The 144,179-nt window shown below is 43.9% G+C and overlaps 1 long non-coding RNA gene across 1 annotated transcript; it reads right to left on the bottom strand.

The window, feature by feature from the left end:
- Positions 1 to 46,548: 46,548 nt before the first annotated feature.
- LOC146869696 (uncharacterized) lies at positions 46,549 to 140,200 on the bottom strand. Its single transcript, XR_014981466.1, has 6 exons — positions 139,877 to 140,200; positions 139,534 to 139,700; positions 137,402 to 137,461; positions 137,191 to 137,267; positions 126,724 to 126,899; positions 46,549 to 47,199 (listed from the first exon to the last, which is right to left on the bottom strand). It is a non-coding gene; the product is annotated as an uncharacterized LOC146869696 (long non-coding RNA).
- Between the last annotated feature and the right edge of the window lie 3,979 nt (positions 140,201 to 144,179).

The raw sequence follows: 144,179 nt of genomic DNA, 5'->3' as shown, positions 1-144,179 counted from the left end.
TGCAGAGCGGCCAACTCGAAGGGCAACTCGGGGCAATCCACACCAAGACCCCCTGGCATATGCTGGGTAATTAGAGAAATACTACTGACTCCGCCATTTCCGTTTCCGCTAGTCAACACATACACCTGGTTAACATTGAGGGGCAATGTTAACCAGGTGTATGTGTTGAAGGCAGGTTATGTGTAGGTTATGTCTGCCCAGGAATGGCTTAATTCGAGAAAGGTGGTACAATGCACACCGCATTCCATGCTTACTAATGTTTTGTGAAAGTTCAACATTTTTTACTTTTGCGGCGTGCTCCCCTTAAATGCGTTCCGTCCGTGCGCAAATGAGTAGTAGAGCCTCAACCAGAATTACAGCATCCTGTGTCTCTTTACGTATATTCCCAGGTCACGGACATTCCAATCGAGGACGTTACACCTATCCATGTTCCTGGTGAAGTTCCTGAGAAGTGTAACTCTCCCGTCAATATACAGAGGGTGTTTTGCGTTATAAATAAATGTTAAACTATACTGGATAAAACCACTAGATGGCAGGCATGTGCTAAGCAAATCAATCGACAGTGAGTTAATGCTGCAAAAGGATATTTAACCGTAACATGTTTCAGAATTAGAAGTCAAAAACAGATTCACCAAAACTACGAACAAGAGGCATAATAGAAACAAAAATAAGTCAAAGAATTTCTATCCGTTCTCTGTGCTTCAAATCAAGTCAAAAGTGGCAGTTTCGATGACTGGCCTTCAGGGCTGAAATATTTCAACTGTATCAATATTACGCTCACGCGTTTGCCTGCAACTAAAAACAAGCATTGGAAATGCATTAGGTCTCGCATTTGCGAGAGTTGGAGCTATGGCATTGTAAATGAGAATGCCTTTTATTTATGTGTTTACAAAACCTGTAAGCGCTACGTAAACACCACTTGCAGGTTTCGTAAAAACATAAATAAAAGGCATTGTGGTTTACAATGCCATTAGCTCAAACTCTCGCAAATGCGAGAGCTTTGTAGCACCCACACTTTCGCTTTTAACATGGTAGTTTAAAAAGCAAATGTGCAACATTTTGTGAAAAGGAAAATTACCATTTAGCTCTATATTTTAGCTGTGAGAAAGAATCGAAAACTAGAGAAGGAAGGGGATAGTAAAAGAGAAAGACTGTTTTAAGGAGGATAGAAGAAAGAGATAGGATGTGAGAGTGCAAGAGGGGAAAAGGGCTGTGAGCCAGTCACATTTAATAGATAGTGCAATGAGGATGGGAGAAAGCGAGAGTGTATTGCGGGAAGGAAATACAAAAAAATACCTCAGGAAGGGAGCGGTAAGAAAGAATGTAGTTATAAACTGAGAGCGAGAAAAAGGTTGCAAGGAACAGAGAGGAAATAATGCAGTGAGGAAGAGGTACCGAGGAGAGTGCAGTTGGCAGGTGACAGGGAAAAAGCCATTTGAGGAGGGTGACAAAGTATGCTGAGAGTGTGAGCAACATCAACGTGTGAAAGGAAGTCAGGGGGAACGAATGAGAGCCCTGAAGGCGAAAGTGTGAGCGATGTGAGAGAGGAAAAGGTGCAGTACAGGAAGAAACGCATTTTATGAAGTGAGTGAGTAAACTAACAGAAGCAATGAAGTTGGAGAGGAGTATATAGTGGGGATAGACAGAACACACATATTATCTTCTAGGGCCATCAAATAAGAACCCTCAGTTTAGTGGAAAACATCCAGGTGGGGGCTAGAATGCTACATTTGACTGAGAACTGTTTTAGAACTGTAAGTGATGCAATAGCAGAGAGAAGCAGTCGACAGAGATGGTACGAGTTTGCGCAGGCAGGGAATGGCCTAGTGCAGTAAGAGGAGGGCAACTGGAATTATGCAGAACTGGAGGCTGAAATTATCCGGCAGTGTGACTAAATTATGAGGCAACGGAATACAAATTATGCAGGAATAATCTGGATCCTTTCTCTTAAAAGCAGCTCAGCAAAGCAATATATTATGTTTCACATTTATGATTTACGTATCTCTCGTGTGTGTACCCCAGGACCTCTGACCAGGGACAGGTTTGGCACACCATGAATTGTTTGAGATATTTCGTGAGTTTTTCTTCAGACCACATAATAGCGTTTTGGACGAAATATATAAATATTTTTCTCTAAATATGTACCATTGAAATTTGGACCAACTATTTACAGCCACACATCTTTCGAAGACCAGCAGCTGCCACTGCTCTTCGATTAATGCCTCACAAGTTTGACAGTTCACAAGCTACCCCTGACCATAACGTCCCCTAAAACTCAACCCCAAGTCCTGGTCACAAAACCCGGGTGGGAATCCTTTGTCAATCAATCAAACACTCATCCGTTTTGTCCCACCTTGTGCTCCCAAAGACTCCTTTGAGATATACACCTGATCATTGGACATGGATAGAGATGACGAGGCAGGGCCGATTCGCCCACTCGACCTTCTAAAGTCGATAAAACGTGTATCCGTCAGTTAGACACGAAGAACATCTTTCATTTTAGAGATAATCACTTAGCTGTGTGCACAGCAGAACTGTCCATTTCAATCAAGTATGACAGGGCGGCGGGCGGCAGAGGCCGAGACAGACGGCATTTCTGAGCGCAGTTGAGTCGTAACATCGCGTGTAGGACAGACTGAGGACAGGACCTTTCCATCCATTACCATGCGGGAGCGAGGCTGGCACGGTGGGGGCGAGGCTGGTAGGGAGGCGGTTGGCAGGATGCCTGTCTCAGCCTCCCCGGACAAATGAAGATGGCGAGCCAACATCACCTCATAGGAAACCGAGCCTGCATTTTCCATAGTAGCTGGATTTTCGGTTCCAACGAGGGAAGAAAACAATATATAACAAAGGCTGCCGTGACTGGGAAGGGGCCTCTGGTACAGACCAATGAAAATTGTGATGCTTTTTATGGCCTGGTTGGTGCTGATAAAAAGCCAGAGTGAACGAAAAATCCCTCAACAGTAGTTCTGATGGGTTTTCAAACAGCAGCGTGGGCCTGCAGCCGGAAGTTGTAAAGCGGCATTTTCGCCTGCCCATGTCAACACGTGTGAACCTCTCAGCATATTCCCTAAACATACCCTACCTGCTTCCTTGTGCTCTTGTGTTTTTTTTGTGGTTTGTCGGCTGAAATTTGGCTGTGCACTTTGTGTGCTCTCTGAAGGGAAGGAGGAGGGTAGCAAAAGAAAAACATGTTAAACAAACGCAGTGTGAGCTGAAACAGATGGCACACTGCATGCAATTAAAACAAGTGCGAGCAGAGCGGAGGAAAACTGTAGTTAGGTGCCGATGCCTCGGGACTACACGGAAGTTACAATAGGATCAAGAGCCAACAGTAGGCACGATAAGAACAGCAATGCCACAGGTAAACCAATCGCAGGCGGAAAAACAAATTACACAGAGTTTCAGCCAACATATAGATTACTTTATGTCTCGCTGAGACAGCGCATGCATCGCATGCACTGCCAAGGCGAGACCTAAAACAATGCAATAGGTCTTGCATTTGTGAGAGTTAGAGCTATTGGCGTTGTAAATGTAAATGCCTTTTTACTGGGAACCGAGACACAGCCACAGCACTGCCTACAGGACTTAGAATGGGGGAGTTACTGACGGGACCAGAGAAGCAGCTAGCAGCACTGTCTAGAGGACTAAGAGGACCAGTGTAAGCACGTGGAACAGTTTTAAACCTGCTATGTATTAGCCAGAGGAGATAACTTCCAAATGTCCCTTCAGAGCTGAGCTGTAAGGCACAAACTTTGACTTGACCGGAAGTGGATTGCCAAAAGTGCTATTGATGAAGGTATGAGGCATTGAGAAAGCCACTGGAGCTTCAGAAAAGGAATTGTTAAAGATACAGAGTAAGAGTTTAAAATTTCCCTACTCTCACAACTTCATAAGGTTCACAAACACAAATTAAACAATTTGCTTTTCTATATCTCTTTTTCACGTGCTGCAGCATGTGCAATGAACTGCTAAATGTATCTTACTGGCACTGGAATGGAACCTCTGATCTGAAGCATACTTGGAGATTGGTGCAGCATAGAATTTACTAACTGAGCTAGCTCATTGGGTTTCAACATGTATTCAGCTTTTTTAGTAACTTTTGATTCGTTTGAGATACAAACCTTTGTTTTGTTAAAATCTGCAAATTATGCATCAGAAGCTGGATTATGTGGTAACTAAGACATATCCATAGCTATGCGGGAAAAGCGGTAGCCTTAAAATCGCATAATTCGGTGGCTCTGCCTAAAGTTAAAGATTACATATACTGCTCGGCTGCTTGACCATTCCTAGTCGCCCTTTCTTCTCCCACTACTTCCAGGAATATCAGATAGCATCCCAACACAAATGTACTGAAAGACAAAACGCTAGCAACCGAGAAAGCTGACCACCCTGCTAACCCTCAAAAATCTTGGAACAAATTGGCGGAGTTAGACAGTGGCTGCGTATCTGAAAGCGCAAATGACTAGAATTACCCACGTTGGGAAACCACACTTACTTACAAAATCTTTCAATTCTGATTTCTACCCTATACCTGAAGCGTGTGCGAAGGAAGGGTGGACTCATTTATCCGTATGGTGGTTATTGGTTATTGGTGGTTATTGCTCTGTGTAGCTTAGCATTGTGTGGCAAAACATTTTCATTGCACAAAAAAGACAGGCTTAGTTAATTATTATTTGCAGTAGTAGATTCATGGACGGAAAACAAATATAAGAGTAAGCGCAACTTTGATGGACGCCATTTTCATAACCCAACCACGACAAGCATATGTCTGTGCAAAGCGCATGCGCCAGCCATCCTTTCTACAACGGCATTGTAATACCACTACGGAAAGGCGCATGTGCAACATCAGAAGCCCTTTCCGTTCCCAAAAAACAGCCTTCAATTTGCGAGCGGCATATTCGCAACTTCGCAAAGGACACAACAGTGCATTCTTCATTGTGCGAGGAGTAATGATGCGTTCGGGCATGGTGGTGAAAGGTTTCCTATGAAAACAAGACAAAGTGCTAAATAAATCTAAATAACTCCTGATAAAAATACCAGCAGTCAAACTAAAGCTAGTAACATGGACGAGCGGCAGGGAGTGAGTGCCGCGAAGTCTCCTCTGTTGTTCTGCTTGCCTGAGGCATGGTAGGGGAGTGGGGAATTTACAAATTGGACTGAAAGAGGACGGGCACAAATCTACATGGACAACGGGTGAATAATAATGAGAATGGTAAGACAGGCATCAGCTGAGCGCCAGCATTTGTAATCGATTCAGCATGTGCACGCGTACGGAGGGACAAAAAATGAACACGCATGTGGACAGCCCGACCCCATCTTTCTCCCTCCGTACGCGTGCACATGTTGAATTGATTACAAAAAGCCCTTGCATGGCGAGAGCCCGCATGGCGAGGGTAGCGCTGTGCGCTGCTGACGCCAGGCGAGACCTAAAAACATGTATAAAAGCCTCAGAACTTAGTCACACATATATCGTAATAACAAAAATATATTTATTTGTACCTGAAAACACATGCGGCACAGCCACAAACTTTTTAAATCTGTCAATCTGATGCGCTTGGCTCAAACTGGAAAACAAAATTACGTGCCAGGAAACACGTTCGACATAAGCTCAAACGTTGGAACTCTGGCAGTATGACGCGTCTGCCTCGAAGTAAAAAAAAAATTATACGTGCCGGGAAACACACTCATCAGGGGCTGAAACATTTCAACTGTGTCAATATTGCGCTCACGCACTTGCCTCAACGAAAAAAACAAGCAAGCCACATTAAAAAAAGAGATCTCCAAAAAACAACAGACCCAAAAAAAAGGACTAATACGAATAAAGGGGCCAATAGCCATAGGCGTGCCCAACAGCAAAAAAGGAGGGACTTAGAACACAATTAGCCAATAGCATGTAGTAAATTTTGAAAGACAGACTCAATGCCAAATACAAACAAGCATTGGCATAGCCAATAGGTCTCGCTTTTGGGACCTTAGAAGTATTTAGTTATGCAGCACAATATCCTCGGTGCAATAACATCAACTCAAGTCAAAAGTGGCAGTTTCGATGACTGGCCTTCAGGGCTGAAATATTTCAACTGTGTCAATATTACGCTCACGCAATTGCCTGCAACTAAAACAAGCATTGGCAGAGCCAATAGGTCTTGCTTTTGGGACCTTATAAGTATTTAGTTATGCAGTACAATATCCTTGGTGCAACAACATCAACTGTTGCATGGCTAAAAACGTATAAGGTCCCAAAGGCGAGACCTATTGGCTATGCCAATGCTTGTTTATATATAAGACTGTACTGGTGCTTCAACCTTACTCTACTTGTCAGAAATCCTCATACATTAAATGGTTACAGTGTTAAAGGCATCGGTGTAATTTCCCCAAAATCAGTTCGCAAATGCTGTAACATTACTAACAGTTTTCTCTAATGCCACCGCAGGAAGTGACATCACGCCACAAGATGTCATCCGAAACAAAATTTCGAGGAAGCAGAATGATAATAAGCGGTTGTATAAATCGGGTACAAATGACTAAAAGGGGCAAAAGCTAAATTAAAAAGCACTTATGTAAGTTTATTTGAAGTACACCTCTTGACCCCTAGTGGTTTAAAAATGAGCTCGCTGGTTAAAACTATTTAAAATCACAAATATAACAGCAGTTAGGCACATACAAACGCTATGATTAACACGTGAGTCACTTTCCTTAGCAGAAAAGTAAATAAACAATTGTCCTTTATGGTGTCATTTAAGGGCAAAGCACACAAAACAAACATTGTTCTTTGTTCTAATCATATTCACAAAGCCAGGTAACTTCCTAGTCTTTGATTCCTGAAACCCATGTATTTCTGATATTTTACATTCTGTGCAGAAAATTTGTGGTGTGATTAAATCTGGGGGCAGCTCTTACCATACGTAGCCACGACGACGCTACTTGTACGTAGCCATCCATGTTTAGATATGTCTATCGATGACGGTAAAAGTACACGTCAATATTGTGTTTTTACAAAGATAACACGGGGGAGCTATTCAATAAATGCTAGAGTGCAAAGTTTGCCTTCAAGTCAAAGAATGATAGCAGGCATGAGTGACAACATGCAGGGAAAAGGAAGTGGTGGAGGGGGGCAATTGATCAATCACTGGCAGTGTTGATATGCTCAAGACACGCTGAGGCGGGAGAGTAAAGACATGAAGCTTGAGGTGCAAAGAGATCAGTCATCTGGGGGCACGTTTCAAGCCTTGGAAGGAGCCAGGACTGCTGTGCAATGTTACACTTGTATTTTATGTTGAAGCTCTTGTTCACTGGTAGGAAGCCAGAAATACAGCCGTGGGGTGCTTTCCAATGCATGTGTTACACCCTTGCCTCGGTCATCGTGATAAAAACCACTGAAATATGGCCCTGTTGCACCACAACAGGACGGAAATTCATGTCTTTAGAGTGAAGGTGCAAAGTTTACATGAAACTATAAAGCACAAGGATCAATATTATTAATATTATCAATATATTATTGTGAGGAGAGCTGTGCAGTGAAGCTTAACACTTACTTATGGCACGAGCAGCTGGGAGCAGATATGGCACAGAAGCTGAACAACTGCCAATGACACAGGCAGAAGAAAATAACAAGCAACAAAAAGACGCGCAGCCGCGAGACGCGCTCTGTGGTGGGGGAGGAGCGTTGAAGAGCGAGCAAGACGGAGAGGTTGAGCAAGGCGTGCGCGCATAAGCGCACACTCTGCCTCACAAAAAGCTGTGGTCGGCTTTTTGAAGCCAAGTAACTAACAGTCTCGCCAGTGCAGCGCATTCGCTGGCTTAGGCGAGACCTAAAAAGGAGGCGGGGACTCACATACTAAAGCCTACACTGCATGTCTCAACGAGACAGTGCATGCGCTGCCTAGGCGAGACCTAAAAATACAAACAGATTATCCAAGAAAGGTCTTTCGGCCTCACAAGGGGTCTGGGAAGCACTACATAAACACTAGTGAAATAAAGTGCAGCACCCCTGGCTGGGGCTGTGAAGCTGCTGTGATCACATCTATCTTCCTGCAATGATGGATTGCTACATATTTGACGTTTTGTTGGTTTAATCGTACAGATTGTGAACCACAAAGCCTCAACACTCCTAGCTCAGGGATTTACTGTTCACAGTATTAGAATGGTGAAGAGCATTATTACCCAAGGCAATGGAGCTAACTTTGTTTACCTTGCAAGAATGAAATGCTGAGGTGGGCCTGCCAAGATTCAACCATTGACCTACATCAACCACAAGTGGCTACAGATGCAGCCATACTTCAGTCTTGGGACTACCTTTATTAAGTTTCAATTCTTACATTTCATCCTCTTTAGCTTTAAATGTAAACCATTAGCATTAAAATAAAGCACCAACATGTATCAACAATGCCTAAACTGCATACAGAGCATCCCACTCTAAAAATGAGACACTGCTGTCCTACACAGAATGTATTTTTCTAACTTACACATCACTTCACTATGAATAAACTGCACTGACTCGGAAAACGCTGAGTAAAAACACCACAGGGAAAACAATGGGAATGAAAGATAAGCACAAGGGGTAAAGTAAGATATAATAATGACTCGGGAGAAACTGGGAGGCTCCAGGGAACAGAGAAAGTAAAGGGAGAGATACATAATAATTTACACATTTTCACTCTAGAGAGCCATCCGGCATTATTAGTCTACCATCTGGACACACCCATACTTCATCATCTGCTCTTCTTGTGCAACCTGATTTTATCCAGTGTTCCTTCTCTTTTGCGTCTGCCTCATCCTGTAGCTGCCTAACTTTGTCCCATGTTTCAAAAGCAGAGAAAAACATTATTTGGCAATTGGTAACTTCTTTTTCCATCCTTCGGTTCAAAGACATTGTATTTTGAGTACAAAACTGTGCAACTTGGTCAGCGTACCGATTACCCAGTGTCACACAGTCATTTCCTGACTTATGTGCGGCACATTTGACCACTGCAATTTCTTTTGGCAAGTGCAATGCTTTCAATAGTTCTTTAATATCTTTGCCATTTCTGATGGGAGATCCTGAAGAAGTCGGAATGCCCTCTGTAGCAACAATTGGCTGAAGTCATGCACAACCCCAAAACCATATTGACTATCCGTAAATATGGTTACTCTCAATTTCCTCCCAATTTTACATGCTTTGGTTAAAGCGAACAATTCGGCTATTTGTGCAGACTTGACTCCTCTTAGACAGGAAGCTTCTATGATACCTGACACAGTACATACAGCAGAACCAGACATCAATTCTCCATTCTCCCTTCTCAAGCATGACCCATCAACAAACAATACGAAATATGACTCATCTAAAGGAACGTCTGGGCTTTGTACACATTTCTGTCACATCCAAACAATCATGATCAACCTTCTCTTTCACTTCTTCACAATAGGAATCGGGCAACATGGTTGCTGGATTCATCATGATGCATCTCGTCACACTTACATTCTCAGCACTCAATATTACTCTTTCATGCTTAGTCAGCCGACTAGGGGTCAAGTGCTGAGTACGAGTCCTTGTTAACAGGATCTCAACAGAATGTGACACATACACCTTTATAGGATGTCCCATCCCAATTGATTCACTCTGTTCCAGAGTCACACAAGTATCAGCTTCTGCTTTTAAGCAGCCAGATAATGCCGCAGCCACTGGATCCAAAGTAGCAGAAAAGTATTCTACTGGATGTCAGGACAACCATCCCCTTCACAGCAGAATAAAGCAAACTCTTTCGAATAATCTGGCAAACCCAATGCTGGTGCTTGACAAAAAACAACTTCTCCGTTTTATGAATGCTTCTTCACTTTCATCGTCCCATTCAATTGGATCCATGACATCTTTTTGTGTCAACCATATTAAGGGTTTTGCAAGCAGTAAAAATCCACGTATCCATTGTCGACAATATCCAACCACTCCTAAAAACATTCGTACTTCTTTCTTGGTTTTGGGCAGGCTCGTTTGTCGAATCACTTTTATTCTTTCTGGTGTCACTTTTCTGACTCCTCTTTCTATCTTGTGTCCTAAATATTGAACTTCTTGTTGGCAAAACTATAACTTTTCTGGTGACACCTTGTGTCCTCCTTCTGCTAAATGGTTCAGTAAAGCTAGTGTGTCTATGAAACATGTTTCTCGTGTCTTTGATGCCACCAATAGGTCATCAATGTACTGAAACAAGACCTAATTTCCTGGCATAACCAAGGTCTCCAAAATTTTTTAAGAATTCGATTGAAAATCGATGGACTCTCTGTGTACCCTTGAGGAACTCGGCACCATGCCAAAACACGGTCTCCGAACCGGAATGCAAATAAATATTGACAATCCGGATGCAATGGAATCGAAAAGAATGCTTGGCACAAATCAATCACAGTGTACCAGTGGGCATCCCACGGTATCTGATAAAGAATCACTACTGGATTTGTTACTACTGGACAACAGGTTACTACTATTTTATTAATTTTCCTCAAATCTTGTACTATTCTGTATTTTCCACTAAGCTTTTTAAGTCCCATTATTGGCTAATTACAAGGACTGCTCAATATTTATTTTAGAATACCTTGTTCAATCATTTGATCAATTACTGAGGCAACTTCGGCCTTTACTTGAGAACTCATTTTGTACAATGGGGTGTTTGGATATATCGCACCCTCTTTTACCACGATTTTAACTGGATCTACCTTTGCCATTAGACCAATTTATTTTCTTGTAAAATCCTACACATCTGACCTCACTGTGGTTCTCAATTCATCAGGCAAATTGCTTTCAGTAAGAAGTGAAAACATCTCATCCACGTCTGTTCCTTGTTTCGCTAACATCATCTTGAAAGCGACAACTTCATCAGGTGTTTGGAAAGCAACACAATCAGGTGTACAGAAGATGGTACAGTTCGTCTTACACAATAAGTCCCTACCTAATAGGTTTACTGAACTTGAGTCGCATACCACAAACCAAAGCATGTCTCTGAAATTCCAAATATACACTTCTATTGGTTCTGTGACTGGGGTCCTGATTTGCTTATTTGAGACTCCTACAACTTGGATAGTGTCTCCCGAGAGGGGTAGATTTGGAATTTCTGCTGCACTCACAGTAGAACGGGTAGCACCAATATCCACTAGAAAAGTGATGTAATTTCCTTCAACCTTTCCATCAATAAATGGACCTGACCGATCTACCGCCAAGGATGCGCCAAGCACGCACTCTTCCTCCCCCCTCAGGCACCGTCATTGGGACATCTCTGAATCACTCTCATTACTTTCCATCCAATATTGTTGAACCGTCTATGTATTCATACCACTTTCTCCATGAAACACAGTGTTCACACTGTATCTCTGCACCTGAGCGTTCACATTGTTAGGGCAAAGGGGCTTGTGGCACCTGCAACTGAGGAGTAACTACCTGTTGCTGTTGTTGTTGGTTCACAACCACCTCACTCTGCATCTTTGTATTTAAAATTTGATTTACTCCATTATTCTGTTGAATATTTCTACACTCATTCTTCCAATGTCCAAGCTTTCCGCATCCATGACAAGGATATTTCTTTTTTGCTTCATCTCTACTCATTCGTCCTTTCTCTTTATATCCATTCGATATCTGACTATTCTGATTTTGCCCATTCATCTGGTTACCATTTTGAGAACCAGAGGCTGCCTCTTGATGCTCTGCCAACTTCACTTGTGCCCACATCATTTTCTCTATTAACCTTTTATGCATTGTATCAAGTCTGCCAGCAAAGCATATTCTGCTGAATCATCTTTCTAATTTCTGGTCTCAATCCATACACAAATCTATAGACAAAATGTCCCATATCTTTATCACCAATGTTTTCAAATCCACTATACTGCGTAAACACCTGTAGCAACCTTTCATAGTATGCATGCACTGACTCCTTTGGTTCTTGAGTTGTTCTATCTATTTGAACCCAATCTGTTTCTTTAGGGGGAATTTCCCCTTTTAGAAAAGTAATCACTTGATTATATTTCTTCATCACATCCTCTGAAGGTGCACCTGTCTTTGTGTCACTAGGATAGTCTTCAGTTGGTCAATCAACTGTAATAATTTTACATTCTGTCCACAAATCTGTTGGTACCACTATGTCAAACAGGCCATCCAAATCTTTCAACATAACCTTTGAAACCTTTACAAACCTCTCTACCTGCTTGCACTATTCAAAGGGTTTTTGTCTAAACCTAGGAAAGTCATTCGTAAAAGAAAATATTCTGTCTACTCCATGGAACATGAACATATCCACCACTAGGGACTTCCATCATTGTACACATCCTGTCAACCTTTTCTACTTCTCTCAACAGGAATGTGAATGCTTCCTTTGTAGCTGTTTCATCCCTCTTTTTTGTCCCTCTACTTCTCCATCTATCTACATCTCCCAATTTCTTTAAAATGTGCATTAGTTTCCTTATTTGCAATCTCCTCCCTGACGCATACAAACTTTCTAAGTCCTTCTCAGTAGATTCTGATCTATAAGGTTTTTGTAATATTTTTGATTTCTCTACATCTATTCCAAATTCTAAAGCTGCTTCCACTATCTCCTCATAAAGATTCTTTGTTCTCCAGGTTATACTTTTACACAAAAACAAAAATATTTCATCTTTATATGAACCTAATCTGTCTGGACTTATCATACCAATAATCATTTCTTCCAAATCTACTCTGAAGTTGCTTACATCTATAATTTTTGGTTGAGGTTTCTTCTTTTCCAATCCATTTGCCCATTCTTCTAGATCTTCTGGTGAAAATCCAATAAAATTTCCTGCCACTGGGGTAACAGTTGTTACTTTCCTCCTTGCATCTATGGGTGAAATTCTCTTTGGGGAAGATTTGGGAGATCTAATAATGAGACATTCAAATCACTGTCACTAGTTTGATCTTCTATCACTATCTCTTTTCTAACACCATTCTGTGAATCAGTCACATTTTGTAGGTTTGGTGTACCTCGTTCATCACCATACAATGGAATTACAGGACCAATAGTTACTGGCACTGTCAATGTTTCAGCATTTAGACCTAACTGATTTATTTTTCTAATTATCTCTTTTTTTGTTTTGTTCAATGCATCCCTTTCCTTTTCTTGTGATGCTCGAATTATTGTTGGATCACATAGAACTTGTGGAACCAATGGTGTTCCCATCATAGGAGCACTTGGAGCTGCATCTCTAGCACTTTCTTGATAAGGCGGGGGTCTTTTAACTAGAATATCTTCTAACAGTTCATCATCAGATTCATCACACCCTATTTCTGGCACACCTATGTGTTTCGTTTTTTCCTTACATTTACTCCCTTCTTGATCTTCAGCCACTAGATACACACCCTCCGATACTACAGCCCTTCTCTATCTTTTCATTTGATCTCCTCGAGTTTCAAAAAGGTATCTAGGTAAAAATCCTCTATTAATTCTTCTACCTCCTCTGTATTTCTCTCGTTCAAATGCCTCAACTTCCCATTCTTCCAAAGCCTCATACTGGGTAAATTTTGGATTTGGTTCTAATGAATTCATCCTGTTTCTCAAATTCTGAAGAATCCTCACATTAAGGGGCTGATTCCGATCCGGATCCGAAAGCACTTCGACCGAGCCGGATCCGGAGTGTTTTCCGACCGAGCCGGAGTCCTGCAGTCCAACAGAGCGAGTATGATGCGGCCGTATGCTGCCGGACTCGGTTCGGTCGGACTCCCATAGAAGTCAATGGGAGCCGGTCGCACGACGGGTACATGGGCTCCCATTGACTGAACGGGTACATCGCGGGCAAGTACGCCCCCTACAGTGGGTACGCACCGGTGCCATCCGCACCGTACATGCCTGTGTTGGGGAGACCCATGGGTCTCCCCCTGTGTCCGAGTCATAGGGCTGCGGGTGACAGGGGGTCCGACACGGACCCCCAAAGGCAACCACCCGGACAATTTGCGAGCCGGACACTCCGGCTCGCACAGACTGTCCGACGCGTGCATCGTACTGGCTCGGTCGTGAATCGCATCCATTGCACACCGCGGTTAGCTTACGACGAAGACGTGCGGAGCGGTTCGGACCCGGAAACGACTCGGTCGGTGAATTTCATGTAGCTCGCATACTTGCGCGCTCGTACAGCTGTACGAGTCAGCCGGAAAACACCTGTACGGCTCGTAGTTTTTCCGTCCGGATCGCGTTCGGTGCCCTTCCGACCCGGATCGGAATCGGCCCTTAATGTACCATGTTCTGGAAAAGCTAAAACACCATCACCTTTCATATACTCCACCCAATTTTCCAACGATACACATGTATGATATCCACTTTCCATCGTCATATAAGAAGCAGGCATGTTAGGAGGTGGCATAAGAATTCCCTCCCTAGTTACTATACACTCGTTCTATACTAGCGCGTCTCACGGCAACAGTTCAATCTGGGCTTACTACGTATTCTTCTATTCAACCAATACCAGCATGGTACTTGCCTACTGATCAATCAGAACTTACAACACACCCACTCGTCTGACCAATGTCAGCGCGGCTCTTTGTGATGTCAGTATTGCTCTTGCTACTGACCCTCCCATTACAATCTGCAGTTTTCTCACACCTGCTGTTTCAACCAATACCAGTGCGGCTCTTTGTGACGTCAGTATGACTCCCGCTACTGACCCCCCCTTCACAAGGTAATACAACAATGTATTTTCTACCCTTTTCTTTATAAATTTTCTTGATAGTGACAACGTAAAAACAGCGCTACTCTGTTCCACTAAACCAATGATAGTTTCTTCACTTGCTTCAAAAATAAAATGCTTCCTGTCACTACAAGTAAAACCCACTGTTTACTCTTCTCTTAAGCTCGGGGAGGACCTGTTGCTCCTCTAGGGATACTCCTCCTTTGGGTAAGGCCAAAGTTTCACAGGTGGGCCTTCTGCTGTCACTCACATTCTACTTTTATACGATATAGTCCCTAATATAACACCTACAGACCTGAGTAGCTTTTGGGTATTATGACAACAGACGAGTAACCTTCTGCAGTGTGAATTCCTTATCACACTCTTCTAAATTAAGTTCCCGGGACTCCCAGGTATTCCTGTGCCTGTACTTCCAGACAACATAAAACGCGACGCTAACTCTTAGTGTTAAACAGATAGTCAATGATTAATAATTAATAACTAATAATCAATATTCACCAAACTAATTAATATTAACCATTGCTTTGCTACCAGAAGAACTGATCCAGTGGAAAGCCATGGACATACACATCACAATGCGCCACAAATTAAAATGTCTAACTAATCTTCACAGATCAAAACTCTTCCTTTGGTCGATGGACCATTGGTTAAGTAGTTGATGGTGATATGAACAATGAACTAACTAATTTGCAGATTTCAGTGAAATAACCACAGACTCTGGGTAAGAGTCAATGAATTTTATCTAAATCTCAGTCATAAATGAACACTCATCGGTACAAATTCACAGTGCAAACTCCATCACTTTCATGGGAGAGAAAATGTATTTAGCAATACATTCAATTCACAGAAACATTCAACAATCAATGCATTAAGAGTGGATAGATGAAGAGACAAAAGGCATAATACATTATGCTTTTGCAAAAGATATGCAAATTTAAAGACAAAATAATAGTTACCCAAGGGCGATAACGAGAAAACCAGCTCTCTGGCCAAAGGACTGGTGGAGATCCCCTGATAAAGAATCAGGAGACAAAGACTATAAGACAGGATCAGGACAGGGCAATACTTACTCAACTTCTCTACAGACCCGACGCACCTGAGCGCATCCGTCTCTCACACTCTCTCCCTCCTCGATATTCTTCAGGAATCTTGAATCTAATCATGCGTCTTTCAGAGGTGAATCTTCCCAGTCTGATTCTCTCCTTCCTCAGCAGCAGTAGCTCTCGCCTCTCGACTGCACTCGCCCTTGCTTCGCCTCGCTCTAATGCATGAACAACACTTACATTTGAAGTCACTCTAGTTATAGTCTTTATTTTTGCATGTCCCACCCTCAAAAGTTACAAATCCTGATGAAATACGAACTCTGATTGGACAGGGACAGGGGAGTTGTCATCATCTCATGCTGACATGCTTAATTTTTAATAAACTCTTTTGTCTAACAAACCCTTTCCCTAATTCATTTATTTTGTCTTATTTCCTTTTCCCATATATGTAATGTTTCAAATCTGATACAATTTGTATGTCACAGTCATGAAGAGGTTTCACACAGCTATTGTCCTTGACTCTTGGCAGTCTGTCAGAGACACGGTCAGCGGGCCACATGATGATTTCACTACGCAGGCTTACATTGCCTCCATTTTCGACGCCATCTTTTTCTTTTGCATGCCACATTAGGACCAAACGTACACTATAAATAAAGGAATCATAAACAGATGTTACTTTCTCAAATATGTAATTTTCATAGTTCCCCACCCACTTCTACTCTATCCCATGTTATTTCTCATTCTTTTAAGCAGAGCATTAGCAGCAACAGCTCTCTTTAAATTCAGGCACGCATATGCAAGGCACGCAGTGCCTCAAGACCTAATGTTAGTAATTTCTGCGCATGCGTGAGAGTTTTCCCTTTCAAGACGGTTAGTCACGTTGTTGTCTACGTCATTCTGGTTTGCACATGCGCAAAAGCATTTACCAGTTTAAAACGGGCCTTAGTTGCGTTGCATTTTAATTCTTCATTAGTTAAGCATGCATAAAGCTTTTCCCCATATGTAAATGTTGTGCGTATGTTAATTTCGTTTTCTCTACTATTTTTACTGATTACTACTGTTAATCCGATTGGTCCGAGCAAGTTTCATTTTCTTGAATCTTTGCTCCATCCCTCTCATACGGAACAAATGCGACTCAGTGAAATAAAATATTTGCCTAGTATTACACAATTCGAGACAACTTTATGGGTCAAGTGCCTTACAGTTAGGTCAAGTAGATTATTCAGTTCATTAGACCTACAGGTATGGTAACAGTTTTCAGAGTTTTTGGGCCTGCTTTGATCATTATAAAGTATGTATCTGTAATTAGATTTCTAATTTCGAGTAACTTTCATTTTCATTGGTATTTATTATTTTATTGCAGCCCTGCATTATATTATTACCATCACTTTATAGTATAGTGTTTGTGGATGTATTTAGAGCACTATTTAGCGATGCAGGGCCCGATTCATAAAGGTAAACTTAGACCAAAAGTCTAACTTTACTAGTAGTACCTTACCTTTGTGAACATCGAAAAGTAGTTAAGCTAGACTTTTGTTCTAAGATTATCTTAGTGAATATCGAAAAGTACTAAACTTACAGAAAAGTGTAAGTTACCTTTGTGAATCGGGCCCCTAGTGTTTTCTTTGTAAAAATGGGATTTTCACTATAATATTTATATATGTGATCTTGCATCTCTAATGTTTCTCTTGTGTTTGAAAATATTCTCATTTACTCGGCAGCTATATGGCTTTTGTGTGTAATTTTACATATGTTTGTTTTGTCTAAAAGATAAAGCATATGAAGTTAGAGTCATTCTGCAGCTATTTAAAGTTTACTTGATATCTCAATATATTACTGGCTACTTACCTACCGTTTATTGTGCTGCAGTTACAAGACATTTGTCTGGTATTGCTCTTTTACTATGGAAAAGATGCATGCACGTTTGTCCTCTGCTGGCTGTTTGGTGTTTCCTGCTCTACCGGGGCCGGGCTTTGCTCCGCCCTCTACACCCGTTGTTTCCTCCTCACCGGGGCTTTACAGGCCATTTGACTCGGTCGGCCGGGCTTGGCTCCGCCGGACCACAACCCCCAGCATTCCTAGGGGCAGGACGCCTCACAATCCCGCGCCAGGAGGCGCTTAAAGGCGGGCTCGGTCCCTCGTCCCGCGTGGACGCGCGCGGGACGCGCCAGGCCAAGCCCGGGCAAAGGGCGGGCCCTCTGTGGCCCTCAGAGGCCTGAAGAGACTGGACTGGGCCGGAGACTCTGGGTTTGTAGTGCCGGACTTCACTCGTAAAGAGAGACTCTACCTGTTTTACCTGTTGTTCAATGTATAGTGTCATCTGTTTCGTGTATTAAGTTACATGTGATATATTCGATATAATGTCTAAATTGAAACCAGTTAAAACCGCTCCCGTGCTGGGGACCTTGGATAATTACTTGGTGCAAAAAGTAAATCGCATAAATAACGATCGTAGGACCTCTTTGGGATTAGGGAGCACTTTAGTGGTAGAGAAAGTTATGCCCTTGCCGGTCGCCGTCATGGATGGGGGCATTAACCTGGACACTAGAGAGAGGGCTGAGATACCGGTTGTTGCCCAGGTGCATGCAGATCCACATGTAGAACCGATGGACACCTCGATTGAGGAAATAGAGGAGATACCATCAGTCCCAAGGCCGGTGAGATCCTGTAGGAGAGCACAAATGAAACGGGCTGGGAAGCATAATAAAAAACGATCTGATTCAATTCAGCCAGTTTGTAATGGCTCAAAATCCTCTACTCTTAGTAGAAATAGTGAGGGCGATGCCAATATAAATCTAGAGCAATTTACTTTACTGATTAACACCTTGGAAGTAAAGTTAGAGGCTAAACTAGAGGAGATGTTAAGACCTTTGACAACTAAGCTTGACATTTTGGCATTGGAAGTAGATAGACTTGGTGGTTTGTTAACTACACACTTGGCACCAGCTATTATGGCTGGAGCTAAGGTTGTGGATAAGGGGCAGGAAATCACGATAGGGAATGCACAGCGGATTTCTCAGCATGTCGCTGCAGCAGTAACAGTTCCTCCTGTGACACTAGCCATACCTCCCCAGTCTACATGTCCCACAATATCTCTGGAGGGTAGACATGATTCCAGGCATATGAGGAATAGCCGCTATCTTAATCTCCCTCCTGATTGCGCACCATACGTGGTGGTGCTGTCTAATGTTCCACCTTGTGATGACCATCTAGCTCTACCATATGGGGAATCCCACACCTCATTAAAAAACAAAACAGTTGCATGGCTCAGCAAAAACTGTGGTTTTCCTGTTGCATATTCGGACCAGATAATAGCAGTAAGGAGGGTGAATTGGGTTGGTCCGTCCAGAAAATTAATCAGTGGGGATTGTATTGTTGTCAATTTTAAGCATCCCCAACACGTGGCAACAATTTTATTAAGAGCATCCTTATTATTGTGCAATATGAATAGTATATGTGTTCGTCCACTGGGCTATTTCTATGCACATCTGAATAAAGATCCACGCCTTCAAATGAGAATTAGGCCAGCAAATTCAATTCAGAGCCCTGCCCTGGATGCACCATATGTGTACAATATTAATCAAGGTGGGTATGGGCTCTCTGTAGAAACACAAAATAGACTCAATTTTGCTGGCCATTGCAATAGTGGGTTTAACTTGGACATACAGAATAGATATGATGCTCTGTCTGGCTTGGAGGCATGCGACTGACGTGAGGTGTCTGTGGGTCTGGGTAATGTAACATCAGCTGAGATATCACCCATTAAGACCATACAGGTTAAAGCTAGTTGCAATAATATTATTTCCTGGAACATCGCAGGCTTGGCATCAAAGATGACGGATGATAATTGGATTATGTATATTAAGCAATTTATGATCATCTGTCTGCAGGAGACATGGTCAGTGGAATGTGATTTGTTCCTTGAAGGGTATAAGGCCTTTTATGTTCCTGCAATAGCTTTAAGTAGAGGTAGGCCTAAGGGGGGACTGGTGATTTTGATTTCCGTTACACTATCCTGCAAAATTCGTAGAATTTTAACAGCAAATACTGGATTTATAGGCTTAGTATTGAATGGAGAAAATTGTCTGGCTGGGTTGGTCAATTTTTATAATGCTATCAATGCCAACACGGGTTCTAACCAAATATTTGTACTAAATTACTTTATTAACTCTTTATTGAGGGAATGCCTCCATAACCTTATAATCATGGGAGATTTTAATGTTCATCCTTGCGGTGATCCCCTGTCGAAATGTTTAATGGATTTGCAGTGTGACCGCCTTGGCGGTGTGTATTTGGAACATACGATAGAAGGGGAATTCTTTAATGACTTATTGAGCTGTTTAGATCTTTCTTTGGCTATGGCCTTGAGGGATCCCACAAAGTGTTTTGATACCCCAACTTTTAAAGGCCATGGGAGGGGTACTTTTATTGATTATGTGTTACTCTCTTTGCCTATGCAGTCATTTGTGGACTCTTTTACTATCGAACAAAGTGAATTCAGTGATCATAATCCACTCACTGTTCACTTGAAGGGTCCCTGGATGATTAAAGAAGATCGAAAATGCTTCAATGGCAGGTTGAGCACAATCGATGGGAGACGGCGCCTAAGATGGTCAATGATTACTTCTGACCTATTATATAAAAATATTAGGGAGAACTGTACACAGGACATTAAGAACTGTATTGAAGAAGGGGCAGACCCAAATCAGGTTCTTAGTGCTTTTCAAAGCTTGACGGAGAAGGTGTCTGAGTTGATGACGGTCCCAGTAAAGACCATAGAGAATGAGGGCCCGAGAGGGTTTAATCATGCTTGCTCTAAGGCAGCACGTAATCTAAGGATAGCCTTGGCAGCTAATCCAAGAATAAATACGAATGTTAAGTTGTGTCGTAAAGAATATAAGTCTGCCATTGCTTCACGCAAGGAGTTGTTAAGAGCGGAAGCCTGGGATGAGATTCTCGATCCCTCTACTTTAAAATGTAGCTCTAGATTCTGGACGCTAGTAAAAAAAACATTTTTGGTCCAGGATCCGGGTGATGATCTAGAATGCTGCATAAAAAAGGAAGAATGGGAATCACACTTCAAACAATTGTATAGTTGTGTGGTGATTGAAAATGTAAATCTGCTCCCTGGTAATAATGGTGGAATTATTACATTTGATAGAGGCGAAGTTATGGAGGGCATAGTGGAACTAATAGCCAGGAAAGCTCCTGGCCCTGATGGGATCCCACCAGACTTATATAAGTCTGAACCTAGTTTTTGGGCTCCCATTTTAGAGTCTGTTTGTAACGCTGCTGCTGAAATTGGCTGTCCCCCTTCATGGGGAGTTTCAACGATTGTCCCTGTCTTTAAGAAGGGGGATAGGGGTAGCCCCTTTTGTTACAGGCCAATTTCATTAATTGACTCTATGGTTAAAATTGTGGGGAGAATCTTGTTGCAGAGATTGTCAAACTGGGCGCTTGAAAATAACATCATGTCTATTTCCCAGTATGGCTTCTGCAGTGGTCGTTCCACTATAACCCAGTGCCTTAATCTTTTCTTAATATTAAGTAAATACACTGTTGTTCAGAAGGGCACTGTCCATCTCGCCTTCATGGATCGGTATCAGCCTTCGACTGTGTTAACAGGGGAAGGCTGTGGCAGTCCATGAGGGAGAAGGGTGTGGATAGTGGGATCGTTAATTTTTTGGTAGACCTACACAGTAACACTAGCGCTAATGTTAGGTACTCGTCGGATCTGTGTACCACTGGCAATTTTGACATTAAGAAGGGTGTGCGACAAGGCTGTATTCTTGCCCCCTTTCTTTTTAATTTTTATATTAACGAGTTAGATACCGTTTTACAAAAGGTACAGGCTGACTGTCCCAGAGTTGGTAGGCGGGGTATTCCTGTTCTTTTATATGCAGATGATGCGGTTTTAATCTCTAGAACCGAGAAGGGTCTCCAAGCCTTATTAAATGCTTTTAAATTGTTTATGACAGACAGAGACCTAATGGTCAACAATTCTAAATCATTTATTATGCAAGTGGGCCTACAGCCAAAAAGGAACTTTGTATTTAAATTAGACGATGTATTCATCCCCATCACAAAATCGTCCTCGTATCTGGGGGTCCTTTTTGATACTAAATTAAGTTCGGGCCCCCACTTGGCCAAAAAGAAAGGGGAACTGGCAAGGGTTAATGCTACTATTTTTAACTTTGCAACAAAATTGGGGAACAAGCCCAATAATGCCATGATGAAACTCTATAATGCAAAATCAGTGGCAACTGCTATCTACGGCAGTGAATTATGGGGCTATGTGGCTGGCGAACAGCTACAGGTGGCTGAAAAGGCTTTTATGAAGCGTCTTCTATGTGTTCCAATTGGCACATCTAACTTGGCTGTACATGAAGAATTGGAGGCACAATATTTATGTGACATCTTTTCTCTACGCCCTTTGACTTGTTGGGCAAAACTGTGGTTGAATCAGGACATTCCACTAACCCACTTGATTGTGAAAGACCTTTAGTCCCATGATAAGTCAATGTGCACCCCCTGGTTAAAATATTTGAAATCCTGTTTTTCTCGACTTGGTTGTCTGGAGTTGTTTGAAAATCCAAGCGGGATTGTAAAAGGGGATGTGGAGGCAATTAAGCGTGCCTTTTATATGGGGAGAAGGGTTCAACGAGAGGGAGAGGAGCTCCTGAAACCCAGTATCAGGAAATACGTCATGTTAAAAACCTGCGAGACAATGGAGCCATATTTGATGGGCTCATTTAGTTCCCACGAGAAGTTCTTGCTGACAAGGTTTAGGTTAAATATCTTTCATCATCTGTTAATTAGACCTAAAAAAGATATTTTTCACAAGGCTGCAGCTCCCTGTGGCTGCAACGGAAAGTCTCCACAGGATATGCTGCATTTTATATTTTTATGTAAATTTTATGAATACCCGCGCAAACGCTATCTGGTAGCTCTTTTAAAGAAACTTAATTTTAACCAGATCAGACCAGCACTTATGTATTTACAACTTTTGCACAATGACAGTGTTCTCCATGTAATTGAATTTTTAAAATTGTCTGTTAAATTGAGAAACTGTTTGGACCAATGAGGCTGTTTCTCTGTCTCATTTATCTCAGGAGCCTATATGGACTATACTTTGCCTTGCGCCATTTGCACTTTATCAACTATGAATTTATTGCACAGAATTTCAGATCTGCTTTTCTTTCTAACTGTGATGTTTATATGTATACTTTTATGGTTTGAATCAAAACCGAAATAAAGTTTTATTATTATTGATATTGCATGCACTCGGCTTTATTTCAGCCTTGGCCAAACGGTGCTCTGTCATGTTCAGCCTACTTGTGCTACTGCTTTGTTATCAGGAATTTTCTTATTCCCACTACATAATCAGTAATTGTTCTTTTATCTTTCCTTATTGATGGAATATATTTCTTTGTAATGGTTTGGTGCTTGCCTGTTATCCTACCTTGTGTATTTTTAAAGTTACTTTATAATTATTGTTTTTGACTGTAATACCTCTACAGCTGCACTGTATTTTCATTATTCTGTTTTAGTAATGACAATTATTATTATTAGATAGCATTTATAATTATCTTCAGATTAGTATATGTACCTGTAAATAATCTATGATTACTTGGTGCTAGATTATAGAATAGTCGTAATTATCAGGAGTTTGTGTGCAACTTTGATGCCTATGTATAGTATTTGTAAGTGTATTTGAGTTATAGAGTATTTGTAATTAGTTTGTACTGACAGGGTGTCTATTGACTGCAATTACTTTGTCATATGGGGGTGTTATAAAGATTGATAAGAACATAGGGAAAAGTGCTTACATAATCAAGTTTAATTTCTCATTACTTTGAAATGATAGAATATTTTTGTATAAAATGTACTATATTTCACATTATTTGCCTAATATTTCTCTGCGGTTTTTAAATACCCTTTCACTTTACAATTATGTGAGATTTGCCAACAACATGCAGTTGTTGGAGTATTGTCTAGTATCACTTCATAATTGTAGGCCTTTGGATTCTAACACTTTATATTTATTGTGGATTTTTCTGTTGTCACTTCCATCCATTTACCCGGGTGTTGTTCTTCAACCACGGGCCATCCAAATGCCTTTATGATTTAAAAAAGGCCTCGTTTTGTGATTGCCAAACCTTACATATCACTCTGTATGTATTGATCATTTGCCTGAACTCCTTCTAGTTACTGGAGATTTGTCTCATCTCATTCTGTAGTTATCAATATGCATCTGTTAACACTCTGCGATAAGAAAGCATTTGCCAGTCACCACTCTGTATGTGTTGACCAAATGTCTGTATTGTCTGAGATTTGTCTGCAATATCTATATTGTTATTGGATTAATGTCTGGGATCTCTCCGTTTAAAATAATTAGCTTCTTTCTAATATGTCGCTAACAGGCATTTTCCTGATTCTACATAAGAAACTTTTTTTTTAAGCTGCTTCTGAAGTGTTCTCTGTGCGCTTGGGAGGCGCATCTTTCTTTTAAGTTCAGAAGTAAGTTTACTGAAAAGAATTAGGATAAGGGTACATAATATAATCAGGCAATAAGTATACACATGAATTAAGTTAAAACGTAAATAATAAAATAGTTGGTTGTAAGTATAAGATTAACATGACAAGAAAAAAAGGATTAATAAAGAAACAACATGAGTCAAATTGGCATATACATAAAGATAATGCATTTCATACAGAGAATACAATAATGATGTTAATATGAACAGATTGGTTTAACATTAATGTGTGGAAAGTCATGGAGGTTTGAAGACTTCTTGTTGAATCGCGGTTGGGGGGAAGGAGTGGTTGGCATTGGCATCCATAAACGATGTGACAGGTGACCAGAACTTCCAACGATACGAAGCCATATGACTAGGGTGTACAAAAGTGGTATCCAGTCTATGGTTATGACAGTTGGCGTACCACCAAGTTTGATAAAATAATTTGGTGAAATCTTTCAAATTCTTGGTTATTTGCTGGAAAGCAACTGCTAACAGAAGGTCTATAATCTGTGTATTAGAATTACAGTTAATCCAGGCTGAAAATAAACTGCCTAAAAATAAATGTGTGATAGAAAAGGGGATTTTGGAACCAAAGATTAAATTAATCTGAGACCAAACACTCTTCCAGAAGTTATGAACACGTGGGCATGTAAAAAGTAAATGAGTTAAATCAGCCAGTGGAAATGAACATGTCCAACAGGTATCAGAAAGGTCAGTGTCTCTTTTGCTTAACGTTACCGGGCAAAGCAGGAGTCTATTATAAATAAAAAAGAGCGTTTGCATGGTATTTGCTGCTTTGGAGAATTTCCTGATTAAAGTCCATATCTTATTCCATAGAGAAGTTGACCAACACACTTTTAAATCCTGTTCCCAGGAGAGCTCTACTTTAGTTTTCTCTCTAACGTTAGGTGGGGTACGTAAAAACGTTTAAATAATATAAGCCTTGGGATAGGTGCGATGAAGAGTATGCAACCTGCTCACAGAACAAGACGTACTAGAATCAGGAGCTGGAAATTGAGCAAGAGCAGTCCAAAGAGTTTGCTTCAGAAGATTGTATTTAGACTGAAAGGAGGTAGATATTGTTGAAAGGTCAGCTAGCTTGTATAACATGCATGACCTCATCTTGTACAAAAAGCTGATGTACCCACACCAAACCCTTCCGTTTCCAGTACAAAGGTACAAACTTGTTGTGCCATAACGTGGATCCAAGAAAGGAGTCTAGATCTGTGGGTGATATCAATGCATTAGGATCTAGACTTTTGCATGTGTATTTAGGTATGGGAGTAGATATGGATTGAGGTTTGCGGGTGAAGGATAAATATTCTTGAAATGAGTAAGGAGTGATAAAAGAACGCTCAAGATTCACCCACACAGGACAATACAGAAGAGAAGATTGACGGAGTAAAAACGATTTTTGGTATGACAGGAAATCTGGAAAGTTGACACCACCTGATTTTGGTTGTGTCAATTTTGATAATGACATGCAAGATCTTCTATTATTCCGTAGAAAAGAGGATAACACAGAATTCGTTTTTTTTGTGTTTTTTTGAAGGAATGAGTATTGGTATGTTGGAAATTGTATAGAGTACCATAGGGGTTCATCATCTTTATAGTGTCTAAACGGCCCCACCAAGATAAATATTAATGGTGCCATTTAGGAGTCAGTGCAGTGATTTTGCATACATAGAAAGCATTGCTGGGACAGAAGAGATGCGGTATAAACCCAAATATTGTATTTGGTTAGATTCCATGTAAAGTTGGAGACAGCAAAATCATCTTTGAAAGTGTATTTAGTTAAAGGTAATATTTCGCATTTGGACCCGGTTACGTTTATATCCAGATAAAGAGGCAAAGAATTTAACTTCTTGTAAGATAGCGGGGATAGAGGATTGGGGTTGTGAGATAAATAATAATAAATCATCAGCCTATGCTGCCAACTTAATATGTTGTTCTTTGAAATTAAATCCATGTATATTGACGAATTCTAGACAAAAAAGGTTCCAAGGCTAGGTTAAAAAGAAAAGGGGATAATGGACAGCCCTGTCTAACACCTCTGCCAAGATTAAAGTATGAGGAAATGTTACCATTTGCACAAACAGCCCCCCGTGATTGCGAGTAGAGAATCAAAATAGGGAAATAATTTTTGGCCCATAACCAAACCAATTGAGTGTGTGAAAAAGTTATGGCCATTCAACTCGTTCAAATGCTTTTTCGGCGTCTAATGCCACAGCTGCCAAGGATTGGGGTAGGTGGGAAGATTTAGATAATATATCAAAAAATAATCAGATGTTATCTGTGATAAGGCAGACTTTAACGAATCCAGATTGTTCTGCACCCAGTAAATGGGGTAAGTGGGATTCCAATTGCATGGGGAAAGCTTTAGAGAAACTTTTGTAGTTGTTATTACCTAACGAAATGGGTCTATAGTTCTTGCAATATCGTCATTCCCTTCCTTAGGAATAAGGTAAATTAGGACATCCGAAAAAGAACCAGAGGATCCACCCAAGTGTTAAAAGAAGTCTAGGAGAGTGTGCAATTAGGGTAGGAGCAACTGTGCAAAATGCAAAAATAACTCAACAGTGAAGCAGTCTCGACCAGGGGCTTTATCTTTTTTGAAAGTCTGCAAAGAAGCAAGGAGTTCTTTCTGTGATAAATCTCACTCTAAGGAAGGTGAGATCTAAGCGAATATCAGAGGGATGCTAAATGTCAGAGAAAAACTGGGAAATTTGAAATTTGAAGGGGAATTCTCTGAATAATATAATATTTTATAATAAGTAAGAAATTCATGAAAAATTTCAGCATCTTTATATTTCAGCGCTAGTTGTTCATTCATAATTGATTCTATATTAAGCTTATTGTGTTTAACTTTCAAATACTTGGCTAATATTTTCCCAGCCATGTTCTGGCCACCATAAAACTTTGCACTAGCTTTCAATAAGTAAGTTGAGGCATTATCTGTCGATTCCTTGTTAAATTGAAACTTGGCACTCACAAGATCAGATAAACATTCTTCCGACTTGGAAGAGATGTAAGAATGCTCCAGTCTCTTTATCTTAGTTAAAAGATCATTGGTAAGTTGGTGTAAAGTTTTATGTTTTGTAGAGACAAAACCAATAGCAAAGTCTCTAGCAGCTGCCTTAAAGGCATCCAAAATAACAGGAAAAGGTAGAGCACTCGTTTGATTAAACCAAAAATATTCATTGAAAAAGGAAGTAAAAGAGGAGGTAAACTTTGGGTCTAAGAGGAGAGCATTATTAAAATGCCATTTCCCTAGGTGTATCAGGTTTTTGCAAGATATCCAATTGAATAGAGGTTGGAGCATGATCGGATATTAGAATAGAGGCAATATCCGCGTTGCTTAGGGATTGGGATATGTTGTGAGATATAAAAAAATAATATAATCGTGATTGAGTTTGGTGGACCGGAGAATAATAAGTGTATTCTCTTGTGGTGGGGTTACAGAGTCTACAAGCATCAATAAGCTTGTACTGCTGAATAGTTTGAATACAAAGCGTATGTGCCTATGTGAAACAAAGGAGGCCATCAAGTTACGATCAATGAAGGGATCAACAACTTGGTTGCAATCGCCAGCAAGGATAAAATTATCTTCAATGCAGTGTGAAATACTTTGAGCAAGGGAAGTCCAAAAAGAGTAATCCCCAGTGGTGGGAGCATGAACGTTGAGTAAAGAAACCGGAGCATTCCTGGATGCGCATTGTTATAAATACTTTAATAAAAAGATTTTTAAAAAAGAAAGAAAAAGAAACCAAAGCATTCACGATCATCAATTTTGTATACTGCCATCTTCCCTCTGCATCAGAGCTCTGAGAGATCCATTTAATTGAAAGCGATTTACGACAAAGGGTTAAGACTCCATTTCGTTTACCGTCCCTTGGGATGAAAAAAACCTCCACCATCCATCCCCTCTTCAACTTAAAAGATTCATTTGTGGTAAGATGAGATTCCTGTATGAGGGCTATAACAGCCTCTAATTTAGCCAAATGCGTTAAATACCCGTAGTCTTTTAATGGGAGAGTTTAAACCCCTGACATTCCAAGAGACAATTTTCAATGACATAGGAATGATTCAAGAAAAAATAGAATACACCAATCTAAACAAGCCATCAAGCCACTAAAAACAAACCATATAACAATCCAACTAGAGAATGAATTAACAAAACAGTACTTAAGGAATAATGGAAAAGAATGAAGATACAAATGTAACACCATGGGTAGATGAAGGAGACAGAGATGGAGTATGAGAAAGGGAGAGAAGTAAGACCCAGGTGAGAAGAGAAAGAGAAGAAAAGATATAAGGGTAAGTGAGGTTAAACGCACCTAAAAATACCATACAAGGGTGGGGAGTGAAACCACATGGAACAGATGACACACCCAAATTCAACCAAATGAAGGGCGAGGAAGGACAACATCACATAAGACGAGGAAACGAGGCGAGCACAGATATCCACGAAGAAAAAAAAGTATTATATCGAGGAGTTGCAGCTTAAAGAAAATCAGAAAGCATCATAACAAACCATTATAATGTAAACAACCATCTAATTAAGCGGTATTGTGATAATAAAGGAGAAAGAGAAAAGCTTCAATAAAGGATTGTTAACATTAAATGTTTTGCTATGACGAAGCTCCAGAAAAGTCTATGGAATCTAATCTGCAAGAATTAAGGAAGCTTTGCAACTTGACAGGATCCTCATATGTTGTGGTTTCATTCTTGTAAGTAATCTTGAAAAGGCAGGGATGAAAAAGTCCATATCGGGATCCCAAAGAATGTAATTCGGGACTCATATTTAGAAATTCCTTGCTTTTATTCGCAGTAGCTTTGGCATAGTCTTGAGAGAAGAATAAAGTAGAACCTAACCATACAATGTGTTGAATTGATTTGACTGCCGTGAGGACTTTTAGCAGGTCAGTGTATTCAAGGAAATATAAGATGACTCCGCTCGGTTTTTGAGGACTTGATGTGCTGATCAGCTGGCGTCCTAACCTGGGAGCACGTTGAATATTAAGTGCAGTTCCCTCTGGTAACTGGAGTATCTTCAGGAGAAAGGATTTGAAGAAAACGAGGGGTCAGAGCCCTCTGTACCTTCCTGCAGACCATAAATGCGGAGGTTATTTCCTCTATTTTGATTTTCTAGGTCTTCAACCTGTCTTTGAACTGAGGAAACCTGTGATAGCACAGCGCTGACTTTGACATCAATGAAAACAAGACAAGAGACATTCTGCTCTACTGCTATGAGTCGCTCATCCATCCTGGACCAGTTGTCTGTAAGAAACTGCAGCTCTGTATTTGTGCCCTCCATAAAGGGGGGAGAGCCCATATCTCTTCCAACAGCAAGTCTAAGGAGACAGGGGAGGAGGGTTTTGGCAGAGATGGAGGGTCCTTTTTCAAACATTTTATAGTTGCTCTCCCTGTTGCCAAAGGGATAGGTCTCGGGGAGGAAGACCCTTTAGAGATAGACACCAGAGAATCTTCCATTTTAGATAATTCTGTAAAGATCTTAGAGATTTTTAAAGTATGACTGCGTAGAGTGCAATGCAGGTGAAAAAACGTTGTGCTTAAAGGCATACAAAATCAATATCTACCTAAAAAGTCCAAATGTAGAACTGGGCGTAAACTCAGAGCAACTGTCCAAACGGATTAATGGGAACCTGAGAAACCAAAATATATATATGTAAAAATATTTAAACTGGACAGTGTCCGCGGGATGCAAACACCATGAAGTGCGGCCAAAATATGTGAGAGATAATGGCAGAAAAAAGAACTCACGGGGCGTCTAAAACGCCGTAAGTGTCTGACTTTCTGCTCTATATTGAGAGCAATGAGGCACTGCCGGTGCTTCAAATGACGTAATACGAATGTAGCGTGAGGCTCATGAAAGATTGGACTCCGGTAAATCAATCCGAAGCTCCACGAATGCGTGTGAAGTTGTTTCTGGAGTTGTTTCTGAAAATTGAGTTTTGAATCATAAAAATGCAAGTCTGCCCTCACGAATATTAAGGTAATACATCGCAGCATTAGGCAACTTACTTTAGCCGCCTTACGGTTTCTGCTCCAATATCACCCGAACGCCACAAGTGTAACCACCCGATCAGTGGTACCGTGTAAAAGTGAACTCGACCGCAGCTGACAAATATGTGCTGCGTCTGTGTAATAAAAACAAAAGGAGGACTCCAGATGGTAGCTCTCTAAATAGAGTGTCGGCCATACTGAAAAGGTGTAGAACTACCGAATACAAATGAAAGTGCATAGAGTCTTAGAATGTGAATCAAAATGTGCAGAAAGTATTAGTCCTAGTAGAAAGCAGAGAACTGAAAAAGAAATGAAACTAAAAAAACAAGGCAAAATAGCGTTATGCACAGATAGCGTAATTGGTACAAGTGGTGTTACTTCTTAATAAAAAAGAAATTCCATGACCATGATACTAACTGTACACAATGATGTAGCCATGTCATACTGCTGACAGAATAGCGAAGATTAGAGACAACATACATGATAACAACCTATAACAAGTGGAACTGTTTGTGTGAAGAGTGACAATATTTACAATGTGTATTCAACAACTAATAGTTACATATAAGTATACAATGAATCTAAAACAAATTTTCTGCATTAGACCTTAGATGAAAAATGCCTAAATATTGTGAGTTAACAGCTGAGTCAATTGATAATACATTGCACTTGTGCTCTACTGGAATATATAAAGTGGACAAGTCCTTGGTGGGTGTAAAGGTCATAGTTTGTGACCTGTACCTACGCAGAAGGAGCGTAAACAACTGTTTGTTGTTTAAGAAAACCCCTCACCCACCTACCTAGTAGGTGGCATGCTTCATCATCGGGGTCCAGCTGGATTACCGAGTGCAAGCCAGCTGTGCTTCAACGCCTGAACTACAGTGGAGCGGGTACTTGTGTGGAAAGTGTACAGTGCTATGTGAGGTGAAATTATGTGCTAAAAATGTCTCTAGGAAATACCCTTATGAAAGCTTTAATAAAAGGGTCCTAGGATATGGGTAAAAAATTTAATCAGGATATACTGGAGGTTTTTAAAATGAACCTCTATATCTCGTTTTTTTCAAAAGGTGTAGGTCTACTAGTTTCAGCCTTCAGAAATGTTCAAGAGGCTTTCGTCAGGACCATGTGAGTGCGGTACCCAAAAGAGGGGGCACGTTGGTGTGAGTATCAGCACACACCCTACAGTGCACTGTGTGTGTTGTGGGATCTTATTACTTACAGATCCTATGCAGCGAATACTTTTGTTCTGTAAGCTAGCTGCCTCATGGATCCGGTTTACAATGTTACACCCGTTTGTCTCTGGGCTGTAATACATGTCCACCTACGTTGTAGTCTGGATCCTGCAAACGGTCTAAAAACAAGTGTGACTTTGTAAACCGGATCCATGAGGCAGCTAGCTTACAGAACAAAAGTATTCGCTAAAACTAAATCACAAAGGTGTATGTTAAAACAATTTTTAAAAATTCAGATAAAATAAAATTAGGTTTGAAGGGTACATTTTACTACTCCCACTCCAACCTCAGCAAAAGTAGTGAATGTGTTGGACTTTTGAGGGGTCACATTTACTATTCCCACTCCAAGTTAAGCAAAAGTATGGAAAGGGTTGCACTTTGGAGGGGTCAGATTTACTATTCCTACTTCAATGTAGGCAACAGGAGAAAAAGTGCTAGAAGTAACAGGTTTAGATTTATGAGACCCTCTCCTAAACTAATGGAAAATAAACTACATATATAAACAAATGAAGTAACATATACTTTCAGTATTATATCATTTATATAATCACTAACTAGCAACCCTAAATTAACAAATAAAACTATAAAAAACATTGAGAATGTTTTCAATTAAATAAATTGAAAACATAGATTTAAAACACCCCTAAACTATTGCTAGCACACACAAACAAATTAAAATATTACTAGAAAAAAGAATAATGTGCATTAGTTTTAAAGTGAAACAATATAGAATTTATTTGTATACAAAATTCTAAAACATAATATCATTTTTTAACAACCAACTTATAAATAAACACATTAAATTATTCACAAAGCAGTTACCTAATTAACCAATCAATAACAAAAAAATGAATTTCAATTGTTTTGTCTATGAATATAAAATACATACTTTATATAATAATAATCACTTTAATAATCAAATTAACTGATTTAAAATTATAGAAATGCTAAACAATAATTAAAATAAATACTTTTGAAACTTCTCACCCTATTACCCTACAACCTTAACAATCACTAATATATTTTTAGTTAAAAATAAAATAACTCTTTAAAGATATTACCGAATAAAAGAACACCAAAAAATAATTAATCATTTTTAACATTAAAATAACAACTACTTATGAAACAAAAACGAATAAAGTTCAACAATATAAAAAACTGACATTATGCACAACTATGTTTCAAAATAATATAAAATACTTACAAAAACGATATCACTCCTTTCATTTTTCTGTCCAACAATACTTAATATTTTTTTTTACAATATTTGTGTTAAACTATATGTTTGCAATGATAATTTGGTGGAACACCATATATTTATGGATGATGCGTACAATGGATTGCATTAGTATCACATGCTAGTTGCATGTATTATAAATGTTGGCTATACACAGGAGAGGAGCTGAGACAGATGAGGTGCCATTTAGCAGAACTAGAAGAGTGGGCAGTGAGTGGCAGCGTCCTGAGGTTCTTACAGCTGAGGGTATGATGCAGTCCACGTCTCCTGGCGCATTTAGCATAATGCTTTCAGATGAAAGGCATAACTGATGAGGCAGTGATGGGAACCCTTGGTGATCATCCAAAGATATAAGCTGAAATGCCTTTTACCCCATCTGCAGTCTTGTCATACAGACAGTGATCTCTGAGATCCTCTGTGTCAGATGGTGAGAGTACCCCCAGTACAGGCTCCTTGTTACTAGCAATCAGAAGGGATATATAGAGCGCAAAACCTACTCGGCGGGTGTTACTATTGTTGATAGGGGAAGCGCTCTACTTTTTCTGAAGCCTAAAAGCCAAGATCTGGAAAATGTGCTCTCTCCACCTGAGTTCTGCATCAGTGAAGCAACTAATTTGCCGAGGTTCTTCTGGACTGGCTACTCAGTCCCTGTTTCTTGTTTTCTTGAAGTAGCTTTTTATTGGATAATCCTACTGTGACCAAGAGAGAGTTTGTGTGGGACAAGGGCAACTCTACACTTTGATAAATAAGCTGTCATCTCTCTATGGGTCTGTCAAGCTCGTGTAATACAACTTGTATGATAACTTATCAGAAATGGGGTGGTGTGCCACCAATCTAGAGGAGCCTTTTGATACCGTGCAATCAGTATGTCTGTGTGTCTGCATTTGTCTGTGTGTGCACACACCTTTGTGTATGTCTGTGTCTGTGTTGTGTATGTGTCTGTGTACTGTGTGATCGTGTTGACGTGTGTGTGACTATGTGGTGTGTTTGTGTAGTGTATGTCTGTGTTCTCTGTATGTGTGTTAGTTTTGTGTGTGTTTCTGTTTGTGATGTATGTGTGTCTCTTTTCTATGCTTCCTAAATTGCACAACATTTGTACTAGTACTCAACAAGAAAGTTCCTAAGAGGGCAAAAACCCATTTTGTCCTGGGCTAATAAAAGCAACAGTACCATCCAAACATAAAATTAGTCTAACATCTTGCAATACATATTTAGAAGGGCTGGGAGGATGAACATGGATGTCGAAGTGAAGCAACCCACCCTTTGACTTCAATGACATGACAGGAAGTGACATCTTATGAGCTATGATCATGAACCCCAGCAAGCATGACCTTGATTCTAATCATATCACAATAATTGATCTCACTGCAACCCAGTATAAACTGAAAGATAAAATGTATTGATGAGTCCCAAAAGGGAGATTCACTCATTGCCACCAATATGAATCCATATGGATCAGATATTGAATATAAACTATGTCGGTGATGCGGAAGGTAGGCTATGTTACTCATGCGGAGACCCTCAGGCTATTAGGAAATGGGTCAATCCCTGTAGTAACTCTCTATGGAATTCAGAGGAGGGCCTGTTCTGCTGCATAAAATGTCGTTATAATTCTTGTTTGACTACCTGTCCCCCTTCAGACCCACCCCCCTCTAGGCACTCTATTAAACTTTTTAGTCTCAACTGCCGATCCTTAGCATAACACTTTGGCGAGGTGTATGACTTGCTGCAAGATGAATCTCCGAACGCCCTTTTTTTAACTGAGACCTGGCTCTCATCAGACATGGTGACTGAACCAGGTCTGGCACTTCCTCAAGGCTTCAGTATTCTGACCCTCAACAGAAAAACGAGAGGCGGCCTGTGTCGCAGTTATTTTCAAATCCTGCTACACCTGCACATTCGTTAAATGGATTTGACTAGGTGCGAGTGATGCAGATTAGGGTGTACAAAATCTCCCTACTTCCACGGATAGAGTAATTTCACAGTTACACGCACATACACTCACCATACACTAGGGCCCATTTCACTTACATACACTCAAATACTCCACCAGCATTGAACCTGTGGAAAGAAAACTCCTAAACACCCCACATCTACACTGAGGTCGATAAGACCTAGTTATTGTAATTGTCATAATCTAAACAATCTATACAACAATAATCAAATAGAGTACTCAATAATTGACAAGAAATAATCACCAACACCGTATTTAAAATTATGATTCTTTATCTAAAATTAGTCAAAAGAAATTAATCATAAAAAATCATTTTCTCATAATTACCTATTCTAGCCAAATGTCAGAATGGGTCATTAGGACAAGTCTCTCAGTAGAAATCTCCCAAGTCACCGTCCTCATAGCATCGATCCTCACCAACGCAGGTTTGGGAAGAAAATGGCAAAGTGGCAAAAACCCTCTCTAGGCTAACAATTTTTATAGTATTTTAAACAAAAGAAAGCAACAAAAAGTATTCATCGCGTCCGCTGAACCTCTGAGCAAAGCGAGAAGGAAAGGATGTAGCATCGCTACATTTGGAAAATCTCCGCTCAGGAAAATCACAAAAATAAAAAGACAGAACAGGAACCAAAAATAAAAAGTAACTTTTAACATCCACATTTCCTCGGCGATGACACAATGAGCTCAGAGTTCTTTCTTTATGGCTCCTTTGTCCTCCAAGGCTGTTCCGATACATCTGGAAACTCGCCCAGAACTGCTGCTGTCCTCACGGAAAGTTTTAACCAGGCAAGGACTGTGGTCAGATGTCTCGTGACCATATTCAGCAAGGCCCTCTCATCACAAATCACTCACTCGAGGCCAGGCTGCAAACGGCAGCCATTTTTCGTTAGGCCAAAATGGACCATCTTAATTAAAAGAGACAAAAACAACGTTACCACAGCATAATGATTAAACAGTGTTAACCCCACTAATACCCTTATGTGTATGTAATTATCTAGCTTTTGCAACACAAAAAAGCATTAATTCAAAAGCGTTTTGTGCTTTAAAATAAACAGCACTCAGCAACATTTAAACGTGCGCATTATTATTAATAGGCATCACATACGCGTTCCCACGTGTAGTTTTCTCTTGTTAATACGTACATGTTAATAAGTATAAAACACTTACACAAAACAAATAATTAATAATTAATGATTATTAATGTTAATTATGACAAATAGACAAACCAGAGCTTAAAAACCCAATAGATTTTCATCAGAAAATCCTGCTCCAGCAATCCCCCCTTTGGTGATTTTATCACCAAATAACCCAAAAAAAAAAATTAGTGAAATTTAGTCCCATTTTAGGAGAAATTGGAAATGTCTTTTTCCTCCTTACACAACACTACACACCAGACACTCTTTCATCATCCCTCTTTGTTTCTAAATAGACACTCTCCCTTAATTCTTCTAATTCAATTTCTTGTGGTTCTCTTTTCAACCTTTTATTTCTCTTTTCATTATTTCTTTTAATTAATTTCTTTTTCCCTCCCCTGTTTTTACAACACAAACACACCAATCTCAATATCAATAAAGCAACAATTATACAAGTTAAAGGAAACAATATTTTACCTATAATAGTACTACCTATTTTTGCAATAAAACTCTTAACAGCTATCACCTTATTAGCTAATTTAGTCCAGATACTTTCAGCTTCAAGTGGTACTAATTCTTCATGCAAATCAGTAATATTTTTGATATAGACCTTCAGGTCTTTGCTTTCGTCTGGAATGTAAGTGCAACAATGTTGAACTTTCAGCATTCCACAAACTCCACCCTCCTTAGCCAATAGAATATCAAGAGCAAGTCTATTTTGCATAGACATTGCACGTACGGCAATTAGTTCTGTATTCACCAAAAGAAACCCTCCAGCGGTATTTGTCGATAAGCGATCCACCACTGTTGACAATTTCCGAATCCCATAAGCATTTAAAGAAATTCCCACTGCTGGAATTAAAGCTCCAAAAATGTCACCCACTATTTCAGACCAAGTTTCCCTCTTGAAGCGCATTAGTAAATTAATATGTTCTACATCTTCTTTTCTATCTATATGAAAAATCTTTGGAAAAACCAGGCCCACATAACACGTGCCATACCAATGGTCAGGCAACTTGTAATAAGCCTTGTTCCCACAAACATAATACACTCCTGGAAAAATTGTATCTTCTCCACCTCTGAAACCCCATCCTGTTGCAATGAAGTATGTATCATGACATTCACTAGTCCCAACAAAATATGTATCATATTGGGATTTCCCTCTTGTAATGCACAGCTTACCCTTCTGTGGTGCATCTAAAGCTAAAGTTGGACTAGCTCCATTTCTCAATTCTTTTCCCATCTCAATGTCCCAAATTGTCTCACTCACTTTATATTTCCCTGCCTTTTCATGCATACTCAATCTCCTTTCCTCCACCATGTTCAGGAAAGCTTTCTCCTCTTCTTCCAAACTACAAGTTAAATTATTCTTAAAAATGTAATCTAATGTTAATTCTTCTTTCTCAATAAAAATCTCACCAAAAATGTTAGCTTCTTTAGCTGGATTCAGCTCTTTGTTCATTGGCAAGTGCCCAAAAATACTATCTTTGTTAGACATCTTATAATCTATTTTCCCTAAGAGATAAAAAACACTACTTAATACACTACAAGAAATTCCATACGTAGCTGGTAAATGTGATAAGTAACACCCTCTGAAACGGATGCAGGTAATTGCATACAAACGTAGCAATCCCTTACTTCCATTGTTTTCACATATTCGTATAACAATTTTGAAAAAACATTACTAGAAAAATCATTAATTGACCTATCTTTATGCATGTAAGTATTACTAATTCTAGTTGGAACTACTTTTTGCGAATTCTTTTCTACATTTGTCTCATTCTCAGTATGTATTTCAAATGTACCTATTGAAACTCTAAATGTAACTAATAAAGCTAAAACACCCCATAGTAGCATTAATAATCCAGTACAGCAGCAGCACATTCTACACTATCTTTTTAAGAAGGCACATCTTCTTTGATTATTCTCTATGTTAGCCATTTTACTACTTTGACCTTGTCTTTTGACTTAGCCTCTACTACTCCACTACTGTAATTTCTCAAACTTTGGATTACTTCAGACAGCTGAATTTCAGACTTTCTCCTTTTCACTTTCTCCAAGTGATTTCTTCAGTTCACTCAATTTGGATATTCATCACTTTTCACTCCTCCTTCTTCAGCAACATCAAATTGTATCAGATCATCAACAACATCCTGTGCATCTGACTCTTCTCCAATGTCAGTCAGGATAACTTTTAAGATTCCAACAGATTCTTTCTTTTCCTCAACCACTTTTCTCAAGATCCCCTCCGGATTATCTCGAGTCACTGTTTCTTCTTCTCCTTCTTCAGACAGTGCCACATAAGACCATTCCGGTGATCTGTACTTTTGGTTGGGTCTTCTAATTCTCTTTATTTCCTCAGGTTCTCTTAACTCCTTTTGCTCCTTCCTTTTTACTTCGTTTTGACTCGACACTTCATTTACTTGTTCAGCTTTCGATGTATTCCCTCTTATCAGTCTGTATCTCAGCCTCTTTACTCTGTTGTTAGGCCAAAAATCTCCTCTTACGACCTTTTTCGGTCTTGTTTCTGTATTATTTCTTTCTCCAATCCAAGTTCTCTTTCTCAGAACTCGACCCTCTGATTTTCCATTCTCACTTTCATCCGATTCTGTTTCAAATGCCTCTTGTTCTTCAGCAGTTTTCTTTCGCTCCACAGTCTTTTTCACCACTATTTGAGACTTCCCTACTTCTTTCCCTCCTCGGGTCTCCGACACGCAATCTTCTTGCTGTCTACTTGTCCCTTCACCTAGCTTGTCAAGAATGTTCCCTACACCTCCTCGGGGGTCTTCCGCAATCTGTCCCTCTCTATCTTCTTCTGACCCTACTTCTTCAGATATAATCTCAAGTGGTTCTTCAATCTCCTCCTCTTCTGATTCAGGAGTAATTTCTGTGGAACTGCTCTTTTCTTTTCTTTTTCCCCCACTGCTTTTTGGAACTTCACACTCTCTTTCAGAATCAGATCTCCTTTCTGAGATTCTCAATGGTTCTCTTGAAGCCTTTTCTGCTTCTTTTCCTGAACTTTGATTTTTTCTCACTGGTTCTGGGTCTTCATCATCACTGGAATCTGACTCTTCAAAATACTCTCTACCAGTCCCATCCTTTGGGTTTGGAACTCTCAGAGTATGACTCGCATGCACCCAGTTTTTCACACCAGCACACTTCACTACAGTCGTCGTAGTTAGAATGACTTGTCTTGGTCTTCCCCACCTTGGAACCAAGCAATTTCTTCTTCTGTGAACTTTAATCCTCACCCAGTCTCCTGGACTCAGATCATGAGCTTGCTTCTTCTCAAGTGTAGTAGCTTCTTCTCCAATCTGGTGAAACACAGAATGAACTGCGTCAGCCAGGCCTTTACAGTAATCCAAAATCATGTCATCAGTTATTGTCATCAACTTATTGACAGGTACATATGCATGTCGCATTGCACGTCCCATTATGATTTCGTGCGGACTTAAACCAGTAGTTCTATCTGGAGTAGATCTAATAGTCATTAGCACTAGAGGCAAGACATCCGGCCATTTCATACCAGTGGCTAAACACATCTTACCAATCCTGTTCTTGATTGTGCCATTTATCTGCTCAACAACACCAGAAGCCTCTGGTCTGTATGCACAATGTAGCTTCTGCTGTATGCTCAATGCTTCACAAATCAAACTCATGAGTTCATTATAGAAGTGTCCACCTCTATCAGACTTAATCGTTACCGGAAATCCGTACCTAGGAATCAACTCTCTTAACAGTAACTTTGCCACTGTTACTCCATCATTTCTCCTAGTCGGATAGGCCTCAACCCATCTTGAAAACAAACAGACTACCACTAGTACATACCTCAGTCTGTTCACTTGGGGCATTTCAATGAAATCAATCTGCATTCTTGTAAAAGGACCTCCTTCTCTGCCTATTGTTCCCAGACTCACCTCTGTCTTTTTCCCAGTGTTAAATTGCTGGCAAATCAAACATCTTTGACAGATACTTTCTGCAATTGTCCTGAACTTTGCATTGTACCAGGTTTGCTTAAAAGACCTAATCATCGAATCCCTTCCCAAATGTCCCTGGCCATGATACATCCTTGCCATTGCGGACAGCATGGAGTTCGGCATTACTGGTCTGCCATCTCTATAGACCCAAACATGGTCTGTCTCTCTTGGGGCACAACCTGCCTTAATCCAATCTTTCTTTTCTTCCTCCTCTGCCTCATCCTTCAACTGTTTCACTTCATCCCACGTCTCTAAGACATTAGTAAACATCACAGAACAAAAAGACATTTTACCTTCTCGTTCCCGATTAATGGACTGGTTATTCTTGGCGCAATATTGAGCAATGTCATTTGCATAACGGTTGCCCACTGTCACAAAATCATCTCCTTGTCCATGAGCAGCACATTTTACAACTGCTAATTCTTTAGGCAGCTGTATCGCCTCAAGTAATTTCCCAATCACTTCAGCATTCTTTATTGGAGTCCCACTCGACGTCAAGAAACCTCTTTGTAGCCAAAGTTGGCCAAAGTCATGCACAACTCCAAATCCATACTGACTATCAGTCATCACAGTCGTTCTCAAATCTTTCCCAATTTCACAAGCTTTTGTCAATGCCACTAATTCAGCAACTTGCGCAGATTTCACTCCTTTCAATGATGATGCTTCCATTACTTCTGAAACCTTACACACTGCATATGCTGCACATAGCACACCCTCATCATTCCTCAGGCATGATCAATCCACAAACAACACATGATCACTCTCATGCAAGGGAAGATCCCTTATGTCTGGTCTCGGTTTTGTACAGTAATCAAGCACATCCAAACAATTGTGATCATCTTCTGTTTTCACACCCACATTTTCAATATCCGGCAACAATGTCGCTGGATTCACATTCACACATCTCTCGAGTGTCACATTTGATGCTCCCAGAATGACTTTCTCATATTTAGTCAACCGACTATGTGACATGTACTGAGTTCTGCTTCTTGTCAAAAGAATTGCCACATTATGAGGTACGAATACCCTTACAGGATATCCCATTATGATTCCCTCACTCTGTTCTAGGCTTCTGCATGTTGCAGCCACAGATTTCAGACAACCTGGTAAACCCACAGCTACAGGGTCAAGTGTCGATGAGAAGTACGCAATAGGCCTTCTCAGTAATCCATGCTTCTGAATTAACACTGAAAGTGCACATCCATTTCTCTCACTGCAGTACAATTCAAATTCTTTTTCATAATCTGGCATACCCAAAGCAGGGGCTTCACACATTCTGCTATTTAACTCTTCAAATGCTGCCATTTGTTCTCCATCTAGTTCCAATGGGTCTGTCATCTCACTTTTTGTCAGCTTAATCAGTGGCTTTGCTATCAGCGAAAAATTAATTATCCACTGACGACAAAAACCCACCATTCCCAGGAACATTCTCACTTCCCTCTGGGTCTTTGGGGCCTTCATTTCCCTGATAATTTTGATCCTGTCATCAGTCACTTTTCTCAGACCTTTCTCAATATTGTGTCCAAGATAATGCACCTCTTTCTTGCAAAATTGCAATTTGGCTGGAGATACTTTTAACCCTCCATCTGCCAGATGATTCAGTAAAGCTATAGTATCTACTTCACAAGCTTCACGTGTCTTTGATGCCACAAGTAGGTCATCAATATACTGCACTAATACTGAGTTTTCAGGCATGATCAAACTCTCCAATGACTTTTTCAATAACTGATTGAATATTGAAGGACTCTCTGTATACCCCTCTGGGATACGACACCATGCTAAAATACGCTGGCCAAATCTAAATGCAAAAATCGGCTGGCTGTCATGATGCAATGGAATTGAAAAGAAAGCATGACACAAATCAATCACTGTATACCACTCAGCATCATGTGGAATCTGATACAAAATCACTGATGGATTTGGCACAATAGGACAACATGCCACCACAATTTGATTAACTTTTCTCAAATCCTGTACAATCCTGAACTTCCCATTAGGCTTCTTTAGCCCCATTATCGGTGAATTACACGGACTACTCAGCAGTTCTCTCAGAACTCCCTGCTGAATCATTTTCTCAATTATAGGAGTTATTCCCTCAATTATTTCTGGTGTCATTTTGTACTGAGGAATGTTAGGATAAGTAATTCCCTCTTTCACTGAAATTTTCACAGGATCTACATTATTCATCAATCCCACATCCTCTCCAGTAAAATCCCAAACTGTCCTTTTCACTGTGTCTCTCAGCTCTTGAGGCAAATCCTCCGGATCAAACACAGCATATGCACCAATTAACTCACTCTCTCTATTTTCTAGAGTCATTCGGTACAAAACATCCTCATCTGGTGTTTCAAAAGCTATTCCATCCGGTGTACAAAAAATTGTACAATTCATTTTACAAAGTAGATCCCTACCTAACAGGTTCACTGGACTTGTGTCACAGACGATAAATCTGTGCATGTCTGAAAATTTCCCTATTTGTACTCTTACTGGTTCAGTAAGACGTGTTCTGATTTGTGTATTGGCTACACCAACTACTTGGATTGCTTCATCCGAGAGAGGAAGATTTCTAATATCTGTTGACCTGACAGTTGATCTTGTCGCACCTGTGTCTACTAAAAAAGTAACACCTTCTTCATTTATTTTTCCATCCACAAATGGTCCTGCCTGGTCTATTTCTAGAGTTGCACCAAGTATGCACTCTTCCTCCTCTCTTCGGCACCGTCAATAATCACCCTCAGACTCACTCCCTTCATTCTTTAACAAGTACTGTTGTACCTGGTTAGAACGCCTTGGTTTGTTTACCTGCTCATCATTGTAGAATCCCGAATCCGGATTATACTTTTGTGATCCTCTATTCTGCGGCAAGGGCGGTTTTGGCTCTTGACTCTGCTGTCTCACAACTTTCTGCTGTTGCTGCTGTTGATTATTCCCCTCGTTCTGCACCTGTTGATTTAAGGATTTTCCCTCATTATTCACTAATGGTGGATTGGTACACTCAGATCTCCAATGTCCCAGTTGGCCACAGTTGTGACATGGGAACTTTTTTTTAGCTTCCTCAAGATTCCCCTTTCCTTTCCCTGCATACCTAGGTCTATTCCCTGCATTATTTCCTGCATTATTCGCCTGTTCCACCAACTGTGCTTCCTGTCTTTCCGCAACTTTCACTTGTGCCCACATTGCTTTCTCTTTCAGCTTTCTCTGTTTTGCTTCAATCTCATCACTGAAGTATTTTGCATGTCTCAGAATCTCATCTATTTTCTTACTCTGCCAATCCACAGTATGCTCACGAATTCTTTCACTAATCTCAGGTCTCAGGCCATATACAAATCTGTATACAAAGTGACTCAAATCCTTGTCACCCAGGTGTTCATCTCCACTGAATTGTTTAAATGCCAGTATCAGCCTCTCGTAAAAAGCATGAACTGATTATTTTGCTTCCTGATGTGTTCGATCTATTTTAACCCAGTCTGTTTCTTTTGGAGGTACTTTATTTTTCAGGTATAAGATCACCTGCTCATACTTTCTCATTACTTCTGGATCTGGTGCTCCTGTTCTCTGATCTCTTGGATATTCCTCAGTAGGCCAACTCACAACTATTTTACACTCAGCCCACAAGTCTGCTGGAACAATTATATCAAACAGACTATTCAGGTCAATCCACAGCACTTTTGACAATTTCACAAACCTGTCTACCTGCCTATACCACTCGACGGGCTTTTCTCTCAATCGAGGGAAATCATTCGTAAATGATAAAATATCCTGTCTGGTCCATGGAACATGTACATATCCTCCTCCAGGTATTTCTCTCATAGGATAAGTATCCACTGATTTTTCCTTTTCTCTCACAGGAAATGCTGAATAAGTCCTATCCCCTGATTCTTCTCTCTTTTTGTACCATCTATCCTTCCACTTTTCAACATCACCCCTTTTTCGCAATAAAGCGATCATCTCTTTAATCTGTCCTGTTCTACCAGTACCATTCAAATTTTCAATATCTTTATCTGTGAAATCCATCCTGTAAGACTTCTGCAAAACTTTCACTTTATCAATGTCAACTCCATATTCATTTGCTATTGCTCTTAATCTGTCATGTGTATTTCTCGTTCTCCAGGTGATATTTTTACACATAACCAATAATTCACCATCATGATGATTTTTTAGAATTTCTGTTGGAACTGTCCCTGCAACAAGCTCTTCTAATTCTACACGTAACCTAGCAACATCAATTGCTTGTGAATCTTTATCCCTCTTTTGAAGAACTTTCATCCATTCATTCAAATCTTCAGATGTTATTTCAGTAGATTTTCTCACTGGAACCACTTTCTTCTGCGGTTCTAAAATTGGCATCCCTGAACAACTAGCTTCACCAGCATCCAGTCCTGAATTAGACTGTACCTCTAATCCTTCACTACATGTGTCATGTCTAAATTTTCCTGCCCTTTTTCCTGAATCTCCTGAAGGACCAGCCAAACTTGTCAATCTATTCCCAACATATGGAATAACCAAACCATTCTCACCCGTCCTCTGCTTATCAAAAACAGGCATAACCGGACCTATGGTTACGGGTACCGTAACAGCGTCTAGATTCTTTGTCAGTTCTTTGATCTTTTCAGTCAATTCCGATGTAGTTCTGGCTAATTCTCTCGTATTTTCGCCACTGCTTCTATTCTCTCTTTCCCTGAAAGGATTACCACTTCTTAACTCAGGTGTCACATTTTCTGTCTCAATAATACGTACAGTATCTCTTATCGGAGAAACAACTGGTGTACTCTCTTCTGGTTCCGGTCTATATGGAGGTAGTCTTTTGTAAATCATGTCATTCAAAACCTCATCCTCATATTCATTAACTCCATATCTTCTCACTTCTGCCTCAGGAACCCTTTCTGTTCCCTCTTCAACTGTTCTCATAGGATATAATCCCTCTGACATACTAGCATCTCGCCATCTCGTCATTCGATCATGATGAGTTTCACGACCATGTCTCCTCCCGAACATATACCTATAGTTGCCTCCAGACCTCTGTTTCTCTCGCTCATGCACTTCCTCTTCCCATTCCACTAAAGCTTCGAACTGTGTCGGCCTTGGTCTTGGGTCAAGACATAACATCTTTTCCCGTAAATTTTTCAACACGGCCAGATTAAATGAACCATGTTCTGGAAATGCTAAAACTCCATCTTCTTTGGTATACCTAACCCAATTTTCCAACCATATACAGGTATGATACCCATATCTCGCAGCCATGAAGGATGCAGGCGTTTTCGATGGAGGTAACAATTCACCCTCTCTCGTTTTAACATCTTTATCCTTGTCGAACCAATTTTTAATCTTTCTGAACAAAGATTTTTTCTTTTTCTCTTCTTGGTAATACATTTTAACGCTTACCAAAACTTTATAATCCCTTCCGTAATACAACTGCACATTATGATTTTTTCAACCAATAACAGCGCGACTCACACTAACGCACCAATCCTGGAACGTTTACGTCACTAGAATAGCTCTTCCAATCCTTGCGCGGCTCACACCAACGCACCAATCTCAGCGCGAGCACTGTTCTGATCTAATATCCAATCAGAGCGCGGTCTGTTTGACGTCAGCAGTCGCTGCAGTCGCTTCTGTCTCCTGTCTCTTGTCACTCGTCTACCCCTCCTTTACAAAATTTCTCAGTAGACTCCGTGTCAAATTTCTACAAATCTATTAGTTACAACATATAAACATCTCCATTGTCTGCTTCGCTAACCACAGAATAGTAAAGAAAATCTATTTCACAAGAATCCCGTTGACACAGTAGCACATCCCTCTACTCTGCCCTTCTAACATACATTCATTAATTGTTTCCTCTAGGACTTGTCCAAAGAGTCTTACAATCAACTAAATATATGAACATTCACGCACATTCATACAAGAAAATATAGTACATACACACAGAATCCTGCTTTTCCCGAGAACAGCGAACAATCTGCTCTACTACAGAATTATAACACACATTAACCAAGCAGCTTACTTCTACCCAGTTTCTCAAACAAGCTCAGAGAATACCTATTACTTCTCCCGCGATAAGCTTTAACGGCGAACCTTACGGATCCCTGGGACTTAAAACCAGAGTTTCACAGATAACCTTCACTACCATACGCTCTCCTTATATACCAGAAATATCTCTAATAGTAACATACAACAATGTCACTGATTCCGAATCCAGACAATGTGACGCGCAACTTCGATTGTCACACGTTTTCTTTTTCCTGCATACATACAGGACCAACAATCCCGTCTTTCCCGAGAGCAGCATATACTTCCCTCTGCCCCACTACGGAACTGCTACTAGCTCCCAAGTTCCAGAAGCACTACATATAACTCAACATGACGACTCCAACATATAGTATTAGTACATATACCAACATCAATCAATAATCAATAATCAATAAGCTAATGTACAAGCAATCTAATCAGATCAAGACAATCATCAATAACCATCCTCACTCTGCTACCAGGAACTTGATGCAGATTAGGGTGTACAAAATCTCCCTACTTCCACGGATAGAGTAATTTCACAGTTACACGCACATACACTCACCATACACTAGGGCCCATTTCACTTACATACACTCAAATACTCCACCAGCATTGAACCTGTGGAAATAAAACTCCTAAACACCCCACATCTACACTGAGGTCGATAAGACCTAGTTATTGTAATTGTCATAATCTAAACAATCTATACAACAATAATCAAATAGAGTACTCAATAATTGACAAGAAATAATCACCAACACCGTATTTAAAATTATGATTCTTTATCTAAAATTAGTCAAAAGAAATTAATCAGAAAAAATCATTTTCTCATAATTACCTATTCTAGCTAAATGTCAGAATGGGTCATCAGGACAAGTCTCTCAGTAGAAATCTCCCAAGTCACGGTCCTCATAGCATCGATCCTCACCAACGCAGGTTTGGGAAGAAAATGGCAAAGTGGCAAAAACCCTCTCTAGGCTAACAATTTTTATAGTATTTTAAACAAAAGAAAGCAACAAAAAGTATTCATCGCGTCCGCTGAACCTCTGAGCAAAGCGAGAAGGAAAGGATGTAGCATCGCTACATTTGGAAAATCTCCGCTCAGGAAAATCACAAAAATAAAAAGACAGAACAGGAACCAAAAATAAAAAGTAACTTTTAACATCCACATTTCCTCGGCGATGACACAATGAGCTCAGAGTTCTTTCTTTATGGCTCCTTTGTCCTCCAAGGCTGTTCCGATACATCTGGAAACTCGCCCAGAACTGCTGCTGTCCTCACGGAAAGTTTTAACCAGGCAAGGACTGTGGTCAGATGTCTCGTGACCATATTCAGCAAGGCCCTCTCATCACAAATCACTCACTCGAGGCCAGGCTGCAAACGGCAGCCATTTTTCGTTAGGCCAAAATGGACCATCTTAATTAAAAGAGACAAAAACAACGTTACAACAGCATAATGATTAAACAGTGTTAACCCCACTAATACCCTTATGTGTATGTAATTATCTAGCTTTTGCAACACAAAAAAGCATTAATTCAAAAGCGTTTTGTGCTTTAAAATAAACAGCACTCAGCAACATTTAAACGTGCGCATTATTATTAATAGGCATCACATACGCGTTCCCACGTGTAGTTTTCTCTTGTTAATACGTACATGTTAATAAGTATAAAACACTTACACAAAACAAATAATTAATAATTAATGATTATTAATGTTAATTATGACAAATAGACAAACCAGAGCTTAAAAACCCAATAGATTTTCATCAGAAAATCCTGCTCCAGCACGAGTACGCACGTTTTGGCATTTCCTTTTAACGCCAACTACACTGTGTCTGGGCTATTGGTGTATCGCCCGCCTGGACCATCCAAAGAGTTTAGGGCAGCACTTACTGATGCAGTTAGCACTCTGGCCATGAGATTCGCCAATTTTAGTGTCATTGGGGACCTGAACCTGGAGAGTTCTCTAGACGTAGAAATGGGCACCTTTTTAGAAGATTTTGCTACTTGTCAGTTGTCTCAGCTGGTCATAGGCCCCACTCATTCTGCAGGCCATTTGCTGGACCCAGTGTTCTCCAATCTTTCTGCCCTCACAGTCAATGCCCCCATACCAAGGAGTTGGTCTGATATCTATGACCCTCTCTGGGGTAGTGCCTCTCCTAAGGACTGCGCAGAAGGCATTTTTCAACCGTCCTTGGCAAAAAATGAATACGGATCAATTTTATGGTCTCCTGTCCATGCATACTCTTAGCTTGCCCAATGACCTTGATGCAGCCGACAAGGCTTTATCTGACTGGATTTGGCGGCCATTGGACGTATTTATTCCCGCAAAATGGTCTAAGAGACGGAATAGCAAGTCCAGTCCGTCGTTTAATAGCAAGCTCTCCACTATGAGGAAGGGATGTAAAAGGTCAGAGCGGGCCTGGAGGCGGGACTATGACCCGGTTCTGAAAGGATACTATCTGGCAGCCATAAAGGATTACCATAGGGCTATCCAGGAGACAGGGTGGCCGATTTTGCTGATGTAATCAGGAACAGCAGCAATCCTGCTAAAAGTATTTTCTCTATACTCGAAGAGCTTAAAACCATAGGGTCATCGACAGTGTCCTTGATCAAATCTGATCAGCAGTGCGAGGATCTTGCCACCTTCTTTATTGAGAAGGTAGAAAACATCTACAGGACCTTCCCCCCTATTTTGGGGAATTCAGGCTGTATACCGAGATCTCCCACTACCTGTACTCTCACTGTCTTCCCTCCAATCTCACAGGAGGAGTTGCGTAGGCTCTGTGGGAGGATTACATCTGGCTCTTCTACAGATCAGCTTAAGCCTGAACAATTTTTGAAATCCTTGTCTCTGCTCATTACAACATTATGTCAGCTGATTAACATGTCTCTGTCTAGGGCTGTTGTGCCGAGGGCTTGGAAACACGCCAGGGTGATCTCCTTACTAAAAAAAACCTTCCTTGCACCCAGCCAAACCAGAGAACTTTCGCCACGTCTCGCTCTTGCCATGGGTGTCCAAGATGAATGAAGCCTATATTAATTCCATCTTGACAGGATTTCTGGATAATAACATCGTGCTTGATGCCTCTCAGAATGGCTTTCGTTCTGGCCACAGCACGGAGTCTGCTCTCCTAGCTGTGACCGAGCATCTGTGGGCAGCCTTAGATGGCAGACGCACCTCGGCGCTGATTTTATTAGATCTCAGCGCCGGTATCGCACCAGATCCTGCTAAAATGATTGGAGGAGGCTGGAATAGAGGGCTGGATCCAGAGATGGTTCACTTCCTTCCTAGCTGAGAGATCTTTCCAGGTGATGGCGCTCCCTTTCGCCTCTCAGATACACACTGAGAAACAATGGGTTCCCCAGGGCTCGACTTTGAGCGCGACATTATTCAATCTATACGTCCAACCGTTGGCGGCTGTGGCCAGGAGCAGAGGGTTAACGGCAGTATCTTATGCCGATGATACCCAGCTGGTAGTGGCACTCTCCAAGGACTCCACACAGGATGCTCTTAAGTTCCGGAGCGATCTTACAGCTGTCGTAGAGTGGTTTTCTGCTAACTGTCTCCAGCTCAACGCCAGCAAATCTGAAATCTTGCTGGTGGGGAAAGATCCTGAGCTGTGGAGCAAGCGCTGGTGGCCACCGTCTTTGGGATGTGAACCCACCCCCAAACAGGTGGTAAAAAATCTGGGTGGTTGGGTAGATTCGGCCCTCAGTTTTCAGGTCCTCACTAAAAAAGTCTCCTGTTTTGGTCTCCTATGGGGGCTAAAGCTGCTGTTAGGGTTTTTTGACCCTTCCATCCGCCAGGTGATCATCCAGGCTATCATTATGTCTCAGCTAGATTATGCCAGTTCTCTGTACCTGGGGGCTAACAAGGCTGAAATTCTACATCTCCAGAGGGTTCAAAATACGGATGCTAGAACTCTCTTGGGCCTTCCCTGAATGTGTCCCACGTCCAACGCCATTCACCGACTCCATTGGCTGCCGGTGGCTAGGCGCATCAAGTTTAAGTCCCTTTGCATTGCCTTTAAAATTATGAATTTCTCTTCACCTAGTATCCTGGCAAACCTGATTACATCTTACACTCCTACTCGCCACCTTCGATCCATGGGCCAGCACCTGGCGATTGTTCCTAGGGTGAGGAAGGTGCGCGCAGGTGGACGGTCCTTTCACCTCCTGGCAGCCAAACTCTGCAACTCACTCCCGGCGCACATCCGTTGTCTGGATAATTATCTGATCTTGCGTAAGGCTATTAAAACGCACCTTTTCCCTCCAATTTAGGTTTTTCTCTTTTCTGCAGCTCTCATTCTTTATGACGTCTAACGCTGGGACGCCCCTTCGCTGGGGCAGCTATGCGCTCTATAAAACCTCAGTACAATACAATACAATTATTGCCTTGATTTAGTCCTTATTATTGTTAACAAGTTTTGAGTTATCATTACTTGCAAGGAACTTTCACACCTGGGAAGCCTAGAGACGATTATGTTATTCAAACACATAGGGCCTGATTACAATCTTGGTAGACAGGGTTACTCCACCACAAATATGACGGACATCCTGTCTGTCAAATTACAATTCCATTATGTCCTATGGAACTTGTAATATGACGGACGGGATATCCGTCACATGTGTGACGGCGTATCCCATCTTCCAAGATGTAATCAGGCCCATATTTCGGTGTGGCATACAGGCAGTTTTAGCTGTTTCGCCACCCTCATGTAAAGAAAAAAACATTAATTTAAACATATATATATACATACATAGAGGGCCTTTGGGTCAGCTCTTTTCATTCACTCGTCTGCTCAACAAACATTCCCATGTTGCTCCCTCTGACTGTAGCATACAGTGTGGAACAATGCGTCAGTGCACGCCATCAACTGGCTCCCTAGTGCTGTGAGTGGTGGCGTATCGCCTAATCTCATATGCACATACGCCTAAAAAGAAGTGCACTTCACTTAACATTTTCCAATGGTTTGTTTCTTTCCCTTTTTTATCCTTTTTTTTTTACTCGTCCCAACTGCATCTTCCGGTTATAGTAATTCAGAGCCAATAGAACATTTTCTTTGCACCAAAATAAATTATATTTTCCATCCAATCACATGCATTAAATCTAAAAAGAGTTACCGTACATTTTATAAGTAAACTTAACTTTTAAGAATGACACATATTGTTCTATTCAAATTGTTTGCATTTTCTTGTATTTATTTGTATTTACATTTTTTATTGCAAAGCACATGCAAAATGTTCTGATGGAATATTCTTTCTTTTCTGTTTTTGTCTTATGCTTGCAATATTAAAAAATAAACATCCTGCCAGCTTACTATTTCCATATCAATTGGCTTTGCCAATGCTGGCTTTTCACAGTAATGAAGCATGATAACAAGTTTAAAAGCATGTTATTTTCATGTCTTTCACTTCTTAATGTATTATAGAGAGCGTTGAACTGATTACACATTTATTTTAGCAAAAAGAAATAGAAAGTGTCATGTCCCAGTTGAAGCTCCAGAAAATAACCATTGCTCATCAGGATACTGTTTAAAATCTGTTCTTGGCATGGTGTATGTCGCCTCTGAGGTCATGGTTGTAAATGCAGTGTTAGGGGTCACAGGGGACGAGGCAGGGCCCACAGCTGCAACCCCTGCTGCCCCTAAAGGATGTTCATGCGGGTGAATACGCATAACTTCAGCCTGTGTCTAAAGACAAACATTATACATATATATGTATATCTGTATTACCTACTGGCGGTCGCGAGTAGGTAGTTATAGTTAGGACCCTGTTTCCATAGGAAATCCGCAACATTCTATTTTGAATAACTTTGGCGCCGGTCGATGAATCCTCGCGAATATTTCAAAATAGGTGGGGCGCTACGCTCCGCTCCTACCCTGAAAGACTCGGGGGGATTCGTCAAGCGGGGGCTGAGATAAAAGGGGGGTCCCAAAACACGTTTTTCCCATGCATTTTTCCATAGGACCTTTAGACACAGCTACAGCCCGAACGGCTGAACAGAATTACTAGAAATTTGGCAGAGAGGTAGTCCTCAGGTCAAGGAAGTGCCTTTTGTAGGTTTGGTGTAAATCTGTTCAGTAGATTCTGAGAAAATAGCCTTTAAATCAATATATATATCTGAGCCAGCTTACGGTGCGCTTACCGTACGCGTACGGTGGCGTGCGCGAGCGCGATTCTGATTGGCTCTTAGATCTTAGTAAACATTCGAATCGGTCGAAACCAGGAAGCGGCGGCCGCCATTTCGTGTGTTTCACTCAGAAAAAAAAGAGTGATATCTTGAAAAGGGGGCAAGGAGGAGAGTTACAGACCCCCTAACATTTGTAAGGGGGTCAAAGAAGGACAGAAAAGTACAAAGAAAACATTTATTGATTTTAAAAAAAATCGCGGGGTACGCGTACGGTAAGCTCAACGTACGCGTACGGTAGAAAAAAAAGTAAATAAAAGAAATGAAATGCAGATTTAAAAGTTTAGATATTAGGGGGCTCTAAAAAGAGCCGTTGTGTTTATGAAGTGATTTTTTAGTGGTACCTACAAGTAAGTACCGATGCAGAGTCTAAGGTTCAAGAGGAAGACTCTGTTCCCTTCATCATTGAAGTGCACACCATCTCCTCTATAAATGTGTGATTACATTTGAAAAAAAGGGGGAAGCACTGAGATCTGAAATTAACATGTATATGTGTGGAAAAAGAGAGGGAAAGTTTGCCATTATCTGGTTCAGCTGAGAGGAGAGAGGTGTAAAGAACAGAGATCCTGGCTCTGATAATCTGCTGTTTGAGTGCCACATTTCTTTCACAGCTAACTAATTTTAAAGGTGAGTTTAGAGTTTGAGAGGGGATGTATATGGTAAATTAAGAAATGAATAATAGAAATGGAATTCCTTTTGTTGAAGTTGTGTTTATTATTTTCTGTTTTGGGAGAAATTTAAATGTGAGGAACATGTAAAATAATATGGACTATGTTTTCACGATAAATTAAGGTGTACTGGTAAAAATAAAGAATACTTTAAGGGTTTGAGGTTGGACTCAGTAATGCAAATACATTCAGCATCACTAAGGCTGGTTGCCCTTGCTGGAGTGTAGTCAGTCACCCAGGTTACACATGGTGCTGGTCGGCAAAAGCAGTATGTACATGTGCTTTTTTAAGAATCTGAAAAGTGGATTCAAAATGTGACAGACTGTAAAAGTGTTTATCACTTGCCAAAAAAAAGAGTAGTAAGTGTGCTTTCAAAATGGCAAAGAAATTTCGTTTTGTGACTAATGTGAAAACATGACTCTGTGTGCAAATAGGAATTACAGGCAGAGATTTATTGCGTATTGCTCTGGTGATTTCACAGTTGCATTAGATGGAAAGGGGGAGCCATTTTTTGGTGCAGAAGCAGACTCTTAGCACACACCCAGCTGCTTACCCTGTGGAATCATGCAGAGTATTCACAAGCAAGTGGGGTTTGAGGTTTCAGTCAGTAATGCAAATACATTCAGCATCACTAAGGCTGGTTGCCCTTGCTGGAGTGTAGTCAGTTACCCAGGTTACACATGGTGCTGGTCTGAAAAAGCAGTTTGGACATGTGCTTTTTTAAGAATCTGAAAAGTGGATTCAAAATGTGACAGACTGTAAAAGTGTTTATCACCTGCCAAAAAAAAAGAGTAGTAAGTGTGCTTTCAAAATGGCAAAGAAATTTCGTTTTGTGACTAATGTGAAAACATGACTCTGTGTGCATATAGGAATTACAGGCAGAGATTTATTGCGTATTGCTCTGGTGATTTCACAGTTGCATTAGATGGAAAGGGGGAGCCATTTTTTGGTGCAGAAGCAGACTCTTAGCACACACCCAGCTGCTTACCCTGTGGAATCATGCACAGTATTCACAAGTGAGTGGGGTTTGAGGTTTCAGTCAGTAATGCAAATACATTCAGCATCACTAAGGCTGGTTGCCCTTGCTGGAGTGTAGTCAGTCACCCAGGTTACACATGGTGCTGGTCTGAAAAAGCAGTTTGGACATGTGCTTTTTTAAGAATCTGAAAAGTGGATTCAAAATGTGACAGACTGTAAAAGTGTTTATCACTTGCCAAAAAAAAGAGTAGTAAGTGTGCTTTCAAAATGGCAAAGAAATTTTGTTTTGTGACTAATGTGAAAACATGACTCTGTGTGCATATAGGAATTACAGGCAGAGATTTATTGCGTATTGCTCTGGTGATTTCACAGTTGCATTAGATGGAAAGGGGGAGCCATTTTTTGGTGCAGAAGCAGACTCTTAGCACACACCCAGCTGCTTACCCTGTGGAATCATGCACAGTATTCACAAGCGAGTGGGGTTTGAGGTTTCAGTCAGTAATGCAAATACATTCAGCATCACTAAGGCTGGTTGCCCTTGCTGGAGTGTAGTCAGTTACCCAGGTTACACATGGTGCTGGTCTGAAAAAGCAGTTTGGACATGTGCTTTTTTAAGAATCTAAAAAGTGGATTCATAATGTGTCAGTCTGTAAAAGTGTTTATCACTTGCCAAAAAAAAGAGTAGTAAGTGTGCTTTCAAATTGGCAAAGAAATTTCGTTTTGTGACTAATATGAAAACATGACTCTGTGTGCAAATAGGAATTACAGGCAGAGATTTATTGCGTATTGCTCTGGTGATTTTACATTTGCATTAGATGAAAAGGGGGAGCCATTTTTTGGTGCAGAAGCAGACTCTTAGCACACACCCAGCTGCTTACCCTGTGGAATCATGCACAGTATTCACAAGCGAGTGGGGTTTGAGGTTTCAGTCAGTAATGGAAATACATTCAGCATCACTAAGGCTGGTTGCCCTTGCTGGAGTGTAGTCAGTCACCCAGGTTACACATGGTGCTGGTCTGAAAAAGCAGTTTGGACATGTGTTTTTTTAAGAATCTGAAAAGTGGATTCATAATGTGTCAGTCTGTAAAAGTGTTTATCACTTGCCAAAAAAAAGAGTAGTAAGTGTGCTTTCAAATTGGCAAAGAAATTTCGTTTTGTGACTAATGTGAAAACATGACTCTGTGTGCAAATAGGAATTACAGGCAGAGATTTATTGCGTATTGCTCTGGTGATTTCACAGTTGCATTAGATGGAAAGGGGGAGCCATTTTTTGGTGCAGAAGCAGACTCTTAGCACACACCCAGCTGCTTACCCTGTGGAATCATGCACAGTATTCACAAGCGAGTGGGGTTTGAGGTTTCAGTCAGTAATGCAAATACATTCAGCATCACTAAGGCTGGTTGCCTTTGCTGGAGTGTAGTCAGTCACCCAGGTTACACATGGTGCTGGTCTGAAAAAGCAGTTTGGACATGTGCTTTTTTAAGAATCTGAAAAGTGGATTCAAAATGTGACAGACTGTAAAAGTGTTTATCACTTGCCAAAAAAAAGAGTAGTAAGTGTGCTTTCAAAATGGCAAAGAAATTTCGTTTTGTGACTAATGTGAAAACATGACTCTGTGTGCATATAGGAATTACAGGCAGAGATTTATTGCGTATTGCTCTGGTGATTTCACAGTTGCATTAGATGGAAAGGGGGAGCCATTTTTTGGTGCAGAAGCAGACTCTTAGCACACACCCAGCTGCTTTCCCTGTGGAATCATGCACAGTATTCACAAGCGAGTGGGGTTTGAGGTTTCAGTCAGTAATGCAAATACATTCAGCATCACTAAGGCTGGTTGCCCTTGCTGGAGTGTAGTCAGTCACCCAGGTTACACATGGTGCTGGTCTGAAAAAGCAGTTTGGACATGTGCTTTTTTAAGAATCTAAAAAGTGGATTCATAATGTGTCAGTCTGTAAAAGTGTTTATCACTTGCCAAAAAAAAGAGTAGTAAGTGTGCTTTCAAATTGGCAAAGAAATTTCGTTTTGTGACTAATATGAAAACATGACTCTGTGTGCAAATAGGAATTACAGGCAGAGATTTATTGCGTATTGCTCTGGTGATTTTACATTTGCATTAGATGAAAAGGGGGAGCCATTTTTTGGTGCAGAAGCAGACTCTTAGCACACACCCAGCTGCTTACCCTGTGGAATCATGCACAGTATTCACAAGCGAGTGGGGTTTGAGGTTTCAGTCAGTAATGGAAATACATTCAGCATCACTAAGGCTGGTTGCCCTTGCTGGAGTGTAGTCAGTCACCCAGGTTACACATGGTGCTGGTCTGAAAAAGCAGTTTGGACATGTGCTTTTTTAAGAATCTGAAAAGTGGATTCAAAATGTGACAGACTGTAAAAGTGTTTATCACTTGCCAAAAAAAAGAGTAGTAAGTGTGCTTTCAAAATGGCAAAGAAATTTCGTTTTGTGACTAATGTGAAAACATGACTCTGTGTGCATATAGGAATTACAGGCAGAGATTTGTTGCGTATTGCTCTGGTGATTTCACAGTTGCATTAGATGGAAAGGGGGAGCCATTTTTTGGTGCAGAAGCAGACTCTTAGCACACACCCAGCTGCTTTCCCTGTGGAATCATGCACAGTATTCACAAGCGAGTGGGGTTTGAGGTTTCAGTCAGTAATGCAAATACATTCAGCATCACTAAGGCTGGTTGCCCTTGCTGGAGTGTAGTCAGTCACCCAGGTTACACATGGTGCTGGTCTGAAAAAGCAGTTTGGACATGTGCTTTTTTAAGAATCTGAAAAGTGGATTCAAAATGTGACAGACTGTAAAAGTGTTTATCACTTGCCAAAAAAAAGAGTAGTAAGTGTGCTTTCAAAATGGCAAAGAAATTTCGTTTTGTGACTAATGTGAAAACATGACTCTGTGTGCATATAGGAATTACAGGCAGAGATTTATTGCGTATTGCTCTGGTGATTTCACAGTTGCATTAGATGGAAAGGGGGAGCCATTTTTTGGTGCAGAAGCAGACTCTTAGCACACACCCAGCTGCTTACCCTGTGGAATCATGCACAGTATTCACAAGCGAGTGGGGTTTGAGGTTTCAGTCAGTAATGGAAATACATTCAGCATCACTAAGGCTGGTTGCCCTTGCTGGAGTGTAGTCAGTCACCCAGGTTACACATGGTGCTGGTCTGAAAAAGCAGTTTGGACATGTGCTTTTTTAAGAATCGAAAAAGTGGATTCAAAATGTGACAGACTGTAAAAGTGTTTATCACTTGCCAAAAAAAAGAGTAGTAAGTGTGCTTTCAAAATGGCAAAGAAATTTCGTTTTGTGACTAATGTGAAAACATGACTCTGTGTGCATATAGGAATTACAGGCAGAGATTTATTGCGTATTGCTCTGGTGATTTCACAGTTGCATTAGATGGAAAGGGGGAGCCATTTTTTGGTGCAGAAGCAGACTCTTAGCACACACCCAGCTGCTTACCCTGTGGAATCATGCACAGTATTCACAAGCGAGTGGGGTTTGAGGTTTCAGTCAGTAATGCAAATACATTCAGCATCACTAAGGCTCGTTGCCCTTGCTGGAGTGTAGTCAGTTACCCAGGTTACACATGGTGCTGGTCTGAAAAAGCAGTTTGGACATGTGCTTTTTTAAGAATCTGAAAAGTGGATTCAAAATGTGACAGACTGTAAAAGTGTTTATCACTTGCCAAAAAAAAGAGTAGTAAGTGTGCTTTCAAAATGGCAAAGAAATTTCGTTTTGTGACTAATGTGAAAACATGACTCTGTGTGCAAATAGGAATTACAGGCAGAGATTTATTGCGTATTGCTCTGGTGATTTCACAGTTGCATTAGATGGAAAGGGGGAGCCATTTTTTGGTGCAGAAGCAGACTCTTAGCACACACCCAGCTGCTTACCCTGTGGAATCATGCACAGTATTCACAAGTGAGTAGGGTTTGAGGTTTCAGTCAGTAATGCAAATACATTCAGCATCACTAAGGCTGGTTGCCCTTGCTGGAGTGTAGTCAGTCACCCAGGTTACACATGGTGCTGGTCTGAAAAAGCAGTTTGGACATGTGCTTTTTTAAGAATCTGAAAAGTGGATTCAAAATGTGACAGACTGTAAAAGTGTTTATCACTTGCCAAAAAAAAGAGTCGTAAGTGTGCTTTCAAATTGGCAAAGAAATTTCGTTTTGTGACTAATATGAAAACATGACTCTGTGTGCAAATAGGAATTACAGGCAGAGATTGATTGCGTATTGCTCTGGTGATTTTACATTTGCATTAGATGGAAAGGGGGAGCCATTTTTTGGTGCAGAAGCAGACTCTTAGCACACACCCAGCTGCTTACCCTGTGGAATCATGCACAGTATTCACAAGCGAGTGGGGTTTGAGGTTTCAGTCAGTAATGGAAATACATTCAGCATCACTAAGGCTGGTTGCCCTTGCTGGAGTGTAGTCAGTCACCCAGGTTACACATGGTGCTGGTCTGAAAAAGCTGTTTGGACATGTGCTTTTATCAGAATCTGAAAAGTGGATTCATAATGTGTCAGTCTGTAAAAGTACTTTTCACTTGCCTAAAAAGTAGTAGAAAGTATGCTTTGCAATTGGCAAAGAAATTTCGTTTTCTGCCTAATTTCAAAGCATGACTTTGTGTGCACACAGGAATTATTTTTAGAAATTTAATTTGTGAAGGTGTTATTGTAATTTTCATTTATAGGAAAGGGGTTTATAGTATTTTAAGATTTCTAAAGAACATAAAAAATGTAGTAATATATTTAAATAAAATAAAGGATTTTTTTTTTAGTTTTTTTCAGGTATTGCTGAAGAGCAGTGAACAAAATTTAAGATGCCTACAAAATCCAGAGTAAAGAAAGACCACAAAAAAAACCTATATTTGAAGACAACTGGAGGACCTAAGTTAGTTGGAGATGCTCATGTTGGGAAAAAGAAAAAATCTTCTGGTAAGCAAACAAAAGATTTTTTAAAGAACATATTCAAAAAAAGGAAAAATGTACAAAATGTCTGTACTGGAAAGAATGTTTTCAATAGAAAAGGAGAGGAAAAAATTGAGCATTTAGTTAATGCAAATATACCTTCTGCAACTAAAAAGATTAACTTAAACAGAAAAACAGCGTTTAAAGAGATACGTAGAAAAATGTTTCAGAGAAGAGTTATGTCCAATTTGATAAAGGATGTGAAGAAATATAAGCAAAAGGCTAAGTTTTATAAGAGAAAAAAAGAAATTGAAGCCATTGCAGCAAAGGCATTAGAATTAAAAAGGAAACTATTCATTTTAATTTTGAATAGGATGCGTACATTAGATAAAATGGTTAATGTACTGAAATCACAAAGCAAAGGGAAAAGAGTAGTGAACAGAACAAACTTTTGTAAAGTGTTTTTAGGAAAATGGATGCATAGTTCAAGTAGTGAACCTTTTTTTAATGAAGAGAGCTATTTTCAAAGTAATAGTTTGCTGCATGCAGTTGACACCAGAGGTCGTGCTTACGAAGTGAAAAATGGTTGCATAATGGAGAAGGAGATAATGGTTCCAAGAGATGAGGTACAAGTGATGGCGGATGAGGCTATGGGGAGACGTCCTAAAGCCCCAGTGTACACTTGGAATTGTAGTAGTATTTGCACTGTGCGTCAGGAATCTATTGATAAATTTCGTGAGTTTCTAAGAGAATGTAGTAAAAAAAGTGTAAAACAGAAGATTAAGGTGCTTCAAAGTCTAGATCCATGCAGAGTGAGAGAGAATACTGGTTTGCAGGGTCATTCTCTGGCTTGTCTATCTAGAAAAGTGTGTATTAGTGTTTTCCATTATTTTAGAATGCTGGCTGTTCATCATACTGAAATGAGAAAGTTTGTGAGACGGTTGTATTTTGCTAAAAGTCCAGCAATAAAGTTAGATGAATTGAATAGGGCTCTGTTCCGTGGGTCAGTATCAGATGTAGAGAAGGTTGTTGATGAAATTCAGTTTTGTTACTTTGGTCCTGAACAAAACAGTGCAGAGAAGGACACAGTAAATGAGGAAGAAATGGAAGAGAATGTACAACCATTTGTAAGTAAGACATATAGGTGCCGATCACGATCCGGTAAAAAATTACCCCGTGCGACTCGTATCCGGTCTTTTTACCGTACGAATCGTACAAGTGCCGTACGAACTGGCAATCACGATTCGCATGGGAAAAAGTCCATACGAACCACATTGGGAATCATTCCCCACACGTCCTCGGGTCGGAAAATGTGTCCGACACGTCCTCGGACGATTTACCGTACAAACGTGAAAAGTCAAGTCCGACCGAGGAATCACGATCCATCCCGTGCATCCGAGGTTACAACCGTATGGAAAAAACACCGTCCGCACCGAACTCCTATAGCAACCATGGAGACATGTGCCCGCATACGCGCCCAACACTCCCCCCAGCCCCCGTACGTCCGACACGTGCCCCCGTGTATGTACACCCCCACCCGTCTAGGTACACCCCAGTATGTTCGAGTCCTACCCCCACCCCTGTACGTGTCATACCACCGTCCATGTACACCCCAGTACGTTCGAGTCCTACCCCCACCCCTGTACATGTCCTACCCCCGTGTACCCCCACCCCAGTACGTTCCAGTCGTACCCCCACCCCTGTACGTGTCCTACCCCCGTGTACCCCACCCCAGTACGTTCCAGTCGTACCCCCACCCCTGTACGTGTCGTACCACCGTGTACCCCCACCCCAGTACGTTCCAGTCGTACCCCCACCCCTGTACGTGTCGTCCCACCGTGTACCCCCACCCCAGTACGTTCGAGTCCTACCCCCACCCCTGTACGTGTCGTACCACCGTGTACCCAGTACGTTCGAGTCCTACCCCCACCCCTGTACGTGTCCTACCCCCGTGTACCCCCACCCCAGTACGTTCCAGTCGTACCCCCACCCCTGTACGTGTCGTACCACCGTGTACCCACACCCCAGTACGTTCCAGTCGTACCCCCACCCCTGTATGTGTCCTACCCCCGTGCACCCCCACCCCAGTACGTTCCAGTCGTACCCCCACCCCTGTACGTGTCGTACCACCGTGTACCCACACCCCAGTACGTTCCAGTCGTACCCCCACCCCTGTACGTGTCCTACCCCCGTGTACCCCCACCCCAGTACGTTCCAGTCGTACCCCCTCCCCTGTACGTGTTGTACCACCGTGTACCCCCACCCCAGTACGTTCCAGTCGTACCCCCACCCCTGTACGTGTCCTACCACCGTGTACCCCCACCCCAGTACGTTCCAGTCGTACCCCCACCCCTGTACGTGTCCTACCCCCGTGTACCCCCACCCCAGTACGTTCCAGTCGTACCCCCACCCCTGTACGTGTCGTACCACCGTGTACCCACACCCCAGTACGTTCCAGTCATACCCCCACCCCTGTACGTGTCCTACCCCCGTGTACCCCCACCCCAGTACGTTCCAGTCGTACCCCCACCCCTGTACGTGTCGTACCACCGTGTACCCCCACCCCAGTACGTTCCAGTCATACCCCCACCCCTGTACGTGTCCTACCACCGTGTACCCCCACCCCAGTACGTTCGAGTCCTACCCCCACCCCTGTACGTGTCGCACCACCGTGTACCCAGTACGTTCGAATCCTACCCCCACCCCTGTACGTGTCCTACCCCCGTGTACCCCCACCCCAGTACGTTCCAGTCGTACCCCCACCTCTGTACGTGTCCTACCCCCGTGTACCCCCACCCCAGTACGTTCCAGTCGTACCCCCACCCCTGTACGTGTTGTACCACCGTGTACCCCCACCCCAGTACGTTCCAGTCGTACCCCCACCCCTGTACGTGTCGTCCCACCATGTACCCCCACCCCAGTACATTCGAGTCCTACCCCCACCCCTGTACGTGTCGTACCACCGTGTACCCAGTACGTTCGAGTCCTACCCCCACCCCTGTACGTGTCCTACCCCGTGTACCCCCACCCCAGTACGTTCCAGTCGTACCCCCACCCCTGTACGTGTCGTACCACCGTGTACCCACACCCCAGTACGTTCCAGTCGTACCCCCACCCCTGTACGTGTCCTACCCCCGTGTACCCCCACCCCAGTACGTTCCAGTCGTACCCCCACCCCTGTACGTGTCGTACCACCGTGTACCCCCACCCCAGTACGTTCCAGTCGTACCCCCACCCATGTACGTGTCCTACCACCGTGTACCCCCACCCCAGTACGTTCGAGTCCTACCCCCACCCCTGTACGTGTCGAACCACCGTGTATGTACATCCCAGTACGTTCGAGTCCTACCCCCAACACAACCTCCTAACTACGGAGCGCACCCCAGGCCCCAACATCACAACCGCATGTACGAGTCGTACCAAGCCACACACAAGGACAGCACCGTACAACCAAATGGCCCATGTACACACCGTACACACGCTCAAAACGCACGGACACAACCAGGACAAAACAAAACAACACAACAATACACCATTCGAATGGCACAAAGCCACTAAACATGGCCAAAAAACACTAAAACAACACCTTCACTGACCTGCAACTGCCAAAAACAAACAGAGGCCCAATACACCACCACTCCTTATAACCAACCCACCCAAAATTCAAACACAGCCACACCCACCAATGGACCAATAAAAAGGGCCCACACACACAAACCATGAGCATTTGCAACAGACCCACTGCTGCCAGACCCCACAGACAACCCACAGCACCAGACCTCAACCTTTACTACACCTTACACTTGCACACCTTCACACAACCACCTTCACAAACACACCCTCATCACATTCACACACACACGCACCTGCACAACCACACCCACACACCCACAACCATCCACACACCACCCCCACCATCCACACCCCCCCACCATCCACACCCCTCATCATGCCCACTACCAAGAATCCAAAGTTCAGTAACCGAGAGTTGGAGGTTCTTGTTGATCAAATCCTCAGAGTCGAGCCACAGATCTTTGGAACATTGGTCAGAAACACCAGCCAGGCAGCAAAAACAGCCATGTGGCAGACCATCGTCGATGCTGTGAATGCTGTTGCGGACACCAGACGGACCAGGCAGGAATGCCAGAACAGGTGGTACGATCTGCGGAGGAGCGTCCGAGCCAAGAGGCAGGATGAACACGACCAGGCCCACGCCACCGGAGGAGGGCCCTCCCGCAGACCCGTACACTACCATCCCTGGGAGGAGAGGGTGATGGCCATACTGCCGGTGGAGGCAGTCGAAGGATTAGAAGGACTCCGAGACCCGGGTGAGTACACAAACAACGCACCTCACATGGGGGGAACGGCATCCACAACCAACATCACTAACAGGCACGCAACCACCACAAGCCATCGCATGACTCAACCACACTCCATGAGCACGCACATGCCACTGCTGCCACCATGCCCCATGCACCCAGCTGGACAATGTCAAGTCACAGGCCACAGAAGACAACAACACATGACACGGTAACCCGGATGGCGGGAGGCTGGGCCCCAAAAAGCACATAGTGCAACTCAGAAGCAGACAACAATTCACTCTACCCATATGGCCTAGGTCACAGCCAGACAGACAGTGTGTCCCAACACAGGAATGACTTGCCAGCAAATGGCGGACGCCTTGCATCAACACATGGGGGTGAAGGCACTGTTTTGCACATGACAGCAGCTAATGAACAGCCAACATTGTGAAAGAGTGGCAGCACACACCACCACAGCAGCAGCGCACAGACACACATCACACCCAATGGGTGCCTGGAGATCAGGAACAAACTCACATCAACAAGCCAAGGGCCACTCAAAGATCTGCTAACAGTGTGTGCCCAGGAAGCTGGGCCGAGGTGACAGAGGGTGACACACGGAGGGAGGGAGAGGGGGACACAGAGGGAGGGAGAAGGGGACAGAGAGGGAGGGAGAGGGGGACAGAGAGGGAGGGAGACGGACAGAGGGAGGAGGCTGACACACGGAGGGAGGGAGAGGGGGACACAGAGGGAGGGAGAAGGCGACAGAGAGGGAGGGAGAGGGGGACAGAGAGGGAGGGAGAGGGGGACAGAGAGGGAGGGAGACGGACAGAGGGAGGAGGCTGACACACGGAGGGAGGGAGAGGGGGACACAGAGGGAGGGAGAAGGCGACAGAGAGGGAGGGAGAGGGGGACAGAGAGGGAGGGAGAGGGGGACAGAGAGGGAGGGAGACGGACAGAGGGAGGAGGCTGACACACGGAGGGAGGGAGAGGGGGACACAGAGGGAGGGAGAAGGCGACAGAGAGGGAGGGAGAGGGGGACAGAGAGGGAGGGAGACGGACAGAGGGAGGAGGCTGACACACGGAGGGAGGGAGAGGGGGACACAGAGGGAGGGAGAAGGCGACAGAGAGGGAGGGAGAGGGGGACAGAGAGGGAGGGAGAGGGGGACAGAGAGGGAGGGAGACGGACAGAGGGAGGAGGCTGACACACGGAGGGAGGGAGAGGGGGACACAGAGGGAGGGAGAGGGGGACAGAGAGGGAGGGAGAGGGGGACAGAGAGGGAGGGAGACGGACAGAGGGAGGAGGCTGACACACGGAGGGAGGGAGAGAGGGACACAGAGGGAGGGAGAAGGCGACAGAGAGGGAGGGAGAGGGGGACAGAGAGGGAGGGAGAGGGGGACAGAGAGGGAGGGAGACGGACAGAGGGAGGAGGCTGACACACGGAGGGAGGGAGAGGGGGACACAGAGGGAGGGAGAAGGCGACAGAGAGGGAGGGAGAGGGGGACAGAGAGGGAGGGAGAGGGGGACAGAGAGGGAGGGAGACGGACAGAGGGAGGAGGCTGACACACGGAGGGAGGGAGAGGGGGACACAGAGGGAGGGAGAAGGCGACAGAGAGGGAGGGAGAGGGGGACAGAGAGGGAGGGAGACGGACAGAGGGAGGAGGCTGACACACAGAGGGAGGGAGAGGGGGACACAGAGGGAGCGAGACACAGGGAGAGCTAATCAGCCGTGTTGCGTGTGTGAATGTCTGCTCGTCAGCAGGTAGACTGCGTGCATGTAGACAAGGATGGCCAGTGCCAGAACCCCCCCTCTTCACCATGGCAAAACACAGGGCCATGTCACAACCTGTTCACGAGCACAAGGACAGCTACCTGGATCATATAAGTGTGTGGATCCACTCCATGTGCACATGTACAGTGCTACACGGAAGGCGCCAATGCATGGCTCGCCACACCTGCCCACTCCACTGCTGACTGCAGTCACACTTGACGCAGCAAGTAAGACTGTGCCACACATAGTTAAAGGGGCCAAAGTGGTGCCCAAGGGACACACCCATGCACAAGTGCACTGTGAGTGGAATGCAAGACCGATCCTAATTCCAAGAGGAAATGTGCCAACTTTGAAACGGATGAAACATGGATGTTGCATGGACCAAAATTAACATTGTCTCTCTCACACACAGGTCAACGTCGTGGTGCACCCCCCAACACTGGGGGGGAACACTCACAGGACCCGGATCTGCAGGAGCCCGATCCCACCGGCAGCGACCACTCTCACCACTCTGCGGACGACCCCGACCGACCTGGCCCCTCTGGTGTCCAACCACCTGCAGCACCTGCGTCAGGTACAACTGTGCCAACCACCACCCCCACTCCTGCCACATCCCAGGAGACACCCAGGATCCCTGCCCCAACACCACAATGCAGCCAGGCTCGCCAGGAGGGACACGGTGTCCCGGGCACCCAGGAGGAGGCAGGCGACAACGCCAATGCCACCCCTCAGGGGTCCCGGAGACCCCATGTGCCCACAAGTGCAGGCCAGGTGCAAGTGGGCAGGGGTGGTGGGAGTGGAGGACGGCGGAGGCGCGAGCCTGACCAGTTGGCTGGGGATCCAGTATTTTCCCATGTCCGTAACATCCTGGACTCATACCGGCAGGACACCACGGGCATGGCCCAGGTTGTGTCCGTCCTCGAGGGGATCAAGGCCCAGCAGGCCCAGCAACATGCGGAGCTAATTGCCTGTCTACTGGTACACCAACGGAGGATGGAGGACAGACAGGCTGAGCAAGTGACGGCATTCCAGGGGATTCACGCTACACTCCGTCGGATGGCCGACACCATGGCCGACCCTCCCTGTGCCAGAAGGCGGAGAACATGACCACCCACAGGGAGGGATCATGAGGAGGAGGAGGAAACATCCGACGGAGCATCCCAGACGTCGTCACGGCCTGCTGGTGAGGTTCCCCGCAGGAGGCCGGGTCGTCCACGGAAAGGACCGTGAGGGTGGCTGCTACATCACCATCTCCCAGGACACCTGGCCTGGCACCTGGCCCACTGGAGCAACAGCATCACAGCATCAAGAGACATTCTCTGCCACATGGCCCTGCTGGTCACTGGCTGACCAATGTTGACAAAGACTGTGGCATGGACTCTGTCGATTTCCAATGGCAAGGACACCAACTCCCCTACTGAACTTTGGATTCCATAATCCCGGAAAGCCCCTCACTTTGTCCCCCCCCCCCCCCAATAATAAATCACACTATGAAGAGTAGATGCCTGCTGGTAGCATTATTACCTAACATGTGTCTTGTAAAGTCTAAACATGCCTGAGTCATCTTTTCTCTTCAACCATCCACACCCTGGGGCCTGAGTCTGGCACAGGACACATGGGTCACAGTGTATTAGGCAAGACAGACATGGAGCACCATACACACCCGTGATGGGCACAACCAGCTGAGGGGGTGGCCGAACAACCGTGCTGACACACACATTGAGTACACCAACAGTCATGCGCAGAGGTCAGGGATCCAGTCCAGTGTCCTGGGGGGGCACCCAGGTATGTGTAGACAGGTGGCAGAACCATGTCCTGCAAGCTTGAGTCCGGTGGATGCAGAGAATGGGGGCCTGGCCAACGTTGGATGCATGGGGATGGCACATGTCACAATACCCACGCAGTCATGGACATCATGCCCAATACACGGTCTCAGCCCACACACACAGCTTGCATCTTGCCACTCGACACATTGACACATAGCCACAATCAGGGAATACCATGCCAGACATGCAGGATGCACCGTGCCAACACACCAGCATTGACTGAGAAGAGGCACCTTGGAGGCATAGGGACACCTTTATTAGTCATGTATTCGGGATTGCAGAGGCAACTCGAAGTACACATGAACACATCATGTGGAGTGACATGTGGGTCCAACACTGGCACCCCCCTTCTGCAGCACAAATGCGTGATAGCCATGGTACTGGCACACAAGCGTCGGCTAACAGCTAAATACCCACAGCTGCACACGGAGAGCCTGCCATACACCATAGATCCGCTGATGTGGAAGTCCCACACCATGTCAAGCCAATGCTAACCGTATGTGTCCGAGGGCAGTGTCACACACATTGATGCCATCATCACAATCCACTATCCCATCACTGATGACTGTCAACCAGGCAGACCATCTATTCAGGTGTACACAGCTGCATGTCGTGTCCCATGGGGATGCGACATGGCTGCAGAGGAACAACACATCGACAGGGGCAGTGTGCATACATCGTGAACAACTGCCACAACCAATACACCCCAGATGCATCCCTTACCCCATGGAGACTTCCAAACGTGTCCGTGCCTGTAACGCTGAGTCAGCCCACGATGTCATGTCCATGAGGAATAGCAGTGGCACAACAATGCAACCAGCAAACGGCATGCGCAGGTACCTGGGGAAGAGAGACACACAAGAAGTCAGCCACAAATAACACAGCCACTTGCATGTGCATTTACTCGACACATGTATGGATGACAACATGCTAGGTCATCATTGTGACTGGGGAAATACTACCATCACTGCCACCATCACTCCAGTGACACACCCACACACACCTCTGACTCACGTGCCATACATGCAGGTGGAGACACAGATCACAACGCATGCCACACGGGGACCAATGCGTGCACACTCAGACACTGGTACTCAACACTAAGCAAAGAAGTCGCGTATGAGCCGAGTCCGGATGTCCTCTTGCGGCTCCACATCCTCCACATCACTAGCCCCATTGCCAAGCCCTTCGTCCTCCACGGGTGGATGGTCCTCGTCATGTTGATTCAGGATGAGTGGCACAGCTCTTTCAACTGCCATGTTGTGCAGCATGCAGCAGACCATGAAGATCTTGCAGACCTTCGCCGGGGCATAAGGGAGTGCACCGCCGGTCTTGTGGAGGCACCGGAATCGGCTCTTCAGCATGCCAAACGTCCTCTCTATCACTCGCCTTGTCCGGCCATGGGCGGTGTTGTAGCGGAGCTGGGCCGGCGTGATGGGGTTGCGGAGAGGTGTCAGCAGCCAAGGCATGTTGGGATAGCCAGCGTCCCCTACATGGGAAGCACATGGACATCGTTAGAAGTGGTGAAGCGGTCGTGCTGGTAGGCTATACAGAATACAGGACAGACAGACTGTACCCACCAACAACACATGCCCGTTCGTTGCGCAGCTGCATCATCATATCAGGCATCCCGCTACGCCTCATGATGTAGGCATCGTGTGCTGATCCTGGAAAACGAGCACAGACATGTGAAATCACCATGTTGGACAGACACACCACAAGGGCATTGATGGAGTGGTAGTGCTTCCGATTGCGGTACGCCACCTCCCGTGCGTGTGGTGGTACCAAAGCTACATGTGTCCCATCTATGGACCCAATGACATGGGGCATCCCTCCCAGGGCATAGAATCCACGCTTGACCTCAGTCATCTGTTCAGGGGTTGGGAACTTGATGAAGTCATCCAGGTGAATCAACATGGCCTCCAAGAAATCATGCAGCACACCGCTGAACATGCTCTGGGACATGCCACCAACATGAGCTATGGTATTTTGGAAGGTACCCGTGGCAAGAAAATGTAGGGCAGCCATTACCTTCAGCTGGGGTGTCAGTGCCGTAGGATACCTGTGCTGCGGTTGCAGGTGTGGTGCCAGTCTCGCCGTCAGCTCCAGAATCAACGGTTGGGTGAAGCGGTAGAGCCGGATCCTGTCATTCTCCTGCATGGCAGCCAAGTCTGGAATTCTTCGGGCAAGAGGCGGCGCTCTGCAGTAATTTGGAAGTGACAAGGAAGAGTGAGTGCACCACGACAACAACTCATGTCTACTGAGCACATGTAAATCTGGCAATACACACATGCTACATAGGGAGTCAGGTATGTGCTACATGCCCAGGACACGTATGGATGCAAGCTGACACTCCTTCCAAGACCCAGCTACACACGGAGATTGAGAACCTCCCCATGCCACGCCATGGGAATAGCTGTGTCCCAGTGCAAGTGAACAGCCAGACGCAAGACAGGAGTGACATACACCCACACATCAGCAGAAGTAGGATGCCGATTGCAGAGACTGGTAGCGGAACACCGGAGCCACAGGTCACATGACATTACACTAGGCCTGCCCACACACCTTGCCATGAAGGTGCACATGTCATGACTCACCACACATTCCTTGTGAGGATGCTGACATGGCCTTGTCACGCTACTCCGTGTCCCATGCATACATGTGCACCTCACATCCGATAACACATGTGGCATGGTGTGCGGAACAGTGTGCAATGAAACTACACACAGACACATGTTGGTTGCTGCAACGGCTGCAGCTTTTGAGGGTGCTACAACCTCAACCTGATGGAAATCCCGCACACATAAATGACATAGTCACATTGTGCACTGTGGGTAGTGACAAGTCATGTGTCATAACCCCTGTACCGGGCATCATGGGACACTTCCGTGTGTTGGTGTCCGTGCCATGCCAGTGATGCTCACCCCAAGTGCGCAGTACGACATGCACACATGTCAAAGGAGTCAAGGGCATGCCTGGCACACATTGCACCGTCACACAGTACACCTATACACATCTCATCATACATCTGGTGCCTTCTCCACTCAGGAGTCATGTTCCACATCACAGCCTGTCACACCTGTGCCCCACACATGTAGTAATGCACAGACGATGCCTTGATGTCCATTCCTGGACAAGTATGTCCATCCATGGACAAGTATGTCCATCCATGGACAAGTATGTCCGCCCTATTCCTACCTGTGTGTCGCCTATCACCACTGTGATGTGTAAAAACCGCCGTACTGCTGCTAAGAGGGCCTGTGTATGTTCCCAAATCACTGTGGGAGTGCTGCCGTATGTGTACCCATCGTGATGGCGAGCGTACAGGCATTTGTACGGTCCGTACCACTACGAGTACGCATACGCGTGCAGACCCATAGTGATAGTGAGCGTAGATGCGTGTGTACGCTCCGTACCACTACGAGTACGCATACGCGTGCAGACCCATAGTGATAGTGAGCGTAGATGCGTGTGTACGCTCCGTACCACTACGAGTACGCATACGCGAGGACACCCATAGTGATAGTGAACGTAGGCATGCATGTACGGGCCGTTGCCATGCATTTGGGGTGCCCTAGGGCCCCGAAATGCACCGTACCTGTGTGTGATGCTCCAAATTACATAGGGGACAAGTATTAAGGCCTACATGCATGCTGGTTGTCATGGAGACCAAGTTCAAATTTCGAAATTGTTCTGGAAGGTGCACAGCAGAAGTCAGTTGGAATTCTTCTACTTTGTTGCAATGTGTTTGTGGGGCTGACATCATGCAGGAGAATGAAACCGATAGAGAACCCACAGACTGCTAGGTTTGAAGGGATTGGTGGAAACATAGGATGCAAATGTGAGTGACCAATCACTCTGTACTCCTGTGCATGAGACTGGGCAGAAGGGCACATATAAGGCAGCCAGGTCCCATGAGGGAGTACTTGCCTGCACATCTTTGCATTCGTCGACCCAGCTGCTGCTACTGATTCCCTGGAACCATGTCAAGGGCTGTGGAGAGGACACAGCCATTCACCCTGGAGGAGAACATGGCTCTGCTGGATGTGATCCTCCCACAGTACTCCATGCTGTATGGGCGACCAGGGTATCAGGTGAGTGCATAGGCCACTGGCACAGACTGTCCCTATGTTGTGACTGTGACTTCAGGCATTGTGTCCTGGTGTGACACACATGCCATGTACTGTCGGGGGGGTCCCAGGGGGGGGGTGCCTGATGTCTCCCAGCAGTGCCCTGAGACAGGAGGGGTGTGTGCCTATCACTAACAGCAGTGCCCTGAGACAGGAGGGGTGGATGCAGAGTCCTCCCAGCAGTGCCCTGAGACAGGAGGGGTGGGGGCCTATCACTAACAGCAGTGCCCTGAGACAGGAGGGGTGGGGGCCTATCACTAACAGCAGTGCCCTGAGACAGGAGGGGTGGGGGCCTATCACTAACAGCAGTGCCCTGAGACAGGAGGGGTGGGTGTGGAGTCCTCACAGCAGTGCCCTGAGACAGGAGGGGTGGGGGCCTATCACTCACAGCAGTGCCCTGAGACAGGAGGGGTGTGTGCCTATCACTAACAGCAGTGCCCTGAGACAGGAGGGGTGTGTGCCTATCACTAACAGCAGTGCCCTGAGACAGGAGGGGTGGGTGTGATGCACAGTGTGAGCCTTGATCATTGATTGTGACATTGCCATCATTCCACCTGTGTACCCACTATAGCACGTACTGCTTTTTCCCTCACCAGGGGATGATGTCCCTATGACAAAGGTGCAATGCGTTGACTGCATGACATGCCTTGTTGTAACCAGCTAATTTGTACTCATATGTCTCTCTGTGACATGTGGCTGGTGTATTGATGTGGTGTCACTTGTTCTTCCTCACAGGTAGGCGCCACTGCCAAGGAGCAGATCTGGCTGACCGCCGTCAGTGCCGTGAGGGGTGTGGATGGTCGGAGGCGGAGCCTGCCCCAGGTGAGGAAACGCTGGCAGGATATCCGGTGCTGGACGCGGAGGATTGCACGGCTCCTGCTGGGGGACTCACCTGAGAGCCACAAGAACCGCGGCCGCCGCCGTCTGAGCCACCTCCACAGGCGTGTGCTGCCGGTGGTCTTTCCAGACCTGGAGAGGCGCTTACAGGCGAGGCAGCAGCCGGAAGGGGGTAGGTACATGTGTGTTTGTTGTGTGTCACCGGCATTTGTAAGGGCACAGTAGCATGAATTCACTGGCAGGGTTTAAAGGTGCTGTGCAGATCCTGTTTGCCCCAGTATAGCGCTGCGCCCCTGCCACCCTTCCCCTCCTTGCAATGTGTTCCCTGGTCTGTGTGTAGTCACTCCTTCACAAGGTAATGTAGGCTGGCGCTTTGTCCACGAGAACAATGACTGTAGCATCATGTGTGGGGGTGGTGTGTAACAGGTTGTGGGACCTTGCCTGTGCACTGTCAAGTTCACTGCATGTGGGTTCCATGTCAGTTGGCACTGATGCTGACTCCAGACATGGGAGTTGGTCTCTCATGTGTCATGCCTTACAGCGCGCATGTCCTATGTAGTGGCCTGTGACATGATGTGCATGAGTGTGCGATACGCATAGTGCAGGGATGGTGACGTGTGTTGCAGTCATTACCATTCAGTAGCATGTAGTTGCGTGCCCACTACTGTCCCCTGGGGCACCTTTTCCTCAGTGGTGTATGTGTCATCATAAACGTGGACACTCTCAGTGTCTACAGCGTAGGTTGTGCTCTGTGCCATTGTCCCCTGTCACCATGTATATAGACGTGCTGTTTTGTACAGGTGTCCACTGTGCAGCCTGACCTGATTGTCCTTCTTCATACTCACAGTTGCCAGTGCCTGTGTGTCTTGTTATACTCATCTGAGGATGGGCACTGGTACCTCATTATTTGTACAGGCGCACCTTGGCTGTTTGGCGTCCAATCTTGCATTTTGCCTGCCCCTGTGTTTATCACCCAGACTATGAGATGTTGGTGCCACCTGTGTCTCAACAATTTGCCTCGTGTAGGGGTTTGTTGGGGCGGGCAATGCCTATGTGTCAAATCCTGATTTCTACTTGCTGGTTCTGGGCAGTGTGTGATGTTTCTGGACACACACGCAAGGTGCAGTGACCGAGTCATGTTGGGCATGTTTTCAGCATTACCTATGCAGCATGTGTCTCAAGTTCATGGATATGGTCCCTGGTCATCGGTATTTTCGCCAACGCTGTGTGGTGCAGATGCAGTGCTGGATTGTCCCCAGGGCCTGGGTGCTATGTCAGACTCTGTTTCCTGTCTTTAGCTATTGTCTCATGCTCTCCATGGTATTTCAGTGGCATGGTGGCTCAACCAACTGTGTGTTTCATGCCCTACATCGGTACCTTGTTTAGTAGATGTTAGGGATCTTCCTTTTCAGGCTATGCAGTGTTACCTATGTCGATTGGACTCATGTGACTGATGTGTACAGCTGTCTGATTAATTTCTGTCTCTCCACCCTGCCCACAGCATCGTCGGGGGACACAGAGGGAGACATGGACACAGGCAAGGCGGAGGGACCGAGCACCAGTGCCAGCCGTGACATCGGGGCTGGCACATCGAGTGGGACAGAGGTGGAGGATAGTGCGGCCGAGGACCTGTTGACTGGCACGTCAGAATACGAAGCTGACAGGTCCGAGGAGGATGTCTCCGAGTGGGCGGTGGCTGCACCAGCAGCTGACAGCGGAACAACACCTTGCACCGCCCCCTCAGTTCCCATCAGCCGCCTCCCACTTGCTCGTGTCCCTTCCCAGCGTGCCCGGTCACCGCATGTCTCCTTCCGGCCAGGCACCGCACCCCCTGCCCCTGTCTCCACTGCTGCCGCCAATGCTGAGTCTGTGGACATCCAGCGGCAACTGCAGGTTGGTCAGGCTGCGATCCTTAATGTCCTCCATGCCCACGGGAAAACCCTCACCAACATCGAGGCATTCTTGGAGGGCATTCATTCATCGCAGGCTGACCAACGCAACTTGCTGAGGTCCATAGACTCCACACTGACTGCAGCAGTGGGTCTCCTGCAGCGCGACCTCCCCCCACCTACCCCTGCCCCATCCACACTTCCCACTCCCATGCCTGTCCCACGTACACCCAGACATCGGCATGCACCCACATCAACAGACACAGGCACCACACCAGCAGAGAAGGTCCACCGCACTCCTCCTGACACGCACACACAGGGTGAGGTAGGCACACCCACTGGGTCGGGGGGCAAACGTGTGACACGCAGCCATAGTGGGAGTCCGCATTCCACCCAGTCCACTCCCTCCAAATCCCCTCCCCTCAGCTCTCCTGGCCACATCTCCCCCAAGGACTCCTTCATGGCCGCTCTGTCCCTGAGCCCCACAGTTACACCACCACGCAAGCGGTCAAGGAAGTCCTCGGTCAGGGTGGTTGAGTCTCCCCCCCTGTCTCCACCCTCCCCCGGTGGCGCTGCGACCCATCCCTCTGACCCCCCCCCCTCCTTGGGGCCTGAGGTCCCTTCGGGTGCAGGGGAGTCCCTGGAGGACCTTGCTAAGGTGTGTAGTGCCATCCTGGCCTCCGCCTTTGGCCATGACACACCCCCTGTGGTTGAGTCCTCCATCCCTGCACCCACAACGCCGCCCCTTTGCCCTGATGTCCCTGCGGTGCCTGGTTCTTCCCCCCCCCCCTGATGCCCTCACCAGTATGGAAGACGATGCCATTTGACTGTGCAGGCAAGGTAGGGGACACGCATCCCACTGTGTCCCCCATCCAGCTGCAAATCATTGACTGCCCTATGGGCTTTGTGAATATTGAACTGCCTGCGATCCACGGACATTGTGCTCATGCTGAATAAAGCTTAATTTTGTTTTCATTATCACACTACTGCTATGGTGGTATTGGTGTTGGTGGGGCTGCTACATGGTTTTGGGTGGTGTTTAAGGGTTTGGGTGTGTGGGATATGTAGTAGTGTTCTGCTCATTGGGGGGACCCTGGGATCTGTGTGCCATCACAAGGTGTTGGCTAACTTCCTTTGGTCATGTAAGCAGTTACTGCATGGTGCAATTGTCCCAGGGTGTATTCCTTCCTCTGTGTACCCAGATTTCTTCCCTGCAGGGTGTTCCCAATGTTTAGCGCAGAGCAGTGTCTACATGAGCTGTGTGTGTGACGGAGCCCTTCTACTTTGGCCATGCATGCATGGCCATGTCTCCACCTGCAACAATCGTGGCATCCTTGGTGATCACTGTACTTGTGTGTGGAGTCTGTTGACATGAGTTCATGGGGACATGTTCCCTTGTAGGCAGTATGGATGTGGGTAATTCCGGCCTCACACACATGTGTTACACCCCTCCTGTCTCTGGGCACTGCTGGGAGGACTCCACACCCACCCCTCCTGTGTCTGGGCACTGCTGGGAGGACTCTGCACCCACCCCTCCTGTCTCTGGGCACTGCTGGGAGGACTCCACACCCACCCCTCCTGTGTCTGGGCACTGCTGGGAGGACTCTGCACACACCCCTCCTGTGTCTGGGCACTGCTGGGAGGACTCCACACCCACCCCTCCTGTCTCTGGGCACTGCTGGGAGGACTCTGCACCCACCCCTCCTGTGTCTGGGCACTGCTGGGAGGACTCCACACCCACCCCTCCTGTCTCTGGGCACTGCTGGGAGGACTCTGCACCCACCCCTCCTGTGTCTGGGCACTGCTGGGAGGACTCCACACCCACCCCTCCTGTCTCTGGGCACTGCTGGGAGGACTCTGCACACACCCCTCCTGTCTCTGGGCACTGCTGGGAGTGATAGGCACACACCCCTCCTGCCTCTGGGCACTGCTGGGTGGACTCTGCACACACACCTCCTGTCTCTGGGCACTGCTGGGAGTGAAAGGCACACACCCCTCCTGTCTCTGGGCACTGCTGGGAGTGATAGGCACACACCCCTCCTGCCTCTGGGCACTGCTGGGAGGACTCTGCACCCACCCCTCCTGTGTCTGGGCACTGCTGGGAGGACTCCACACCCACCCCTCCTGTCTCTGGGCACTGCTGGGAGGACTCTGCACACACCCCTCCTGTCTCTGGGCACTGCTGGGAGTGATAGGCACACACCCCTCCTGTCTCTGGGCACTGCTGGGAGTGATAGGCACACACCCCTCCTGCCTCTGGGCACTGCTGGGTGGACTCTGCACACACACCTCCTGTCTCTGGGCACTGCTGGGAGTGATAGGCACACACCCCTCCTGCCTCTGGGCACTGCTGGGTGGACTCTGCACACACACCTCCTGTCTCTGGGCACTGCTGGGAGTGATAGGCACACACCCCTCCTGTCTCTGGGCACTGCTGGGAGTGATAGGCACACACCCCTCCTGCCTCTGGGCACTGCTGGGTGGACTCTGCACACACACCTCCTGTCTCTGGGCACTGCTGGGAGTGATAGGCACACACCCCTCCTGTCTCTGGGCACTGCTGGGAGTGATAGGCACACACCCCTCCTGTCTCTGGGCACTGCTGGGAGGACTCTGCACCCACCCCTCCTGTGTCTGGGCACTGCTGGGAGGACTCCACACCCACCCCTCCTGTCTCTGGGCACTGCTGGGAGGACTCTGCACCCACCCCTCCTGTGTCTGGGCACTGCTGGGAGGACTCCACACCCACCCCTCCTGTCTCTGGGCACTGCTGGGAGGACTCTGCACCCACCCCTCCTGTGTCTGGGCACTGCTGGGAGGACTCTGCACACACCCCTCCTGTCTCAGGGCACTGCTGGGAGTGATAGGCACACACCCCTCCTGCCTCTGGGCACTGCTGGGTGGACTCTGCACACACACCTCCTATTTCTGGATATGTACGCTTGGAACATACACGGTGGGGGTGCGCTCCATGCATTCGAGGTGAGGGTACGAGTCTAGTTACACTGGTGTGGTGGGGGTACGGTCCGTGAGTCCGCGGGTGGGGGTACGGGTCGTACTTACACTGTTGGGGTGGGGGGTATGCTCCTTGCATACGCGGGTGAGGGTTCGAGTCGTACTTACACTGTTGGCATGGGGGGTACGGTCCGTGAGTCCGCGGGTGGGGGTACGGGTCGTACTTACACTGTTGGGGTGGGGGGTACGCTCCTTGCATACGCGGGTGAGGGTTCGAGTCGTACTTACACTGTTGGCATGGGGGGTATGGTCCGTGAGTCCGCGGGTGGGGGTACGGGTCGTACTTACACTGTTGGGGTGGGGGGTACGCTCCTTGCATACGCGGGTGAGGGTTCGAGTCGTACTTACACTGTTGGCATGGGGGGTACGCTCCATGCATACGCGGGTGGGGGTACGGGTCGTACTTACACTGTTGGAGTGGGGGGTACGCTCCTTGCATACGCGGGTGAGGGTACGGGTCGTACTTACACTGTTGGGGTGGGGGTACGGTCCGTGAGTCCGCGGGTGGGGGTACGGGTCGTACTTACACTGTTGGGGTGGGGGGTACGCTCCATGCTTACGCGGGTGGGGGTACGGGTCGTACTTACACTGTTGGGGTGGGGGGTACGCTCCTTGCATACGCGGGTGAGGGTACGGGTCGTACTTACACTGTTGGGGTGGAGGTACGGTCCGTGAGTCCGCGGGTGGGGGTACGGGTCGTACTTACACTGTTGGGGTGGGGGGGGTACGCTCCTTGCATACGCGGGTGGGGGTACGGGTCGTACTTACACTGTTGGGGTGGGGGTACGGTCCGTGAGTCCGCGGGTGGGGGTACGGGTCGTACTTACACTGTTGGGGTGGGGGGTACGATCCTTGCATACGCGGGTGAGGGTACGGGTCGTACTTCCACTGTTGGCATGGGGGGTACGCTCCATGCATACGCGGGTGGGGGTACGGGTCGTACTTACACTGTTGGGGTGGGGGTATGCTCCATGCATACGGGGTGGGGGTAGGGTCCGTACATATCCGTCCCCACGCTATGTGATGCTTGTGCGGGCTGTACCCAGGCCTTTGCCACGTGGGTACGATCCGTCCCGCCATTGTTGGGGTGACGTGTGTGTGGGCGTGGTACGACTCGTACCCACGCTCTTCAGGCGTGGGTACGGGACGTACCTGTCTGGTTGTGTTGCCGGTTCGCGTGGTGACGGACTTCCGTTGTGGCGGTCGCTGGCTTATCAGGACACGCCCCCACCCCCTCGTGGTGACCAGGGCATGGGAGTCAGGTATGTCCAGGCCATGTGTGGTGTGTGACTTATGTGGTTGTTTTGTGGCCTGCCCTGGTCGTGCCACCCCCACCCCACCCCACTTTCCCCCCTCCCTTAGTTATTCTGACCTTCTGCGGCGTCTGCGTCGTAACCTGTAGAGGAGGTGGACTGCTATGAGGGCAGGGATGACTCGTAGGTTCGGGTCCATGTCTGTCCGTCGCGTACTGGTACTCCTTGATCTCGTCGTCCTGTCGCGTACGGGTCCTCCTTGATCGCGTCGTCCTGTCGCGTACGGGTCCTCCTTGGTCGCGTCGTCCTGTGTGTCCGTCGCGTACTGGTCCTCCTTGTTCGCGTCGTCGTCTGTCCGTCGCGTACTGGTGGTCCTTGTTCGCGTCGTCCTGATTTCCCGGCAGTTTTTGGCTGCCGCAAAATATTCACCGTGCGGGGTGACGTCGGTGCGAATCGTAATTCCTGGGTCGTGAATGGCTGGCTGCGAGCGTCCCGACGTCAGGTCGGCGCTTTTCCGGATTGCATTGGTAGGTTTTTTTTGGTCGGTCGGGCTTTTTTACGATTCGTACGGTAATGGTGTACCCGTGCTGTGGAAATATGGATTTTTCTGGTCAGTTATGTCCCCTATCTTGGACCCCAACGGTTCTATGTGCATGTTACAAGTACATGTATGTTCCCTCCAGTTCTAGTTATGAAGACGCAAATACATGTGCGTCCATCGTTAACATGTCCTCTTTCAGATCCGCCATGAATGGGCCGGATATTCCATTCCTAAGTACAAAAGGCCACCGCCTTTATATGGTTCACTTATGCCATTTTTACAGTCCAGGCAAGTAGGCCCTGATTCTGTCATCAAGCTTTTCTTTCTTTCTGCCTCTGAAGCTCCAGTCCGAGCCTGCATCTGTGACCATGAACTTTGTCTCATCCTCTGCGCGGCTCACGATGCCTGACATCAGCTTGCTGCCTGCCAAGAACTGTATTTCACCTTCGAAATTATCTGCTCCGCTCCCTGCCCAATGCATTCCTGTCTAGTAGTTTAAGTAAACATTCTGCCAGCTACCGAGCAAAGGCCCGGTTTCTCTGTCTTTATACAAGTAATTCATAGCCCTGTTACTATGGAAGATTCCTGCCCTCGCATCTAGTGTAGACACTTAGACGCGTGTACACGCACTAACAGTCAGTATAGTCAGTATAGAATAAGATTCTACTCCAAGAAGGCCTCTCTTTTGGATAACATAGTTCTTTAAACATAGGATGTTAGATATGATTTGGGATTAGGTTGACTTGACCCTCCAGACATCTGTCGCCACATGTAGAGCTAAATGTCAAGTCCCCTCCACCCCCTAGCTGCACGTCAATCACACGTCATGCTGCTGCGCGCGCATTTCTGCCAAGTATTTCTGCTGACATTGCGAAATTATTTCATAGATCCACCCATATGTGACATCACAACCAATGACGTTTTCTTGTTACTCCCAATTACGCCTCCTTCAGCTACGCATGTGAAATGTTATCTTTGCTATCAATTGTTACGCCTCTTGCCTTTGCCTCACTGTAATGCCTATTGTATAAAAGTGATTAATTATCAATAATGTATGTACTTCACTTCCTGAACCTCCGTGGTGATGGAACCTGGAGGCCACGATTCCGAATCGTCCATTAGAATAAAGCCCATTCCGAACCTCTAATACCACGGATTCTGCCTCTTATTTACTGAGCTATTTTTATTATGTTCTGTATCAAATTAAGTCCCGGTAATTAAATTATTTACCACATAAATGGCGCCCGAACAGGGACACTTTCTCATCTCACGCGCCGGCGGTGCGTTGCAGGCCCGGTCTCCTGCCACAGCTGGACGGACAACAACGCGTACCAGCAGGATTTCCTGTATCTCCCTCCGGTCAAGCGGGGGCGACTGAGGCTGCGATCAACACCCAGACGAGGCGGTGAGAAGTGCGAAGTATCCCGACCAGAGCCTAGCTGAGAGAGCAAGATCCGAGGTATACAGAGGCCCACCAGGTTTCCGATGTCCTGAAGTGTCTGAAGTTTTCGAGTCGAGTCCAGTCCGGTCCAGTTCAGTTCAGTTCAGTTCCGTTCCGAGGCTTTCCGTTCCGAGCTACCCGGTGAGTACCATTACTGGGGAGGCGTTTTGGCGTGCACATAAGTTGTGCCGGTCCAGACGGGTTTGGGTACACAAATCCGGTCTGCACTGTTTTAGCAGTGTATCTGTACTGTTTAGCAGTATATCTAGTATATCAAGTATATAAATTCAGAATAATTTCCGTTAATGTCGAGAATTATGTTTTATGATTAAGTTTTCTTAGATCGTCATCATCATCGCTGCTCATTTAAATGTTAAATGTTAAATGTTTTAATACGTCCTGCATATTGTGGTATGAATGACTGTTCATTATTGTGGTTTATTGTATTAAGTTTGTTCAAGATCAAGTATCAGACCAGTTCTCAATATGCCGCTCTTTTCGAAACTAAGACAGATCACAACTAGAAAAGGGGTACTCGAAGAAGCTGTTCCCATTCCTCCTAGGGACACTCCAGGGTACTTCATGTACCATAAACACGGCTTAGACGCTATATTATTTCTTGATCTATGGGTAGACTACACTAAGGAATTACCAGAAAGTCAGAGGTGGCCCGCAGCTGGGACCTGGGATGCAGATTGCATCGTGAAAGTAGAGGAAGAATTATGGAAAAAGAAAGCTAGACAATCACAGAAAGACGCCATCGAATTATGGCGTAAAGAATCATATAGACGTACAGAAAAAGCACGTAGACAGGAAGAGAAGAGTAAAGAGAATTCAAATGAAGTTCGAGAAAATCTATTAATTGAAGAAGGTACACGAGTGAAATCAGAACAAGTAGACAGACAAAGAAATGCCCTTATGAAGGGTATGTATCCCCTTCTGGCCGAGGGATTACCTAAGGCTACTGCGGGGATACCAAAAGACTTGCCACCCCCATTGTTTCCAATAAAGGTACATCCTAAAGGGCATCCTAGAACCGCAGAAGATGTTTTTCTTTCCTCATATTTAGATGACGCAGCTCCCGAGTATGCTAACCCCGCCCCACATAGACCGTCGGCCGGGGAGGTTCAACGCCAAGATCCTGTATCTGTACCTTTACAACAACAAATCCTGACACAAGTTCCGGCAAGCACATCTGTTTCCACATCTGGTCCTACAGCTACTTCTATAGCTGTGCCCACACCTATAGTTGCTGTATCGCGTTCAACGAATCCTTTCACGCCCGATACCCCAGACGGGGCTACCGGAGGTGCTACTAATATTTTTTCTACGCCACCCAGAATAAATAAACTTACCTTTCAAGAGTCAGCACATCCACGTACCCCCAAACTCATAAATGCCCGCACGCTTAAGGAACTTCTAGTAGATTGTAGATATGACCCTGTGCCCGGCAAAGAGGACGAAATGATCATGGCATCATTACGTATCCGACGAGCCGCGGTGTATTTAGGGAAGTTACCAGGAATGACTATGCATCTAGATAATATATACCATTTTGTCCAAACAGGGCGAGATTCTGAATGTATTAACAGAGCTATGGAATACCAGAAAGTGGAGATACAAGGGGAACTGTTACGTTTTCTCATAAATTGTGTGATCAGAAATCAAGACCGACCTGGGGTAGACCCGGAAGCAATGCAAATTCTTACCAGATGGAGCCAGAATATATCAGAAGGGAGACATGATAAGCAAAACTGTATAATAGCCATGTGCCGAAAGATCCGTAAAGAAATAGAACGCCTACACGAAGAGAGATTAGCGGTAGACCAGTTCGAACAAAGCGAGGAGGAAGGATCAGGACTGCCCACAGGACAGTCAGACACCATAGCCTATGTAAGTAGAGGAAGATCTTGTAATAGTACTAGATGTCTTACTGACCCGATACGTCCGATATGTCTAGAAAATAACAGGAATTTCCAAACACCTATAATAAATATAAGGTCCCCCGAGCATTCGTTCCAAGCCGCTGACAAATTACTGCGAGAACGAAGGGGTTATCATTTTCTCGATTCTATGGATGAACAAGAATTAGCCAGGTCAGCCGTTCATTGGGTTGACAGTCCCGGAAAGTATGATGAGGATACAGTAGCACACACATTTTTGAATCTCACCCCAGATGAACAGCGTTTAGCTGGGATTTATATGATTCAACAACTTCTTATACTATATAAAAGCCAACATTCAGATCCTGGTCTCTTACCTGATATATTGACTGAATTACTCACGAATAGATGGAAAGGTTCAGGTACTAAGTTAATTAAGGAAATACTAGAATCCAGAAGGCAGTACATTCTTTTTGTATGTCCAGAACATGTTTCACTGCCCATCAAGGAAAGACCGATGTATTACATGGACAGACAGAATCCCTTACGAGAAGTACACCCAATAAAGGGCGAGGACAATCAGTTTAAACGTGTATATGTATATACGCCCATATCGAAAATAGAATTGTTAGAAATGAAGAAAGTGGTACCCAGTCACGACAAAGACCCAGCGGGTTTCCACCGAGAAATTAAAGACATGTTACTCATGGGAGAGTATACCTATCCCGACATTATGACAATATTAAAGGTATTAATGCCTGCTGGCATTTATGAAAAACTCAAGGAAAAAGAGTGGGAGGTAGGAGACCAAAAGATAGATTGGACAGCATTAGAAAATGAAGAAAAGGCCCGAGGCCCAGGTTCGGGGCTTGGGGACAAAACTAAAGCACTGCCAGGTTTACTAGTACAGGTACTACCACGTTTATTAACCACGAAAAAGGAAGACTGGGGTGCAATCTCAGCCTGTAAACAAAAGCAAGATGAAGATACTAGTGATTTCTATGCCCGATTCGAAAAATGTTTTGGTATAAATAGTGGTATAAAAGCAAGTAGCGAGTCATACCCACATCTGTTTGTGACAAAATTAGTTGAAAATTCCTTGCCCCAAGTGAAGAATAGAGTATTAAAATTCGAGAGTACCTGGCAAGGTAATACCCCATCACAAATGTTACAAATGTTACAGTATCATCACAATAGAATTAGAGAGGAACAAGATCATGAACAAAGACGCATGAAAGACACGAAAATGAAAATGCTAGTCTCCCAGACAGTTCCAGCTGAAGGACATAAAAAGGGTACGACACATTCCGGTGAATCAGCAGGACCTGTAAAAGGGACATGCAACTATTGTAAACAGCCAGGACATTACATACACGATTGCCCAGTCCTGAAGCGTAATATCGCCACAGGTATTACAAAAGAAAGACCACGGCCACCTAGACAGGATCAGAATGAACAAGGAGCACCGCAGCATGCACAGGCCATGCCAGCTCCACAACAGTCTATACAGTTTGTGCCAGCCGCACCAGCGTTGCCTGCTGCTGCCACACAAACCACGACACGACAGCTGTACCAGACCGCACAGTATGACTATCCTGATTATCAACGATATGCATGAACCAGCCTAGAGAGGGAAGTTGACTTACCCCTTATCGAGGTCCCTGAAGACCAAGAAGGACCTTTTGTACATAGTGAATTATTAGGCCAAGATAGAAAATTCTTACTAGATACAGGGGCAAGTCGAACAACTATAAAACGTAGTGAAGTTCCAGGGGCACCCCTCTCAGGCTCACAGAATATTTCCCTTGGTTTTTCAGGAAAACCTATTGTGAATGAAGTATCACAGCCTCTTCCACTTACGATAGGACCCTTGACCAGAACTACAGATTTATTGCTTACTAAATCATGTCCAGAAAACTTGTTAGGTATAAAAACACTGAAAGCTCTAGGAGCTATAATATGTTGTTCTCCGGAAGGAGTAAGATTGTTTTTACGTGATTTCAAAGGTCACTATGTGTCTCGAGATATGGATTCCCGACTGCAGACTTTACCGACACATTTATGGGCACAAGGCCCTACAGATGTTGGTTGCATGAACATTACACCCTATCGAGTCACACTAAAGGCAGGAGTGGTACTACCACGAATGCGACAATACAAGTTACCCCCAGATGCTGTAATGGCTTTACTGCAAATCATTGACGAGCTTATTGGCCAAGGAGTGGTTGTGGAGACCGACTCCAATGTATGTAATTCACCGATAATTCTGATTCTTAAACGAACTGATCCAAAGGCTCCCCCAGTATATCGATTGGTTATTGATCTGCGCGAATTAAATAAATGTATTGTACCACAATACCCCGTAGTTCCAGACATCTCTTCATTACTGACAGCTATTGATTCCGAAGCAACATTCTTTACTGTAATTGATCTCAAGAATGCCTCTTTTAGCGTCCCAATAGATCCGGAAAGCCAATACTTGTTCGGATTTAGTTTAAATGGACGTAGCTTTAAATTCACACGCGCACCTCAAGGATTTACAGAAAGCCCCAGCATCTATAGCCAAGCACTGAAACGAGAACTTGACAGTATACACATGCCAGTCAACACTGCTCTGCTTCAATATGTCGATGATCTGCTGATCACCGCCCGAAGCGAACCTGAATGTGAAAAAGCATCACTGACGGTTTTACAATTTCTAGCCGAAAAGGGGCACAAGGTGTCCCCTTCTAAGCTGCAATTCTGTGTCCAGCGAGTTATTTACCTTGGTCACTCGCTGTCCAAGGAGGGAAGGCAGCTTACACCAGATCGTATCCAGCTAATTGCAAATATGCCAATACCCAAGACACAAAAGGAGGTGCGGGCTTTCATAGGCCTCACTTCATATTGTAGGCAGTGGATCCCTCAGTATGCGTTTCTAGCAAAACCACTCATTCAATTAACAACACAGGAGGCAGCCACATCGACTGTCCTCCCTTGGACTCAGGAACACACACTAGCTTTTGAAAGCTTAAAGAAAGCTCTATGCCAAGCACCTGTTTTAGCAACACCATGTTACAGAAAACATTTTACACTCTTTGTTACAGAACGAGAAGGTACTGCCTTGTCAGTACTCACACAGGAACAAGCAGGATCACACAAACCGTGTGCTTATTTTTCTAGTACATTAGATCCCGTAGCTCAGGCTCTGCCTGCGTGCCTGAAATCAGTGGCAGCGACAGCTTTAGCAATCAGACAAAGCGATGCCATAGTGTTAGGACATCCATTGACAGTACAAGTACCACATGCAGTAGAGGTTCTTGTGAATCGAACGCAAACACAACACTTGACTATAGCGCGACTTACAGGTTACGAATTAACATTGTTTCAGCCACATATAGAAATCAGACGTTGTAACACATTGAATCCTGCCACACTTTTACCTGTAAATGGAACAGACCCACTAGCTCATGATTGTATTGAAGTTATTACAATAACGACGAAACCCAGACAAGACTTGACAGATGTCCCATTGTCAGATCCAGACCTGACGTTGTATGTAGATGGTTCATGTATGAGAACAGGTACAGGAGAGTTAGTGGCCGCTTATGCAGTCACAACAGACACTGAAATTATTGAAACCAAGTGTATAAATACCTTGTCCGCTCAAGCAGCAGAGCTCGTCGCTCTGACACAGGCCTGTATTCAAGCCACAAATAAAAGAGTCAACATATACACTGATTCACATTATGCATTCGGAGTTGTACATGACTTCGGCGTGCTGTGGCGAGAGAGAGGTTATTTAACTTCTCATGGTGCCCACATTCAGCACGGACCCCTCATTCATGCCTTATTAGATGCAATACATCTACCCATTGCAATATCGATTATGAAATGCAAAGCTCATACGAAAATTACTGATATCATTTCTCAAGGCAATGATCTAGCTGACAGAACAGCTAAACAGACTGCTCAAACTCAAACATCCGACATGACAAAGACAATAGTCCAGACACCAACACATTGCATGATGGTTAAGGATCCCGCTCTTGATGTAATTGACATACAGACACATGCTACTCCAGACGAAATAAGGAAATGGACTGAATTAGGAGGGATCCAAACGGATCAAGGATGGATGACGAAGGAAAAATCTGTATGGTTCCTTCCTGATTCAATGGTCCAAGTCATTATTAACACTGTCCATAGTCCAGTGCATCTAGGAGAGAAAGCTATGCTAGACAGCATTCAACACATTTGGTTCAACAAACATTTACGAGCAGCAGCGAAACAAAAAGTTCGTACCTGTATGATCTGTTGTCAGTTCAACCCAGGAAAAAGCATCCCCGTAGAGCAGGGTGGATTTCAGCCTCCTGATCACCCTTTTGAAATCCTCCAGATGGATTATATCCAGATGGAACGATGTCGAGGATTCAAATATGTTCTCGTAGTTGTCTGTGCTCTTTCCCGTTGGACAGAGGCATACCCGGTTTCAGATTACACTGCCCCGACTACTGCCAAACAGTTAGTTCGAGAATTCTTCCCACGATACGGTTTACCACGTGCTGTCTACTCAGATAACGGCCAGCCGTTCTCATCCGAACTAATGAAACACGTTTCACTTTTGTTAGGCTATCAGTGGAAATTCCACTGTGTCCGACACCCCGAGGCAGCAGGTCTCGTGGAAAGACATAATCAGACCCTGAAAATTAGATTGTCCAAAATATGCAGGGAGAAAGGTGTCGACTGGGTAGTAGCATTACCAGTTGCACTCTTTTACATGAGAATGGTAGCACACTCTCGAACAGGGCTATCCCCGTATGAGGTGATCTTTGGCAGACCACCGAATATGTGGGGGACGCCTATACCACGTAAAATAACTGATATTGACTGTAATATGCTGACAGATTATTTGGCTTCCTTGATGTCTGCACTACAATCTTGTCGTTCACAGGTAGCTGCAGCTTTTCCTGACAACACTGAGGTGAAACCCCATGACGTAATTCCGGGGGATCTCGTTTTAGTGAGGAACTTTGATCGAAAGACTCAGCTGGATCCTAGGTGGAGGTCGCCGCAATTGGTCTTGCTCACCACAAGGACAGCCGTGAAGATCGAAGGCAGAAAAGGCTGGGTACATTCAAGTCATATCAAGAAATTTTATGGACTACCATCAGATGTAAAAACTACACCTCGCGTGTCTTCACCCATTGACTCAAAACTTCCTTTGGTTGAAACCAGTAGTCACGAACATTATAAACTAAAACTCAGATCTAATCCGTCGGGCAATTCGATTGTTTAAGTCCTCTCCAAGGTGAAGCGGTTGAATTTGTCTCTGACATGTATCCCTTAGATCTGAATAGAGAAAAAACCCGAAAAATGTTGAAACGACATGCATATTGTAAATCACTGCGTAGTCATTGCACAGTGACGTTATTAATTTTGTTTTTCTTAAGTCTTTCTATAATTATTGCAAGTATATTGTTGCACATATATTATCCTATTTCTAGACATGTTTATAATATTACTGCTGAACATTCTTTTAGTGAATTACCTCCGCATGAATTGTCATACAGATTTGCGCTGCGCAATAACACTTTTATTAGTATGTTACATCATTCCCATCAGGTTAGCAATGCTACAAATTGTTGGATATGTGGCCGACTCCCTCCCTATCAGAACTATAAAGGAATTCTACCTCTTTTTCCATACCCGTTCACACACAACGGCTCCTGTGGAGCATGGTTTAGCTTAATTAATTCCTTAGATTCAAATTCTGCAGTTTATCAAGACAACTGGGTATGGGGAAATCTGAACTTAGTTTTACTTAAAGTCTGCCACCCCAACAAGGAGGGACTTCCCAAAAGAACAGGAACTGATCTAGAAAATGAAGCATATGGATTAGGTAATTTTACGCTTAATCTCTTGATCTTGAATGTCGAATCCGAAGTCACTCCAAGTTTGCCCGCCATGTCAGTATTTCCAGTAAAAGGTGAATTATGTGTAAGAAAGAATGGTTCCATACATATGGGCCATAGTAGATGCACCACTGTAATAGAATTCAGTGATCAAGGCAAGTCGACATTCAGAGCTTCCCGCCATTCCTATTTTATATGTGGTCAGACGGCATATGTACGTTTGCCTCTAGATTGGGATGGTACCTGCTACATTGGATTCCTTTTGCCACCTGTTTTTCTAGCTCCTCCTGATTATCACAGAAATACTCATTTAGTACACAATAGAGAAAGGAGAGATCTCCCAATAGTCGATTACACTGAAACAGCATGGGAAAAATACACAGATTTCAATAAAGGTCTCTTTCCCTATATAGGTACCGTTACTAATAGTAAGCTGATACGTAGATTAACTAGAACCCTTGAAGCAGTAGTGAACGAAACTATTTCCGCCTTAGGCAATTTAACAGAAGAGCAGTCTGCTATGCGGATTGTTGTGCTTCAAAATCGTCTTGTCCTTGACGTCATCCTGGCCGATAGGGGCGGAGCTTGTAGGGTCATCGGATCAAGCTGCTGCGTATTCATACCAGAAAATTCGCCATCTGTATATAAAGCTATAACCCGCCTTCATAAGATTGTGAGCCAGATACACCAGAATCCAGGCACTTGGACTTGGTCCGGGTGGTTTTGGAGCGTGTTATCAGCCTGGGGATGGAGAGTTCTATCCTTCCTAGGTATTGGCCTTCTCATACTATTCAGTTGCTGCTTATGCCTGCAATGTGGACCAGCGATTTGTGGTCTGTGTGCCACATCGTGTATTCCACATCAAGATTTTCGTTCAAAATCCCGGAAGAAGAAAGAAGAACAAATGATGCTATATGAACAGATCAATGGATTAATGAAGATTGATATCTCTTGACGGGCAAGTAGGGGACAAGGAGGGAATGTGGAAATATGGATTTTTCTGGTCAGTTATGTCCCCTATCTTGGACCCCAACGGTTCTATGTGCATGTTACAAGTACATGTATGTTCCCTCCAGTTCTAGTTATGAAGACGCAAATACATGTGCGTCCATCGTTAACATGTCCTCTTTCAGATCCGCCATGAATGGGCCGGATATTCCATTCCTAAGTACAAAAGGCCACCGCCTTTATATGGTTCACTTATGCCATTTTTACAGTCCAGGCAAGTAGGCCCTGATTCTGTCATCAAGCTTTTCTTTCTTTCTGCCTCTGAAGCTCCAGTCCGAGCCTGCATCTGTGACCATGAACTTTGTCTCATCCTCTGCGCGGCTCACGATGCCTGACATCAGCTTGCTGCCTGCCAAGAACTGTATTTCACCTTCGAAATTATCTGCTCCGCTCCCTGCCCAATGCATTCCTGTCTAGTAGTTTAAGTAAACATTCTGCCAGCTACCGAGCAAAGGCCCGGTTTCTCTGTCTTTATACAAGTAATTCATAGCCCTGTTACTATGGAAGATTCCTGCCCTCGCATCTAGTGTAGACACTTAGACGCTTGTACACGCACTAACAGTCAGTATAGTCAGTATAGAATAAGATTCTACTCCAAGAAGGCCTCTCTTTTGGATAACATAGTTCTTTAAACATAGGATGTTAGATATGATTTGGGATTAGGTTGACTTGACCCTCCAGACATCTGTCGCCACATGTAGAGCTAAATGTCAAGTCCCCTCCACCCCCTAGCTGCACGTCAATCACACGTCATGCTGCTGCGCGCGCATTTCTGCCAAGTATTTCTGCTGACATTGCGAAATTATTTCATAGATCCACCCATATGTGACATCACAACCAATGACGTTTTCTTGTTACTCCCAATTACGCCTCCTTCAGCTACGCATGTGAAATGTTATCTTTGCTATCAATTGTTACGCCTCTTGCCTTTGCCTCACTGTAATGCCTATTGTATAAAAGTGATTAATTATCAATAATGTATGTACTTCACTTCCTGAACCTCCGTGGTGATGGAACCTGGAGGCCACGATTCCGAATCGTCCATTAGAATAAAGCCCATTCCGAACCTCTAATACCACGGATTCTGCCTCTTATTTACTGAGCTATTTTTATTATGTTCTGTATCAAATTAAGTCCCGGTAATTAAATTATTTACCACAGTGCGAATCGTAATTCCTTGTTTGTGAAAATTGACGACCGGGTACACGTCGGACGGAGATTATGCTCCGTCCGACGGTTCGTACCCGGTTTTTGCCGGATCGTGATCGGCACCTTAATGATCACATAACAAAATTTGAAAAAATCTCTAATGAAAGACCAAATATTACTTGTATTTGTTGCCGCAGAACTCATTATAGAAAACAAACCAGGTATGTTGATCTCTATAGAAAAAGTGAAAATGAAGATAATTATAAGTGGAAGGATTTTGCCACATATATATTTCTTGAAAATTGTTTTGAATTGGGTGAAGTTCAGCGTATTTGTAAATACTGTTATAATAAGTTAGAAGAAAATAGAATGCCGACCAGAGCTGTACATAATAATTTAGAATTGGATGCTATTCCTGCTGAACTTTCTGAATTAAATACATATGAGTCTATACTCATTCAATGTGTTCATCCGTTCCAGACCATAGTACGTATGGAGCCCAAAACTGGTAAATTACCTCCTTCAGATTTACTGAGAGGTTTAAAAGGTAGAGTGGTGTATTTGCACTTGGATTTGAAAAAAAATATGGAAACTATTGATGCGGATACTTTGGAAACTGAACCATTAATTATTCTGGTTAATGGTGTACCTACAAAGAATAAGAAGATTTGGCAGGAGCTGGTAGATGTACGGAAAGTACAAAGAGCAAATTTGTATTTGAAAAGGAATAACAAATGGTATGAATCAATTTATATAGAAGAAGAAGAAGAAGAAGATTTACAAGAAGACACAGAAACACCAACTGGACAAATTGAAAAAGTTTTCCTCAGCTGTTTCCTAAAGGAAAAGGAGGACGATATGATGAACGTCCGGAACAGATTCCAGCTTCTGAGTATCGGACTACAAGACTATATGCTGAAGATCCCAGATTTCGACAAAGTATTCCTTATTTGTTCCATCTTTTATTTGAAAGCGACTTGTCTGCACTGTCTTATGCAGTAAATCACATTTTAAAAAGTGGAGTACATTTACAAAATGTGTCTGCTAAGGATTTTATGGAGAAAGTGCAGCACCGAGATGATCATTTGGAAACACAACTGATCAATCTGATGGCTTGTCAGCGTGGGACAAATGAATATTGGTACAGACGCCATGGTGAATTAAAATGCATGTTACGGAATTTAAGAACACCAACATGGTTCGTTACCCTAAGCTGTGCTGAGTACGCTTGGGATGATTTACTGGATTTTCTACGAGAGGCAAATTCAAACATTAAAAACATCGAATACAAGACAGCAGGAGAACTGTGCTCATTGGATCCGGTTAATGTTTGCAGATATTTCAATCATAGATTTGAGGCTATGATGTCGTTCATCTGCAATAAAAAAAATCCACCTCTAGGAGAAGTAGTGGATTTCTTTTGGAGAAAAGAGTACCAGGCAAGAGGTGCTCCTCATATTCATATGCTGTTGTGGATCAAGGATGCCCCAAAGTTTGGAACAGATGCTGATGAAGCAGTGTTATCTTACATTGAAGAATATGCAACATGTGCTATGCCAAAAAACACAGAAGAGAAAAAGTTAAAGGAGCAAGTTTTACGTTTCCAAAGTCATCGGTGTGGAAAATACTGTCAACGGAAATACAAGAGCAAAGATAAATACTACACTAAATGTTGATTTGGATTTCTTAGACGTGTTCTTTCAAATGGAAGAGTAAACAGTTTTATGTCATCTGTGAGACATACTATCACAAGAAAATCACCTAAGAATACCTACAACCTTAAAAGAAAAGAAGAATCAAAAAATATAAATGACTACAACCCAGTCATTTTATCCATGTGGAATGCTAACATGGATATACAGTATGTAGCTGACAATTCCATTGCTGTTGCTCGATATGTAACGTCTTACATTACGAAATCAGAAAAAACAGAATTGAAGGAAATGTGGGAAGAGATTTCTCACGAGAAGACTGTCAGTAAGAAGCTGTACAGTTTCAGTTTGAAGATGTTATCGCATCGAGAAATTGGATCCTACGAATGTTCAGATAGGTTATCTTCTGCAAGTCTCTACTCGAAATCAAGAAGAATAATTTGGGCAAGTTTAGGTCTTGCAGCAATGAGAAATCGGGTACTGAAATCTGTTGGAGAAATTGAATATTTGGCCGAGAATGACCCAGAAAGTACAGATATTTTGAAATCAAACATGTTGGACACATATTATCCCAAGAGAAGTCATCATCTGGAGAACATGTGTCTCTATGAAGTGCTGCAGAACTACATTTATTCACGGAAAGCCACAGAAGACATCAACAATGGAAAATATAAAGTCATTGGTGAGGAAGGATGTTTGGTGAAGCAAACAAAAGGAAGTTTGATAAATCACAGGAAGCTGAGTTGCGACACTACTGACAAAAAGGAATTTTACTACTTGGCTCTTTTACAGCTGTTTAAACCATGGCGTACAGAGGATGAACTACTGGGAGAATTTCAAAGCTATGAAGATTCTTTTAATGCTTGCAAAGACAGCATACAATGCAGTACATTCTCAACTTATCTGCAAATGTTAAATGAAGAAATTGAACAGGAAACTACAATTGCAGCAGAAATAGCTAGAGACAGTTCTCAGGACAGCCAAAGTTCAGGAACACTCAGTCAAGATCCCCTAGGACAACCAATTGTTGAAAATGAAGCATCAATAGCCATGAATGAAGTGGAAACGGCTATGAATCAAGCTCAAGAAGAATTTATAGACTTACAAAATTTGGAAAGACAACTGAACGAAGAGCAGCAACAAATTTATGAAGAGATCAGAAACAAAATTGATCACGGATTTCTACATGAAAAAAAAGAGTGCTCATGCACATCATTTCATCCAATCAGGATGTATGTAAGCGGACAAGCTGGAACTGGAAAAAGTTTCCTTATAAAAGTCATCAGAAGCTACCTACAGCAAAAAACGGATTCTACTTTGTCTTGTGTGGTTACTGCTCCAACTGGGTTAGCAGCATATAACATAAAAGGAATCACTTTACATCGTTTGCTAATGTTACCAGTGGAGCATGAGAACAAAATACAATACAACAAGCTGACTGGAGAAGCATGCTTGGAAGTTTCAAGAGTATTGAAGAAGATGCAAGTTCTCATTATTGATGAGGTGAGCATGGTATCAAACTTAATGCTTGCCTTTGTGCATTTAAGAATGCAGCAAATTCTGAAGACAGACTATGACGTGTTATTTGGAGGAAAACACGTCATAGTTTTTGGGGATCTTTTGCAACTTACTCCAGTTAAAGGACAACCAGTGTTTAATACTGTGACACATGAAGACACAAAGAAGTCATTGGGAAGCATCGGTAATGCAAATATTTGGTCCTTCTTTGAGTACAAGGAACTTACTACTAATATGAGGCAAGCAAACGATGAAGAATATGGAAGTATTCTGAAAGATATCAGAATTGGACTACTCACTGAAGCTGGCACGAAAGCATTACAGAGTCGGCTGCTACATAATTTATTTCCAAAGGAAGAAATAGTTGCAGAGAACATATACAAGAACATTGCAGAAAAGAAAAGTGTCATCTGCTTAATGCCAACTCTACGTGAATGCTCAATATTCAATGAGGAGCTTTTGAAATTGGAAAAGGAAGATATCAGGAAATTGGAAGCAGTGGACAAAATTGAGGATGGAAGAATTACTGTCACATTAACAGGCACACTGAAAAATAAATTGGATTCACTAGAGAAGAACATTTCCAAAACAGCTGGATTAGAAAAAAATCTATATGTTTGCATGAACTGTAGAGTATTTTTAAGGAGAAATTTGGATGTTGAAAAAGGTTTAGTTAATGGAGCTATGGGAAGAGTTGTGGGTTTTATTAATTATCAGAAAAAAGATGGAATTGAATGTTTAAAAATAAAATTTGATCAGATAGAAGAAGTTAAAGACATTTGTCGTTGTTCAGTTCGTTTCATGCTTGTGAAAGACTTATATGTACGTAGGAAGCAGTTTCCGTTTTCTCTAGCATATGCTGTAACTATTCACAAGTCTCAAGGATTGACTGTAGATTGTGCATTTGTGAACATTGGTTCAACTGTGTTCAAAGAAGGTATGGCATATGTTGCTTTGTCACGAGTGAAAACATTATCAGGTTTATTCATGATAGACTTTGATGACTCAAAAGTTAGTGCTGATGCAAATTGTGTAAAGGAGTATAATAGATTAAGAAGAAGCTATGCTCCTCATTTAGGTCAGTATCCTGTGTTGGATAAACGTGTAGTTTCTCGTAAAAGGAGAAATGAGAATATCTGTAATGAAGATGTAGAGAGGAGGAAAAAAAAGAGGAGTGATGTAATTGCAAGCAAAAAGAAAAAGGAAAATGAAGAACAGGTTGTAGGATGTCATTTTGAAAATAGCTCTGGTGTCAACTGCTACGCTAATGTAGTGCTGAATGTTGCATTTTATCTGGAAAGTGTGCAAGAGCAGATAATAGTAAATCAGGGAAAAAGATTCTGTTCTGAGTTGAGTCTCCTTTTTCAAAAGCTGAGTAATGATAAAACTCAAATAGAAAGTGCTACTGAAATCAGAAAACTTTTAGATGTATGTTCAGGACGAACACAGTTTTCTCAAAATGTACAGCAAGACGCACAGGAATTCTTGATGTTTTTTCTTCAGGTACTGGAAGAAGAAGGGGTTCCCATTGAAAATTTATTTGGTCTCTCTTATAAATGGGAACATAGTTGTGAAAACTGTTATAATATATGTGGCTCTAATGTTGATTCTGAAAGGTTTATTTATTTAACATTGCCAGAAAGTAAAACAGTCACTTTTGCTAAATTAGTTAAAGATGCTAATCATAGCATGGAATGCAGTGAGTGTCAATCTGACATGTTTTCAACGTTAATTTTAAAGGAATACGGACAGTATGTAATTTTAATGATGCAACGCTGTAAAGCTGATGGTTCAAAATTAGATACTTTAATAAAGAAGTTTACAAGACAGCAATTATCAATTTCAGGAAAAACTTTTGTAACAGTTGCAATAATTTTCCATGATGGACCTACTGTAACTTCTGGTCATTACACAGTTTATCTTAAATGTGAAAAAGGCTGGACACTGTGTAATGATTCCCAATTGATTTTTAAGCAACGTTTGCCTTTTGATTTAGCAAATTCCTATCTAATCTTCCTGAAACCTAAATTTTAGAGAGATTTGGCAACATCTGGACAAAACAATTTTACCATTTTATTGGATTACCATTGGAATTTTCAAAAAAAATGATTTTACAAATTACCATTTGGCCTAATGGAAAGGTAACCAATTGTAATGTGGACTTTTTCAATTTTTAATGAAACTTTGGAAAACCAAAAATTTAGAAAAAATCGGTAACATCTGCATAATTTAAATTTTGGAATGTTATTGGATTGCCATTGGAAATTTATTCAAAAAAGATTTTTAAAATTACTATTTGGCCATGCGGAAAGGTAAACAATTCTATTGTGGACTTATTTAATTATTAATAAATCTTTCGGAAACCAAAATGTTACAGAGAATCGGTGAGATCTGTACAATTTAAACTTTAGATTTTTATTGGATTACCATTGGAAATTTAATCAAAAAAGAATTTTAAAATTACTATTTGGCCTAAAGGAAATGGAACCAGATGTATTGTGGAGTTATTTGAGATACATTTTTGTGATTATACTTCTGAAACAAAAATATCAGACGGTATTTTAAAGAAATAAGTATTGATATTAGATGATATTTTTTAAGAATATTATGCATTTCTATAAAGTTATGTTTATGCAAAAAGAGATTGTGGGCTTTTTTAAAACAATCTTTGAGATTGTTAATTTTTTTTTTGCCCGCTGTTAAATGATGAATGCAATTGCTTTCACAATTTATAGTGAAATGCAATATATTCTGAAAACAGCAAAAAAAGGCAAAACATTTTTTTGAAAAATATGTAAATATGTGTACTGTATTATAAAATGTTTTATTAAATATTAATACTTTTTTCTTTTTTTTCAGATTGAGATAGAAAATTTTCGAAAACTAGAACCATTTTTAAAGCAATTAAAAAAAAATTTAAATGAATAAATATTTTTTTGAGTGGGTATGGTAAGTCAAAAATATCATGGTCCCTTTTTTCCACTTCTCCACAATCACATTTTCAGTTTTTCATTGTAGTCTCTCAAGGACCTTGTAGTGTTTTTTTAAAAAAAAAATAATAATTACGCGTACCGTACGCGTACGGTAAAAAAAAAATCAAAAAAAAGTTTTAAAAACATATATAAAAAATAGATGAAAGGTAAGGTTGGCTCTTAAAAGAGCCGTTGTGTTCATGCAGGGGCCCCTGGAAAGAAAGAATGGGAATATTAGACGGTACGACAAATGTGCTGATCTATTTTATTGTTCACTAGGGAAATACTGGTCTCCCTATAACAAATTAGATCATGACAAGTGGCGCACCGTATTTCAACCCTCAGAAACCGAGGGTTAATTTCCTGAGGAGAAGAAAAAGGAGATGCTCCCACCACAGATGAAGGGCTCACCTGACCTGCAGAAGAAGGACTCGGCCCTGCAGATGATGGTCCAGGCTGAGCTGCTGTGGATGTGCTTGGTTGACTTACTGAAGGGTTACCTTCAGTATGTCGAGCATGTGTCCTTCTGTGTACATCCTTAAGGTGTCTCAACATGGTGTGATTCCCGAAGGAATACTTCTTGTTGGGATTCCCTCTTGAAAGTACACGCTTACACAGCTTACAAGTCACTAAGGGTGCATTTACCTTTTGCTGGCCCTCTGGAAAAGAAAAATACTCCCATATGAAAGAGGTCTTTTGTTTCCTCGTTCTCTGCCTCAAGGTAGTGCTGCTAGCCTCACTCTCAGAAGGGCTCTGCTGTTCTGCCATCGTATCACAAAGACAACCCAGCTCCTTCTCCTAAGGGATCACAAGCAGAAATGAGGGGAATGGGTGTGGTGTAGGAGAGTTCTAGAACTGAAAGTAGTTTCAACCAATCAAAAGTTGTGTTTCATGATCACATGACCCACCGTACGCTTACGGTGCGCTTACGGTACGCTTACGGCAAAAGTACGCATGCGCGTAAAAAAGACACGCGCACGCGCGCATGCGCAAAACAGGCACGCCCCTTCACTTCCGCGTAACGTGCGCGTGCAGCGTACGCGTTACGCGCTGTGCGCGCGTGACGTGCGTCTACGCAAATTGCGTAAATGAACGCAAACAGCGTAGAAATCTAACGTAATTAAAGCAAGACGTGCGCTTACCGTACGCGCACGTTAAAAAAAAAAAGGAAAAAAAAAAATATGTAATACTAATAAATTTTACCTGTTTATTTTAAAAAAATGGTAAAATAAAAACATATTGTAGAATTTTTAAAATTTAACCATAGTCTTTAAAAAAGGATAGAAAATTAAAAGAAAAATACGTAAAAAAAAAAAGAAAAAAAAAAAAATTAGCATTTAAAAAACCTTGCAAATTCACTGAAAAAACCATGGGTTTCACTCACGTTATAGTTAGGAATTAGCATTTAAAAAACCTTGCAAATTCACTGAAAAAACCATGGGTTTCACACACGTTATAGTTAGGAATTAGCATTTAAAAAACCTTAGAAATTCAATGAAAAAACCAAAGGTTTCACACATGTTATAGTTAGCTGGACATTTCACTCGTAAAAAACCATTGAAATTCCCCCGTTATAGTTAGTTCAGCTAACTATAACTCGCGCGCCCGCAATGCACTACTGATGACGTCACATATTACATCACTCATGACATGGTCACTGACATCACTCATGACATCACTGATGACATCTCAAATGACATCACTGATGACATCACTGATGACATCATCCTTGTGATAGAGTGGCAGACCTCCTCTTCCCCTAATATAACCATTGAAACACACATTCAAAAATAGAAACTAAAATGTTCAAAATAATGAACATATCAATATCAGTTACAACAACCTAATCAGTAATTTTAAGAACCACATACACATACAGTCATTCACCAACAGTCCTCTACAGTCACTCATACATGTACTCACTCATCATATGTATTCATACACCTATACATCCTGTTACACAACGCCACTCATCCATAGAGTTACTCACACACATAGTCACTCATGCTAATAAAGAATCAAACATCCATTTACTTGCATATACAGTTATACACACACCACCACACTTACTTCTACAGAAACTTACATATACTTACTCTTTTAAACAATAACTTATAGAAACACATACTTATTCATACAGGAACTCTTCCAATCTCTCACTCTCACATATACTCACTTATATACACCAATAGTCACATATACTAGTTTAAAACATATGTAGTTACTCATAAAGACACTATAGAGACAGTCATTCACTCACTAACACACTCATGCACACACTCATCCACCCATACAGTCCTGCACACATGCTGTATTCAACACATACAAACAGTGAGTCACTCATTCATGCACCTATGCACTAAGTAATACCCCCCACCGAACCATACAGAAACTCAGACACTCATACTGATAAAAAACCAACTAATAACCTATATAGACACTCATGTAGCTACTCACCAACCCATGCAGCCACTTATACACAAAGTAAGAAACTGATACAGATATTTTCATATTTAAAGATTACTCAGTAAGCCATGTATTCACTATGATACACTTAATCAGTCAGTTACACAAAAAAAAAATTAAAAAAAAGCATCCATTTAGACACTTATATACCCATTTATTCTTCCATTGACCTTGAGATATACATAAATATAAAACATATTTAATTTTCAGAAAAACACACAATCACTGGATGATGTCATCAGTGATGTCATTTGAGATGTCATCAGTGATGTCATGAGTGATGTCAGTGACCATGTCATGAGTGATGTAATATGTGACGTCATCAGTAGTGCATTGCGGGCGCGCGAGTTATAGTTAGCTGAACTAACTATAACGGGGGAATTTCAATGGTTTTTTACGAGTGAAATGTCCAGCTAACTATAACATGTGTGAAACCTTTGGTTTTTTCATTGAATTTCTAAGGTTTTTTAAATGCTAATTCCTAACTATAACGTGTGTGAAACCCATGGTTTTTTCAGTGAATATATATATACATACACAATTTTTGAGGAATGACAACCCTATAATACCTACCATGTATTTACTCTCTAAGGTGCATAAAACCCTAACCAAACCCACAGGGAGGCCCATTATTTCCAGTTGTGGGTCACTATATGAAAACATCTCCACGTAAGTGGACCACTTCTTGGCCCCAATAGTACCAACATTAACATCATACATAAAAGACACTGGAGATTTTTTAAGAACATTAATGAATTCTCAATGGCAAAAGGAGTATCTATTGGTAACCATCGACGTGGTATCGCTCTACACGTCTATCAGCCACAAGATAGGCTTACACACGATCAAGTATCTTTTTAAACAAAAGCCTATTGAACAACTTCAACATTGTCTCATGGTCATTGAAATGATCAAATCAAGTCTACGGAACAACGTATTCCTATTCAACAAGAACATCTACTCCCAGTGCTGCGGGAAAGCCATGGGAGTTTCCTTCTCTCCAAGCTATGCCAACCTAGTAATGGGTTGGTGGGAGAAAACCATAGCTTGGAGAGAAGAGAAGGACCAACATGTAGCCAAGGTGGCACTTTGGCTACGATTTATAGATGACCTCTTTCGTCATTGGAATGGGACTGAAAAGGAATTTCTAGTGTTCAACATACTAAAGACAAAGATGTTGGTCTCAGATTCACTTATACCATTAGTGCCAGTGAAATTGTGTTTCAGGACACCAAAGTGTGTGTGAAATCGGATCAAATAGAGACAACAGTATTCTGTAAAAGCACAGCGACAAACAGTGTGCTCCAAGGAAACGTTTCCACCCAGAAAGCGTGAAAAAGAACATACCATATGGTGAATTCATCAGAATGAAGAAGAACTGTTCAAACACCACGGAGGTGAATCTTAAATTTAAAGAGACAAGAAAACGGTTTCTACAAAGAGGCTACCAATACAATGATATTAAACGTGGAGAAATAAAAGCAAGATGCCTTTGAAGGGCCGAAACGCTGGTAAACAGAAAGAAAAATACGGAGACACCGCAAAAAGATCCCATAAGAATGGTTATGACATACAGCAAAGAGAGTTATAAAATTCGAAAGTCCCTCAACAAAATATTGGAACATCATAATCAAAGACCCAGACATCGGCAATCAATTGGGTAATCGACCTCAAATAACCTTTAGAAAGGCACCGTCGCTATCAGACAAATTGGTCAGAAATCATTTTGAAAGCAAACAACCGGAATCATGGCTGCAAGGATTCCAAAGGGGATTCAGTAAATGCAGCCAGTGCAAAGCGTGAACAATTGGCAAAAGCATTACAAAGATCATGGATCCACAAGGCAAATCATTCAACATTAATGACACCATCACGTGTAACACGACTTACGTAGTATACCTGTTGGAATGTTATTGTGGTAAACGCTACATTGGCAGTATGATTTGCCCCCTGAAGAAGCGCATCCTTGAACACATAAGGGCAATTCAAAATAACAATGCAACTGATGCCATGGCGAAGCACATGTCAACACATGGTGGAAAAACCATGCAGAACATGATATACTCTGGCCTAGCGACAGTGCCAGTACATGAGAGAGGAGGCAATAGAACCTTGAAGTTAAGAAGTCTGGAAGACTGATAATCAGGTTCAAGACCGAGTTCCCAAATGGGCTGAACGGGGACGAAGAAATGCATGTACATCTATGAGAACATTGGAACATCAAAGTATTAACATCATAAGAACTAATGGAACTGAAGAGATGCAGCTCGAGAACCGTTAACATGGATCCTTGATAGAGAAAAGCAACATTGAAACAATGTATTGACAAATATCCCAAGGAAAAGATAGAGGGTATCAATTTTATATTGGCACTAAGCCATGAATTTTAGAGCATCATATATCATGTGGAGTATATGACAGCATTGTCACGCGCTGAACAGATTAACTGACAATGGCACTGAGCCATAATGAAGTAAATGTGTGAGTGGACACTGTGCCAAACTACATAGCAAACATGTGGCGTAACAACACTGACCGGTCACTGAGACATAGGGGCTGCACTGCGTAGAAGTCTTCTATGTATTGTCATGTCCCACGATTTAAGAAGAAAATAAGTTCATAACTTGGTAAAATTCATCATTGAACTGGGACAATTGTGATCTCATCACTATTAATCTCTATGTACTTTGACAGATATGACAATTTGTTAATTTTATTTGTGGCGCAAACTTGTGTGCTTTTTGTAATAAGTACTACCATCCCCAGAAAGCATCATAATGTGCACACTGGGTAACTGGTATATAATGGTGAAAGCGTGGAAGGACTAACGCTACACACCGTGATCAAGACCTGCTGGTCCAAACTCGTAGGTGGAGAAGGAGCAGATGGCTTATTAAATAAATCTTTACTGAAATAACGGTCCCTGGGAGAGTGAAGCGTGCTAATTTCATTGGTAGTGAATATATATGTATATATATATTCACTGAAAAAACCATAGGTTTTACAGACGTTATAGTTAGGAATTACCATTTAAAAAACCTTAGAAATTCATTGAAAAAACCATAGGTTTCAGGGACGTTATAGTTAGTTGGACATTTGACTCATATAAAACCAGAGAAATTCGCCTGTTATAGTTAGTTGAGCTAACTATAACTTGCGCGCCCGCAATGCACTGGTGATGACGTCACATATTACATCACTCATGACATGGTCAGTGACATCACTGATGACACCGTTCCACTGTTAGGACCTAGAGTTGTTTGCACCTGGTTGAAGGGAGTACCTTCATCTCCACTCTCAGATGTAGTTCTAACATTGTCCATTGTGGGATCAAGACACCATTCCACTGTTGGGACCTAGAGTTGGTTACAACTGGTCGAAAGAAGTACCTTCATCTGCACTCTCAGATGCAGTTCTAACATTGTCCATTGTGGGATCAAGACACCGTTCCACTGTTGGTACATGTTGGACTACTGTGTTAGTAGTATACAGAGCACTCCACAGTGCTGTGCCTCAGGCTGGGCGCTGTCTGCCTGTGTCGTGGTAGCCAGCGTTAATCTCAGGAGCCTTCCCAACTCGCAGACCTCAGCCCAGGAGCTTCCACCGGCACGTGATGGGCCCTCTTTCACTTACGATGGTGTCGAAAGGTGAACTGTAGGGGATATGAGCGTCGCAGCAGCCTTGACGGTTTCTGGGTAGCAGCAGGCTGAGAGCATTATTCCACCTTCGCTCACAGCGTCAGCCTCGTGGCGGTGTAACCTGCGCAGACCTGACAGACATGTTCGCCATTCCGGAAGAGAACCACACCCAGAGAAGCGTGCCTTTTATTCATACCACTATGCTAGCCTTGCATACGCCGAGTCAGGCCACTACGCTAAAGATTTTGGGGGGAGGGGGCACGTACGCGCTATGTTTTCATAATCTTCCCTACGGACTGTACTATCATGGTTGCGTACACTGTCGACTTCACTCAATAGACCATTAGCGTTTGCTGACATGTACATGTCTGTGCTCTGCATACTCAAGTCTGTCCAGCACACCCCCTCAACACTTTGCATTGTATACTTTTATAATCGAGAATCACTTGAACCTTCGCACATACTTTGCTCCCATTTCTGCATTGTGTGGCAGAGGTGCTATGCCATGTTTGGTTTGTGTACATGGCTAGCCAAGGTTCCCACAGTACATAGTGTTGTTGTGTCTGCTAGGTGTACATGTTGTTTGTCATGTTGTATGTGATTATATAAGGTAACGCGTTTATTCACGAGCAGTGGTTTCTCCCATTTACATATCGCTGTCTTAAAGAGGATACCAACGTTTTTCTCACAGGTGAAAAGTGGGACCACAATGGCAATCATTCATTACTATGCAAGAATGTCCAACTGCACGACGCTTCTAAGCTTACAGCTCCCAATCTTGCGTGCTTTCTTAAAAGCACGTCAACTCCCACAATCAGACCAACATTCACACAGCTTTTTAACAGCAGTTATCTGGTTCTTAATACCATGGACTGCTACGCAATGTGAGCCGGCATACCGAATGTCCTTACTGTTTCAAACCGGATAACTTCCTCTGGCAATCTCTATTCCCACCCACACAAAATAACTCCCAAAGTTCAACTTGGCCTTCAATACCTACTTTGAAAACAGATTTTATTAAACGGAGCAAACTGAAAGCGCTTTTGTTTCAAACAGAACTGTCCCTCACTTCTCCAAAAGTAATTTATCGACTGCAGATAGCACGAACTTCAAGTAAAATAAACTCCCTTTTAAATACGAACCTCCCATTACACTTTGTAAATTGTTACACAATTTTCAACACATCTGACATTTAAGGTCTGGCACACTTTTTTAACATTGTCTCCTCTGGCCTTCTCACAGGCTTTCAAACTGTTTTAAGTCTAAGACCAGACTTCATTAATTCGATCATCTCTGGAATAACAGCAACAGTGCCCATAATTCTCGCTCTGTTTGCGGCTATCGTACTACTATTTTAGCTTGTTAAAAATGGCTATGCTCCCTGTGGTAACAAGCATGTCCGACAGAATACGCCTCTACGTGAAGCTACATTAATACCGTGAAAAAATTTAACAACTTTTGGACTGCCTGCCTCTATCTATTACCGGAGCCAGCTACAACATGACATTTATTTACACATATACAATCTGCGTGCAATCATCTTTTTATTGCAAAACTTGCCCAATCGACTGGCGAATGGACCTATGCCTTGCCAACATCCCAGCAAACGCTCCCGATATCCAGCAGGTAATGGAGTATCTTGAAAACCATGAACTTGATTGTTCGGGCAGTGGAGCAATGGCGTATGCAACGCAAAAAGGAATCCTGGCGGAATGGGATTTCTGCGCAGCCGCGAAATATCTCCTGCAATTTGCGACCTTTGATAACATCGCAGATTGCCTGCCAATACAAATTGCCACACCAACATTCGAGGAACATTACTGTCCCTTCAAGGATATGAATTGGATCGCTTCGCTTTTCTCACACGATGGCAACAATCACCTCTTGGAACATTACGCATCTCAAGCTACTGAAGAACTTCCGGACTGCAGTCTCCAAGACTTGTAAGAAATTCACTTTATTCTTGAATTGATTTTTTCCAACTTTTTTTACTTTTTCCAATACATTTTTTTAATACACTTCAATTGAACTATTTTCATATAAAAACTTTCTAAGTATGCTTAGGCATTTGAACTCTGTTTTCATTATTGGCCCTTACCTCTCCACACTAACCAGGGATGGATGATGTATGGCCTATGCAAATATGCTATTTACTTGCTAAATTAGCCTAAACCTGACATCCATTTTGAAACCATATCTATTCTTTGTACACACGTCTCTCTGCCTGCCACTTATCCACAAAGCCCTTTCACACAAATTAGCTCATCCTCAGCCTCTGCTCACGAACTGGCGATCAAGATCCAAAAACACGGCATTGTTTAGGAACTGGTTGGCACACTGTGGTAATCATATCCTACCTTTATTTTCATTCTACAATTTAGAGTCATTCATGTCTAATAGGTATTGTGTATGTCACATGGAACTGTAACACGTAATGTGAAATTGACTGATGCAGGAGCTTAGGTTTGAATACAGCCGAAGCGGTTGCAGTTTGCCTCAGCTGGATGCCTTAGCTCTTGCGCCAGTGGGTCCATTATTGGCATATAAATGAAGACACTTTTTATATAACTTGCAGACTCCCTCGCTTTATTCCACACAGCCACTTTCTTAAACACACCTGATTTCACCATTTGTCTTCTGTGGCATTGCAACATTCTGCATTATATTCTTCACGATTATTTCTTTATTCCTGCTTGCTAAAATACTCCATTCTATTCTTCAGACCGGTAGGAGTGAGTAGTTTGCTTCCCACTCCCGCTATAGTCTAAACCCATACTAACACCACTTGCACAGCTATGCTACAGCGGCCAGTATGCTACAGCGCCAAGAACACATCAGTTTACAGCAATCAGCTCACGGTTTCATCCCGAGTGCACTGGCACCTCACCTCAGCACCATCTCACTCTGGTCAAAACAGCACTTTCACACCGCTAGGGTTGAATACTTCACTTCACACTCCCTGTATAGCACACCCTAACCACCCCACAGAGCTCACACCGCTATACTCTAAACCCATACTAACACCACTTGCACAGCTATGCTACAGCGGACAGTATCCTACAATGCCCAGAAGACATCACTTTACAGCAATCAGCTCACGGTTTCATCCCAGAGTGTACCGGCACTTCACCTAAGCACCATCTCACTCTGGGCAAAACAGCACTTTCACACCCGTAGGGGTGAATACATCGCTTCACACTCCCTGTGTAGCACACCCTAACCACCCCCCCCCCACGGACCTCACAGCGCTCCTACTCTCCTCTTTCCTACTCTTTTCGCCCTTTTTTCCCCATTCTCACTTCAACGGAATCACAAAATGGCGGCCAACACTTCCTAGTTGCAACCGCTTGCACCGCTCGCAGCCAATAAGCAGCAAGGTCGTGGTCGTAACACCTCAACCCATCAGAAGGCAGAATTCCCAAATATCGATATCTGTAAATTTCGATACTTCTCCAAAACTATTGAACGGATTTACACCAAATAAACAAAAGCGTGCTTTCAAGACCAAATTTGGGGTAATTCCGTTCACCTGTTCGACCTGTAGCCTTGTCTAAAGTTTCCTATGGAAATTAACATGGATAAAACACGTTTTGAGACCCCCCTTTTTTCTCGGCCCCCCTTGACGAATCACCCCCAAACTTCCAACATAGGAGCTGATATGAAAAAGAAATTAGTTTGGAAAATTTCATGAAGATTCATCAAACGACGCCAAAGTTAGAAGCAAAACAAAAAATGTTCTTCCTATGGAAACTTGGTCCTAACTATAACTACCTATAATATATATCAGACTGTACCTTTTACTTGAATTGAATCAGCCACACTAGTGCACGGCACACCAGGCACAACTTAATTCTTTAACACTTACCAGAACAACCCACCGCAAAATCTTGCTTTCAATGCACTATTGACAACTAAGTCTGCTAATTTGATTTTATATGCACCAACACAGTTTGGCACCTATTTTGTTTGTATTTGCACAATGTGACGTAAACCATTTATTTTCTTTATGTCTATCACTATGTGTAATGCCAACTGCACCTTTAACTACTGTGTAAACGGAGGCAGAGGTCATGTGACCAAGACCACGGACGTGGTCGAAATGCGTCATCCATGTCTGCGATTTGATTAAAAACGTACCTGCAGAAATTGATCGTGTGGGCTCGACTTAATCTGCTGCGCTGGATTTCGATTCCTAGTTAGCTGGACATTTCACTCGTACAAAACCAGAGAAATTTGAACGTTACAGTTAGTAGAGCTAACTATAACTCGTGCCCCCGCAATACACTGCTGATGACGTCACATATTACATCACTCATGACATGGTCAGTGACATCACTGATGACATCTCAAATGACATCACTGATGACATCACTGATGACATCATCCATTGAATGTGTGTTTCTGTAAAGTTTAAATATCTTTTATATATGTTAATGCCAAGGTGTATTTAAGAAAGAGTTGCTGTATATGTGTGTGGGTGGAGGATTTAATAGGTGTGTGACTGACTGTATAAGTTAGTGATTAAATGGGTCTTACTAAATGCATGGGTTAGTGACTAAACTGTGTAAATGTCTGTCTCAGTCTCTCAGTTGTTGTGTAAGCTGCTGCATGGGTTGATGATTAGGTACATGACTGTCTATATAGGTTACTTATTAGTTGCATGAGTATCTGTATTGGTGCCTCAGTGTTTGTGTGTGTGGGTGGGTGGGTGGGCGGTGTGTGACTTTCTGCCTACTTGTGTGAGTGGATAATTTACTGGGTGTATGGGTTAAATAGTGCATGTGGAAATAGCTGTATAGGTAAGTGAGTGCGTGTATCATTGTGTTAGTGAGTAAAAGTATGTCTCACAGGTATATGTGTGAGTAACTACATATGTGAAAGGCAGTATATGTGAGTGCTGGAGTATATAAATGACTATATGTGAGAGTGCATAATTGTGAGAGTGGCTGTATAAATGAGTGTGTGCTTGTGTCAGTGATTGTATAAGAGAGTAAGTATCTGTCAGTATCTGTATGAATAGGTTAGATGGTGAATGTATAACTGTATAGGTGAGTAAATGGCAGTGTTATTGACTCTTTACATGACTAGCTAGGTGTGTCAATAACTGTATGGATGAGTAACGGTGTATGAGTGTTTGTATAGGTATATGAGTACATATAATAGTGCTGTATTGATGAGTGACGGCATGTATGAGTAACTGTATGGGTGAATGAATGAATGTGTGTGTATAGCTAGGAATTAGTCAGTGGGTATATAGTAACTGCTATTGATTTGTCTATGGTTTCGAAAATGGTAGTCTGTATTTTAGAGTGGGTGTATCAAAGGGTATATTAGGGTGTGAGGAGGTGCATCAGATTATCACGTGGATGATGTCATCAGTGATGTAATCAGTGATGTCACTGACCACGTCATGAGTGATGTAATATGTGACATCATCAGCAGTGCATTGCGGGGGCACGAGTTATAGTTAGCTCTACTAACTATAACGTTTGAATTTTTCTGGTTTTGTACGAGTGAAATGTCCAACTAACTATAACGTCCCTGAAACCTATGTTTTTTTTCAGTGAATTTCTAAGTTTTTTAAAATGTTAATTTCTAACTATAACGTCCCTGAAACCTACGGTTTTTTCAGTGAATTTCAAAGGTTTTTTAAATGCTAATTTCTAAATATAATGTTCATTAAACCTATAGTTTCTTCAGTGATGTTAAATTATCATTCCATTCTCAACCTGGTGAAAACAGCCAATATCGCCAGTTTTCCAGCAATAGCTTCCGCAAAAAAAATCGCCACAAATGAGAGCAACAACTAACGCTAATAATATGCATTGTAGGCGTTCCTATGCAAAAATAACATGAAAACACCACTTCCTGATATTTTCAACGAGCAGACAAATCTGCGGTGCGATCCAAAAACAGGCGATAAGCTGCATTGGCAGTAGGAATGTAACATCTGCCTTTTACTGGTGTAAAGTAGGATGACTACAACTACAGTGTGAAAGGGAGCTCAGCCCAGAATCACCTTTGAAGACCAACACATGTCATAGAGCTACTGATCATGCACCTCCCACACCCAAGAAGGCCACAAAACCCACTGCCACCACCCTCAGGACCTCTGCCCCGGACCACCACCCCTACTACCACCGAGGCAGCGCACTACAGGACAGTGAACCTTCCAAAAAAGTCATGGCCCCTCAGCCACACAATAGTTGAATGTTGCGAGATGCGAGATGTGGCAACCAAACATGTGTGAAGGACGCAAGTGACCCACCAATAATAATGCACACAATACCAAGTGTAGCAGTGATGTGCTGGACAGACCTCACTATGCAGAGCACAAACCTCTCCATGTGTACATATACTGCTGGTGCTTGTAGTGCTGTGGACAGTCATGTACCTGTGTCGTAGTTCCCTGTAAGCAAAAACACAGTGGGCTGGTCCAACATACGTCACTCCAGCACAGAAGTGTGAATAAATAGTCCGGGGCTCTGGGCGTGGTTCACTTGTGTGAAGGCCAACGCGTCTGCCAGAGCGGCAGCGCTCACCCTGCCACTTGGCTGCCGCCATGACTGTGGGCCTCCCCGACACAGGCCCCCTGCGAACACAGCAGCACAGAACCGCAGAGTTATGTCTGTACCACGTGCCAGGGCATAGTGGAGCCCTTAAGCTCACTCATCTGAAACATAGTACAGAATCAGTAATGGTAGAGTACATACGACTGCACATGCCTAAATGACTGTCCCGCCTTTGTGCATCCAGGCTGCTGCACCCCATCCACTTACACTGCCCAGAGGTGTCTTCCCGTCGCTACGCACCCAGGCTGCTGCACCCCATCCACTCCCTCCGCCCAGAGATGTCTGCCCGCCCCTGCGCCCCCAGGCCTCATGACATCATCCTCGTGATAATCTGATGCACCTCCTCACACCCTAATACAACCTTTGATACACCCACTCTAAAATACAGACTATCATTTTCGAAACAATAGACAAATCAATAGCAGTTACAATATACCCACTGACTAATTCCTAGCTATACACACACACATTCTTTCATTCATCCATACAGTTACTCATACATGCAGTCACTCATCAAATCAGCACTATTATATGTACTCATACACCTATACAAACACTCATACACCGTTACTCAGCCATAGAGTTATTGACACACCTAGCTAGTCATGTAAAGATTCAATAATACTGCCATTTACTCACCTATACAGTTATACATTCACCATCTAACCTATTCATACAGATACTAACATATGCTAACTCTCTTATACAATCACTGACACAAGCACACACTCATGTATACAGCCACTCTCACAATTACTCACTCTCACATATAGTCATTTATATACTCCAACACTCACATATACTGCCTTTCACATATGTAGTTACTCACACATATAACAGTGAGACATACATTCACTCTCCAACACACTGATACACACATTCCCTCACCTATACAGCTATTTCCACATGCACTATTGAACCCATACACCCAGTAAATTATCCACTCACACATGTAGGCAGAAAGTCACACACCGCCCACCCACCCACACACAGAAACACTGAGGCACCCATACAGATACTCATGCAACTAGGTAGTAACCCATATAGACAGTCATGTACCTAATCATCAACCCATGCAGCAGCTTACACAACAACTGAGAGACAGATACAGACATTTACAGTTTAGTCACTAACCCATGCATTCAGTAAGACACATTTAATCACTAACTTATACAGTCAGTCACACACCTATTAAATCCTCCACCCACACCCTTATATACCAACTCATTCTTCAATACACCTTGGCATTAACATATATAAAATATATTTAAACTTTAAAGAAACACACATTCACTGGATGATGTCATCAGTGATGTCATCAGTGACGTCATTTGAGATGTCATCAGTGATGTCACTGACCATGTCATGAGTGATGTAATATGTGACGTCATCAGCAGTGCATTGCGGGGACTCGAGTTATAGTTAGCTCTACTAACTATAACGTTCGAATTTCTCTGGTTTTGTATGAGTGAAATGTCCAACCAACTATAATGTCCCTGAAACCTATGGGTTTTTCCGTGAATTTATATATATATATACCATTTGGGTTACAGAATTTCTTGCCCGGCGCTAAGTATCTCAGTTACTGGTCCCCAGCAGTATTTCTTTTCGATCATATAAACACAACAAAAACTGAGATATCCACCAGAGCAACAATTCACAACACTTTTTCTTGTTTGGTTTCTTTAAGTTGTTTTTATTCTTTAGACCTTTATTCAGAAACTGGCAAAACAAGCTCGGTTAAAAAACGAAAAATCCTGACGCGTTTCGGGGCTGGCGAAAGGCCCCTTATTCATAGGATGACTGCTTGCTTGCATGCTGGAAAGGTTGTTTAGGTGCCATTGATTTCATGCTATTAAATAGTCAAAGTGGACTTTTGCCAAGAAACAACAGTACCAAGCATGCTGGTACCTGTAGTTTGTAGAACTTCGAGCCCCGAAACGCGTCAGGATTTTACTTTTTTAACGGAACTTGTTTTGCCGGTTTCTGACTAAAGGTCTTTAAACATACCAGCTGCTGTGTCTGTTCCCGCATCAAGGCAAAGTTACGTTGGGATGTATATATATATATGAAAATACCACTTAATTGGAGTTCATTATACGATATCTTCATCTAATTGGACAATATCTTTGTAAAAAGTATGTTGGTTACAATTTTGATGTCAAGCAGTATTTCTAACTATGCTAGTCTGACATGTAACCTCCCTAGGCATGTTGCTTAGATAACACGGCCCAAAAAAGAGCCATTGGGGTATATGTTAGTTATGTCTTAAAAACTCACACGCCAGTGGTTATTGACCAAAATGTCGAAGAGAAAGTATCATGTGGGAAAAAATATTACCTTAACAATAAGGAGGACAAGAATATTGTGAAGGTACGATCTTATGAGTCTTATGGGTCTGAAAAGATATGCTTTGCTGAACTCCACATGTACGTACCATGACGACATATACATATTCAAGGTGCGTAGATGTGTAGTTAAGAATAGTACAGCTATTCTTACCTATTTGCACTTACCCGCTTGATATTTGTGTCCTCTACATTTTTTTGGTAATATTTTGTCCACACAATATTTTTGTCCACGATATTCCATCAGACTACCCAGATCAGGATGAGGCAAGTGGAGAAGAAAGAAATATGTTAATTTTATCTGCTTTTTTGTCTATAATACCGAAGAGGCGAAAGCCACAGGACACCATATTCTCTGAACATGCGTGCCTTTCCACAATTGCCTCCTCTACTTTCTTCTCACTGCCCGCTGCTGACGTCCCCCTGGAGGCCTGCTTGTGGCTTTGTGAGAGCTGTGAAGAGCAGCCTCAGGAAACCCCACACCTCACCCCCAGCTCTCTGACCACAGGAACTCTTTCAATCAAGTCGTGCTCCCACGCGTATGAGACAAGGTGACCACATCTCTGAAACCAAGGCGAGAATGCAGTTTTCAACCACAAGTAGACACACTGTGAACTACTGTTCCTTTCCAGCAGCTGTGGTAAGAGCTAAGCATCTCAGCACACTATGCCTCACAACCAAACACCCCCAACTGGTTCACCTTCCTTGTGTTTGAAAGCACAACCTGGGGCCCCAAGACAGGGTTGCACAACCAATTATGATTTCCTGTCACTAAAATTGTGCTTGGGACTCCGTTTTCCTCAGCCTGCCACTGAGTGAGCAAGGAAAGAGATTTCACAGGAGGGTTGGAGTGTGTGGTTGCACACAAAGAAATGCTGCAATCCAGTGCTAAGGTTCTGCAGACTTCCTGTTATAAGTTTGAAGATTCCAAGTGTAAATGATCAAAGGTTTATGTGATGGTCATTGCAAATGGAATCACTAAAAGGCACCTAAGAGAACTCAAGGGACAGGTTTTAGACCTCAAGAAATTGTAACATTATACACTAAAGTCCTTAACAGTAGTGTTGACATCTGATATTGCCAGAGCACATCACAGCTGCCTCCAGTGCTGCCTCTGTGCTCATGCTACGAATGTTGCCTCTTTGACCTCCTTCCTGGCCCACACTTTCTTTAATCTATTTCCGGTTTAACTCCATCCAGCACCAAGAAAGCGTTCATGCACTCACTTTAGGTCATTTTGTTTTTCCTGATTTGGTGAAGTGCAGTTCACAGCACTGCCTGCTCCTATCTTACACTGTGCATGAATACATAGTAAACATATAATGACTAACAACACTCTAAATGTCACTATGCTTTGCCCAAAATACAATAACCTGCGGCACAAGTTCCTGTTTCCAATTTTAAGGCCAATGAATTCCAGCCAAGCCAGGCCTGCTCTGTTGTTTTTACAGCTCTTAAACTCTCCTTCTGTTTGTTTTTACCTTGTACGCTTTCTGATGGGGGTTTTAAAACATGAAAGAGGCTGACTATGAATGATAACTTTATGTTAATTTTCATGATATATTTTGCCTTTCATGGTTTTAGTTGTAAAATTGAATAAAAAATTTGATTTGAATTGAATTGAATTTGAATAGTAAAAATATTAACTTAAACTAGTTTTTCATTCAAATGTATTCATTTAGTATTCATCTTTGAGACTTGGTCCTCAAACTTGCCATTGCCACTGTGAGGCCAAAGAAAAACTAGTTAATGATTCACTCAGGTAACCTAAGTTTTGTATTCTAAAACCGAAATACTGCATCATGAATACAGCTCTGGAAATTATTCTGACGGGCAGATAAAAGCTTTAAAAACCAGGCTGTATATGATTCAACAATTAGTTACTGACTTTAAAAATTGATACCTTCATGACCAATTTACTATTTCATGATATCAATTATAGTTTGTTGCACCGATCACTGTTGATATGCACTCCACACTCCACAAGCACACTTACTCTAACATTTTTAAAGAAATTTTTGCAGTGATTTTGTACATAGATGACATTTTTATCTTTAGCATTGTCACACTGTTACATATCTTAGGAATATACCCTAGGCTTCTAGGTATAGACTCCCTAACCCCATCATGCAAGGACTTTGTTCAATGCGTCATGTATGAGGAAGGCGGGTCTGTGGACCAGCGCTCTGCCCCTCCTCGAGGGAGAAGAAGTGCTTGCTGGTAAATCCCCCTCTCCCAGGGACATAGTGGTATCCAGGAAATCCACCTTTCCTACTTAGAATGTCACACTCAAAGAACTGTACTTATAATAATACAATGTATGCTTAAAAAGACATTTATTGAAATATTCTATTAGACAGTTTGTGCACTTTGATCACAAGACATAAGGATAAAAGTAATGAGACTATCAAACAATGAAAGAAAATGTTGGTAACAAGTAGAGAGAATCCAGAGTAAATAGAAATGGCTGAGAGGTTTTTGAAAGCAAAGAAGAGGGAAAACAGAAAAACATTAAAGGAAACTTCACAAAAAGGGAAAACAGCAAAAACTGAACAGAACTTAAAAAAGCACAAGAAAGTAAGAGGAAAGAAAGCAAGACATTCTGAGAAATAAAACAGGGCGTATGATGTAAGAGAGTGCAGAATTGGGTCCAGGAACTGAATGAGGTGATGTCTTGGCGAATGCCCTGTGTGCCCGCTGAGGTCCTGGAGGTGGTTTCTGTAAACATGGTCTTAAGCGTGCCAAGTTCCCTTAGGATGACCGCCAGGATAGATTCTCATGGGGGTGGGGGAGGGGTGGGAGGGGTACATGTTGTTCCCTGACTTAGCCGTCTTCCTAGTCACCACCTCCATGCAAAAGAGCTGTCCGGTAGACTTGGACATATCGACGGGGCAGCCAAAGTAAGGCAATGTGGACAGGGGGCAGTCCAGCCCAGGGAGTGTGACAGATGGTGAATGTTCAGGTACAAAGTCAAGGCCTGTGCTGGATGGATGGGAGCACAACAAGAGAATCAGGCTAGTGTTAATTGGCCCGGTCTCAAAAAAGATGGAAGGTAGTCATGGTCGGGCACAGGGACTGTGATGCACGTCTCTGGGCAAGAAGCACATCAGCTTACAGAGACCTAGGTATCCTGGACAGCCTGTATGCAGAATGAGGGAACAGTTCCCTACAAGGTGTACCTCTCAGGCAGAGGGAGTGGTGGGTTACTATGCCCTGCCACCCCTAAAATCCAGGCCAGTCAGGCAGGGAGGTTGAGGAGACAAGTGAACCAAGGCAGCCCCCCGGTGGTGTCGCAGAGAAAGAAAAGTCATAGCCCACTCACCACTATGTGCGGGCCAGTCTCAGTGGAAAGAGATCTATAGAGGTCACAATCCTTGGGCCTGTTTCCTTAGGATTATGGCAGGTCCCAATAAGCTGGACCTGACTGGTGGCTGTGTTACAATGCCAAACAAGGTGTAACTGTTGTACTGCTCAATACTTGGATCGATTACCCTTCTCTGACTGAGATTGTGTTTTCAGAAATGTGGTTATTTTGAGAGACTTTTGCGTTTGGACTTCTATTTTGACGTTTTACAAATACAAATTAATGCAAGAGCTACAAGTCATGTTATCAGATTGCTTTAAACTGTAGGATTATTCTTAGTAACGGTATGGACCAAAATTGGTGACTACTGCAGGTATACTCTTCTCTAGGTCCTGAAGAAGGCCTGTGCTGAGTAGCAGAGAAACATTGACTTCAGGCCTATCCTGTGTAGACTGACTATTTCAGTCGAAGAAATACAATACGACCTGTCAAAACAACCCTTCTTTGACAGAAGAAACCCTTCTTTTTAAATATTATTAAAGTTGAATTTTTAATAAATATTAAGGAAAAATAGCTTTTAAAAAGTCACATTTTCCCGGCTGGTCTTTCTGAAGGCTAATCTGCATTAGCTCTCCAGCAGTAGCCCAGTGGCGAATTAGCCCTGATGATGTGTGAAAACTGCTCCCAGAGCAGAGACAGGGGCTTGGGTCTGATGGGCTTATAATTTTCTCTTCTCATGACAGGAAGACCAGTGCACCCAGGAACTTAATTTACTTCAAAGGGGCTTCTTCTGTCACAATAAAATGTTTGGTAACAGGCAGCTTGAAAGTCTCCAGGTGTTGGCCTCCCAGTCAGGTAGGCACAAAACCCAGGAGGGGGAAAGGTGCCCCAGAGCTAATTTTCCTATGCACTTTTGGAGCAGTTCCTATCTGCTCTACTATTAAGCAGTCCCACAGTGCCCCTTATTCATTAAATCCAAGGTGGGGAAAGCCTTCTACCTTTATGTAGAGCCTGTGTGCCCACCAAGAGGTGTGGCCAGGGTAGCAATCCCCTCCTCCGTGACGCATTATGTTATATAGGCTAGCCTCTAGAGATTGATATATCATATGGTGGAGGCCCATGTGTATGATGATAAGCTAGCCTCTAGAGGAGAGGTTGACCTATATTATGGTGGAGGCCTGTAAGCCCAATGTGTAGTGAAATGGGCCAGAAAAGATCAGTGATATTATGATAGAACTCCACGTTCACAATTTGCTGCGGTTGAGAAATTCCCAGTGGGCGGAAGCTGATTTCGTAGTTTAGTGAGGCCATACCTTGATTGGATAGGCAAAGGTGTTTTGTCCCATTCCAAAAGTTTTCTAAATCCTAGTTGACACAACGAAGGGTCTCGGAACCTCATGAACATCACTTGGGGGTGAGTACTCAATCCAGCACTGGCCACCAGTCTGGTCCAGGTGAGGTCTAGTTGGCACTGGTGAGATGGAAACATCAAGATAAGGCCTCTTGCAGCACTGTATAGCCCTGTAGCCACTCAGGAGGTCTGTTGACTGACCCTTGGTGTCCACTTCATTGTCGTGAGTACAAAGGGAGCAGGTCTAGTACTTCAGGGACCTCGTAGGTCCACAAGGTTTCTGACAATGGCGCCTTCGGTGCCATATTTATTTCTAACATCACTTAGATGGTGGGGGTGATTCCTGAATCCTCCCTACGCAATGGAGTAAAAGTTCCCAGGGGTTACCATACACTCTTTTGAAGCAGTTCCTATTTGCTCTACTTTGAAAAATCATCAGACTGCTAAACTCCATGCTGAGGATAGCCTTCTACCTTTATGCAGAGCCTGTGTTCCCACCAAGAGGTGTGTCCAGCGAAATGTCCCTTCTCTGTGGACACTGACCATGCTAGCCTAGCATCTGAAGGTTGACCAATATTTTGGAATAGGCCCATGTGCACACTGTTACGATGAGCTAAACTATAGAAGTTGACTGATAATATGTTGGATAACCACAAACACCTCACGATAACACATACATACATGCACACGTGCTGCATACATATTCTTGGGTGTTTGAATAATACCAAAACAATATTCTCCTAATACCACTTAATGCTGCTATCAATATGATGTTTAACATAATTACAGCCATATGGGTTGATCAGATACAGCCTGTCTTGAACTGATGTGCCAGTCTGCCAGTTTCCACATGCTAGTTTGGAACATGTGTGTTTGACTTATAACAAACTCCAATCAACCATTGCCAAAATAACATCTGGGAATGGTTCAAATAGACGCAGGAAATATCCTAGTTCATGAGTATCAGCTAAGCCATTGTCAGACCTCAAAATATAGATTGCAGTTTGACATGGCCTATCATTTATCAGCAATTATAAAATACTTCCCTCCACTTCATCGTTCAACTTCCTACTAGGATCATAGCTTTTACTGGCCAAGTAAATTATCAGTCACCATTTGGCTGAGAATTAGTGTGGATAAGCTGAAGATGACCCTCGTGGAATGTTGCAGGGTGGCAGCCATGCATATCCTGCACTTAGCTTGCCTTTATATGTTTCCATTTTAGGCAAGTATGGGAAGCAGGGCATAGCAGACGAGAGCAATGTTCCCAAGATCACACAACATGCGCATGCCAAGATTTAAACCATTATCTTTATTTTAAGCCACAACTTTTACATCAACCACCATGACCCTGTCAAATATACATATTTTGCAAAATTGCATAGAAATGTAAAAAATCCCTTTTTAAAATATTGTTTGTATTACATTACTCTTCATCAAAGGAATCCTGTTACAGGCAGATAACAAGCATTCATATCTTAATGTACTGCTGCAGAACATTCACTTTTACATGAACCAATGCTTATTTGATATTAGCAGAAGTTCTGGCAGGAATACTGACAACACCGAAAGTATTAACAGTTTTATATAGCTGGAAGACATGCTGCGCATCTGTACATGATTGGCTTCAACACATGAGTGTTGTTATGCTATGATATGTTATGTTGATTTGCAGAGCGCACTAATCACCTGTGAGGGTTCCCAGCCGCTTGAGCAGGTGAGCGGTCACATGATTCCCACAAAGTTATTCGAAGAGCCGGGTCTTCAATGTTTTGCAGCCCTCAAGAAGTCAGGAGGAGGTCTTGATGTGCAGAGGGAGATCATTCCATGTTTTGGGTGCGATGTAGGAGAATGAGCAACCTCCTGCTTCGACATGTGGGTTTTAAGGTATGTTGGTCTTTGTATGTGTGAGTAGTTTGATTTGTGAATGGGGAGCCCGTGGAGTTTCTTGAGATGTGGTGTGATGTGGGTGCGGTATGGGAGGTCCAGTATGAGTCTTGCAGCCGCGTTCTTGATGGCCTGGAGTCTGTAGGAGTTGTTTGAAGATTCCAGTGTTGGGCACATTGTCGTAGTCAAGCTTGCTTGTGATGAATGGTGGGGTGATAGTTCCTCTGGTGTTCTGTAGATCTTATGCAGCATGCTTAGGATATGGAAACAGGACTTCTGTTTTGTTGAAATTGAGCTTGAGGTAGTTTATTCTCATCAAGTCTGCTACTATTGTCATGCAGTTGGTGAGTTTGGTTCTAGAGGTGGTAGCCTTGTCCGTCAGGAAAAGGGTGAGAAGCATGTCGTCCGCATATGAGCTGATGTAGATTCCTTGGGATCAGATGATGTTGGCAAGCGGGGTCATGTAGATGTTGAACAGGGTGTGGCTTAAACTGGTCGGAGAACAAGTCCCAGGTAAGTGGAAGAGAATCCTTATACTGGCAAATAACAACCATTCATATGTTAGTACAGCTGCAGAACATCCACTTTTGCATAAACCAATGCACATTTTGTAATGACAGCCCTTCTGGCTGCAATACTGACAATACAGGAAATATAAATGTGTTCGGGTGACTCGTGATGAGGCCATAGACAAACAAAACTATAAGAATTTCATAGAGATGAAAGACCTGTGCATTAGTACATGACTGGCTTCAACATATGAGCAAGGCAGGACACGAGAATGCTATGCACCATGATCAAGCTGAAAGGAATTGAAATTAAATGTCTGAAAAAGTCATAATACTCTTCTCATCCACCTCTGAAACAGAGGCCTGACAAATGGGGAATAATTTGTTCTTTCATAACTGCCAATAGAGCTCATTTCATACAAGACAACTTAGCCAGTCCAAATGTTCAATGAACAGTACTTTCTGTGCCACACAGATAATTGATCAAATTAAAACTACAAGTGCAACAACCTACTGTCTGAAGGGATTGCTCTTGGTATCAAACTTCGCAAGGGCCAGTTTGGTATTTATAGTGTTTCCAAATGCCTATTGGTGCAGCACAGGCCAGCAGCCCATTAGCCAGATACTTCACAGGCTGCAGTGATGGTAAGATAAAGGGCTGGGCCGACCAAAGCCAATTCTGAAGATCAGGAAAAATGACGGTCTCTGATGATCAGGTAAACATGATGGAGGGGGGGCAGAGGGACCAAAATACCTCTCTGTGAGCTCTGGATTTTCAAAATGGCACCGATCACATTAGCTATTAGGAGGTACTAGCTATAAGTACATGGTTGAGGTGGGAAGCAACCTTTACAATGCGGTTGTTACATCGCGTTCCATAACAACGCGGTCGTTACAACGACCGCGTTGTTACAATGCAATGCCATTACAACGCAAGTCATTAAATCGACTTGCTCTAGATGGCGCTCCAACCTAAGGAATAGTATGATTTACTATTTCAACACCTTCCCTACTGTTGTGCAGGGTGGATTGGAATAGTAAATTATACTATTCCTAATGTTGGAGCGCCATCTAGTGCAAGTCGATCTAATGACTTGTGTTGTAAAGGTATTGCGTTGTAAAAAGGCGGTCACTGTTACGACCACGTTGTTATGGAACACGATGTAAAAGCATGCGTTGTAACATGCAATATTCAGTTGCGGCCCTACAACAGGGATCTGTTACAAGCTAAGCATCCTTTGGTTACAGTTGGCTGGATCGACTGAGACTTTCTAAAAAGCTGCAGTGCAGTTTATTCATATGAATCGATATTTAAGTTATGTAAGTTAGAAACCTACATCATGTGTTGGATAGTAGTGTTTTATTTTTAGAATTGGATGCTCTGTATGCAGTTTTGAGATTGTTTTTTTTTTTTTTTTTGTTTTTTTTTTATTAGAAACCGTTATTACACGATAAAATACAGACAAGGGCCTACAACCACCAAGGCCAGCCGCTATAGAGCCCGAGGGCCCGCAATGCAATGCCACACATTCAAATGAACCAGAGGCAAAGCTCCCGGCAGTTCGTAAGCACATATAACAGGCCGTGGCCATAGGCCAGGAGCAATCGGAAAAAACAGTTTCCTTTTCTATTAAATACAAAACACACTCAAGGCAATGAGAGTCCGAAATAGCAGCGTGTTCTTCCCAGGACGGGGAACAACGTACAGTATCCAAAGCAGTTCGTGTCTGGAAGCGGTAGTAGGGGGCAACGAGAAGACAAAGCATAGAACACACCTCACACAATCCCGCAGAATGTGTGGCTAGGGGGACAAAGCAATATCGACCTCTAATGGCAGAGGCGGGGTGCAGATACGTCCACGATATAAATTCCATGGACCCCATACCTTAGTCCATTTCCCTGGCTTGCCTCTCGCCACATACACCGTCTTTTCCCTAAACATACACCAGTCCATATTCTCCTTCCATACCTCGATCGTGGGCGGCCTCGGGGAGCCCCACAGCTGTGCAATGTTACGCTTAGCCACCATGTACCCCAAAGTCACCCACTGCGTCTGTGCCGCATTATAATCATTCGGTTCCCAGACATTCAACAAACACCTCCTAGCCTCTGGCAACGGAGCAACGTGCGTGACCTCCTCCATTACAGTGTGGATACCTTTCCAAAATCGCACAACCTCCGAACATTCCCATAAGATATGAAGAAAGGTACCCGGCAGGCCACATCCACGCTTACACAGTCCATCCCTCGAGTAACCCATACGCAGCAAACCGGGCCCAGTGACATATACTCTATGAAGGATCTTCAGCTGTACGAATCGTAAGCGGGCCGGGATCGCCACCTCTTTCGGGGAGGCCACCGCCGATACCCAGTCCTCATCGTCCAGTTCCAAGCCATCGCCCGTCCATGCCTCCCGCAGACGGAGAAGCAAGTCCGCGCGATCATTAATGAGTTTCTTATAAATCAGAGAAATAGTGCTGTCGGGCACGTAGCCATCCAACACTCTATCCTCCAGTGGGGAATACTCGGGGATAGCAGCAACGTCCGGAAAAACCGAACACAGCGCGTGGTAGACCTGCGCATACCGGAAGTACTCTCTATCATTTAATTTGTATTCCGTTTTAAGCATTTCAAACGTTTTGAAGGACCCCTTCGCCCAAAGATCACCCACCTTACATATACCAATCATATCCCATTTCTCAAAGCCTTTCGATCTCCACAAACAGCCCAGCCGCCCGGAGGCATACAACGGCGTCGCCCGAGTCAAGCGATCCCTCCACCCCATCGCAGCACTCGCCGCGTGCCACACACGTACCGCAACCCGCGTGGGTCCCGTCAACCGCGTATCCGGGGTCACCGAGTACAGCGCCCTATTATAATCCCCACCCGGGAGCAGAAATTTATCCATCTCGAAGGCCGGATTCAAGGCTGGACCATATATCCCATGGTTCACTGCCGCCAACTGAGACACCCAATAGTATCGTTTAATATCGGGGAGGGCGACCCCCCCATCGTACCAAGGGAGCATCAACTTGGCGAGAGCGATCCGCGGCCGCCCGTCCCAAAACAGTTGGCGCTGAAGACCCTCCACCTCCCGGAAATAACGGGCTGGCACGACATCTAGAGTATTTTGCAAAGCATACAGGAAGCGAGGTAGCGACATCATTTTAAACAATGCCGCCCGTCTGAGCGGCGAAAGCTCGCGACGTCGGCCTTCAATCGCTGGAGGGGGGGGGGAGAAGGTTTCGCTCATAGCGGGCCGCGGGATCCAGAGAGATAAAGATTCCCAAATATTTGAACCCCAGTGTAGCAATCTGGATGGGGCAATCCCGTGGCAGGAGGGGGGCCTCGCCCGAGAGGACGTAAACACATGACTTGGCCCAGTTGATAACCAGGCCAGAGTTGCGACCAAAGGAATTCAGTACGTCCACCAATACGATTAGCGACTGTCGGGGAGAGGTGAGATACAGAAGGATGTCATCCGCGTAAAGGGAGACACGGTCTTCAAACTCCGGCGTCCATCTAATGCCTCGCAGCAACGGCTCCCAACGCAACCAGGCGGCGAGAGGCTCCAAAGAAAGTTCAAAGAGAAGGGGTGACAACGGACATCCCTGCCGCGTACCTCTCCCCAGTGCGAAGGGAGCCGCCTTCTACCATTCACCACCACCTGAGTCAGTGGGTCAGCATATAGTAATTTTACCCAACCAATAAACTCAGGGCCGAACCCAAATTTCGCCAACACGGCCCAAATATACGGCCACTCCAAAGTGTCGAACGCCATAGTAGCATCTAAAGATGCCAAGATGGCCGGCTCACGTATAAACCCCGCTCGAGCAAGCACGCCGTGCAACCGCCTCAAATTCAGAGCGGTATTTCGATGGGGTATGAAACCGGACTGATCCTGATGAATCAAGTCGCCCACGACCCGAACCAGTCGATTAGCCAGTACCTTAGCCAGAATTTTGGGTTCTGCGTTCAACAGCGAAATGGGCCTATAGGAGGCGCAGCGATCTCGCGGCTTCCCCTCTTTGTGTATCACAACTATGTTGGCGAGGCGTTGGTCAGGGGGGAGGAAGCCCGAAGATACGGCGCTATCTTATCGGGACGCAACTTATATAGTTCGATGGGAAGACCATTAGGACCCACAGCCTTACCCGATGCGATCGAGCGAACGGCCAGAGCGATCTCATCTGACGACAACTTCGCCTCCATCAACACTGCATCAGCCTCCGATAGGGTTGGCAATGCAATGTCTCTAAGCAACAGATGAGAGTCCTCCTCCGAACGCACAGAAACCGGAGAGTATACCCCGTGGAAATAATCCGCGAAGCAGTCAACGATCTCCACCGGGTCAGTCACACGCACTCCATCCATTCTCTCCACAACAGGCACCACCCTGCTCGCTCTCTCCTTCTTATCCAACCAAGCAATCAACTTTCCGGCCTTATCCCCCACATCATACAGTCGTCCTTGCTGCTCTCTACTCATCCCTTTGGCGGCTTCCGTGACTAGCGCTCTATAATCTGATTGTTTGAGGCTGAAAACGTGCAGTTTCTCATCAGTAACTCCCCGCTCCAAGTCCTCCTCCATTTCAGCTAGTTCGGTTTCCAGGCGAACCACCTCTGCTCTCTCGCACCTCTTAGCATGGGAGATAAGGGACAAGGCCTGCCCCCTGATCACCACTTTATAAGCCTCCCATAGGGAGACGGCCGACGACACCGACCCCACATTATCATTGAAGTAGTGATCAGTGGACTTGACCAGTTCCGCGCGGATCTTAGGATTACGTATACACCAGGGGCTAAGGGGTGCCACTCTCCCCTCTGCCCCAGGGACAACCTTCAATTGCAACCATATAGGGGAATGGTCAGAAATACCTCGGGCTAAATGACGCACCTCCCCAATCATACCAGCTTGGATCGCCGGCATAAGCATGTAATCAAGTCTCGAGAGACTCCCATGGGCCCCCGAGTGAAAGGTATATTGCGCCTGTCCCGGGTGCATCAATCTCCAGCAATCTACAAGTCCCAAAGTGTCCAAAAAGCCACCCAACCAGGCCTGAGCCCTAGGGAGATCCCTGGGGGGGTGACGGTCCTGCAACCCGGAGACAACAGCATTAAAGTCACCCCCCAACACCAGAACCCCCCCAGGGAGTCCCAGGACCAAACGCCCCAAATCAGCAAATGTAGCCGTCTGTAACCCCGGAGGCACATACACAGCAACGAGCGAAACAGTCTTACCCTCCCATCTCCCCACCAGTGCCACATAGCGCCCCCTATCATCGTGAAGCACCTCGTCCACCTCCAAGGGGAGAGAGGCCCTAACCAAAATGCCCACTCCCCTAGAGCCAGAAGTGAAACCAGAGTGAGCGGCAAGGCGATAGCCCCTCCTATTTAGGGCATGGAAGGAGTTCCCAATCAAATGTGTCTCCTGCAGGAAAACAATGTCGGGCGAGATCCGTTTCAAAAACTGCAACACCACCCCGCGCTTGATCCTGTCCCCCAGTCCATTCACATTCCACGAAAGAATTCTCAATCCCCTACCCCCCATCCCACTCCCGTGCATGATACCCACATCCCAGAAAGCACAAACCGGAAAAATCAGCAGAGAACTTCACATTGCCTTGCAAAACAAACAAACAATCCCCAACAACCCCCCTCCCCCACAATCCCCAAACCACAACTCCCCCCTCCCTGCACCCCTGCATGAGCCCAAACAGCCCCCCCAACTCGCAGTGTGCCTGTCGCCCTAACATATACCACAAAAAGAACCCCAGAAGGAGGAAAGGACCCAAATAAGCTCCCCACAACCCCCGGGCATTTGGAGGGCATATTGTGCCAAACTAGGGTCCAGTTGAGCCAAGGTACAAAACGTCACCAGTCCAGTCCATCACCAGGAACCAAGTTCTAGTCCTGCTCCACCAAATCCTGTCCGCTCTCCGCCGTCCGACTGTCTCGATCCTGTTCCCGAGGCAGGGCATCCAACCAGTCTCCAACCGCCTCCGGCCGGTCGAAAAAGTGTGAGCGACCCCGGAACTCAACCCGCAGCCTAGCCGGGAATAACATCGCATATTTCAGCTCCTTGTCCCTCAAGCGCCGTTTGACGCCCAAAAAACCCAGCCGTTGTTTTTGGACCGCTTGCGTGAAGTCCGGGTAAAAGCTGACATTAGAGTTCTCAAACTTCAGCGGCCCGGCCACCCTCGACGCCTGAAGGATAGCATCCCTATCCCGAAAGTTAAAGAGCCGGGCGATTATAGGCCGCGGGGGAGCACCCACTTTGGGTGCACCACCCGGAATCCTGTGGGCCCGCTCCACCGCAAAGAACTTGCTCAGTCCCTTGGGCGCGAGACGATTGATCACCAGATCCTCCACAAAAAGATCCGCAGCAGATTCCTCCGATCTTTCCGGCACTCCAATGATACGAACGTTGTTCCGTCTAGCCCTGCTTTCGGAGTCCTCAAGTCGACGGTCCGTCAGGTCACTGGCTAGCCGCAACCTACGGACCTCCGTCTGCAGGGCGGCCACGTCCACAGTTAAGCTCGACGCCGCTTGACTCAAGGAGTCGACCCGCTCGTTAGTTTTGGACAGGTCTGCCCTGACCAAATTCACATCGATCGGGACCGCGTCCAATTTATGAGCCAGTGTATCAAACTGCTGACCCACAGCGGTCTTCATCTCCTCAATGGCGCCCATGACGTCCAGCAAAGTCAATTCTGACGATGGGTCTGAGACCTCTTTAGACCTCTCAGGCGATTTATGCGAGCCACTAGGTGATCCCTTTGCCTGCGCATATCGATCCATATTATTGACCTGGGTATAGCCACCCCTCCGGGTTGACTTGGGTTTCGACTTGTCTCCATCTAGTCTCGCCGCCATTGTCCGGAGGCCACCAAGGTTGGCACCCGCCCGCACCAGGAAAAAGGGACCAGGTAGCTAATTCAATTGAACACAGCCGTCGCCGACAGTAAGCCCATGTATAGTCCGAGAGTCAGGCCAGACACTCCGCCGTCCGCACCCCTCTGAAACACCAAAGTCTCTCAGCCGATATCAGAAAACAAGCTGGAAAACGAAAGTGAAAGTGCGGGGTCCGTGACAGGTCAAGCACAGCCAGCCGCTGTTGTTCACTTCGTACCCGGGCACTTCACCAGCTCGAGATCGGGACAAAGGCAAGAGCAGGCCGCAAACTTCGGAGTGAAACCATTCCGGCTCCCAGCGTCCGATCTGAATTTGGAAAACGGGCGGCACCTCAGCGCAAGTTCATCTGCAAAAGCCCGTCAAATAAACCAGGATTACGTCAGGATAGACGTGGGAGGTTGCGGAGGCCCTCGAGAGCCGTAAGCCTACGCGGCCATCTTGGTTGCGCGCTAGGCTCCTCTGAGTTTTGAGATTGTTAATACAAATTAGTGGTTTCTTTTAATGAAAAAACGATTTAAATCTAAAACTAAAGAGAGTGAAATTGAAAATGTTAAACTAAATAAAGGTGGTGACAAGATTGAAGCATGGCTGCATCTTCAGCTACTTGTGGTTGATTTAGGTCAATGGGTGGATCTTGGGTGGATCTTGGCAGGCCCAGCTCAGCATTTCATTCTTCTAAGGCAGTGGTCTTCAAACCTTGTAATGCCACACCCCCCAGCATAAAAAAAATCAATGGGGCACTGCAGAATTTTTCACAATTATTTTATTACATTTGCAATGTTTAAATATGTCTAGACTTATTTAAACATTACAGTTATGTTAAACCTTTTCAAAATGCAATCAAATATGTGATTGCAAACAGACTATTCTGATTAACTAGGCCTTACTAATGTGGTTAAAGTATCCACAGTGTGATTATCCGAAATGGTGGCAGGGAGGTTTGAAGAATATTTGGAGTTCCTTCTCTTTTGACACATACTCCCAGACAGATATAAATGACAAAATATGTCAGTTATGACCCATTAAAGAGTGGGTTACTGCGGATCCTTTGTTTTAAGCCTAAAACAAAGCACTGCTATCAACATGATGCTTCTTTTAACCAGAGCCTGGCGCCCCCTCTGGGATCAGTTAAGGCCCCTCTAGAAGGCTGGTCCCCAGTTGGAATACCCCTGTTCTAAGATAACCAAAGTTAGCACCACTGCCTGAGGTAAGAATGCTCTAAAACCTTGACCCATGAGTGTCCAGGCTTTGTGGTTCAACATCTGTATAATTATAACCAACAAAAGGTCAAATATTTATATAAAGCCATCATTGCAAGAAAGAATATGTAATCAAAGTAACTTAACATCCACTGTTAACACAGCAAGAGGCAAGAGGTACTGCTCTTCAATCCTCCTCACAAAACACAGATTTATCACACACCCAGAGGTTGAGGAGGAATGGCTTGGAGCACAGTCACCCTTTCTGGGAGGCCCTTTATTTGCGATAAAAGTGCCCTAATAGTGGCAACCTTCATCATAGTGCTGCTACTACACACCCTGTGCCACCATCAGGAGGGGTGGAGCAACAAACTATATTCTATTGATGATAATCTTTTTTTTTCACTGATCCAACACTTAAAATACACTTAAACCTACCTTCAGGTTATTCACTCAATGTTGGTGCATTTTATTCTGAGTTCCCTTGGTAGGATTAAAACATCTACATTAAATGGTTTTGGGGTATCATCAACCTACCATCTGCCAAATAATGTTGTCAACATGTTTCGGTCACTCATTAGTCTCACTGGTGAACAGCAAAAGGCTATAAATGATACCATGCAGTGACCTTACTTGTCACTTATATTATGGATGGTGGGAACTTTCTCCGTAATATGAAGAGCATAATTGTCAATCACACTCATACAGAGAGGGTAAATGCATGCTTTCACATACCCAGAAATGAAATTAATCACACAAACCAAAGAGCCATAAAGTGGTACATGCAACACATTCCTATAGTGAAAAATACCACAAAACCGTAAGGCACTTCTGAAACACTTGTGACTTCCTAGATGGAGTTAAAATCAGTATTCAAGTAATAGGTTTATCTCTTACCCCTATAGTTATACAATATTTCTTAATCCGGGGTGGAAGCATGAGCGTTTCCCTGTAGTCAAACATTGTAGACACATGAGCTGAGTGCTGCATGTGGCTTCTCCATTGCTCCTGGTGAATCGATTTCCTTGTAGGCGGTCTATCCCATCTTTCTGGTAGGTGCCTGACTCCCGGCCCTGTGGAGGGACATATTGAATGGGTTATTACCAATGTTCCCTCTAATTTTTTTCCTCTTTATGCAGTAGTGTAAGGACGCCAGAAACCAGACTGCGTGTGTGGGTGCAGCGTCAAATATCACCCCAAACCTTTGCTTAAAAAAGTGAAAAGATGGTGCATTTCCACGCATACAGCACCACTGGAACGGTCTTAAGACAGGTTTGAAACCGCCCCACATAGCAATTTGAAAACTATGTAACTAGCTTAACTTGTATTTAAAATCGCTGTTGAGCTTGACTTTTACTCAGCAGCCTTAAGTGAACTTGAATATTAATAATAAAGACAACCGCTTCTCGGTGTCGGTTTTCACCCCCTAATTGTTGCGTGGCTTTTTACATTCACCTCGGCTCATTTTCATGTTGTCCTTCCTATTTATGTACTCCCCTTTGTTTTAGTGTGTGACTACGAAGGCCACCACCCCTCCTTTGACCGAGTCTCTGGTATCCCCTAAAGTCTAGGGTAAGGAGTAGGTGTGTTTTTAACTTTGGTCACTAGTAATCTTAGTGAACATAGTTTACTGTACTGGACAGGGTCGCAACTAGACCTGAACTTCAGGGGGGGGGCTAACACTCTCAGCCAGGGCTGGCCCTAGCACTGGTTGCACAAGGTGCAACAGTCTTTTTTGGTGCCCCTCCCCCATTTTCTCCTTCTCCATGAATTCCCTCACTACCACTCACCAACAATGCACCTCATCTCTCCATCGCACCTTTCTGACAAACATTTCTTTTTTTTATAGCGTTACTCATAGTTTACTCACACTAAGGGGCTCATTATGATGGCAGTCTGCCCGCCATCAGAACAGTGATGGGACCGACCACCAGACGTGTGGCGGTCCCACTGGCCCAATTAGGATGCACCCGCCATACTGGCTGGCGCATCCTGGCCTTTTACCATTGCAGACGGTGCTGCTAGCTCCAGCACCGTCCACAATGGTAAAAGGGCATGCATATCATTTCCCTGCACCACGTGGCAGGCACCACGCGGTGTCTACCACTTGGTGCAGGGAACTGCAGAGGGGTACCATGGGTACATTGCCGCCATGGAAAGGCCTTTAAACCACCCACATCCTAATATGATTGGCGATTCCCAGCTCCGCCGGGCAATCGTAATGATTGCTGACTGGCGGAAAAACTTTGCGTCCGCCGTGATACTCACCGCCATCATAATATGGCGGGGGTATTTCACATTAGGATGGCGTAACGATCGTTGCGCCATCCTAATGAGCCCCTAAGTTCTGTGATCTGCATGGGACACTTTCTTTGTAGCAGGCACATTAACCCTCTGTACTGTGTGGGTGGCAGGAGTGCCCATGTGAGTGCATGGTGAGTGATGTGACAGTGTGTGAGTATGGTAAGAGGAGTGACTGCAATGTGAGTAAGGTGACCATATGAATTTGGTCGGGATGTAAGTGCAGAGTGGGATGAATGAATGCATGGTTAGAGATGGGCATGTTTGAGCGAGATTGCAGATTGAGAAGTGAGGGGCACAGATGAGGAAAGAGTCACATGAGTGCTGGGTGAGTAGTGTGCTCGTGTAACTGCAGGATGAGGTACAGGGTGAACAGCACAAGTACATTGTGATCACAGTGAGAGCATGGTGAGCAGGTGAATGGTTTGAGTGCATTGTGATCGCTGTGAGTGCAGGGTGAGTGTGAAAGTGAAGGGCGAGAATAAGAAGTGAGTTGTCTGAATGCAGGGTGCATTCCCAGACACTTGAAGTAACTCAGCAAGTTATTGACAGCGGCGTAGGCTCTCAGATACACGTTAAACTATTGCTATTATGACATTAATCAGGGATCGAGGGTGGAGGAAATAAATAATGTGCTGATCCTCCAACAAGCTTCCAGTCTTACGATTATGGTTGCCAGCTCATTATTTTGATGTCCCGGACGGTACACAAATAAACAGTCACCTAAAATAAAGTCATACTATCGAATGACCTCATCTTCCACACCAAAAAACGTGCACAGTGGAGGAACACCTTCTACTCTATGCTTCGAATCTCAAATGTAAAAAAAACCCTCATGCCCTCAAACTGTCCGTAACCGCCTCTGACTTCTGCACGGCGAATGCCACCATGCCCATATACAACAATGGTAATATCCTTATACAAGCTTCTAATGTCAATCTCACACTCATAGACAGGAACTTTCCTAGTCTCAAGAAAGCAGTCAGCAAGAAAAACACAATCCCCGCCACTACTCCTCCTGATTATCCGGAAGACACGCCTATTCTTCTACAAAATTCAATAACGACATCAATGGATCATAAATCTCTCCACACCACCAATGACCCCTACCCGTCCCTCACAATGGTATCAAACACACCAGGGTCCCCTGGCCCAGCATGGACAGGGATACACATAGCTACCGGCCATCCCAATGCAGACACACCCCTGATTTCCTTGATAACCAATGGAGAATCCACCAACCCAAATTCCACCCCCGACATCTCAATCGCCCAGCCTACAGGTGAGCTATGCAAAACTCCCCATGACTTGACATCTACCCTGATCGGCCCCTAATGCCATCGATACCTTCTCCGCTCATCCAAACCCAACACTCATCGACCATACCCCGCTCACATGCATCAGCCCCTCTCATGCTATCACCGCTCAAGGACATCCCACATACTCCTTTTGACTCACCAACAAACCTCCATGATCAACTAACCCCATCAGAAACTAACAACAATATCCCCATGCAACTAGATAACGAGATCCCTATGCAACCAGGTCCTAATAACAGAACACACGCCTATAGACATAACTAATTGTCCTAAATGTGACTTGATCGCACAATTCAACGAGTTAGTGATCGGCCTAGCCAATCTCAAGGACGAAATGCAAAATCTATCAACCATCACCAAAGAACTCTAAACTCACATAAAGCAACTAGTGCCACCATGAACCGAATTAGTCACCAAACTAGCAGATACTTCACCAAGAAATCACACCCTGAGTACACTAGACAGAGTAAGATACCTTCTCCCAACAAACCGTCTCGTCCTAGGAGGGTAATGTAGGAACTGTCTGACAATAACGTACATGACCTCCTCATATCCGATTCTACAAAAAAGGATCTTCATATATACAATATGTAATGTATTGCTCATTTCATGATTCAAGAAAACAATAACGCTTCACAAAATTTCATTATTGCCACTGTAACTTATCGCATTTAAATAAACAATACATAATTGTGAGGTAATTGAGGTTACAAATGAAATCCAGCCCAATGCACTCCCTATGGGTGTTGCACGCCTGGTACTGGTGCGGTTTCACTTTAATGTAGGACACGCCACTTTCCTTAGACGCGGCTTGTCTAAAGAAAGGGGCCCGGCCTCTATAAATGTGAAACCGCCGCATGGGCGCTAGTAAAAGAAATATTTGCAATGAAATAGGTCTCGCATTTGCAAGAGTTTAAGGTATTGCATTGCCAACAGCTTAAACTCTCGTTAATGCGAAACCTATTGCATTGCAAATGCTTGTATTTGTAGTGACTCTGTCCCATCATGTAGATTCATCTCATGCACTCTAGCTCAGCCATTCTAGTAGCAAGACGATCATTAACCCTCGAAGCAGTCTGCTTGGTTCCTAAAAGCAACACACATGACATCACTGTCTGCATTATCATTACACCCTGTGCCTTCCAGTGCACACAGTCTGACTGTTCTGCTCAGTTTTCAGCTGCTTCCCCTTAGCCTACTTTAATTCAGTGACTTCTTAGAGTTTGTTGTTGCTCAATGGGGTGTAATTTATAATATTTATGTTTGCCTCATCTTTATTGCTTGATTTTGCTCGAGAGAAAGTGTCACTCATTGTCGATAAAACGTCACTCATAATTACACAGAAATTATGACAGCATTAAATCACCCTACAGCCCAGCTTTATTAAGAAAAGAAAATGCAGCAAGTCTACAAACACGGAGTGTGCTTTCCGAATCACCTGAAAGCACACGCCGTGTTTGTAGACTTGCTGCATTTCTTTCCTTAATAAAGCGCAGCTGTGGGGTGATTGTGTGCCTTTATCAGTCAGTCAGTCAAGAATTCTTTTTTTCGGCCGATATGACCATAAAATCACAAGTAAAAAATAAGTCACAACTCATACATATAAATTCCAAAGGTTAAGTGCATGTGCAATACAATATCAAAGAGTTCAATTAAAAGTTGTAAAATGTAATAAATACATTAAAATAGACATTAGTGGCGTTTAAGGTTTAAAAAGGGTGAGGTTGATACCAATATAAAATCACAGAAAGGTGAAGGAGTGATCAAATTAAGCAGAGCCTGATTTTAAAATAGCTCGGCGCACACACCACATGGAGATTAGGTATCGGGAGACAGAATACACAATGGGCATACTAGTGTCATATTTTAAAATCCTATAGGCCTCCGCACAGTGATTTGTTCCAAGGTTTCTGCATATCTGCACTAGCCATCGGCATCTAGCCTTCTTGTATGCCGGACCAAAAAACAGTGCATGTTGAACTGTCTCCGAAATGTGGTGGCAGGCCGGACAACCCTGAGTTAGAGTGCCCCCCCCCCAGTTATTTGTAAAGGCGCGAAGCGGCAATGCTCCGTGCCTGAATTGTAAATATTGCTTTTTCGCAAAGGGAGGCTGGATGACATCAAGAACAGGTTCTCGGCTTTATTGCTCTTTGATCTCTAGGAAGGATGCAGTCATTGTACCAGTCGCGGGGTTCCTCTTAAGCAGATTCATTTTATATTCCTTAAAGATCTTTGACAGGTTCTTCCTGGATATTAACATGCTGCTTCCTTCAGCGTTGGCCCATAGGTCGCCCATCCCCATAGCTTCTAAGGAGTTTTTAATATACGCCAGCCATGGTATTTTGCTAGCTCCTTGTATGCTCAGCACTTCCTTTAGCTCGGCTCTGAAAGCTTCTTATTCTGGGGTACTCCATAGGCGTCGCCAATGTAGTAGGGGTCTAAGGGCAGCTTCCTCTGCAATTTGACCAATTCCAAGATCCATTCGAAGTAGCGTAAGTGGAGTACTTATCGGGAGGCCTAGGAGTAATTATCATATTTAGATAGGGGGTCGGTTGGCCGATGGCCCCAGATTTCTGCCCCGTACAGGCCGCCCCTCTTATTTGAGCTTTGTAGATTTCCATCACTGGTCCAACCGTTTTATGGGTACACTTCCTGAGAGTTTTGGACAACCCCCCATTGTCTGTGCCAGCTTAAGGCTGGCCTTCTTTATTTGTGTGCTCCACTCCATCTTCTCAGTAAGTGTTAACCCCAAGTATTCAAAAATGGTCTCTTTCTCTAGTAGTTTCCCATCTAGCTGGAAGTTTGGTTGTGTGGTATTTCTTGCATTAAAAGCCATGTATTTAGTTTTTTGTTTGTCTATCTCTAAACCCCTACTTTTACAAAATGAATGGAAAATATCAAGAGCCCTCTTTATTACCATAGGAGACTTGGATAGTAAGAGGGTATCATCGGTGAACATCAAGGCAGGAACATTGAGGTTCGCCAGCCTAGGAGCATCTATATCCCTCGCAGCAGTCAGGGTTTCCACTAAACCGTTAAAACATAAGGAGAAAAGGGTCGGGCCAACACGCACCCTTGTCGTACTCCACTTTCTCTGGAAATGGGGTCAGCGAGCTCACCATTCTTCCCGTGCCTGATTTGGGCAAAGTAACATTCATGGAGCCGTTTCATCTGGTGGCAGAGGTGGGGAGGAGCCCCCATTTCTAGTAGAATGGAACACAGTTTGTCCCTAGGGACCAGGTTAAATGCCGATTTTAGGTTGACAAAGATCAAATAAAGGCTGTCACCCTCTAGAAGTACTGCTTTCCAGTACACGAGTTGCAGCCTAAGAATTTGATCTATTGTGGACATTCTAAAATCTGCCTGGAAGGGACTGAGTATGGAGTACTCCTCCATCCAACTCTCTAATCGACCCAAGTGCCTTTGTTAAAGTTTTCATGTTAATCACAGCACCCGTCCAGAGCTGCAATTAACAGCTCTAGCTGTTACTGATTCCATCTCTTTCCTTTCTCCCGTGTCAGCCTTTGGCCTGTCTTAAATGGTAGAAGGTTTTACCCATGCAGCTAGCCATAAAATTGACGGGATTTTCTCAAATAATAAGGCTTTAGCCAACATAAAAACCGTGCCTCTAACGTGGACTGATCATAGAGCTGTTCTTTTTGAGATTCAATCTGCTCATGATGGTCAGGAACAAAACAGAACAAAACGCATACTGCACTACAAAGATTGAAACAGCGAGTAACTGCTCCAAAGAACTATTTTCAGTCATCAAAATATTTACTTCTATCACTTCCAATTCACTCAAGGACTGTTCACATCCTTTTGTAAGACGTTGGCAGAGGCTTTTTATCTCAAAGTGGAGGACATCTATGAAACGTTTAAGACCCCCACTGTATAGGCTAATTCAGACACTGCTATTCATATCCGCCAGACTCTACTCACCAAGCTTGAGAGCTTCACTTCTCCTACAAGAGAAGAGATCACAGACTGATTGAGTCATCAAAGTCTGGTACGCCATGTTATGCTTGTCCACCCGAGGTGTCCAGTGTAGCTACAGAAACAATTGCTACCACTCTGACAGAGACATTTCATCAGATGTGCATTCACACTTTGCGGAAGAAAGCCTCAGTGCTGCCCCTAATCAAAAAACCCTCTCTCGACCTGCAGATCGTGAGCAATTATAGGCCGATCTTCATCCTCCCCTTACCAGCTAAATGAATTGAGAAAATACTGAATATATTCAGAGCAATAATTGTTTGGACTCCACTCAGTTTGCCTTCCGTGCCGAGCACGGCACGGACACGGCTCTTATCAAAGCTTCTGAAGAGATTAGGAGTTCTCTGGACCAAGGAGGGATCCGGCCTTTGGCCAGGTGTCAGGAACACCCCAACAGACATAAGCAGCACACAACCACCCAAGACAAAGTCAAAACAGGCACGCAGGCACAGTCAGGGGACTGACAGAACACACACAGGGGAGAGGGAGCATACAGTCTCACACACAACCGAAACAACTAGTCATTCCTTACAGACCTCTCCCTCCAAGACCCCTACCCCTGACTCTCCAGCAAAACGCACTAGCCAGCGGCTCTTCCTCTGTGACCTTGGCCTTGTCCCCAAAGATCCAACAGTCACAGCTAGCAAGAGGAGCGGGAAATCTCCAGGCACAGATAGGAGTCCCACCCCTAAACACATACCCTCCCCTGAGTCCAAGGTCCCCACCCGTAAATCATTCAGGTCCCCCAGCACAAAGATCACACACTTCACCCCCCAACTCCACATCCTCACAGTCCCAGGCCCAACATAACAAGGATCAGACCTCACATCCAATAACAGTTTCACACACATCCCATTACAAAATCCCCAAGAAACTAAGGATTTCCCCCACTAACACAAGCACTTCCCCTTCAACCAACTTCCCCCCATCTCCAGTCTGATCCTGACACTGCAGTGGTGCCACCACCCACTCAACACAAACAGGCCACTTCAGTGGAGCAACCACCCCCTCATCAAGAACAGGCCACTTCAGGGGAGCAACCACCCCCTCAACAGGCACAAGCCACTTCAGTGGAGCACCCACCCCCTCAACAGGCACAGGCCACTTCAGTGGAGCAACCACCCCCTCAACAAGAACATGCCACTTCAGTGGAGCAACCACCCCCTCAACAAGAACAGGCCACTTCTCAGTGGAGCAACCAACCCTCAACAAGAACAGGCCATTGCAGTGTCGAGTGACTCCACCCCAGTTCCCATCCCTCCCTAAACCCTAATAGCTCACCCCTAGTCATGTCCCTGCGGTGCCTGCCATGCCCTTACAGATGCCCCTCCAAGGGGAGATGTCCCCTACTTGTAGCAGTGCTGGCAGGAGAGGGAGAGGGAGTTCATTATATCCCCCCCTAAAAGACTTGTTGAAATGGACTGGCCATTGGCCTCATTGTTTTTTCTCTTCTTGAAATCTAAATATAATGGCTGAATAAAGCATTTAGTTCCTAAGTATGTTAATTATTATAATGAAATTGCTGTTGAATTGTTTGTTGGTGACAATACAGATTGGGCAATGTGATGCTCCGCATGTTGTCAATGGTATATGTGTCCTATTAACGTAGGTATCAGAGTCAGCATTGACTGCTATTGCAGCTTGTCAAGATCCACAATGTTTTCTTCATGGAATGTGACATTCTTTTGAGACATGGCCATATTTGACCTACACTTTTGCACATAGCTCATGCTGACATTTGTACACATTGTACCATTTGTTTTATGTACAACCGCCTACGATTGACATGCAGGATAGCGCTTTGCTGATTGACAACTCATCTGTCTCATCAGTACAACTTGCTTAACAGGAAGTTTGACTACATGCTAGTAGTGATAGGCATCCACCCCCCTATGGGGTGGACAATACTGGTAGTGATAGGCATCCACCCCCCTATGGGATGGACAATACTGGGAGTGATAGGCATCCACACCTCTATGGGGTGGACAATACTGGGAGTGATAGGCATCCACCCCCCTATGGTAGGGATATGCTAGTAGTGATAGGCATCCACCCCCCTATGGGGTGGACAATACTGGGAGTGATAGGCCCCCACCCCTCTATGGTTGGGATATGCTGGGAGTGATAGGCATTCACCCCCTATGGTTGGGATATGCTAGTAGTGATAGGCATCCACCCCCCAATGGGGTGGACAATGCTGAAAGTGATAGGCATCCACCCCCTATGGGGTGGACAATACTGGGAGTGATAGGCATCCACGCCCCTATGGTTGGGATATGCTGGGTGTGATAGGCATCCACCCCCTATATTGATGTTTCGTTTCGTGTACTTGTGACATTTTGGTGTGTGGTAGGTGTATGACTTACCTTCTGCATCGTGCGCATCGGTAGCGGTAGGTATACAGTATAGGGAAGACATGCGCGATTGGATACATGGCTGCTCCATCTCGTACCTGTTGATCGTGTTCTGGCGCAACTCGAAGCTTTCATACGCCTCGTCCAAATGCTGTGACGTGCCGGAGGCGGCGCCCTGTACGACGCTTATTAAAAACGCATCGTACTTGCGTTTCCGGAAATGGGTTAGTGTGAGCCTCCGTACGACGTGATATCCGTGTTTCCTGAGCCTGTTAGGTACTGACATAGTGCACGAATCGGACCCAACGATTTGGTCGGAATTTGCCTGGAATACGCATCGTACTTGCACGTTTGTAGGAAAAGGCTCCGAAAATGAGTCGGTCGGAAGGTAAGCCTACGAATAGCATTAGGAAGGCATTTTTTCCGGTATCGGAATCGGCCCCTAAGGGTAGATTTTTGAAGGTGTCTTCATATAATAGCAGGTAATAGCAACCTTGTATTGCTGTGTGAAGGTAATTTTTCAGGATGGCTTGTATCATTGACTGTTCGAAGTCTCTGATAATTTTTTGTGGGTAGTAGTTATTAGTTCCTTGCTTTACTTTTGTTAGGAGTTCTACATAGGTAGTTGTTTGTTTGTTTGGTAGCAGGGCATATATAAAGGGGATTTTACTATTGTTATACTGTCCATGGATTGTGTATAATTGGTAGAAATGGTTTGGGACATATTTTAAATGTTCCATCCATCATCCATGTCTCACAATTTTGTAGTTTAAGTAGGTTTATGGGAGTTGCAAATATTATAATCCTTCTTTCATTAGATTTATCATCATAAAGATGGGATTGTTCTTCGATATGAGTTAGAGTGAGTTCAGGTGGTATTAAACCTCACTGAAATTTTTGGGGCAGGTGGGGTGTTACTAGTTGATTTTTTTGTTCTAGCGAATAATCTTTTTAACGTTGAGATGGAGGGTAATTGGCTAGTTACATGTTTTGGAACTTGGGGAGGATGTCCTTTAGTAATTGAGTTGTAGGTTTTTGAGAGCTAGTGCTAGATTCCTTATTGGTCTCTAAAGCGTCTCTTACTTCTATTTCTGCTATGTTAGGGGGCGGTTATGATCTTTAACATTTAATACAGTAGTTTCTTTTGTTGTAGCCCTCCCATAACATGCATTTGCATAATATGTGCTACATTTCCAATAAATTCTGTCACTTGTTTGTTTTTCTTGGGTGTAGACATATCGCATATAGCACAATAAAAGTTTTCCTTTTGTGAAGTAATTAATTTTGCACCTTCATTCATTTTGATGTTTCAACTGTTATGAGAAATATATATGAAAAATGTTATATATTATAAATGTTGTATTACAGATTTATATAAACAAATCTATACTTACATGTTTTAATCTGTAGAACTTTTTGGACGTTCAGATGTTTTCTGTTGGTGCTTGGCTTTGGTGTTTCGTTTTATGTTCTGTAGAAACAATATATATAATTTTAATTCATTTGTTTAACAGCATCTTCTGTATTTTAGTGTTTTTGTGGTTAGTGGGGCGTTTGGGTTGGGATTAATAGTTGTTGGATTAGTATAATCTAATTCATACTTACTTTTTTGCAAGGAGTTTTTTTTTATGTTGTTTGTAGTTAGTTGAGTGTTGTTTGGAGTTTCTGTAGAGGAGATATAATTAAAAAAAATCATATTACTTATTTAATTATTTTAAAAGTACTTTACTTATCTTTTATTAAGTTATACCATTAGCTTTACATTTTACTTACTTTGTAAAGTTGAAATCAGAGTTTTTAATGTGGAAGTGCAATGTTGTAGAAGCAATCCAGCAGAGATTTTCCTTATTCTTGTGTTTGCTGTTGTTGCATAAAATAATGTTAATTTTTCTTTAGTTTATATAGTGTTTGTTTAATTTTTATTTAAATCTTATTGGGTTATTTAAGTTGTAGGTGCTTTTGAGTGGATGTTAATAATGTTTGTAATTTATTTTGGCTGTTGTTTCTTTATTTGGGAAACGCTAATTAATGTTCAGTGCGTATGTCAGGCTGGTTGTGGCAAGACATCCGGCCAAAATGACATCCACACTCTAAATTGGTGGAGTGAGCACCACTCTCTGCTGCCAGTCAGCAGCAATGGCTCCGCCCCCAAACAAGGCTCGGCTGGGGAAAGGGAAAAGAAAAAGGGTAATATATTCATTTTATTACCATTTTACTTTTCACATTTGTAGCGCTGGCAGCAGGAGGGCAACACTTGTCCGCCCGAATAGAGGGGCCACCACTGACAGTGGTGGCTGGTGGAATTTTAAAGCAAGGGGGCGTATTGCTAGTGAGCGAGGAAAGTGAATGAGCCAACTGTTAATTGTGGTGCCATTTTCTGCACTATTTCTGTTATGATAAATGAGCCAAAAATAAAGTCCTTATGGACATTTATAAAGGAAAACTACAAAAAAAAAGTTGTCAATTAAGTCAAACGTGGGCCAATATCAAAATTGTCGCTGGTCCCGAACTCTAGAATCCTGGAGGTATAGTGAGCATATCAGAGGCACACCTCATGTGACCAGAAGAGTGATGGTGGGTTTAGATTTCACAACAGCAACATTCAGGGGGTCGGGGAGCCAGGAGAGAGATGAGCCAGTGATGATTCTCCAGCAACCAAAATACAGGTTAAAAACATTTTGCACCAAGCCCATTGCCCTCTCAAAGCAACCCATACTCTGGTGCCGTGCAGGAAAGCAAAAGCAGGCAAAGCGCCACCCTGGATCCACATGTGGCACTGTATGCCAGCCCGATCTGGAATTATTTTGTTTATAACCATGTGCTGACTGAATAAAGTGTTTTATACTCATGACCGAGGAAGGTGATTATAGTTTTCTATGCAGCACCCATATTTCATCGTGACAGGTGGCAAGTAAATAAGTGGGACAGGCTGCAAGCTCTCCATTGTGCACTTACTGCCAGCATGCTTGCCACTTAAATTCAGCTTCTTATACAGGTGGTGAGGGCTCAGGGGTACTATTGTTTGAATGAATAATGCATTCTAGCGTGGTGATGCGGAGACACCATTACTAGTCTGACCCCTGATGCATGGGACTTGACTGCAAAGGTGGAAAGTGCACTCTCAAAAATGTTAAAGTGTATTTCTGTAACATGTAGAAGCTTTGACATTATTAAGTCACATTACAGCACAGCACTGAGAAACATGTATTAATGATGGTAGTGTTTAAACATGAACCTAGAATCACTGTCCCCCTGCGCTCACCCTGATGACAGTGCCATTAGTGCTAGGCCTGGGCAGCAAATTCCGTTCCGCTCACGGAATTTGCGGAATTTGAGTAATTTTTGCTTGTTTGCGCTTTCAAAATGTGTGTTCGCGAGATATTTCCCTCCGAGCACGCAAACAGCATTTGCAAACAGGAAAAAAGCATCGTGAACGGGCGTAACAAGCAATTCCGCGTGTTTACGGAACTCTGCGTGCTCGCGGAGATTTTTTACCGTTTTGTGGAGCTTTGCGTAGCGCGACAATGCAAATTCCGGCCACCCCTAATTAGTGCACTAAGAGTTAAGATAGTTGTCATGTAAACTCTTTATGTTGGCAAGATTCTGAAAGCTGGAGCAACATAATAGTCTATTAAATCAAACACACTACGTTTCTGTACAGCTTGCATTCAGAATGTGTAATGTGCTTAAGGAAAAGGAAGATTGATAAAATAAAATATTTATAGTTTTAAACTTACCTTGCCAGGCAGTTTGAGAGACTCTGTCGCAGTCTGCCCTGTCGGTTGGAGAGATGAGGCTGGGGTTTCTGTGCTGCCTGTCGCTGTCACAGAGGGAGGTGTCTGATTCTATATCAGGACCGAAGGCTCTGATTCTGCTGCTTTCTTTACTGTAACGTTTCAGCATTCTATCACATACAAATACACAAACAAACGACATTACTCATGTACCCAAATGCGTCACATGTCACACGCCCCAAGCACTATAAGGCAACCCGTATAAGTACAATGACACCATCCTCTTTCTTTGCCGCTTTGCAGCCAGATAAGTACATTTATACCCTTCTTAATACATAGATATAACCTTATTGTTGTGGTATTTGCATTGTTGATGTTGCCTGGTGCCACGATATTTCTCTAGTGACTTGCGGCTTGTTGAGGCATTTGCTGAAGTCAGGCTTTGGTGTCGCTTTGTGTGCCTTGCTTTGTTTACGATTGCATATTCGCCGACCGCGGTGTGCTGATCGTGCTTGTTGCGTGTTGTACTGTTGTTCCTCTGCTCATATTTGAGCGCGCTGTGGTGCGATTCCTTTTGCTGTTGGTCGGCTGTCCCGACGCCGCCTTTGCCTCCGTGGAGCGGGAGCAGACTATGTCCGTCTGTTTGACGGGTGTAATGCTTTTTCTATTTCCATACTTGGCTGCGCTTCCAGTGCGCATGTGCAGGTCTTTTCCCTGCGACTCTCGTAAAAGCCAACAGAGCATTCACGATCATCCTGCCAGCAACGTTGATTGACCCTACTTGTGCGAAGGCCCTATATTGCTCCCGTAACGACCTGTAAGATAAAAATAGCACAGGGCCATTAATTATTGGCACAGGCTTGGCCTAGAGTGTTTCCAGGCAGCTCCCTCCACATTTTAAATTAAGGGACCATATTTGCCTGGCTGGGGCCACACTCCCCCTCTCTCTTTTGACGTACCAATAGCCTCAGAAGGATATTAAGAGAATGGCACAGTGGGAAACCTATAAGGAGGTTTTCTCTGACGATAATGATGAGCGATTGGAATTGGACTTGTCGGATGCTCTTGACTGCGGTGTACAGCAATCAGTTAATAAGGCCTTAGTTCAAGCCTTGGGTCCCTTTACTTATCATTTACACGACTATGCGCGTCAACAGGATTGGCAGCCCTTGAACCCTTTGACGGGAAGCGATAGCACCCCCACATGAAAGTCACGAATACACAGATTACCAAGGACACTATCTGTGGTAGGGAACTAGAGGCTGTGGAGCCTCAAGGGTGAGCTGGCCGCCAATCACAACCGTTAAACAGAACTAAGCCACCTGAGAAACTATTCAAACCAATGCTACACCTTACAACAGCCTATCTCTGGGCATACACAAAAATGTGACGGGAGGTTCTATTACACCACCAGGTGTCATGCTTCAACATAGGACAACCCCCCCACACACACACACTCTTTAAAAACAGGGTTTAATGGGGAGGGGGCCTTCGCCTGGAGATCATGGAGGCACTTTATGGATCTGTGACTTAGTATAATTAAAAAAAAATATGATATGCCAAACTGACCCTAATATTCAATGGAATACCACTTGGTATAAAAAACCAACGCGGACAAAAAGGGGAACTAGTACCCCATCAACACTCAAACCATCACCATATTTCTGCCTGTTGGCTCATGCGAGTCTGATGTCTTAGGAGGTTGGCAACAGAGGGCCATTTGCAAACTGGGAAACACCAATTGCGATATCTCCACGGATCGTCGGACATCTATGCTCATGCGAATAGACCCCAAGCTCAACGATTTGGCCACCTCTGAAGCCAGCCAAGCGGCTGAGGGACTGTTGTTTGGGGGTTCATTTGTTAACACATACTCCACACTGGACAAAGCCAAAATGTTACTCAAAAAATGTTTTGAAGGAGTCTTTTTGGCAGGGACGGGTGCTTCAGTTCCTATCAAGGCTCTCAACAAGGATACTACCCCGAGGCAGAGGTGGAGGGTATGAAGAATCAGCAGAGCCCCCCTTCCACCCAACCTGGAATCGAGGAGGCCATCCACGCTTCCGCCATGCCAATCGCAGAAGGACACAAGGAGCGATTCAAGATGCATGATATGACAGTGAGAATTATCCCTTTTTCAGAGGCAACCTTAGGGGGGAAGAGTGGGGTTGTTCCCAGACACCTGGAGACAGATTACCCAGGATCACTCGGCACTAGAGGCCATTCTAGGCTTCAAACTAGAATTCTACGACACACCAGTTTGATCATGGCCTCCAAAACAAATGCATTTTCCCAGAGAGAACAGTCTTTTATAGATGCAGAAATTCAAACTTTGTTGGACAAAGGGGCAGTATGTTTTTCGGTACCTCACCTCACAGGGTTCTTAAGTCCCATTTTCCTGCTCGAAAAGAAGGGAGGTGGCTATTGTTTAGTTCTAAATCTGAAAGATTTCAACTTCTGAATATTATAAAGACATTTCAAAATTGAGAGCATTCAATTGGTAGTAGATATTGTCCAGGAATGAGATTGGATGTTTCTACTCGACATGATGGATGCCTACCTTTCGATCCCCATTTACCCTCTTCAAAGGAGATTTCTACAATTTCTGTAACAAGGTCAATGCCTTAAATTTACATCCCTTTCTTTGGGCTTCTCATCAGCCCCCTGGTGCTTCACCAAGCTGATGAGGCTGGTGGTGGAGTCGCTGAAAGCTAGGAGAGGCCATTTGATTGTATATCTAGACGACCTCCTCTTGATGGCTCAGGACCCACAGACGCTAAGGACTCACCTTTCATGGACCATTCAACTTCTGCAGAGTTTCGGTTTTAGAGTCAACTCGCAGAAGTTGTCTCCTGCACAACAGATGGAATTTTTAGGATTCCAGAAAGATCCGGCCAAGACCCAATTATTCCCTACCTTCCAAAAGATTTGCAACATCAAGAGGGAATCAAGGTCTGCATTGTGCAGCCAGACTTTATCATTGAGGTCGATTGCCAGGATTGCGGTTCTAATGGCCTCCTTGATTCAGGCCAGTTTTCCAGTTCCCTCCACTACATAGCCCTTCAAAGATTAAAAATTCAACATTTGAGGAAGGGTCTCTCTTATTCAGAACAGGTTCCCCTTTTGGACAAAGCCAAGACAGAGATGACATGGTGGTTGAAACACATGGAATCCTGGAATGGCAAAGCAATTTTCGGCACCTCTCCGAACAAATGGAGCAAAATGTTGATTCCTTTTAACGGGGAGTAATTGTCAAAAGTGAAGCTGAGGGTCCATCATATCAATTTCCTGGAACTCCAGGCGGAGTCCTTTGCCATCAGGAGTCTTCCTCCCTCAAAGACGGATTGTTGCATCTTGCTGAAGATGGACAACACCTCACCTGTTCTGTACATCAACACACTGGGAGGACCATATCCTATCTACTAGCAGAGATTGCCAAAGATTTCTGGCATTTCTGCCTCAGTCATCAGCTTTCGATCATGGCAGACTATCTCCCGGGCAAGAGAAATGCAATAACCAATTGAAATTCCCGTCACCTGAGGGATTTAAGTGACTGGATATTACATCCCACTGTATTCCAGGGCTTCACAACCTGTGGGGTCCCTGCAGAGTAGACTTGTTTGCATCTGAGCTCAATCGTCAGTTACTGAAGTTCTTCAGTTGGCCCTGGGATATGTATCCGGAAGCCTAAGTTACAGATACATTTCTCAAGGAATGGTCTCAGTTTTGAGGTTATGCTTTCCCCCCTTCCTTCATGATACCCAGAGTCCTGGCACAAGCCAGACGTGAGAGGTTGGAGATCATTCTCATGATTCCATTTTGGAGGGCTAAACCTTGGTTCCCGGTACCTCTAGCTCTAGTGAGCACTCGTCCAGTTCAACTCCTGTTCTGCCGGATCTGCTATTGGATCCAGAGGGCCTCCTCCATCTCTTAGTCTTGTCTAGTCAACTAAGGTTGATGGCTTGGATGGTTTCAGGGAAAGATGGTATACCCCAGGCACTTTTCAACAAGCTCCTGTTTTCATCAGGCAGGCATGGGCAGAGAACACTCACAAACGAATGCCTCACTTTGGAGGCGATGGAGGGCTTGGTGCAACGAGCTGAGTGTAAAACCCATGGTAGCTGAGTGTTGCATGGTGATAAACTTCCTTTCCGGCCTGGTATCTTTTGGTTTGGTAAACAGAATAGTGAATAACATCAGGTCTGCTATTTCCACAGGACATCTACCTTTCAAAGGAAAGTGGTTGGGTGAGCATCCTTCGATCTGCAAACTAATGAGGGGCATTCGTATGTCCAATCTTCCGCTGCCAAGTACTCATCACTGTGGGATGTGAGTGTGGTGCTCAGATTCCAGTAGTGTTGACGTCGAAAAGAGATTTGTCACTCAAACAGCTTTTGGCCAAGCTCACTATTCTCTTATGCCTGATTTCACGTAAAAGAGTGTCCGATGTTCCAGGAGTGGATTTGGCATCCCCAGAGGGACATATGTTCAAAATAACCTGTCGTACTAAAACAAATTCCAGGTTGGTATCCTACCCGGCTTTTCCGGATAATTCTCAGTTTTGTGTTGTTCAATGTTTAAAAGAATATGAAGCTTCTACTAGTGAAGTGAGACAGGAATCTGGTGACCAGCTGCTCATTGCTTTACAA

Source organism: Triturus cristatus, chromosome 1_1, assembly GCF_964204655.1.
Source record: "Triturus cristatus chromosome 1_1, aTriCri1.1, whole genome shotgun sequence".
Taxonomy (NCBI): domain Eukaryota; kingdom Metazoa; phylum Chordata; class Amphibia; order Caudata; family Salamandridae; genus Triturus; species Triturus cristatus.
The sequence above is the reverse complement of the archived record's forward strand: the minus strand, read 5'-3'. Positions and strand labels throughout refer to the sequence as shown.